Below are 121,896 nucleotides of genomic sequence, written 5' to 3'. Positions count from 1 at the left end.
ACTAAATTCAAATGCCATATATACCTCTGATAAGGGCTGTCAAGAAACTGAAACAACCCACTTTTTATATGCTGAGCATCACTCAATAGAATATACATAGCGTGCATTTTTTATCTGCCTTTTTTACCCTCAGTGGTACGACACATACTGCCCTAAAAAAAACCTTCAGGAGAACCATTTAAGATGAGTATCAGGTGCTACAAAAAAGAAAACAAAAGTGTCTCTGGAGCTGAAATGCCAGCACTGGCAGTTTAAAGTTGGGGGAATAGGTTATAGAGGCTGAGAATGTTGATAAATAAGTCATTAATAAATGTGCATTTCTGTGTTTTATTGTTTAGAGTACTCATCAATGTTTTGAAGCCCACATCCCTCATCTAAAGCGCTGCATTTTCCAAAGGTACAATAATTGCAGTGCATGAGGACGGTAACACTTTATTTGAAGGCTCTGACCTAAGAGCAATATGACACCTTCATAAGCACTACATAGGACATGCATAAGCACAACAGAAGCATTCATAAGTGCTTATGTCAAAAACCACAAATATGGTGTGTTATGTCAAGATTGATGCAGCAATCATAATAATCTTATGTTGGTTATTGACTTAAGTGCTTATGAATGCTTATGTAGTGCTTATGAATATGCTATGTTGTGCTTATGAATTATATAGGCCTTATGTCTGAGCCTTCAAATATAGCATTACAATGAATACTAAGAGCAGAGTACAGGTAGTTGTGCACGGAAAGGCACCCAGTGGTAATTCAACTATAGCAGAGTACATACCGCATGAGTCATTTTACTGAGTACATAGAGGAATGAGGGTACAGTACGTACCAGGAAGCATGAGGCTGGGGGAAAGAATTGTGAAACAGACGCAGCAGCAGATGGTAACCAATGAATGGAGTTGAATGGTGTGTGCACTGTGTGTGTGTGTGTGTGTGTGTGTGTGAGGCTAACCTGTAACAGTGAAAGCTAATTCATTTCAAGTCATTTGATGTAATCCATGTAGTTGATTATTGGTGCCAAACAGGGTGGTTAGAGTCAATCTCCTGGGATTTCCAGCACGTCTCTAGAGTTTCCAGAGGATGGTCCGAAAAACAAAAAAAGCATCCAGTGAGCAGCAGTTCTGCAGGAAAAATGCCTTGTTAGTGAGAGATGTCAGATGATAATGCCCAGACTGGTCAAAGCTGACAGGAAGATAACAGTAACACAAATACCCACACATTACAACAGTGGTATGCAGAAGAGCATCTCTGAACACACATGTGCCAAACCTCTCAGTGGATAGGCTACAGCATCAGAAGACCAATAAGTCTAAAAAAGAAGTCTAATAAATACCTAATAAAGCCCTCAGTGAGTGTATACCAACACTGCATACCACTGTTGCCCAGGTATCATACGTGCTAAAACTGCTGCCACTGATTTGTTCTCCACATGTGGTTTGGAATGTCTGATTAAGCTAAACAAAGGCTTAATTATACATCAGTAACTGTTTATTACTTTCTAAATGAGTGTTCATGCATTCATTAATAAGGCCTCGATTGCTGATTATTACTGTATCTGAACTCGATTGTGTAAGAAATATACCATCTGGGTCCAGTCTCTCTGGATTGTTCTGTAGTGATCAAATGCCTCACACATTCGTCATTATTATGATAGAATACTTTTTATTTTTCATGTTTAATTTGTGCTTTCAACATTACATATCTTTAATTTGAAATGATGCATTCTGGGTCACAACAAATATAATTCTAAATATGCAAATATGTTTGTCTGTACAACTATACACTCAAGCCTGTCACTACCCAGCAAGGCTGAGTATATTCTAGCCTCCTGAGACACTGTTCTTTAATATTAATAGAGCCATAAATATAGTGCCTTTGAACATAATATTCATTTTTAAAAAGCAGCACATATGTGTAGAAGTGTTGGAAATCATGTAAATATCACAATTTATGAAAGAATTGGGGGTTTGAAACTAGCCTTTGGGGAGCCAAAGTTTCATCACGCGTGGGTCCTGATCATTCGAGGTTTATTAATCTTGTATATCATATATTGGCATGAAACGCTTGATTTTTCTGCTTTATTCGTAATGAAACAGACTCCCATATCTGAGTCCAACTCTTCCTGGATCTGTCATTTTATGCTGATAATTGGCAATGGTAAGAAAAGTTTGCTTGAGCAATAATGAACCCAACTGAGCACAGAAGCACATTCCACACAATATACTGCACAATACACTGTACAAAAATATGGATAACCCTAAAAATTTTACTGCAATTTGCTACACCTATTGTTTTTTTCAAAGCCTTTTAAGGTTCATTTGAATCAAAAAGGCCTGGACGAAAGAGTCTACAATTTTAAGGAGACACATAGGGACTACATTTGCACAGGCCCCAGAGTTCTGTGCCACCCTGCTGCTGGTGGTTGCTGCAGTGATTGCTGATATGATTGCTGAAATGAAATTGGACATTCAAGCCAAGGGAGAATACAAGGGAAAAGGCTGTTATTGTCACATATTTGTATTGACATACACACCGTATGGTTAGTGATTTCATAAGATCACAATGTCGTATTGTTATGTTCCTGTGTTCTGTCCTGTGTTAGTTTATCATTGTTTAGTATCATTATTCTTGTTATTTATTATTTTTCATATTTCATGTCTGGTGTTCTGTTTATATTTGTTCGTCTTTGCACCTGTCTTCCCCTGTGATGTCTGAGTCTGAATGTTACTAGCCCAGTCACTCCCTTGTCTGCGTGCCCCACTATTCGGGTGTTTACGGTAGTTCCGGGGTTCAACCTTCCTTCCAATCTAGCACTTCCTGCTTTCTCTCCATTTCATGTTTGTACATAGGACTAATATACTAATCCCAAATAACATAGAAGTTGTACAGTACTAATTATACTAACACACTAATATGTTTGTCAAACTAACAAACTAACATTCCCTAGTTTCGGGTATTTGTAATTTAAATCACTTAACTAACTTACTAACGCATCTGCAGTTCAATTCTGTTCTGTAACTCCCTATTCTATCACTGATTACTTGCTTAGTTTCAGCGAAGTATTCGCACCTGTCTCTCCGTATCTCTGCATCTCCTGATTCTCTGCAAATTGTCTACTCCCTAGTCCAGAGCCGTTCGTATTACATGTGTGTCTTTGTGAATCCAGTCCGCGTTTTCGTTTCCCCCTCGTTATTGTCCTATTACCCTTTAATGTGTCTCACCTGATGTTTATTTGTTAGACCAGTATATGGTTTTCAGTACATTTGCTACTTGCCTGCCATGGGTACATGACGGTGGCCCAGAAGGTTGGTGGCCTTGAGCAAGGCCCTTAACCCCTCAATGCTCCAGGGGGATTGCCCCCCTCTTTCGTCAAATCAATGTCACTTTGGATAAAAGTGTCAGCTAACTAACAAATTATTTTTATGCCTCATAACTATTGGCAGAAGTATAGACAGATATTGAAGCAATCAATCGAATGGGTTTAGGATAGGTGACAAATGATGCAATGTTGCTTGCAGTACTTATTAGGACATTTCATAACCTTATTATTTTTTATAAATGTTGAAATCTTTTTTTATACAATCTGTATACATCTTGGACTTTGATCTACATCACTACAAATTATTGTTCTGAATCAATGGGGATCCAAATAACAAGCCACTCGACTTTAAATGATTCTTTAGTTTTTTTGAAAATGCATGTTGAACCTGAGAAATACAGTCTTTCTCAACAACAAAAAAATAATGACATTGCATTTTCCACAAGGCTTTAAGAGGGAAGTGCTTGTAAGATAAAGTCAAATGAAAAAAAGCAGGCACATTTCTCATTAGTCATTTCCCCCCAAACACAACATTGCATGAAATATTATTTCCAAGAAAAACAGCAAAATGTAAATGTGGGTAATTCCATCAGGCTGTAATAATGTTTCTGTACTTCCACAGTAAACTCGGACCTGATCCCCATAGTTGTGCCACAGTGCTGGGGGTGAATGAAAACTGCTGATGGCGGAATCTCGTCTGGGAGAATCCGTGCTGCTTTCTCTCACTCAAATGAACACAAATAGTGGCCGTGGTCCCTCTGCTGAACGGAATGAGTTCACAGTGCAGTCAGTGTAGTGGATCCCCTCTTCTCAATGTCCCTCTCCAGGCCTTCGGGGACGACAAAGCCACATTGTCCAGCAACACACAAGGGCTTACGACACTAGAACCAGTGGAGCCACCCGAAAGCCCAAACTCACTGAAGAACACATCACCGGCATTATCGTTTAGCCAGGAATAATTTAGTACTGGCTGTTATTCATTAAACAATACAGCAACAACATTGAGCAATGTGAAGCAATTTATGGGGTTTTGTTATGTGTGTTTTGGACAGCATAGGCTCATGCTATTTGACCAAGAAGAGCCTCTGGTTACTCAATTCAATTCAATTCAATTCAATTATATTTGTATAGTGCTTCTTACAATACAAGACTGTCACAAAGCAGCTTTACAAAGAGCCCAGGCCTGAGACCCCCTCTGAGCAAGTCAAGGAGAAACTCCCTGACTAACAGGAAGAAACCTTGAGCAGAACCAGGCTCAGGAGGTGCTTCTGGCAGGCAGACAGTGAATTCAACAGCAGTGTCATATGTAATATTAATGTAATTAAATTAATACATGAAATCAGTAATTATACAAATAATACACTTTGCAAATTATAATTATGCAGATGACAAATATAAATGATTATCCAGGTAGGTTCGGTTCTTTGCACACGCTGGGCTCAGGTTGTGGTGCTGCATATGAATACATATGTCTGATAACAACACACAAATATGAAGTATGTTGTGGAATATATTTGTTTTGATAAGTAATCAAAAAGAAAAATAGTATCATAAGGCCCATTGGAAAATGGTCTAAATGGACTACCATAAAAAGTAAAAAAAAGGCAGGGATTCATGATGAAGTCTAGCCGAGGGATTCCAATTTATAATACCAATGTCAGGAAGAACATGCTCTCAATATATGAGAAGGATACGCTTTGGAGAGCCATATATTGCATGGAATTATATCAGTAAATCAATAAATACTGCTATTAGTCCAGTCAGCCCCTCTGAACATTTATTAAATACACCACGGCACAGCAGGTATGCGTTACAAAACTTAATTTTCAATGTGGTGTCAGGTGCACAATGCAAAAATAAATTCAATATACCTCAATTATCTGTGAATTTACAGTAGAAGGGCATGGTATTTGATTCTGGGTGAAAGTTAAAACATATTGTATCTTTTTTTACTTGAGATTGCACTGGCTTTGCCCAACATTAATAAATGTAATTAAAAAGGCTAAACTCACCAGAAAGTAATTACATTTTAAAAGCTAATAATATCAGATTATTTTTCTCCAGTTTATTTTGCCTACAATAGCTCAATTCCAGGTTCATCCCAGGAGACTGGTTCAGGGTACTTTTTGACAGATGAGAATGGACTTTAGAAACTGAGAACAGACGGTCACAGGCCCCTCTGTTGAATGCCACTGAATGGTGTTCTCTGGCTGAAATGAACACAATCTGCTGCACACCATATGGACGGATGAACATACAGTACATTTCCACACATACATTTCAACTGCTGGTGCATGAGTTTATGGTCAGAAAGGGCCACCTTATGCTTATCTTCATGATAAAATAAAACTAAAAATAATTTTCATCAAAACTCATCAACTCATTAACAGTAAACAAGATATTAGTTTTTTGTTAGAATGGCAGTGCCAGCTGACATTGTTCGTGAGGATGGCTCAAGCATCTTGAATAACCATACTAGATATATGGGGCTTGTTCCACAAAGCAGGATTTCTGAGTTAGCTGGATAACTGCCTGAAGTAAAACCTGAAACAGCCCCTTTTGCGTTAGTCAAATTTGAGTAGGACTTGCGGGTGTGGTACAGGTTTTTCAAGGAAAATGAAATCGAACATCTCGTCAAAGTCGGAAAAAAGGTATATTTCCGAAAATCTTGCTCTATTTCTTTAACAAACATTCGTATTGACGGATGTTCCATTTTTACTGAGGGAATTTGATTCTCATCAAAGTCCCTCTGGGTATTGTTCACATTGTATTGCTCAAGTGTGTCAGAGTGTGACAGACAGATTTTTAGAAGACAATTCACTCTTCAACAAGGTATTGAATTTGTGCCTCTGCAATACAGTATTCCACACCAACATAGAATCACGGATGCAGATAAACGAATATTAAATAACCTACTGTTTATTCGGCGTATTTTTGCACATTCCAGACGACAAAACGGTAACGAGAAGTTCAGAGAAGTCAACTGAGACAATGAAATGCGACACATTTCCAGCACACACGGAGCGTGACACCTGCAGATTACACTCTCCTTTTCATAAGCATTTATTTCATTATTCTTCACATTTCACAGCTTGATAAACAAACCAATCCATTTTCATCCACATGTCAGATAGCATGATGTCATTTACATCTTCACGCTCTGCAACAGGGGGGCATTTAAATGACAATATCATTACAATTTTTCACAATCAATATGCATTTCATTCTATCAATAGCAGGCCCATGCACATTTATAAATGCATATGCTCCAGCATTTCAGAGATTAACATTTCACTCATTCCATAATAGAGTACCAGGACTTTTTTTATTTATAAAAAAGAAAAAAATCAATACTAAGGATAGCAACAGGCAACAAGCAAAGTAAACCAGAGGTAACAAACAAAGTATTTTCCGGGAATAATTAAAAATATAAAATAAGATCTGTTTCTGTTTTGTGATTTAAGGTAGGAGTGTGCCACTTCCTCCTTCATTTTAGGTGGAAAAACCTGACCTGAACTGACAATCAGTGTGTACATAAACAGTGCGTACAGTATGTTTTCATTTGCTTTAGATAAACATCTTGACACCATCGCTGTACTGTACACACTAAGAAAAATGGGTCCGTAACTGTAATGCACTTGAAATAAAATGAATTTGTAGTAAAGTACATCCACCCTGTAAGTTGTGTATTGGTATTCCCAGATGGTCCTGAAACTGGAAGCTGCTTAGCCGAGTATTTGGTATGTTGTTGTTGTTTTTTTCACAAAGTCCGCACTGCCCGTGTCTGTCCATTCACACAGAGTCAACTTTGACCTGGTTGTTATTTGTCATTAAAGGGGACGGTTTGCTCCTGATCCTTTCGGCCGCATCGTTGGAGCTGTCGGAGGAGAAAAGCCTCGCGGTACAAAGGGAGATGATTATTCTCTTGTATTCTCTCCTGAAGTTCTGGTTGAGAAGCCCATAGACGATGGCATTCAGGCAGCTGTTGAAATAGGCCATGAAGTAGCTGGACACAAAAAGCCACTCGGGTATGAGGGGCGCCACCATCGGCGGATTGATGGCCACGGCCAGGCCGATGAAATTGAGCGGCCCCCAGCACACGGCGAAGAGGACGAACACCACGAACATGGTGACAAAGTTCCTCACGTCGTGCGGGGTGAGCTTCGGCCGCAGGTCGGGCTTGACGCGCCTCCGCACCTGGATCACCAGGATCCAGATCCGCAGGTAGCAGTAGGTCACAATCATGATGGGCAGAATGAAGTGGAAGAAGACCACGGCGATGGTGTAGGCCGAGCTGGCGGACTGCACGAACGTGCAGGAGTACACCCGGGGGTCATACTGCAGCGACCCCACGAACAGGTTGGGCACGATGGCAACGACAGTCAGCAGCCAGATCAGGAGCACGTAGCAGACTGCGTTTTTGTCGCTGTACAGCTTGTCGTACTTCAGGCTGTGGCAGATGTAGCAGTATCTGTTGATGGCGATGCCGGTGATGTTGAATATGGACCCGATGACACTGAGGCCCATCAGAAAGCCGCTGACCTGGCAGTGTGCGTTCCCCAAGCTCCATCCGTTGTGAAAGATTGATGTAAGGACCAGGGGATATGGATATATAGCCACCACCAGGTCCGCCACAGCGAGACTCACGACAAACACGTTCCCTGCAAACGAAAAACAAAACAGCATCACGATGGAATCAGACAGCTGTGACCCTACAATTCACCTGAAGGGAAATGAAAACCACACAATGCATGCACACTGTACTTAACAGTGAACTACTATTATTCTCTGTTCAGCATCATATTATTATACTAATAGTATGATATTATACTAATATGAGACAATTAAACTCTAGTTTTACAAACATTACAAAGAAATGTTTATTTTCAGATATTTTAGGATATCTGACATGCAAATGCATGTCACATTTCACCGAAATGTATTCAATTGTTCCGTTTACTGGGTTTTGATTAAAAATAAAGACAGGCTCATTTGCAATTAGTTTGACACTTCGACTAATGTTTTGAAAGCAAAATCCATTTTAAAAACCTGCAACTCATGAGTCATCATTTAAAATTACACAGAAATAAATTGTACTTTGTTTTTAGAGAAACACGCATCATTTATATAACTCTAAGCAAACTCTACTTGCTTTTGGTATTCTCAGTCTCTTGGCAAACACCATTTTCCAAGCTGGTCCTTTAGGGCACCTGAATGAGAAATGACTCGAGTGGAAAAGCACAGTGCCAGGTCCATGATGGACTGGGGGTTGAAAAGGGTACAGTAGCTCCTTAAAATGAACGGGATATTCATGAATTTGGAGCAAGTAGATACTGTATGTATGTCAAATAAAACACACCAAACCACTTTACTCAATACATAATCATCATTTACTGCAGTGTCTACATATGACTTGACATTTCGTATGTTTTTTAGTCTCTGTATGAGGCTACGTTTATTGTTTTAAAAAAATCGAAAAGCTGAATATTACTTAAGGGTTACTTATTACTGAATATGGCTAGAGGGTGCTCTAGCACAGCAGTGGTAAACTGGATATAAATCAGTTCAAGTGCAAATGACACTGACCATGTTGTGTTTTCTCAGTTGTCTGAACAGCTACATTACATCATGTGGTAAACAGTTGAAACCAATTGCTTTGTGGTACTAAACCACAATAAAGTAGCTGCACTTTCCTTGTCTGTTCAAACGTGGGTAGATTGTGAAAACTACTGACACATTCTATACTAAAAATGACAGTTGCATGAAATGAATGTGATCAGCTTTGCTGCGAAGGCACTGAGTTGGTAATTGATATGCTGTACCTACAGTATCACTAGTGCCCTCTTTCAGAATTTTGTAGAAAGGTAGTGTGGGATTATCTTGTTAAATTAACCACAACCACACGCTGGCTGACCCCACGGGGAATGATGTACAGTAATGGCTGTAGGATCAGTTTAGCTGTGTATCTAATAATGGATAAAGTTATGTTCCTGACAATGGTGACCCTGGATCAACACCACTACTCTGAGACTCTTTATCACAAGGCTAGGCACAGGTTTATCCGTAGCACCTTATGTGAAGGTCGTATGCATAATGCTTAGATGACACTGACATAAACACAACATGACACTCGATATAAACATGCATAACCATTCATAAATGTCTGTTACACTTGGTGTCAACTGTCATAAAGCATCACTATGTCACAGTCAATGTCAATTTGTGTAGGTGTCATGAAAGCATCATGCATTACGCCTACAGTACATGAGGGTATACAGATGAAAATGAGCGCTTCAGCTAAATCTGGCACTCCGTGCATTGATCTAATTACTCATATGCGGATTGTTGCGCACAATAAATAAATAAATAATGAATAAATAAATAAATAATGCATACTCCCTTCAAATATAGTGTTACAGATTTAGTTTTGAGCTCCGAAGCACTGCTACTGTTTGCTCCCTTTATTTTATCAGTGAGGGGTGTCAAAGGGCACATGTGGAGAAACAAACAGAAAGTATGCGTCTGTTTAGAATCTACATACATTTAGTAAATGTCTCATAAGAGCTGACCAGGGCAGCCGCGGATAGCTATATTTACACACAGAAATGGAAATATAAAAACAGCTGACTTGATGACAGCGATGGATTATGTACTCAGTCATCACTCATGCATTACAGATCAGGAATGCCTGCGAAGGGAAGTTGATATTTATCCATTGAGAAACGGGATCTTTGCATTTCAAAGTGTGTGCCATTTTTGCTGGAAGGCATGGTGGAACAATTTATCCAGATTTAGACTGTCAGTAGTTAGCCTTCAGGGTCTTGGTTTTGAGTGAATATCCTGTCTGAAGGGGGGGGGGGCGTTCTCACCCCTGAACTCCCCCTCTCTCTCTGTACAGCTCTTTCTACTTCGGTTGCCAGATACTACCCACATCTCTGGTGTTGGAGTTACGGGCTGCTCATCCACTCACATCGACACAGTGCACTTTCCACATGCAGTATAGGACGAGGAAGGCAGACTGAACGCTGACTGAAGAAACACGCTTTATCGTCTGTCTATAACACCGGGCTGTGCAGAGACCTTTTCAGGGACAGGTGCTCAAAGTGAGAAAAAGGCACGCCAACCAGAAGAACCCATTTTACGACACTCCGTTATAGTATAATAGTATATAATACATTTTAATATAATAAATCAAATTTTTATTATTATTATGATCAAAGTAAAGGAGAACATTGGGCACTATGCCTGCTAAAACATGTGCTTCTCATCACATGAACAAATCCAGACGATTAAAGTTCTAAACAGAGCTACTACTCAAACCTAATACAGCTCTGGGGAAACCGCTGGGGAAAATAACACAATTTTGTTAGGACTTAATACAATTGTATTTCTTTCAAGAACAGCATGCATAAAAGAAAAAGCAATTTCTCTGGGTATTATTTGATTTTGGACAATTGGACAGTTGACCATGAGAAAATGTGGTCATTCTGTGGACTGGTAAGAATCAGGAGAACATACAGTACTACTCATCGCAGTGGGTTTCTGAAAAGTATTACTCTACATTCTGTAGAAGTGAATGCGATGGCGATCCTTGTACAAATTGTTCAGTGCAAGAAATCATTCGCACAGGCATTAACCATTCATATGCTGTGTGTTAGTGTTCATTAGTCAGGCCCCAAATTCACCTTAAGCAGCATACAGAATTCCAATCCTACTCTGTACAGAAAAGAACATGCTGTGCTCATCTAGCCACTGTCAGTTGGAAAGGTTACATCTGCTCGAGGTAAAAGCACATTCGGGAAAGAGGGAGAATAAGTAGAAATAAAACATGCAATCCATCAAACCAATTTTTTTTCAAGAAGGAGGCTGACTTTTTACATATGCTGGAGTCTCCTGTATTCAGTAAATTTACATTACTGCCATTTAGCAGATGCTCTTACCCAGAGTGACTTGCTAAAACATGAGTACAAAAATAAGGGACTGAGGTGCAGTAGGTCTATGGAGGGGAAAGTACAGTCTCAAAAGGCAAGTGCAGGCATGACTGTTTATTTCTTGTCATATTATCTTCATTGGTCTTATATCAATATGGCCCCTGCGGGAATATCAGGCCCTTGTGAGAAATGAAAAAACACATTCTTAACCCTTTTAGGTGTGAGATCACAAATATCCAATTAGACTGTTCTTAACTGAACATTCTAATGCTGATGTAACAATCACAGCTAGTAACTGAAAACAATGGAGTTCTAGAACACTGACTTGGAATGTTGAAAAATCAGGTTCTATATGTGATCTGTGTCATGCACCATGGATTCCCCACTGATGGAGGAAACTCAACTTACCTATTCAACATATCTACTCCAAACATCTATTGATGGAAAAACTCTTTCCACTAAGCAAAATTCATATTTAATGTGTATTTTCTGAAATGTTGTTTCACTAGCTGCCTGGTCTTGATTTGTTTAATTAACTATAAACAGCTCCTGTGTTTTAGCAGCTTTCCCTGTTTCTCTATAATACATCAGGGACGTGCTCATGGAGACATTCATTAGAGCTTAATTTGATTACTCTCGGCTAAGGTTTATCTGAATTAATTTCTCTCAGATTTAAATGATTAATCATAATTTAGGGTACCTTGAATTTATGTACTTTTGAGATTGTACTTCTTTGCTTTAAATAATAGCATCAGAGGCTTTTTTTTCTATCATTCAATTAATCTCATTCCGTTAAATTTGTTTGTAGTTTATCAGAGTCCTTTTCTTACATTAAAGATGATGTAACCTATGAAATGATTCACATTTCCATGCTCTCATAATCGGCGTAAGCGCAGCAATTTCCACGCCGGCCTTGAAGAATTACAGGAAATGGACAGATTTAAAGCATGTCTAGATGCTTCGGTAAATGTATGTGGAGCCAGGCTTGCTTACTTCTTATTACCCTGATGTTGCCCTTATTTCCAGCTGCATTGTTTCTCTTCCTGCACCTCTGATGGAGTAAAGTCAAGCAGAATGCATCACCATGCATTACCCACTAAGTGGACCAGGCGAGATTAGCCATTTAGACATAAAACTGACATTAACCATTAGCCTGTAATTTCAAATTAGTAGGCAGGTCAAAGTTAGCCAGGCCCTAAATTACACTGATCATATTACCTAAACACTTCAATTTAGGGCAGCAGTATTTTCTGAATGGAAAGGAAAAAAGATGAATTGAAGCACATATCCAGGCAGGCAGCTGGGTGTGATTGTGCATGATGGGAAAAACATGGATTTCCTACTCTAGGACTGCTAGTGTCGCCAAGTATCTGTCATCAAGCCTTGTGTTTTAATAAATCCAGAGAATTAACCATGCATTTATGCAAGATGAGCTATAAATATGCAATATATGCTATAGCAACACAAGAAAAACAACAACACCAATGTTAATGAATAGCGTACAATTAATAAAATTATCTGCATTTTGTCTCTTAGTGCTCTAGTAATTGTGAATGGCTTGTCTTGAAATGACCTCATGTGATTTTTACTGCACATTCTGTCGTTAAACTGTATGCACATTTACACTATGCAGAGTGATCAAGTTTTATGCTGAAATGCTGAACCGGGGCCAATAAACATTAGGTCACAGAAAAAGACATAGAGTACATGTCATTAGATAACATAGACTTTCAAAGGGTTTGTGGGATTTTGACTGCAGAATTGAATACACAGGGTGAAACCCAGGGAATTTGGCTCACCATAGATACGGTGGATGCAATAAACTCTGCCAGTGCATCACTCTACGAGATTCTGCAATTAATGTTCATCTGGGCTCGGCTGAAAATTCATTAACATATCAAATACCTTTTCTTCATGCTAGAACGAGTCGTCTTGAGTCTAATTCATTTCTCCATTTTCCCGTGGACAGGTTATGCTCCCACTTCAGGCTGGAATTAAATAAATCCTGACTTTAAGCAATACATGAGATAGAGTAATCACTGTATGATTCAGCTCCGTCGGCGAAGGTCAACACACTCCGAGCAGCTTGGTCAGGATATCTTATTATTTTTTACAGTTTTGCATGGGTGTGCAGATTTTATATAATGTCAGTGCATCTGAAATTGATGAATGCATAACATGGTAGATGATCATAATATCTTTGCACACATCCAAGGTTTCACATTTTTGTGAACTGAAATTTTATCAGTTTTCCCTTGACAGAAAGAGTTTTTTAGACATGCATCATGAAATGCCAGTTTTACACAACAACAGGCACACCGACAAACGTCACTCTCTAATTGCCCTTGAGGTGGAGTGAGTTATTTTCTTTGATGGGGCTATTAAAGATGATAAATTCCCCAGTAACTGATTCCAAAAAATATCCTTCATTACCTTCGATTTATTTCAGGTTGTAATACACCCAGAATGGAAACACGTATTGGGGAATTTCAACCCATTTGTAAGTTTATTGGTCTGTGCAGGAGCTACAAGGACAGCATTGGCGATATGAAACTCTGCGATACTCAAGTCCAGATGTCATTGGTTTAGTACATGTACATACTACAGGTGAACTAGAGTACTGTGGTAACCTCAGTCTGAAGTAAGCTATAGTACTATGGATCCATACCCCGGTGTAAAATCCAGCTATGACCCGCTTCAAATGACCAGCTACCAGCTGTTTCAAAGCATAGCTTGAGCTGGTCATACCAGTGTATGTTGAGTATGGAGCTGATCTGAGCTGGTCAACCAGTGACCAGCTGTTTCAAAACTGAGCTTGAGGTGTTTACATGTTGACAACAAATATTTTGGTTTGTTAAAATATGTTAGGTGCATGGAGGTAAGGCCTTACAGTGACACTGAATAATGTCTATTCAGTATCAGCACTTTTAAAATGACCAAATATTCACTATGAACAGAGGCACATAATTCAAGCAGATGCTTCCCTACATAATGAACACCAGCTCTAGTGGTGCCAAAAGGGGCCTCTCTCAGTCACAAATACTGTGCCTATAATGTGCTGAGCGCTCTTGCCCTTCAATGAGCATCCATTTTACTTTACATGAGAGCCTGAAGCCTTGCACTCCTGCCACTGCTGCTCACATCAAATATGAAGAGGATATATTCCACTGGATTTTAGATTAAACAAAGTCACCTCCAATGCAATAGCAAGATTTTGATAAATAAATTATTTTTTACAAAGGGTGCCTACTTCTTCTAAATTGGTCTTTGAGAAATGCACTACAGGGCTTTATTGCAGTGTGTTTCTCTCTTTTGTAACCATGGGCTGTATGCGTATATCCCAGCATGCTTTGATCATCTGAACTGAAAATAGTGTTATTGGCAGAATGTTCATGTAGATACACACACCGCGCAGAATTATTCTCTCCTCACGGCAGGACTGCCGCGCTTGAGCGATCTGAACTGACAGTGCTGTCACCGTGTATGAATCCTGAGATGCCGAATTTGTTTAATAAAACAGAAAGACGCAGGGATGGAAGAAAGCAACTGCGGCGTGCCACTGTGAAACAATGCGTCTTGCGTTATCTGCCAGGGCAAAGATGAACTTGGCCTTCTTATGTGTCTTACGATTATCTCCAATACTCATTAAATATTCCCTCTGGGTCAACGCTCTCTTCAGTGGGCCATCGAATGACGACGTACTGGAGGAGAACCTAATGAACCGTGCGTAGCAGGAGGCTAATGGAACAATCGCAGGGTGAATATGACCCACTAATCTGAGCACATGATGCACAGCTCACAGTTGGACGGCACACATTTCACCCCTTGAAGATCGCTAGGAGTTAGGGCATCATCTATGTCAAATGATGATTCCTACTGATTGCTCCCTGGTCTCATCAATATCATGTGAGCACTTTGATATAGCACAGAAAAAATGGAAATGTTTATGTCTGAAATGCTGAACAATCGCAGAAGACACTAAATCATATGGGCAATTCCACACTGGATATTTAGGTGGTAAAGCGGAATACAGCTACACAATAGAGACTGATAATATTTCCTCCTGAGTCTTATAAAACAATGTCAGTCTCTTACGTAGCCATATTGGACCACTCACATATTCTGCAGTTGTTGGTTGGTTGCCCATATTAATTGCAGATAAGTTATTCATATTTTCTATGTTCGTCCTCATTAAGCAATGCAACAGGATGTGTGGAAACATAAATGTATTCAAATTTATGCATATTGTCATCAAATGTGTTGCAACATTTACATGACGAGACGTAAGGCATCTCCTCATATTCATGTGCTTCACTGCCTATTTAAATATGTGAGCACCACTGACACCGCCACAGTGGTCAGCAACAAGGATTCTAACAATCCAAACGCATCAGTATCAGAACAACCATCAACAAGGAAGTAGCCATTCAAAATCCTCCACAGCCTGAACTCCGTAGTGGATGTGACCAGAATACAGACAAAATTGAAGCCAACACCTGTCTCCTGCAACCACACTACAGAGAAAAAGCATTGCATGTAAAAACCGGCTAATGTGCAAACTGTGCACTTGCCTGCTTGTCCCATTAAAACGCGTCCTCGTGACCTGGAGCTCGATGCCAAAGCCGCCGCTCATTATGCAATAGCCGGCATCCTCGTCGGCGTCACCCTTGGCATGAGCGCACACTCATTGTTCAGTTGTACTGACGTCACTGCCTCCACGTGTCCGGGAGGGAGAGAGCAGCCTGAGCCTGGAGCACTGCGTTTGGGCAGGCTTTTAACCGCAGACACAGTCATTAGAAAGCACCGCGGTTATTTGTGCTGCCCATTCGAGGCAGCTAGCACACCGGCTTTCATGTTGCCTAAATCTAGCAAAACAGCCATATGAAAACCTCGTACAGCACGATTTGCTTTGGGAAAGTCAACCCGGTACAGTAGATCATGTATTTACTCATTAATGTTTGTGCTACAAACATCTACTGTACATAGCTTTCACCCACTCCATATTTATACAGGAGACCTTTCTGAAGCTTCTAATTACTTTCTTTTTAGCACTCTTTTGGTCTGTACAGTATGCCGAAAATGTGGAGCTGCTCTTTAATGCATATCTAGTCAGCCAATCGTGACAGCAACTCAATGCACAAAAGCATTCAGACATGGTCAAGAGGTTCAGTTGTTGTTCAGACCAAACATCAGAATGGGGAATAAATATGATCTAAGTGATTTGACCGTGGAATGATTTTTGGTGCCAGATGGGGTGGGAGGAGTGTCTCAGAAACCGCTGATCCCCTGGGATTTTCAAACACAAAGGAGTTTATAAAGGATTATAAAGGAGTTGAATGTGTCATAAAAACACTGTGAAAGTCTCCAAATAAATCCACACAAAGTGTATGAAGAATGTATGCATTTAAATGTTGTTAGGACTGTTAGGACTTCCGTGAAGTTGTGACATCACAACAATACGCTTGTTTGCTTCAGCACGCCCACCTTGAAGCCAGGACCAATCCAAACGCTCAGTACACAAAGCATTCAGCTTGTTGGAGCTCTTAAGCCAATCAGAACAGAGGTTAATTGATGTGTGAATGCATACATTTTATTTAACTCTTCTTACTTTTCTTACAAAAAAGCAAAGCGTGAGGTTATAGAATTTGATTAATTAGTATGTTTTTCTTTAGTTTTTTTGTTTTTTTATTCGAAAAAATACACATTTTTAACCTCGACCTCTCAGATCTTTCTTATATTTGACACCTATACTGCAATCTTATACTTTCTTATACATTAAGAAAATCAGGGAGAAAAAGTGTCAACTTTCACTCAAATTTTGGCTTACCCACCTTTATTTTCGAGACCTACAGATTGATGACTGTAAAAGGTAAAGATAATATATTGACCTCATTGAAATATAAAGACTTTCTCTACAACGTGAGCAATTTTTTTAACTAATTAAATGTACACTTTTTTTTTTTAGGCTACATCTGCAGAGCAGAACCTGGTGTACTTTTTGTTTTACAGCACTGTTTATAAGGGGCGATTAACTGGTTAAAACAGGGGTACACTGCTCTGGTCTTGGTTTTTATTTCAACCAATTACCTTAGTTTTATTTTCTGACAGTCCTACACTGGTTCAGTTCCGTTGACTACTTGAGCACCGTGATATTTGGCTGTAGCTGGTGCTTATACAAATGTCATATCAGGATGTGATTGAGTTAATTAGATGATTAAGAGAAGAAGCTGGTACAAAATGCAGAAACGAATCGATCACCCGCTGTTCATTTTTGAGGATAATCTGCATGGCATGACAGGTTATTTGTTTTGTCATGTAATGCAGCTTATATAATGTCTAACGTGTGATGCAATTCAGAAAGAACTGAAGCACTGCAGCCAAGACAAAATTTGCATTCATGTGTGGAACATCCACTGACACATTCTGCACGCACCTTGTAGGCTAAGCATTCCTGACTTTAAACTCTTATAGCTATGTCAACTATCAATTCACATCACATTAGCAACAATAGCAATAATGATAGCAGTAATAATCATCATAAACATAATAATAATAATAATAATAATAATAATAATAATAATAACAATAATCGACATCATTGTCATCGTCATCATAATCATAATAATCATACTCAATCTGTATATGTCACTCATCCATTATTGTACATAGACTAGAAAACAATGCTTACGTTAAATTATCGCCGTCAGAAATGAACATACAAACATACATAAAACACAGCTTAGTTATATACTGCAGCTCGAGTAATCTAAAACGTGACGCGACTTTAGGCTGCTCAAGTGCCCTCGCTACTTCATACACGTTGGTCCTCGTAAACAAGTGCGTCCCGGTAAATGTTCATCGTACTAGGTCACTATTTAAAAGCTATTACATTAGCTATTAGATTATGGGTAGCCTACCGAACGAGTGCAACCAACAAGCATGTTATTCCTTCGTTGAGACACTGAACTGATTCGGACATCTTTGTCAAAGAAAGTATTTCTTACACATATTCATGGGCTACAATGTGTCAGAAGCCAGCAAAAGACACCTTGCCATAGCTAAGCTATATTATATTTAACAAGAAGGGTTACAACTGATCGACAAAGTGAACATTAATAGTCGATTGACATATATCAGATAAAAGAAAAATAACTAAGCCTATTAATTGTTGTTGCTTTGTAAGTATTCACATATTTGGAGTTCGACACGTTCATTTGTGGCTGGTATTGCTCTTTTGATGTAGTTTTCACAGACAACATTTATGTTGCATTTACTGATATCTGTAAACTATGCGTGTTATCATCTTTCATATTAAGCATAATAAATAGCTCAACTACAACTTTCTAACTTTATAAACATCCAATCAGTAATGCACGTCTAACCGTATAGGTTACTTGTAGCTTTCAGTGACACGCGCGCACCTATCCTGTCATTTCAGTAGAACGCTAACAGTGGGCTTCTTAACGTCATCGATTCGAATAGGCAACATTTAACAATGCAATTCAGTGAAAACACCGATGAAAACGTTGTGACTATGATGCCACCGGAGAGGATAGACAATATTGCTGCGATTTCACGTGTCTCTTACCTGCATTCCTCAGTTTCCTGTTTCTATAAACGGAAAAAATTACCAAAAGGTTTCCCAAAATGTCAACCACAATTGTAAATATCAGAAAGCTCCCCAAAGTTGTAGCAACCCACGGAGGACGACTCAGATTTAGCTCATTTGAGGCCAGCGAAGAACTGTTCAGATGACTTCCATTTATTCTCATTGTATCTTAGCCCTTACTTTCTCACCCAGCAATATAAATAACAGGTTCGGGTTCCATAAGTGTTGTAGATTCTGGTTAGAATTTAGCTGTCATGCTCCGTGCGTTTCTTCCTCGCCATTGTGTACTGAGCTGATAACTTTTTTGCCCCAAATGCACGTGTCTACACTTCTATTGCATTGTATCGACCCATCACATTGTTGGTATGTGACAACTTGAGCCCTTCCAACCATTTCATGCCTGGTCGTTGTTTGCAGAAACGCTGCCCCCACGTGGAACGTAGCTGCAAGAGACCTTCATCCAACTTCCAGTCTCGCGCGAAGTCTAGTTGCCCGTTCATTCATACCAACCTTGGAACGATTAGGCGTTATTTATGTGTTCATTCATTACTATTTTGTCAATCATTCATGCTTCATTCACTCTTCCATCAATTCATTCATACGCTTGTTTGACTGATACACGTGCAACAATGCAGCCTACTAAAAACTGAAATATCGTTCTACATTTTATAAATCAATGGAAATTATAGAATTTCAGAGATACCGAAAAGATGTGCATTGCTTAAATGTTAGAACGTATCTGATTATTCGTTACATATGACATTCTCACATAATAATAAATAAATAAAAAACACATCCGCAAAATGAACAAATTGCAAATAACTTTCCGGGAACATTAGTTTACCACCACTGAAAGAACGGAATTTCAAGATTCGATCTGACACAAACATTGAGAAAGTAACAAAATCAAACAATGTTCTTTAGTACGGACAAAATCATCTGAAACGTGATATCCTTCCCTCTTTTCCTATACTGTGAAAGTGCAAAATCATAAATCACTCAAATCAACACACCTTAAAAAACACCTTCAGAATACACACAAAAAGATCCATCACGCGACGGCCTTGTCCAGGGTGATGTCTTTGTACAATTGATGTCTTCAGAAAGGATAGAAAAGAGCCAAAATCAAACAGAATGTCCTTGAGTGATGTGCAGTCACATCACATGACGTGTGGAAAGGACAGAATATTGTACGTGTCCTCACACAAGGCTTGTATAAAAGATCACTGGTCAGCTCACATGCAATATCTGGATATTTAGTTGGTATTCTGGACAAAGGCTTTTATATTACATACATATGACACTCAGTGGGCACTTCATTAGCTATTTATTAGACTTATCTTTTCGACTGATTATGTCTTCTGCTGCTGTAACCTGGCCCTTCTCCTCTGACCTCTCTGCAGTCTAGAGACGGTTGTGCCCCCATTCTTCCCAATTCTGACATCTGCATCCACCTGCTTTTATGCATGTAGCTACTGCCACATGATTGGCTGATTAAATATTTGCATTACAAGCTGGTGTACAGCTCTACCTAATAAATTGCTGACCGACTGTATACACAACATACTGTAGCACCTGTTCTGTCACTACTAAACTGAAAGAATGGTCACTATGGACATTAAATATTACATCCACAAGGGCCAGGGAAGGGGGAGTAGAAGGGGTGGGGGGATGGGTGTGGGATTTATTTTGCCTCCTCTGTATACTGTAAACTGCTATTTTAATTTGGTATATTTGAACTTTGAAATGAGAAACAATAAAAAATTGATCACAAAGAAAAACAAACAAACAACAACAGGAACAAAAAGAATACACCTGTGCAGGGGAGAAAAACACATTTTCACAGTGGGTTATTTCACACGTGCATACATTTGTTAAAGCTATTTAGTGGAATGTCTATGGAGACCTGTCAACTATGGACATGTTTGAAAGGCTCACTTGAGGCATTCACTTGAAGCAGCACTCCCCAGATGAACAGCACAAAAGACTCACCTTGACTCTAGCCAGGAGGGTTCACAACTCATTGACATAGACGCACCAGTTTCTCATCTCTTTAGCTCTCGCTAGAAGTCACGTGTTCCTTAATTGTTATGAAATGTCACATGTAATGCGTGGATTGTGGATGGTTAGAAATGTCACAGTGACATGCTGAACAATAGTCGGTGGGAATATTTAGTGATTTTATTGTTTGTTTGTTTTTGTTGTGTATGTGTGTGTGTGTGTGAGTGTGTGTGTGTGTGTGTGTGTGTGTGTGTCTGCATGCACTGTGTGGGTGGGTATGAGGGGATAGGATTCATTTAAGGCTTATAGTTATTTTTTTCTTGTTTGTTGATGCTGATTTGACAGCTCTTAAACCCAGAGCTTTTAAATGTCAGTCTCTCTCATAACCCTCCATATCCAGTAGCATTGTGAAAACACTGTCTAGCGTTAGCACATTGGTAAATGGACTGCATTTACACTGCACTTTTATCCAAAGCGCTTCACAATCGATGCCTCCCACTGACCCATTCACACATCAACCTTCCGACTGCCAGACGACTACTCTTCCCTTCTGAGGTAACATCGCCCCAGGTCACTGCATTCATCTGAGGCAAAAGCCTTACTCCCTTCACACAGAAAGCGAGATGGGATCTGGGAACATGTAATTGATAAATGTTTTTAAACATGAGTAATTCCATCAATTAACTAATACATTTCATCGATTACACAAATGGCACAAAACTGTAAGCGGTGCAATTTGCTAAGTGACTGACATCAGGGAAAACAATGTGGAGTTCTCAAGCCCCTATTTCTCCAATTAGCGGTTTCCCAGGTAACAGGTAAGTCCACAGTAATTATTATTTTAAATTCCGATGATGCTCAATGTTGAATGAAAATATGTGCAGTCATAAATCTCGAAGTGTTCACCCAAAAATGTTCTCTGGTTCACTGACCCGAGGAAGAGCAGGTTCACCTGTCGTTCAAAGCTTCACCGAAGAACAAGTTATTTCAGTGTCAATAGACATCGAAGACATCACTTTGCAGTCCTGAAAAAAAAAAAACACCCGTCCATCTTATAACTCAGACTGACAATTTAAAGGTTACATAATGGAGTGGTTCATGGGAACCTGAACCTAATGCAATTTTAAATATGAAGTTAACATTTGACATATCTGACGGATTGCTCCTGTCACAACACTATGAGCGCACCTCGTCATTTCGAGAACGCCATGTTCCTACCTCTCACCCTGAGGGAGATCCCCTGATGAAGCTTCTCAGGCAGAATGTTAAACGCTGAGGTTAAAATTATGCACTCTGCGCCATGTAGGAAATAAATTGTCAGCCATACTCGTCACTCTGCAGGTGTCGGCCATTTTAAATAAGCGTTAGTAATGAATTCAGTTGGAAATGGGATTGAACTGCAGCCACGGTGCTCCGTGGGACTCGGTGACCTTCTCAGAAGAAGTCAAGAAAGACCGAAAATTACTTACAGTACTGCTGGGCTCGATGGAGTTTGTGGAAAAACAAAACAAAGAATGCAGTAATGAGACAGCTTAACACACACAGGGAGTCAAGTTATCCATAAGTCAAACTGGCAGGCTAGCAGCACCTGCAGGATTTTCTCCAGAGGTACATAGATGGATTAGACAACGTGAAATCATTTGTAAGAGAAGAAGTTGCAATTAAATTAAGATGCCTGGGTTGTTTTGTTTCACCTAAACACACTGTATCAGAAGTTACTTTTCTAAGCAGCCACGGCAATGCATGGTGTTTCTGTCTTCTGCAGTATAAAATGATAAAGATGTGAAGATCTGGATGAGTGGTATGAAACAAGCACAGATCCTGTGGCATGGTCCCCTAGAGGCCATCTGATGAAGTGCAGGCTCCATGCAAACTGTCCCTGTGAGTGAGTGAGCACTGAGTGAGTGAGCACTGAGTGAGTGAGTGAGTGAGTGTGTGAGTGAGTGAGTGAGTGTGTGAGTGAGTGAGTGAGTGAGTGAGTGTGAGTGAGTGTGTGAGTGAGTGAGTGAGTGTGAGTGAGTGTGTGAATGTGTGAGTGAGTGAGTGTGTGAGTGAGTGAGTGTGAGAGTGAGTGTGTGTGCGTGTGTGAGTGAGTGTGTGAGTGTGAGTGTATGTGAGTGAGTGGGTGAGTGTAAGTGCGAGTGTGTGAGTGAGTGTGTGTGAGTGAGTGAGTGAGTGAGTGAGTGAGTGAGTGTGTGAGTGAGTGAATGAGTGAGTGTGTGAGTGAGTGTGAGTGTGTGAGTGAGTGAGTGAGTGAGTGAGTGTGTGTGAGTGTGAGTGAGTGAGTGAATGAGTGAATGAGTGAGTGAGTGAGTGAGTGTGAGTGAGTGTGTGAGTGAGTGAGTTATTGACCTGAATTTGGCACTTTCTGCCCCCGGCTACATGGTGCATCATGGGAAAAACAAACAAACCTCGAAACCCTTCAGAAAGGAATGAAATGTATTTCAAGCAGACAAAACCTGCGGCCAATACCACACTGTGAACTGTGGAGACTTAAAACATTCCTCCGTCCACTAACAGTACCCTAAAGCTGTGTCTACTGCCAGTTATGTAGGAGTGAAATGCTGGCTCCTTATACTTTAATACTATCTAGATAACATAATTATAGCGTAATTACAGGAACAAAGGTTGCATATTAAAAAAGGTAACCCTTGATTATAATAAGCTGAGAATGACAACAAAAGTCAGGCTATAATAGAAGGTTTTCTGTTCTGTCAACAGTGTGCCAGTGGATAATTCAACCAACTGCCGTTAAAAATCCCTGTTCCAAACAATGTGATGACAGGGCAGAACTCATTGGGAGGGCATTGGCACCAGACGGTTAATGTCTACCCTTGAGGAATAGACATTTTCCCCGACTGGCATCATTGTACAGTTCATCACCAGTCTCATTATGCCCTTAAAAAGGCCCCTTTTTTGGCCAGAGCAGAAAAGGCCCCATGCCTGCCATGTCATCCATCAGGAAATCAATTACTGAAATGGATGTTTTATACCAAACACCCCTGCCGGACAGTACTCGTACATCATGTTATCCAGGGCTGTTACAAACACAAGCCAAAGTGGCACTGAAGTAGGGGCTGTGGTTACATTTCTCCAGTGAATCCGTTCCGCCTTCGACGCCGCGAGAATAGACGGATGACGGCTTTAGCCTCTCATCTGGGTTTAATTGGGGACGATGCCCTCTCTGATGTGTCCAGGTGTGAAGAGATGACGGTGGGTAATTAGCTGGGCTAACAACTGCTATCGCCACCTGAGCTCCTCCTGGTTATGTCGAATGATACTCCACCTGCATTGCCACAGTTCATCCAGGCTGTAACGCACGGCAGGAGAACACTCTCACAGCCTGTGTGGTGATTGACAAGCGCAAAAGCACACCATTTTACGTATCGGTAGCACATTTACATCTCTATCACTCAGAAGGGCTTGAATAAAGCTAAACATTTACTTTCTAAAAAAGTTCAACAACATGACTGAGAGGATATTTTCAATATCATCAAGGACCTTTTATTATGGTTATCCTAAATCATAATAAAATAATAATAACAATAAAAATACTAATACTAATAATAACACTAATCTATAAACATAATCCTTATTGAAAGCACTTTTCAAAACAGCTACAGAGTTTCAGATTTTAGTACTAGTATATATAATGTACTACTTGTATACATCATACTTAAGGTTTCTGATGTGATCATGTATGTAATCAGGTTTGTGTGACTGAGAGATCGGTCTGGGCGGCGGGGACGAGGCTCTGCGGAGATATCGGTCCGTTTCATTGAGGAAAGCGCCACAGCTCCCCCTGGCAGGACACATGCGGTACTGCGCCTTACAGAAGCGCATCTGCTCCCTGCCTCAGGCTACCGTCACGGCACGTCAAACTGTTTAAGCGCCGTCACCACATACCGGGGATATCTGTCAGGCCCCAGACAACTCAGACCCACTTTCATCCAAACCAGACGAATCTGCGTGCTTCCAAATGAAGGCTGTTGCCCGGAACACCTATTTCTACCTTAAAAATGATCACTGAACTCAAGATCTATTACAGTTTATCTCTACTCTTCAACTGGTTATGGTTATGTTATTTTTCCTATATTAATTGTATCAAAATAAATATTTTCACAAACGTATTGGAGCCCCTTTACAATAAGTTAATGAAAACGCAATGGTGTCATTTTCATATGATTATTTTACTGGCATATAAAGATCTTAATAAATTACACTGCAGCCAAATGTGACTTAATATAGTGTGAAACAGTCAGCAGTTAATTAGACAGCACATTAGCCATAATGATGCTCACCCTTCCCTAAATTCCCATTTCTACTCAAAAGACCTTATACAACAGGGAGATCGGCACATCAATTCATGTGGGGCTACAGCGCCATCTTGTGTTGACTGTAAGCATCATGCCATGAAAAGACACCTTAAGACAAGCACATTCTCACTGATGAATGTCGCCATCTCTGCTTCATGAAAACAAGCCTGGTGCCATTCCAAAAGTATGGAATCGTGAAGCATGAGATTAAAAATGCGAGACAGTTTGAAGCAACACCTTGCCTGCACTGTCATGCTATCATATCAACTTGTGTGACAAGCGTGAAAGACGGTTAATTCCTAGCCAGGGTTATTTCTGAAAACCCTGAAAACTCACTACAAATTATGCTTCTTTGTAAATTTAATTATCAACTAGTACACAGCATGCATACTCGCGAATTCCACATAACGCAGCATCTCGCGTCTTAATGGTTTGCATTTGGGTGTTTATATTTGCATGGTGCCAATCACAGGGTATTCATATTTACGAGTAATACACGTGAGCAGTTATCTGGGAAATAATGGAGATCCCTGATGAGCTCCTCAGGTGTGATATGCTGGTGCATCTGAACTGAGCCGGTGAAACGAGGAGTGTGTGAAGGTGTAACCTGCGTACAAAGCTACAAGAATACGCAACATGCTGTAACCACTATACCCTACGTCTCAGTGTAGCCTAAGCGTAACTACCGAGTGTCACCTGGCTTTTTCAAAATGATTGCTATTCTATTGTTTTGAGCCCAGATTAAAACCCTACTACATTTTCTCAACCAAAACCCCTTGGGATCTGGGTGGAGCCACTTCATATACTGAAAGGGTTAACCACCGTTTCCCCCAACACAGACAGGGCTTACCTGAGTTTCACTCCTCCTTCTATTTCGCTCCTCAACAGCTCCCATGTCCTCTCCTCTTACGCAGAGCTGTGGTTTCCCCCAGCGACTTGTCCATACTGAGATGGGGAATCACTAACAACTTAATGACTATACGATAGTGATACTCTGAAACACTGTGATGCGATACGACTTCTCTTAATTTAGAATGAGATGATAAATAACTATTAATCACAGTATGATACCATGCGATTAGCTGCGATATAAATGTGACAATTAGATTTGACAATTCCTCCACCGCACCCCTTCGACACTCAAGAGATCCTCGAACTTTCAATGAAGGACCGTGCCTCAGTCTGCCTAAATAAGTTTGCAATGTAAATCAACGATTCACCACAGTACGAATCGATTCATGTCACACTGATGCAGTTGTATCGTGGCATTTGCTAGCGCGATTCATTGATCGATCGACATATCATTACACCCCTATTCACTAAGAATGCTGAATAGACACGCTGTGTGGTACATCAAACCCCAAATGCACCTCCCGCAAATTAAAAATTGATTTGAAATAGTTGAAACATGCGGTGCCATTTCCTGCTACGGGAGAATTGGCACAGCAAACATTCTTGCCCCGCTGTTAAAATCTCAGGAGTGTGCCGACGGACTCACACCCACGGAAACAAATCCAATCCCTTTAAAGTGGTTGTACATCAGAGCGGCCGGCCTCCTCGTAATCAGTATTCACCCAACATCCATGTTCCTTTACCGTTAAAGTAAAGAGTAAGCGGCTTTCAAACAGCAGGGCTTACCGACCGCACAGCAGAGACTCCGAGCACAGGCACCTTCTTTGTGTTTCATGAAAGAGAATTAACCTTGAGAAATCAAAGCTTTTTCGGACACACTATTCCCTGTGAGTGACACTGCACTGAACCTATACTGTGGGATACCAGGGTGCCTCTCACCATCAGCAGTGACAGTAAACAGAACGAGTCTCTTTCAAGTGCAGCTCTCCACAACCTCAAAAAGGTGAAGTTCCACTAATGAAAATTCTTGACCAAATGCCAAAGTAAGCGGTACCCCCTTTCTCTTCTGTCTCTGACTGAAAGTCCAGTTCAGAAGGAAATGTAAAGTAAACAGTGTGACTAAGAGCTGCATTGAAAGTGAGAGAGATCAGGCCCAGGAGACCATCATGCTTAGACCATCTTCAAACGGCCTTTCCACTCCCTCACATCATTTTGAGAAGTATGCTAATTCCCCTCCTCTCTGGAGGCGATACGGGCCCTTCACTAAACCCAGTGGCCTCACCAAAACTACAGACTATGTTTGAAATGCATATCTCTATCCCCCTACACACACACACACACACGCACAGGTGCACACACACACACACACACACACACACAAACCAACCACATTTCTGAACCACACCAGACAACTGAAAAAATAAAAATAAATCATTCTGTTCAGCTTCATGCAAATCAGGTTCCTTGACCACCACAAATAGTGTTTTAAACATGATGCCTCTATGGAAATTAGAGCCAAATAAATCTGGCCTTAAACAGGTGAAAAGTTTTCAATAAAAGTTTACACATTTGCATAATTTATACTTCAGCTCTGCTTTTTCAGAAGACAGCTTATGGAGAGCATCCCACCCACAAAATCCGCATCTGCCTGATGGTTTGTAAAACATAAAATCAATGAGACACCTGTGACATCCTAAAACTTTCATGTATAAACAGTCTTGGCACTATAAAATATTCAAAAGCCTTTTATGAAGTCGCTGCATGATTTATGCAATTTTGTCACATTTCTTACACGTATAACATATAAACAAACCTACAAATTGTTAGCCAAAAAAGAGGACAACAGTGTTGTACAGAAAATACAAAGGGTGTAATGCTGGATAATGTGCTGATATGACATTTTTAAAACATTTTAGGAAATATATCACCTCAAAATGGCCGCCTTCAGTCAAGTAAGAACCAACAAACTGATGCTGAAATTCTGAACTAGACAAATCATTCAGTGAATCTACACAAATTTAAGCATGTGTCATATTTGATTTAACCATTGATTTGTCAATGGTATTATAGTATTCTGTAACCACTTCTTTCTTTATAGATAAATAGGAGCAAAGAATCAGCCATTTTATGAATAATTTATTGCCAGTAGGAAAGAGTGAGCTAGTGGCAGTATCCAGTAGAATCCACATCAAGACCATCTTGCACACAGACACTTGGAAAATCATGTGTCCATACATTATTTCATACTATAAATATAACGGTTATGTCCATGTTTGTGGCGAAAAAATAAAGTCAACAGTTACTATTTACATACAAATAAAATGTATGGATGTGCAGACCCCCGCAAAACAGCACAGTTTACTGGCACACAGAGACCTTACGTTTGACAAACACTTCTTATTTTCTGTAATAAATACAGTATGGCCAATGGCACACAAATTACTGCGATTCTTTTTGGAAATAAAAAAAAAATAACATATCTACAAACTCTAGTAAACATCTTTCAACTCAAAGCAGTACAGTACGATTCACGCGAAATGACAGCGGACTTTTAAAAAAGTGTCTTGCATCATTGGAACAATGCGTGTGAACAGTTAGGCAGGTTCTTTCTCTCTTAATTGTACATTTCTTTTTTAGTTCCTGCAGTGTTTATGCGTGACAGTTATCTCAAGCACAGCCATTAACACGGGCCTGTCTGCAGTGCAGTGGGAGATCAGGCTGCTGGATCCAGTGCATTCGTGTGGCAGAGCCAAAATGGAGTCGTCTCGCCGCTCAACATGGCTGACCGCACTCGCCTCTCGGTGGGGAAACAGTGCGTTTCGCCAGCTTGGCGCTGGTACAGTCGAGGCACTTGAACGTTGGAAATCAGTGTCAGACTTCGGTGTGCTGCGTGGAGTTTGGCGCGAGGCCAGGGTTGGGGGCTGGAACGTGACCCTCCTCCCCGCTTTCGCAGTCGCTCGTCGCGACCACCGACGCGTCCGACAGAGAGGCCTCAGAGGCGCGGACGTCCGCGCTGGCTGCCCCGAAACCTGGCCCCTGGCTCGGGGGGTAAGTGAGGAAGCTGACCCTGTGACCTTTGCCCCCTGCGGTGGGGTCACAGGTTAGGGGGATCTCCGCGGGGTACTGGTGGTGAGGCAGGTACCTGTGCAGGCTGTGCAGCTTCTGGCTGTGGGGGGAGGACGGTGGACTGGCTGGGGGGGGCACAGCCCTGGGGGGCGGCGGGGTCCCGTACTGGTCGCCCTGCTCCGGGGGCGGGGGCGACTCCCTGTGGTCGGGGAAGTCTTTCAGTGGGGGCAGGACGTCACACTCAATGTCACAGCCTCCAGGATAGTAATCTGTGTGCAGAATGGCGGGATTGCTGTACAAAGGGGCGGGGCTTCCCACAGAACCGTACTGTGGAAACTCCTGGATTCCAGGAAGATGAACATTAGGCATCCAATCAGACGTGTCCCAATGGTAACCTATCGAATGCAATGCACACTGTTAGATAAAGTTCTATTCATCAGTTGTGTTTCTCATTGTGCACACTAGCATTACAACAAGCACAGTGACAAAATAAATGGCTCAACGTATTAATGCAAACATGCAAAGCGATATCACAACAACACAAAGGGTTGCATTAATTCATGCTTATTAGCTCCACATCAGCACACACACACAAACACAAACACAAACTCATTAGAAGAGCCTGAAAAAAAAAGCAACAATCTAAAGCTGATTTTCGAAGTACTCCTTGGAGACTGCTTTCAGGGGAATGCTGGAAGTTAGGAGACTAGTTGTGAACACAGCTAATGAGCGAACTTTCAGCAACAGTTGCTAAAGACGTATTCAAATCTCCACATTAAATACCATTAATCACTCCTGTGCCACCGATAAATCCAATTATAAAAGGATGTGAGAATGTTATTGTGAGGTTTATATCGAGGAAAAAGGCAGAGCTTGTTAGGTATTTAGCTGTAAGTGAATAGTGAGAAATGTGCCAGATGCAGCAATGGCAAAAACTCATGTATGAGTCACCACGTGGATTCTTCAGTCCATGAACTATAAAATACTCTTCAGAGCAAAGAAAGGGGAGGAATAAAGATAGAAATGTCAAGTCTGAGAGTCTCAGAGAGAAGCATGGAATAGAACATTGGTCTGCAAGATGAACCTGGAGATCAAGTGATAGCTGGAGCCAGGGACTCTGACTGATTTTTGGTTGACCTTTCAGACTCAAAAAATATTCTGTCAGCTATATGAATACCTATAAAATACCTGAATGTGGATTCTGCAACTGACCTAACCAGGTGGCACGTCTTGTAAAACAGGGACAATTTCCGAAAGGAAACCAGAACAGCCGTTTTTGTGAATTGTATATTTTGAGATATATTCTAACCTAAATACCACACTGTACACAGAAGACCGCAGACACCTAAATATTAGGTCTAAAACCCAGAATGTTGACAGAATTTTATAGCTTTATGTAACCATTTCTATGGAGGATTGGGAATCTAGTGAACAGAGAATACTGCCATAAGTGCCAATGCTAACAGGAGAATAAGAACATGACACATCAAACCCACGTCATTTTCCTATGACTGGCTTTGCGTCACAAGAGATCTTTGTGAAAGAAGATGAGAGGAAATCTTTTTGGCTTTGACTAATTCGAAGCAACTGAAAGCCATCCTTAATACAATAAGTCAGGACACATACAGTGCACTACAGACTGGGCTATGAGGAGGTGGTTCGTTATCACTGTGTACAATGTGACAGGCACTGAGATGATCACAATGGCACTGACATCACTGCAGAAACCAAAAGAATCAGTCAATCTCAACATGGATTTTAGTCTTATATTCAGGCTTAAAATCGGATTTGCAAAAAAACTGCCAATGAGGTGAGATGCTTTGACTCATTTCAAGATTTGTCAATGGGGTGAGAAAATTTCACTTTACATTTTCAAGCAAACATCTTCTAACTGAGAGAAAAAACAAAACATTTTCAAGCCCTGTTACAAGACTAAAAAACTTGTTAAGACAGACTTTTTTGTAGCAGTTGTGGAAGGAAGGTGCAGTGACGTTCTTGGTGATAAAATGCCTTTCCAGCCCCAAAGAATGTTTAAGGTGAATGCACAGATCTCAGGATCACATTCTGCATTTCTCAGAGGAACCCCTTCTATGACCTGCACTTTAAGAAAACAACACAGCTTAAATATTGCACATTTAGCAAAAGGTTTCAGGGAAGAAAAGGTGAATCTCACAATGTGTTATTCTCTGAGGCCAAATTTCTTGCATTAATAGCATAGTTAATGCAAAGCAAGACAGTCCCATTGTGTGTAAATTGGACCCTTTAAAGTTCTATGAGCTTTTGTATCCATAGGTCTGTCTATAACTTCAATTTCTTACAAACTCAAAAAAATGTATGAAGTAAATAAAGCTAAGAGAACAGAGGATCATTTAATATAATATAATGCGCAGTAATCATGAAAACGGATCTTCAGAGAGGGAGCTGAGGTCATATTTTTTCTGTTGGGTTATATGAGGGGGGGTTGGGGAGGAGGAATTACATGGGCCGGAAAAGCCTATTTTATCACCCCAGAATCTCAAAGCCTCTTTAAACCACTTTCTTCTTTACTGATTTAGATCAGACTTACGAGCTGGCCCTAGTTAAACCCAGCTCTGCTTCTGTGGACGGATTTGATCCATATGGGAACTGCGGTCGCAGCAGAGGGAAAAAGAGAACAAATGACCCAAATCCACCTTTCACACAATTACACCATTTCACAGCTTAACAGAGGAGAACCGGAGAGAAAAAACGCTTAATGTTCACATACTGTAGTTCTCTGGCAAGCCGCATACTGATTTACTGAATTCCTATTAAAACTGACAACAATATACTTTCTTTTGGCAAATCCTTTTAATTTATTAAGCTGGCAAAACTGAATTAATACTGAATAATGTTCGTAATTTATTTTACAATTAATTTTTACCCTTCGAAGAGTAAGTGTTTCGGATCAAGTCAGTGTTCTAGAACTCGCTTTCCGTTGCCAGTGGTGATTGCTACATCAGCATTAGAATGTTCACGCAAGAACATTCTCACACCTTGAAGGGTTAAGTGCACACCTACCGCTATCATCGTAGGTCTCAGAGTGGAAGGAGCCAAGCGAGTGGACATCAGAGATTCTCTGACAGGAGTGGTTCTTGCTTGGCTTTTTCTTTAGGCAAGGATCCAATTCCACAACTTTAGCTGGAAAGAACACACAGCACGCATCCGGCATTTGAAATCGGCTTAAGTGGAATTCTTATGACTCACATCAGCAATTTGGCTAAATGAAAATACCGTGAATCTCAATACTTCCTGGACAAACCTGAAACCAGAAATTTAGACAGAACTCTACAGATCTAATGAATGTGTCACTTAGCCCATCGTAAGGCAGCGTCTAAGATGGATTTGACAACCGTGATGCGGTTCCGAGCCTCAGAGTGAGAAAAGCGGCAAGGGAATTCAGCCCAATTGCGCAGTAAACTGTGGGGAGATCAACGCCACAAATAATCTAATGAGAACAAACCAACATGCCCCAATTACAGAGCTGAACGCCATCATTCCTGAACCGTGACACACTGCAAAAAATGTCTTAACTACCATTTTAGTCTTGTAATAAGACTTCAGATCTTTTTTCCTCTCTCTCAAGTACATACTAGCTTGTTTGGTTGACAAGTGACATTTTTTTAATGAGTTTAACCTTCTCACCTCATTGACAGTTTTTTGTCTCATTCAGCAAAAAAGTTAAATAAATAAGATTATATATCTATTATATAAGACTAATGTACTTGTAGTGCAGTCCTTTTCTGCAGTGAAAGAAGACGGAGTAAGCACTCACCGTCGAACTCAAAGTCCCACGCAGGTTTCTGTATGGAGTCGCTGTCGGAGGCGGGGAGCGAGGGCGGGGGAGGGGGCAGATTCGGGGCGACGCTACACACCGCCACGGCCTTCCGGTGTCCGTGCGCGGGGTCTGGGTTGAAGGTGCTGAACTCTGGGTGTTCCGGGATGATGGAGCCCTCGAAGGAGTTCCGGTCCAGGTTGTTCCGGGAGTCGCTGGGAACGCTGGGCGTGTAGGAGATGGGGCGGACGGGCACCTGGGGCGGGACGTCCGAGTAGATGTTCCTGCTGAGTTTGGGGTCCAGGTAGGGCCCGTGGAGGAAGGAGTTCCCCAGCCGGTGCTTGTCTTCCTCCGGCTTGGGCTTCCTGCGCCGGGCGCAGCCCTTGCGGACCAGGACGAAGAGGAGGACCAGGATGAAGATGCTGACCACGAACACCACTATTCCGATCACCTCCTCCACGCCGATGTTCCAGGACGTGGAGATGAACTCGTTGCGGACGTCGGACTTGAGCTGGCACAGCCTCCCGCCGAACCCCAGCGTGCAGTTGCAGCTGTAGGAGCCGTAGCTGTTCTCACAACGCCCGCCGTTATCGCACGGGTTCCGCAGACATTCGTCAACGTCACCAAGGCACCTGACCAGAGACATCAACGCCCGTTCATTAACTCAACACGGCCACGGATGTGATTCTATCAAAGACAATCTCACATGTCAGAGAGATGTGTACCTGTCTCCTTGGTAACCGCCCTCACATTCACAGACTGGTCCATCCAGGCTTTCGATACACTTCCCATTGTTTTTGCAGGGCTGGTCTTTACAGTATGGCCCAAGCTGACACCTGGAGGTTAACACATACAGGCATATTTACATGCTCTCCTGTTCTGTTGCTGACTTTTTAAATTCCGTACAGTAGTTTTACTGTAACAAGCTCACCAGAAATGCACCACTACAGTACTGCTATTATTATCACTACCACTTCTAGCAGTATGTTAGAAACTGATGTTTCTGAATGCCAGTTTTACTAACTGCTTGTAGTGCATTCTCATAGGCAGGCATGGTGAAACATGAACACCATTTCCCAATGCAATGCAGGAGGTTGGAAGATACTTTTAACGCATATACTTCTGAGATGGTATGTGATCAAATCTAGTTAACACACAATTTGCGTGTATATTGTATAATGGTGAGGGCACAGAGGTTGTCAGTTTGATTCCCAGGTAAGGCATTAGAGTTCCTTAAAAAAGGAACATGATCTGAAATGCTACAGTAAATACCCATAGTTTGTTGTTTCTCTGAATTACACCATGTGCCATCTCCCCAAACCTAATGTAATGTCCGCATATCTTCCTCAAACTCAAAATGGCTGCAGTCAGGTCTTAAATCACACGCTGCGTGTTGTCAGTACGGTAAACACTTCTCTCAGTCCCTACAGCACGGCAGTGGCAGGGGTTGTGAAATCATCAGTAGAACCATTAGACATATACAACTGTCTGCAGCAGAGGCTCCACGTACCTCTGTCCAGAGTACTGCCCCCTACACTGGCAGTGAAAGCCTCCACCGCGTGGAGCACAGATTCCTCCGTACAGACAGGGGTTCGAAGCGCAGGGGCTTTTGGCAATTTCACAGCGAGTTCCCATGAATAAGGCACTGCAGGTACAGAAATATCCTGCAAAGAAAATCGATGTCATTGAAAAAAAGATAGGAAGTTTCACCAAACAGCAACAATGACTAAAGTGGTCAACCACAACTTTCTGGGCCCGGCATTGTATATACCTCCATTGGGCAGAGATGAGCAGGTCCCTCCATTGGTGCAGGGGTTGCCAGAGCAACCCTGGGGCGGGGCCATGGTGCAGCCGGGGGCGGCGCCCACCATGTCCTCCAGCACGGCACGGGTGTGGCCCTGGGTCCCGAGGGGGAGCTCCTGGCCGTTCAGGACCAGGGCCTGCATGCACCCCTGAAAGCTGGCCCCGACGGGGGGGCTGCGCCCGTGCCTGGCTCCGTGCCGGACGGCGTGCTGCCGGGCGTAGCCCCCGAAAAAGACCACGTCGTCCAGGTTCAGGGTGCGGAGGGAGCCTGGCGCGGTGCCCGAGGCGGTGTGGAGCTGGTCCAGGACCAGCTTGGCGTAGTTCCCGTTGACCTCCAGAGAGACCGTGTGCCACACGCCGTCGTTCAGCTGAACGCTGTGCACGGATACCAGGCCTGGCCCGCTGCCACAGTCAAACCTGTACTGGAGCCTACCATTCTGCACCTGCAGAGGGGGAACAGGACGCAGAGACACCACCCAGAAGTCATTACTTGGTATGTTTCTTTTTTTTTTCACAAGTACTGTATTTACAGGTAATGGGTCCCATGCTGTGGGTGAGATCAGGTGGGGATTGAATCGAGGGGGAAATTAGTTTCAGGCAAAACGCCTTGTTAATTAATAAGAGAGGTCAGAGGAGAATGGCCAGACTGGTAAAAGCTGACAGGAAGGTGACAGTAATGAAAATAAACAAACTACAGTCGTAGGCAGAAGAGCATCTCTGAACACACAATGTGTCAAACCTGTGTTATCAAAACCAAAATGTGTTATCCATGTCAGTTAAAGTGAAAAACCTCTAAACTAAGAGTACACCCCACTAGATTCCGGTCCAGCTTATGCTCACTGGGTTTTGTCAGTGAAAAGCAACACTTCTCTTTATCCTTTAAATAAATGGAGGTGTCTTTTGAGTCTGAAAACTGTTCAATGGCAAAAGAACAACCACAGTGTTTAAGATATTGCGGAAGAATTGAATTTGAACTGATTTGAACTGAAGCCTGCAATAGATTCTTTGAATCCTTTCTCTTTCTTTGTTTTGGGCTTAATTATTCTGCTGCACATTAGCAATGAGACAGATAAGATATTCTAAAGGCCAGAACCAACGCATTATATAATTTTCAGCTTGAGTTCCTCTTGAATGCATGCCAGCTTTGGGAACTTCTGAATGTGCACCTTTAGAGAAACTGCCTTGCTTGTACGGCTTGTTCAAATAACAGAAGGACTCTTGTGAGAGGGCAAAAGAATGCACTCCTGATTTATATCCAAAATGAACTCGGACTGTGCTTGTTCTGACAGGCTCCATGTGGACTTAATGGAACGGTGTAAGGCTAAACCATCCTGGGCTGCCTAACCCTTTTTTAAGAGTCGGTTATTTTAACATTTTCAGTGTTCTATAGCTCCACTGCGTCCAATTACCAACAGTGATTGTTACATCAGGATTCAAATGTTAAGTTAAGAAGTATTTTAGTCTTACATTTCGACCTAAAAAAGAATTTCTATACATTTTTTGATAAATAAGACAACCATATTACCAATGAGGTGAGACAGTTTGACTTATTTGCCAATGGGGTAATAATAGTCCAAACAGTAACATAAAATATTTTCTACTTTAGAAAACTAACTAAATGAACATTGAAGTCTCATTTCAAGATTAAAACACTTGCTCAGACAGACGCTGTGTGCAGTGTGGTAACCAGCGGCACAGACCTCGAGGATGCTGTAGTCTGTTCCCCGGGCGTACATCAGCGTGGCGTGGCTGGAGAAGGTCCTCAGCTGGAGCGAGAGCTGCAGCTCCTCTTTGTTGTCGTTCTCCGTCAGCCGGTACTTGACGTAGCCGTTCCCGCCGAACGTCAGGGCCGGCCCCGCTGAAGCGTAAACACGACAGGCCCGTCAGCGGCGGTAATCGGCGGGCGAGGAAGAGTGGGGGGGGGAGGGGGCTGTCTGCTACGGTGTGCGCACGTGAGTTTAACAACGAGCCAAAGTGAAGGGAAGTTTAAGAACTAAAAATAAAGAGTCTGTCCATTAACAGCTGAGGTAAGCTGCACGGAAGCAGGCAAGCACAACCGCCGCGGAAAACAGTGGACTACGTGAAAGGCGGGCGCGGGCGAAACAGCTTGACTGCCTGTCGTCTAACCCATAATGCATTGTGACATTTCTGACAAATTGGGGGGAGAGTAAAATTGTGCTTGGCGCAGCCTCTACCTGCCGGCTCGCAGCTGCAGTGTGTATCTGGGAATGACAGACCGGTGCAATTACCTGAGCACTTTCCAGCTTTACCATCTGGACAAGCACAGGTATACACGGCCTCCTTCTGATTGGCTACACACACACTTCCCTCAGGGCATGGGTGACCGTCGCATAGCGTGCTCAACACAGGACATTTACCACCTTAAACAGAGGGACATTTAAACAACAAACACAAAACAACAAGGTACCAAAACGCACGGTAACACATACACACAAGCACTGTATTTAAGTACATACTGTACGTACACATTCTGAGCTTAGAAATATAGGGTCCCTTCTGTCATTTTTGTCCAAAAAGTGACATTACCATGGGAATGCTCTTTGTTGCGTCTGCTGCACAACAGGTAAAAGTACACAGAGCCATAGGAACTAAAAAAACAATGATTTGAGACACTGCAGATTAAGATCTCATGACTGTATTCTCTGTAGACATAACCCCACATTTGTAAGCTCTCGCCATGCGAGTGCGGACATGTTGGCTCTGCCCTCCCTGGCCGTGGCATACCTTTGCACAGACACACAGCCGATCTGTGGTGCCGGGGCGTGACGAAGCTTAGCCTGGCCGTGCTGTGCGTCGCCATGGCGCCCTTCTCCAGGGCGATGACCTCCTGGCAGAACCTGTGGGGGCAGTAGTCCAGGCCGGCGCACAGCTTGTCGATGACCCTGACAATGTGCACACCGGTCATCTCCTCGATGGCTTCGGCCGAGGCGTTCAGCTTCTGGAAGACGGCCAGGCCCGAGAGAGAGGGGCCCCCGGAGAGGGCCAGGAGGACGTCCACGCCCTGGGGCTCCCCAGACGCCTGCAGGCTCACCACGTGGATGTCGGCCCTCCGGACCCCCGCCACGCTACGCAGCGCCCGCAGGAAGTTACGCCAGTAGTCCCCGATGAACTCCTCGGGCGCCACGCCGGCGAAACGCACACCCACGGAGGCGTTGAGCGCCCGCTGGGTGACCCGGCGCACGTGCACGCTGACGGGAGCCTCTGCCGTGAAGCGGCCGTCCGTCACCGTGACGTTGAGCGGGTAGAGGCCCTCGTCCAGCGCCGCCAGGGCCACCAGCTTGCCGTCGGTGGGCGAGACCGAGAAGGGGCCGCTGTATTCGGGAGCCAGGCTGTACGTTAGCGTGTCGTAGCTGTCCTGGTCCATGGCGTGGATCTTCCCCAGGACCCCGCCGGGGTAGCCCTCTCCCTGGGTCGTTACGAACACGTCCAGGGGGAGGACTGCGGGGGGATGCACGCTCTCTGCGATGACCCGGACGCTGACGAACGCTGACGATGCCAGCGGCGGTTTCCCACTATCGGACACCTGAGAAAACAGCAAGGACAGCAGGCTGAGCAGTGTGCAGTAACGATTTCCGCTAACCCGCTAACGGCGATGCTAATGCCCCCATCTCACCTCTGCCACCGCAGGCCAACAGAGAGCAAATAAACAAATGTGTCAAAGACTGCGAAATCTTTAGACTTTTAGATCAATATTTCATTTGGGTTCGCCAATCTGTGGCGTATGAAAAAGTGATGGGTTTCTATTGTTGGGGGGAAAAATCTCATTCTGTGAAACGCAGTGCGTGAAATCTACTCAAAATCAATGGATGCCGTGACTGCTCCAAAAAAAAGAAGGCGGGGGAGGGGGGGAGGGTACAGATGATGGTGTCACGCATCACACAGACTGCTTCTGAATCAAAACTCCAGTCCAGCAAACTTGCTGTTGAAAAGAGAAACATAGGCGAACCCAGAATCGGCCAACAATAATCACTATCTTGCATAGGGCTCCAATTTGGAGGTGGTGACACGTGCCAATTCCACTGATCTGTAATGTAATACCAGCCAAAATCTGCTGGAACCAGTCACATTGGGGGAACTAATCCCAAGACGATTGCTCCATTCTTATTCGAGAAGCATATTTTAACAAAACTGTTAGTAAGCTGGGAAAAAGAGTACTGTGAGTACTCTGACATTTTCTGACAGTTGTTGATTTAAAGACAAACTTTTGCCACTTTCTGCTTTCCCATTTTAAAATATAGACACATATATTCTGGACCAAATGAAAAGCCACAAATGTTTGGTTGACCATACACGCAGATCATGAATAATGTCAATAATGCGTTAAACTGGAAACAAAAAAGGCCCTTGATCCTGCATATAATAATAATTAATCCCGGCCACTATCTCTCAACTAGTAATCGTTTTACCTCCACGAGCACGTTGACTAAGTGCTTAACAGTCAGACAACCAAGCCTATGATTGTGTTACAGAGAGACAACCAAGCCTATGATTGTGTTACAGAGAGACAACCAAGCCTGTAATTGTGTTATAGAGAGACAACCAAGCCTGTAATTGTGTTACAGAGAGACAACCAAGCCTATAATTGTATGCACCAGAGGCATCCTTTAAACAGATGGAGCATAACCAAATAACTCCCCCTTCATCAGCCTCTTTTGTGGTATAAAATATGACCTAATGATTCCCCATCAGATCCCTGTCGTACCTCCACCTGCAGGGAGTAGTGCTCCGTTGTCTTCCGGTTCAGCCGTGCAGCGGTGAGTACCGCCCCCTCCTGGTTGATCTGGAAGGCGTTTCCCTCGTTGCCCCCGACGATGGTGAAGGAGAAAGGGGGCCCGTTGTGGGAGGCATCTCCGTCCGTCACGGTGAGCTGGAGAACGGCGGTTCCCTCTGGGCGGTTCTCCTGGGGGGGGGAGAGAGGAGGGTCACAGACCCCATCAGCAAAGCCCAGCGCATCCCACTTTAACATCCCGTAAGGGAGGAACTTCCATACGGAGCTCAGGAGGAGGCTCAGTGTGGAGGCGTAGGGGCCGGAGACGGTGGCCGGTCGCTCTGTTACCTGGATGACGAGGCTGTAGTTGGCCTGGGAGAAGACCGGGGGATTATCGTTCACGTCGGACACGTCGACGTCGATCGTGACGCTGCTGGATTTAGCGGGATTTCCGTTGTCGGAGGCGAGCACAGTCAGCGTGTACCCCGACACCTAATCCAAACGGCGGGAGGATCAAGAAAAGAGACTGCTGAACCTTTCTCAACCTTCCCTGAGCAATTAAACACAGATCTGTAGAAACGCAGCTTTCACGCTAGCCCGCTCACTCTTCTGACGATCGCCCAAGCTGCAATTAAACCTCTGTAGAAGAAGAAGAAGAAGAAGAAGAAGAAGAAGAAAGGGCTTTTGCGGTTTCGATTCACAGGAAAGAGAAAGTGTACCTTCTCTCTGTCTAATTGCCGAGCGACCTTGACCTCGCCTTTGACCGCGTCGATGACGAAGGGGCTGCCCGGGTTCCCGCTGACGATGGAGTACCGCACGCGGTTCCCGGACGGGCCGTCGCCGTCCTGAGCCACGACCTGCAGAGATGGAGGGGTGTTTTTCAGCACAGCGTACCACAAAACATCTGTACCAACCACGCACCTCGCAATAACCGCCCCAGATGTTCGCCGGCCAAGAAACACTTTCCCGGACCAACAGGGAAATTTGACAGATTGAGAACGGTTTGGGAGACAGTTATTAAAATGCAATCTTTATTACCATCATATGCCACCACTCCGTCAGGAATAGCTCGCTGTCATTCTGGTTTCGTGCGGGTGACAAATGTTCTTTAACAGGAGGCAATCAATTTACATCTTTTGCACCTACGTCTTATCATCATTAATTGCGAGGTTACACAGGCTCTAATTAGACCGTGATTGTCCTCACTGACATCATCAGCATCGGATAACACAACGGGGGAGGTTGCGGGAGCAAAGCTCTCACCGTGATGATGGTTTTCCCCAGATCGCTGTCTTCGGCGACCACCGCGGCGTACGCTGTCTGGCTGAACACGGGGCTGTTGTCGTTGACGTCGGTCACATTGACGTTGACGGTGGCCGTGTCGCTGAGGGACGGCGAGCGTCCGTCCGCGGCCTCCACTGTCAGACAGTACTCCTGCGCGGCTTCATAATCCAGGCGCTCAATCACAAAGATGTCACCTACAAAGGCACAGAAGGCCCCGGGAGACGGGCCGGAGCGAATTCAGCGTCGGCTCAGAACACGGCGGGGCGGCCCGCGTAGGAAGCGCTGTCCCTCGAGGCGAGACACGTGACGACCGCCGGCGTCAGACTCACCCGTGCGCGAGTCGATGCTGAACGCGCCACGCTCGTTGCCGCTGACGACGGAGTAGGAGACCTCGGCCTCGGAGTCGGCGTCCTTGCTGGCGGCGAAGACGCGCAGGACCTGGGTCCCCACTGGCACGTCCTCGGGGAGCGTGGCCACGTACTCCCTGCGCTCGAACGCCGGGGGGCTGTCGTTGATGTCCAGCACGGAGACCACCACCGAGCAGGTCGAGGACAGCCTGCGGGGGGCGCCCTGGTCCACAGCCTGGGCCCGGAGCGTGAACACCGCCTGGACCAGCCGGTCCAGAGGTTTCTCCAGGCTCATGATCCCCGACCGCTCGTCAACGGAGAACTGCCCATCCGCAGAGTCCACAAGCGAGTACAGAATATCACCGTTCAAACCTGGGGTGGGGGAAGACGAAGAGGGGCATCAAACAGCTGGAATTCATTTTCACCACTTCTGCACTGCGCCATATAAACACGACAAAGATAGATCATCGCAATCATTTTAATGTGTTTTTTCTGCAGACGTGTCATTTATAATTCGTCATTAAATTCATTCACATTCATAAGGTAACGGTTCTCCTCCAAACTCCTGTCATATCTCAGAAGCCAGAGAGAGGAATGCAGTTTTATTGCCATTCTGTTGTCTGGATCAATTATATCTGACCAAATTACTCTGTTGAAATTGCTTAATGACTACCAAGGGAAGTGAGCCAAATCATTTAGCAATCTTTATTGCCATCAGTAAACATTCATAAACAACCCCTGTTGACGTTAATTCACAGCAGTTCTGGTATTGGCATATACAGTACGTGTTCGGAGGGGAATGTGTTTGGCCGAGATTATCAAGATGTCTGCTCACACGCGATTAGGAGAGTGTCTGTTTATTTCTGTGATTAGCTCATACAATGGTGTTTGTGATCGGGCTGATATTCCCAATGACGGCAAACTCTGGAAAAGATAACAGTCAGAGAGGACGTGGAATGTTTGCATGCAGCTTCCGTCCTACATAGACAGCACGAGTTCTGCCCGTCTACAGATAAGCTCCAGGAATTCAGAAATAACTGGAAGAACGATATAAAATATGAAACAAAAATAAGGCAAAAGCTAGCACTCATCTGTTAGCATCTGACTTAATAGGCATATAAAACCACAAGATGGTGGGAGCGTATTTGAATGCATTTTACATGATTACACTTTGGAGAAAAGGCTTGACCTGAAACAAAGACCGAAAGGGTTCCCTTTGGGGCCAGCTCAGTGAAGCGCAGTCTACTGCAGTTGTTTTGGAATGAAGGAAAAACAGGCGCAGCATGCTGGAAGCTTAATTGAACAGACAGCAATAACTGCCAGCGGTGAAAATTCAATGAAGGTCCCAACTGCTTCTACAGGCATCGCACACTATGATTGCAGCTGCACTACTGTGTGCGCAAATCCAATCAATATCAAAAAAATCACTTGTCACAATCATCAGAACAACGTTAGTCCATATCTGCTGTCAATATGGTAACACACATGTTCAACAACATTCAGCCTTCTTGTTCACAGTCGATTGTAGCTGCTTTGCACGTTTTGGTGGAACATATTTTAACACGGTCCCAGAAGATCTGGGGTGGCCGGTAAGCTACAAACAGGATGGAGAGAACCTACGTTCCTTTGAAAACCTTCCTGAGCTTGATCATCATTGACTTTGTATGATTCATTTTAAGCTAATTAAAATTAAAGTAAGGATTAAAGTAAGGATTGCCCAATAGCAGCCAATTCCTTATTTACATGACTACATCTAATGTAGCAGTTCTGCCTTGGCACACACCAAATAATTTCAGTTACAAACAAACCAACAAAAATGAATAATGAATCAATAAACTTTCATTAAAACTGATGTCTTATCGATGACACTGTTCAATGAAATCCAATCTAATTGAGCCACACTAGACAGAACTAAGCAAACCATATTTAAATTGGAATCCTTGTTAAACACTAAAATTAGGCTATGGTCCTTTCTCAGATTAAATGTTAACTCTCTCTGTTCTCTCTCCCTCGGCACCACTGCATACAGATCCACTTTATCATCTAATATAAGATAATTAGGCTTCATACTCTTAACACAAAATGTAAGACACTGGCAATATACCAGTTCTTATATCCCCATAAAGTTAAATAGAAATGTTCGATAGTCTTGGATTTCGATGCATTAAATGTTTATATTCAATTTACCAGAAAATACAGACAACACAAACCGTTTAAAGAAGTGAAATGAGGAATAACAGCTACGTATATTACATACTAACCAGCCCTGTAGGAAGTATCCCCACAGTCATCTAAAAACCATAACATTGATGGAGAGGAACACAACAGAGAAGTTATTTTCTGGGTGTTTGGAGCTCTTTGAAATTCGTTCAATCTGCTGTGTGGGATCTTGGAGCGTGTAATGAATTGCAATGCTTTTGTCTTTCTGTTTTTAACAGACACTGTTATTTAATTGGATTTAGGTTTGGATGTTCACTGTTTCTCAATTAAAAAGAGATTACTATTTTACTATTTAAAAAAAAAAAGGTATTACTTTAAGGTGCTCTGTCATCAAAATGAAAGTGTGCGTTGTGTTTGCATTAGTGCAGTTGCAGATATTCTCTGATTATGTACTGGGAATTCATAAAAGAGGATTTGGGGGGAAGCGACTTTGAACACTGTGCTCCAGTTTGGGCTGTCTGGCTCACACAACGCCACATATCTGAGGATATTATAAATGGAATTACAATAACGCTGCATAATCTTTCAGAAACGCATTATGAGATGACATTATTAAGAATACACAAAAGGAAAAACCAGCACGTCGGGGACAGAAAGTTCCGAAGCTATTGTACGTGACTGGAAAATTAAATTATGGACAACAACTGTGTATGCAAAATGTGTTAGCTTCATGGTACGGTATCCTATAAGCAGGATGATTATTGTAGCACGTATAGACAGTCATGGTCTGGTCTTTTCTTATTCTCCTTACAGTATGTATACACATTTACATTTTTGTGTGAGTAATGACATCATTTGTCGTATTATTGATAAAAATAACTATTTTAAATGTATGACATTCATTCTTAGCGTTTCAAGATAATATCAAACACTAAATCAATACATGCATATCGAGTAAAAGGCGGCGGCAAAATGAGGTGATATAATCAACACAATAGGATTGATGAAGGTCAAAACTGTATTCTTAATCTATTGCACCTTAAACCAAAATAGTACTGCTTACTAGCGTTGTGAACCTCAAGCATCACCACGATAGGACAGCATTTTCATTCTTGAAGCAACGGTTTGATATATGACAATATCACATATTGTGCTACAATACAATGAAAAACAGATCTAATGATATAATAAGAAATGATGATCCAGCTTATACAACCTCCTGTTACAACCTAAAAATACAACCAAAGTTAGGTTGAAAAAACGTATTGACGTCATTTTCCACGGAAGGAAAAACAGCACAAGCACAACTGAAGATGAGTCAGAAATGTAAACAGTTGGCAGTGTTGCACGTGAGCAAACCCCATGACATTTAAATGTATATTTTGCTATGATTCATAAAGATACAGATAGATTTTTCTTTTGTTATCTTCACACCCCTACAGCTTACCAAAATCGGCGTCGCCAGCCAGCAGTCGAGCAACGTAGGTGTGAACCTCGGTGTTCTCGAAGACGGTGACGGGGACGGTTTCGGACGCAAACTGCGGCGCGTTGTCGTTGACGTCCTCCAGGGTGATCCTGACCCGCGTCTCACAGGAGCGCCCACCCCCGTCCAAGGCTCGAACCTGCAGGTCGTACACGGCCCTCTCCTCCCGGTCCAAGGGCAGGAGGGTCCTCAGCTCACCTTACGCACAGAAATAACAACACTGCAATCAATGTACACAATATAAAGAGTAGAATAAGAGTGAACTAAGCAGCCATCAGTACCTGTGATGCTTCCAGTTTCATTAACAGACTGTACTCATGACAATTATGCAATGAACACCAAGAGAGATACAGTATATAATCTGGGCCTTGTTTCACAAGGCAGGATTACTGAGTTAGCTGGCTAATCTGAGTAAAAGCTGGAACATCAAAGTAAAAAAAAGATAGGTTTTACTCAGCATAGTAATCCTGCTTTGTGAAATACCCTCCAGTTCCTTCACTGAAAACTATACTAATGTTTCCAGTCAAATAGTATACCCAGCATTGGTGTTATTATGTTCTAATATTATTTTTTCTGCAATATTTTATTCATTAATGGCTCCTCAGACAAGTTTATGTTTGTAAAAACACAGTACAGCGTTCCTAAATTAATTGAGTTTAAAATATTTAGGATAAACATGCCAGTAAAACAAGCCTTTTGATTTACTGTAGGGTTTTGACGGCATTTGCATTTTTTACATTCACATTAACAGTTGCCTTTAAATTTGTGAGCAGCCATACTGTATGCATAATATTAACCCTCTGGGGTCTGAGGGCAAACTGAGGAAAACTAGTGACTGAGCCATGCTCTGACATTTGTGTCATCTGATTCTGTCAATATTTTTGTTGCGTCTGAATGTTAAAATATCACAAAGTTAATCATCTAATTAGAAAGGAAAGTCAATCTGCATCGTTGATGAAGCTCCGACCCCAGAGGGTTAAGCCACTTACCTGTATGTGAGTCCATGTTGAACAGCTCCGATCCTGCACCGTACAGCACGTAAGAGACTTCTGCATTGGAGCGAATGTCTGCATCAGTGGCAGAGATTTCTAAGACCAGCCTTCCTGGGAGGGCATTCTCAGGTACGGTCTCAGCGTAGAGGGTCTGCAAAAAGGGCATCACATCACCATACAAAATTACACATAATCACCCAGCCTGACACGTGCAGAACAAATGCAGAGGACACAAAGGATTGTGGGAGGCATTATTGACTCGCTGGTGATAGGCTTTAATAATGCACCGCAGCATTTCATTGACCTTCCTGTCCACCTTTCCCCAATTGTTTTTTTTTTTACCCGGCGGAACTGAATATGCATGGGTGCGCCCTGATTGGCAGAACGCCGCAGGTAACGTGACATTTTGGGGGACGCACCTTCTCGCAAACGGGGCTGTTGTCGTTGGCGTCCAGGACCTTCACCTCCACGGCGGCCTTTGCTACAAAGGTTCCGTCAGTGGCCGTGATATTTAGGAGGTAATTGTCTCGTTCCTCCCGGTCGAGGGGCTTCCGGACGGAGACTTTCCAGTCCTTCTGAGTGTGCTCAATGCCGAACTGTCCCAGAGGGTCCCCGCCTGCAGAAACAGAGAGGGAGGATGACATTCAAGCTAATGAACAATACCAGAGTTTTTCACTGAAAAGCTTCAACAGCCGTGTCGGCGGGGGAGAGGAAAAACACCTCAGTGAACTGGAAGTCGGAAAGCTGTAGGAGTACACTCGGTAACGTGCGGTGGCTGAACAGCAAAGACACAGAAATGCCGCTGCCACGGCAACACAAAGGCCTGTAAGTCACTACGTTTCCTGCGCCCACCATACACAGCAGTTCTCTCAATTACGGGGCTAGACTACAGCTCAGAGAACATGCTCCGAGTTCCAAACAGCTACATTCATTCTTTATCCTAGAGGCAAGATTCAGCTGTTTTTGTGCTCTGCTTCACTATCGAACGATTGAGCGAGAGTGAAAATAATATATATAAAAAAATAATAATACAATCAGCTATGGGCATCAACCAAAGCAATTCCCTAATTCCCAGAACCTCATGATATTGTGTGTGGAATGTTTCACGCTGCCAACTGAAGGGTAATACAATTATAGGACTGAGCGGTTTTTCTCAATTCGATGCACCTGACAAGCTGGGTCTTATCGTGTTATAAGAGACATCTCAGCAGCAGGATAAATCTTTTTTCAAAAAATAAAAATAAAAATAAGGATGCTGTTTGTTCGATGTGCCATGTTCAAAAGCAGTCAGAATCACCACTTAAAATAAGCACACCAATTTAGCATATCTCCTGATAACAAATATGACATTGTTATTCACACACGTTAATTAGCCCAAGCAATTGAGTCTCCCTGGTCAATTTAACACAGGGATAATTATACATTTTCCTTTTTCCTCAGTCAGCCAAATACAAAATACACTCTCTCTGTTCAGCCATTTCAATGTCCAATGTTTATGGCTTAAAAAGTTTCATGACATTCCATAAAAGTGTGGTGCACTGAAACAAAAATCCTCGATATCAAGAAATTTGGTCGCATACTTAATATTACCACACTAAATGCTAAATAAGACTATATTATATAAATAATATATTGTAATATTGTAATATTGTGAGACAGTTTGACTCACTTCAGGATTTGCCAGTGGGGTAAGAAATGTTCACTTGTTAAGAAAAAATAAGCTAATTAAAATAAGCTATTTCCTACTCGAGAGAAAAATAATTAGAATGTCATTACAAGACTAAAATACATGTTAAGACCACTTTTTACAGTTTGAATACACTCCCTGATACACTTGCTGTGTTCAGCTGGGAACTCAGAGCAGAGGCTCACCTGTGATGAAGTAGCTGACTTGTGTGTTCATGTCTTCGGAGTCGGCGTCCGTGGTGCTCAGGATGGCGACCACCCCGCTGGGCAGGGGGTCGTCCTCGCTCACGGTGCCTTGGTAGAGTTCGGCCGTGAAGCGCGGGGGGCTGTCGTTCACGTCCGCCACGGCGACCCGCACCGTCGCAGAGGCCGCCAGCCGCTCCGTCTCTCCTCGGTCGGAGGCCACCACGGCCACAGCGTACGCGGCTCGCTTCTCGCGGTCCAGCTCCCTCAGTGTTGTAATCCAGCCCGTTTCGCCATCGATGGCGAAGAGCTCGCCGATATCCTCGCTCTCCTGCTTCTCATCCAGGCTGTACAGGATTTGGCCATTGTCGCCGGCGTCAAGGTCAACGGCTTTCACTGGGATCACCAAAGTTCCTTCCGGCAGGTTCTCCGCGACAAAGGCCTCGTAAGGGTCGGACTCAAACTGAGGTCTGTTGTCATTGACGTCCTTTATCTGGATGTATATGTCCACAGCGGTCATGATGTCATCTCCTTCAAAGGTTATTTGCGCTAGTAATGTTAACTGGTACCATTTTGTGGTCTCATAGTCAAGTTCTTTCTCCAGGTTTAGCCTCCCTGTGTCTCTCTCAACTACAAAGACCTCATCCTGGTTGCTCTCGGGTGTATTTCCTTTGACGAGACTGTAAACCACAAGATGTTCACTCTCAGTCTGGATAATACCAATCTCTGATCCAATGGGGAGATCTTCAGCAACTGCAAACCTGTAATGGGGCTCTAGAAACTTCAGCACAGGCACTTCAGTGGGCAGTACTTTAATATAAACAGGTACAACAGAGTGCCTAGTTGGATTCCCAGCATCTTTGGCTCTTACATAGAAAGCACACAGGTCGTTTTCCAGGCCAATTAGGCTTTCTTTAGTTACAACCACACCACTGAAGGGGTGTATTTCAAAGTTTTCATCAACATTCTCATCGTCCGCCTCGATGGAGTAGGTAATGTCTGCGTTTGTCCCTTCGTCCATGTCCGTGGCTGTAATTCTGACGACTGTGGTTCCCCTCGGGACGTCAGATGCCACGTTCGCCCTGTATTCAGCTGCCAAGAACTGTGGAGTATTGTCATTGACGTCAGTCAGGACCACACTGACAGTGCAAAAGGCAACCTTTCCACCACCGTCTTTGGCCATCAAGCTTATGGGAACAACTTTCTCAGAAGGCTTTTCGCGATCGACTTTCTCCACTGTGAAAATCTGCCCTTCTTCATTGACGGAAAACCTCTCCTTAGCGAAGCCATTCACTATATAGTACATCACTCGGCCGTAAGTTCCGGCATCTTCATCGGTGGCTTTGATTTCTGTAACCAGTGTGCCGATGGGTGAGCTCTCAGAAAGCTCAACCACATAGTCGATCTGAGGGAACGTGGGACTGTGGGAGTTTGCGCCTATAACCCGGAGTCTGACCGTGGCTGAGTTCCGGAAGACTCCGTCGGACACTGAAACGTTCAAGTTGTACAGTGGCTGCATTGGCGTTTTGCGGTGAGTTGAGACGGTAATCTGCCCACTCTTGCTATCGATGGCAAAGCTCTGGTCCTCATTTCCAGACAGCAGAGAGTACTCCAGGTTGCCGGAGTCTGTGCTGTCTGCGTCGGAGGCCTGCACGCACGTGACTAAGTGCCCCTGAGGGGCGAGCTCGCTGATGCTGGCCTCATACGCACGCTGGGTGAAGACCGGCGCGTTGTCGTTCAGATCCGTTACCTCGATTAGCACGGCGACATCACTGGACAGGGCGGGCACGCCCCCGTCAATGGCTCTAACCACCAGTTTATGCTGCTTCACTTCCTCACGGTCCAAAGCGCAGGCCGTGGAGAGTACCCCGCTGTCGCGGTCAACGCTGAAGCAGTCGAAACTCTCGCCCTTGTCTTCGACGAACTGATAAAAGAGCACTCTGTTGCTGCTGGAATCCGAGTCGGTGGCTGTCACCTGCAGCACCGATGTGCCAATTACTGAGGCTTCGGAAAGACTGACAGTATACGCCTCCACTTCAAACACAGGAGCGTTATCGTTGACATCCTCCAATATGATGTCAACAAAAACCTGGGTGTGGGCGCCTGTCAGCGAGTCTGTCGCTCTCACACTCAGCTTATAGGCAGGATGAGTTTCGTAATCCAAAGGCTGCACTGCATACAGGACCCCTGTGTTGAAATCAATGGAGAACTGACTGAACGGGTCCCCTTCAGTAATGCTGTACCCTACACCAGGACCCTCTGAGCCACTGGCTTGGACATGCACTACTGGAGTATGTAACTGCATATTCTCCAGAATCTCTATTTTATAAAACGTTTTTTCGAACACGGGCACGGCCTTGTCCACTACGCCGATCCTCACTTCCGCCGTAGACAAAAGTGGTGGTTCTCCACCGTCTTTGGCCAAAACGTTAATCACAAACTCAGAGCTCGGTGTTTCCAGCTCAAATGACCGTTTCAGAGAAATTTCACCCAAAGGGCTTATTTTAAAATGCTCGTGATGATTCCTCAGGCTGTAGTGTATCTCTGCATTTCTGCCAGTGTCTTCGTCCACTGCAGCGACCTGTCTAATGATATGACCCGCCATGGCATTCCTTTGCACCAGAGACACTTGATAGGGTAGGTTAAGAAATACTGGCTCGTTGTCATTCACATCATCAACAGTCACTTTTACTAAGACATGAGCGAAACCAGATGACCTTTCTGCCTTTGCCACTTCCACAACTACATCGAATCTGTCCTGCTCTTCACGGTCAAAGGGCACGCCTGTGGTGGATAGCACCCCTGAAGTACGTCCGATTGTAAACCTCCTGTCTGGGTTCAGAATGGTGTAAAACAGGGGCTCGTTGATGGGGCTGCCCCGAATGGCGACGATGGAAAGAGTTCTCTTTTCGGGAGAGTTTTCCGGAACGTGGGCAGTGTACGGGTCCCGGGTAAACTTCAGAGAGCTGTTCTTATTCTCCCTCACGTTGATGTGCACAGATGCAATGCTGACGAACCTCCCATCGGAGACCCTCACAGTCAGCTCGTACCTGCTCCGCAGCTGTGTGGCGTTCTCCACAAAGATGGCGCCAGAAATCGGGTCCATCTGAAACCGGCCGCCCGCGTTGCCGTTGGAAATGGAGAACAGTAGTTTAGAATGTCTGTCACCGTCTGCGTCCGTGGCATTCACTGTCATCACTTTGACCCCTTTGTAAGTTGGCACCAGGATAGACGCCTCGTACACATCCTGGCTGAACTGCGGGGGGCAGTCGTTGATATCCACAACTCGGACTGTGACATTGGCGGGCCTCTCGGCAAATAAGTGTGGTATTCCCAAATCGTGGACCTGCACAGTGAATCGGAAACTGCTCCTCTGTTCATAATCCAGGCTGCTGACAGTCCGAATGGCTCCCGTGCTTGAATCAATCGTAAAGTACTTGTGGGCGAACTGCTCGACGATCTCATAAACCAGCCTGCCGTTCAGATCACTGTCAGCGTCTGAAGCTCGTATCACTAGTGGGGATTGGTCCTGGGTTAAAATGATGCTGTTGAAAGGAGCCAATTCACTGACCGCGCCCGTGAAATCCGCCTGGGCGAAGACGGGGGCGTTGTCGTTCTCATCTATCAGGCGAACAATGAGTGTGGCGTTGCTCACCATGCCAGCCATGTTGGTGCCTTGCACGGTCAGTCTGTACAGACACAAAGTCTCATAGTCCAGGGTCCTTCGAATCACCACAACGCCAGAGCTGGGATTGATGTCGAACGCGCCGTTGACGTTTCCGTCTTTGATTTGGTAGAAGACGGAGGACTGACTGGAGGCAGTAACTGCGCTCACGAAACTCCCCACAGCTGCCATCTCGCTGATTTCTGTGGAGAACTCCCGCTCGGCGAACTTGGGCTTGGCGTTATCAGAGATGGTGACAGTGATGTGGATGGTTGTCAGGGCGCTGAGCGGAGGTAGGCCTTTATCAGACGCTTTCACCGCCAGCTCAAACGCGCTGCTGCCCTCCAGCTCCCTCTCCACAGTTATGGTGCCCAAAACAGGATCGATGGCAAAGGAATTCGCCAGATTTCCTGCACAAAATAAAAGACAGAGAAAATGATGCATCGCCACATTAGAGCAAACATGGATTTTTTATCCCCCAAGAAAACGAAACAACAAAAGGCCTAGCATTAGCAAAAGAGTGGATAATATACGCCTCATTATGCTTACCAATTAAACAAACATGAAGAGCAAAGTGAAAGCCAAGAGTAAAAAGTAGCAGACTTTTCAGAGGGGCATTATACATTACGGTTTTTGGTTTTGTCACATCTTTTTAACAAAAACAGCATAACAACATGGCTGTAACATTGGTGCATGTGAAATAGGAAAATGCCTATAACTGCTTTCTTCCAATCTCTTTTGTCCAAGCCTTAAAGACAAACCTTTTTAGAGCCACTGTTTCAATTAGTTGAGACCTTTCCAATAGCTCACAAATGCACATTCCAGGAAGACATCCTCCCACAAGTCTCTTGTTTACGAACCACAAAATGCCGGTGAAAAGACTAGCACATTTCCAATTAAATCTGACAGGCATCTAAGTGGGTGAAAGGCCCAGCCTCGCTGCCTGTTCTGACTCATGTCAGATCTTCAGAACCCCTGTCAAACATGCCATTTCCTAGCAACGGTGTTAAGTGGGCTGAAAGTTGTGGTGCCTGTGGAGAAAAAGTCCTTATAGCCCTGTTTTTGGTACTTACATTTTTTCAGTGACCTACCCCTCCTTACCCCACATGACATCATGATTACAAGTCGGGGTAGTCACTGCAAACATGTAAGTGAACAAAAAAGGGCTAACGTGAGGGGGGGGGGGGTGAGTTCACAGTGAGTGGGGTTTGTTATGCGTGTGGGCGAAAGGACCATACCGGACTCGATGCTGTAGAGGATCTCAGCGTTTTGGCCCTTGTCTTTGTCCAGAGCGGAGAGCTGAACCACGGCAGAGCCCGGTGCGGCCGACTCCGGCACGCGGGCTGCGTACGACGGGCTGATGAAGCGTGGCGCGTTGTCGTTAGCGTCCGCCACGTTAATGATCACCCTCGCCAGGTTACGCTTCACGGGAATGTCCTGATCGCGCACCTGACAAAAAGTTGTCCGTAAAAAAAAGACACATTATACACATTTCTCTGCATCTCAGCAAATATGACAACATCTTGAAAAGTAAAGAAGAAATAAATAAAGAAAACATATTTCCCTCCCCATCTGTCACCGTCACCCTTCAATGCCCAGGACAGATACAGTAAATCAGCAGAGAACGCGACGCAGGAGAAGCACAGTCAGATGTGAAGAGCACGCGGCCTGTGAATCTTAAACAGGAGGATCAGAAAGCTCACAGCGCTTCTCTGTTTCAAAGCCTGGTTAGCGCTCAGCCATGCTGAGGATGCAAAGCTTTCAGATTCATAAGAAAGGTGAGGGGTTAAAGTCAGGGCAGTCAAACCCTGTTCCAGGAGGGCTTCTTATTAAAAAAACGGGAGGGGTTACATCAGGGCTGCCCAACTTTGTTTCCGGAGATCTTTATCAATTGTCCTGAAGGTTTCTATTTCAACCCTTCAATTTCGGCACACCTGCTTCTACTAATTACTGTATCACCTCAATCTCAGATCTCTACGTGTTGAATGAGGTGTGCTTTGTTGGGATTGAAGTGAAAACCTACAGGACGATAAATCTCCAGGAACAGGGCTGGGCAGTCACTGTCTAGCTGTTGAAAGTGGTGTTCTTCGTTAGCATTGGAGCGATAGCCTACAGAACGGTAGACCTGCAGGAGCAGGGATGGGCAGCCCTGGGTTAAGCGGTGCGTTAGCGTACCATGACGGTGAGGGTGTGCCTGCGCATGGTCTCGTGGTCCAGACTCTCAGCCGTGTAGAGCAGGCCGGTCCCCGGGTCCAGCCGGAACTTCCTCAGGCTGAAGGGGTCGGTGCTGCTGAGGAGCGTGTAGGTCATCTTGTTCCTCTCGTCTTCGTCGCTGGCGCTGATCCGGAGGATCTCCGTCTCGGCAGGGGTGTCCTCCGGGATGCTGATCTCGTACTTGTGCTGGGAGAACCGCGGCCGGTGGTCGTTTGTATCAATTACTCGGATGGATACCTGAGCAGCAAAGACAGGGAAACGCAGACGTTTTGACTCCCTCGCGTCGTGTCTTTCACAAGATTCAGATGTCTATCAGGTACATTGGCAGTGAAAGCCCCGTAAGTGTGAAAGAGAGTGAGAGCGAAATAGAGGCTTGAATGGAACCCAGTCACTCCTAAATAAACCTGGCTGTCAAAGACTCCCACAACATGGGGCTGAGTTACTCGCACCCGAGGCAGGGCCAGGTCCGGTTCGGAGGTGCCCACAACACAGTGCTGCCCCCCGGAGGCCGATCCCGGGCTGGCGCCGTCCTGTCGTCAGGGACGATCTGCTCTTTGTGAATGCGCCGTCGCACGCCTCCTCAAAGGCACGTCAACCCCATTCACATCAGCCACAAGCCCTCAGGCGGGACGCCGCATACTGATACCGGAGTGGCTCACGGTGACCTGACGAGGACGTCCCCAGAGGAGTCTTAGCACGCGCCCGGATAGAGGAGTCGCCCGTCACCGCTGAGCCCAAAGTGAAGGGGGTGGAATTCACAGCAATGGAGGGGGCTCCACCCTGCCAGGTGGCAGACCTGACCAGCGAAGCTCCCACTGCTCTTTAACGATTTATGAGCCACCACAAGAAGAGCTTTCTGAAGATCTCCTCTCTTCTGCAATGCGGTATATTTATAGGCATTCCTACATTTCTGCCAATGTATCACGTATCTGTCAAAGCAAATCTGACAAGAGTAAACCTTCAGAGAGAGGGGGAAGCAAGATGCATTCAGACATCTGTAATGGAGGAAAAAAACATGTTTCACCTAGCAGCTTGAAGTCATTTAAGTCTAATCCAGAAATAGGTTTAAAAAAACTTTTTAGCAGTAACTAACAAATATTACATTTCAGTCTTTAAAACTTGATTAAGCATCTTGCTTTATTCATTTCATTGTCAGTCTGTTCTGGAATTTGTCTAAATTAAAAAAGGATTTTTCTGAGCCTACTTATTAAGCCTGAATGATCATCGGCCCAAAGTATTTGCCATGCATGTGGGCTATGTGGGTTACTTTTAACATTTTATGAAGCTTGCTCACGTGGATCATGCAAACACATTCTACCACACAGTCAGCCCAGTGAATGCTGGGAAAGTTCCTTCAGATCAGAGTATATTTTCTACACACAGGAATAAATAAAACATAAATCATTATGCAAATGCCTCGGCAACCAATGTTGAAATGCTATGACCTTTAAGTAATGCCTCTGTTCACAGAGCTGGTATGAGATATGCCCCACCATATGTGATACATGTGTCTGCATGCCATATGTTTATCTACTGGTTTATGCTACACACAATAGGTCAGTGTCAGTCACTAAAAAAATAAAAAAATAAAAAAAACATTTGTCATATAAATCCTCAAACCAGTATCTTTAGTAAAGGTCAGAGATTTACATGATTTGCTTGTTGATTTTGTGCCAACCACGAACAAAGGAAGCTTTTCATATAAATTGAAAATGGAGAAAATATGAAAATTATTTGCCACTGCATGCTAACGCACACTGAAAGCCGGGCCTGGTCACGGAGAATCCAGTACGCTAATGGTTCTGTTCTTCAGAAAAAGAAAAGAAAAAAGGTGCCCCTGACAGCTCAATTCGGCCGTCAATGTTTGGCATGGACGGGTGGCTTACACTACAGAGGGAGAGCTCATTCTTTCATCCCATCTGAAGTGGATTATCTGGTGAAACTGATGAGATACCTACTCCACACTGGCACTCACACGTTCTGTAAAGTTAATATTGCCGTGCTCCTCTTTCATCTGAAACCAATGGTCCAGAAATTGTGAAATTGAGGCTTTTCCCCCCCATTACTGGCCTCTCTCTGGCCTGTGCCACAGTCTGCAGTCCAAATATCGAGTGACGCAGCAACTCAATCAGACTAAGTCTCTAGAATCAGTCCCACCAGGGAAAGGGGAAAAACATGCTGTTTATATAGCAGCCCTGCTTCAACATGTGATCGACGGACTCTCCAACGGGGAGCAGAACGATTCACAAGTCCCAGTGCGTGGTCTGCCCCAATGACAGAGTTAATCTGATGGAAAACACAACCCACAGAAGCCATCAATTTAATTAGCGCTGACTTAAAAATACATGGCATTGTTGAACCGTGTGCACCCTGACTAATTGAATTAAAGCACTCTTTTGAATGCGGCTCTTTCGGAGGAAAAGAGAAAGAAACTGTCAGTTATTCCCAATTTGCGTTAAATCATTTCCATTTAGTGTGTGCATTCATCACCATTATCAGCGAGACTTAGTCACTTCTGACCAGCCGCATGAAAGCCAACGGCACTTAACCCTTTGAAGAGCAGGTTTTTTAGAACATTTTCATTAAAAAAATTCTAAGTCAGTCAGTCAGTGTTCTACTGACTCACTCCATTGCTTTCAATTGCCAGTAGTGATTGTAATACATCAGCATTAGAATGTTCAGGCAATGCATCTTCATTGTTGTCCCATGCGTTTTTTTTTTTGTATTGCTGCAAGATAAGGCTCCCTAGTAGGGGCAATAAAGTAATGAACTGAACGTATTGAACAGAACTAATCACATATCTGTGATCTCGCACATTAAAATGTTAATAAAAGCTACTATGTCAACACTGAAGAATAAAGTTTGATTCAGCAAATCATTGTCCATTCCACTGACGGGTGTACAAATGAAAAATAATTAAAAAAACAAATGGCAACAAAGTACAAAGGGATGTCCACAACTCAAATATGAGCCGTCTTTCAACGGGATTATTTTTGACTGTCACAATAGGACACACTCGCAAAGCCTTGTGATGCTCGTTAGATATCTTCTGTCGTCAGGTGTTTGTGCGGTGCTGCCAAACAGTGAACGTTTTACTTTATTTTTAACTTCTTAAACAACACTTCTGCAGTAAGTCTATCATAGATTGCCATAATGAGACTGTGCCCTGACAAGGCAAACGTGAAGGTTCCATGACAAATTCTACTTCATATAAATATTAATTAGCAATTAAATTACCTGGGTGCTGATAGTGCTTGTTCCATCTGTTGCCTCCACTGTCAGGTTGTAATGTGAATTCTGTCCTGCACGGAGAGGCCTGGCCAAAACAATGGTTCCACTGCCCTTGTTCACATCGAAGCGACTGTCAAAATTACCACCTGTTTTTAAACACAAGTTTATATTGACACGGTTGGGATAATTCATTATACATTAAAGATGCACACACACATGCACGTACACACACACACACACCTCTCTTTCTCTAAATAGCATTCACTGGCAAATATGCATCAAAATATCAAGCGCATACCAGATCAAATATCACTACTACGGCAAACAAAACACAGCGACACCCACATCACAGTACAGGTCTCTAAATATACCAGCAAATTATGAGATTTCAGCAGATACCTTCTGCTGTACAGTTCAGGTCACAAGCCATCTGAATGATGTGAAACATTTCTTTAGCCTGCGTGTCTCCTTGCGAAATAAAAAAGTCAAATAGAAAAGCAAAGCGGAAAAGCAGAGAAACAGAAAAGAGAGAAAGTTATTAGTCAGAGAGCGGGGAGGAAGAAAGCAGAGGGAACAGAGAAGGGAGAGGAAACCCCCATGGGGAGGAAACTTCAGCACTATGATGCAGTCCACACTATACAGATACACTCTTGGAAAAAAAGGAACGAACCCTTGTCACTGGGGTGGTACCCTATAGGAGGAGAAAACTGTGCCCTGAGCTAGCAATACATAATTCATTTATACCGTTCTTGCTTGTAAAAGTTACTAATTAGTACCCAAATAGAACATTATTGTACCTTCAGATATTTGTTCCCTAACAAAGAAAAATTTCCCTCTAGTATACAGTCACTACAGTCATATTTCATCTGGCTTTAAAAAAATACTGTTATTATATTAAAAGACGATATGTGTATATGGCAGAATACCCCAGAATACCCACCCAACCCCAGGGAACATTCTCGAAAAAGCAAAGGTGTTCTTGCACACCATCCACTGTAACTTTATTTCTGAGAGTGTACAGTCACTACGAATGGATTAATGGAAACGTATTGCCTCTGGCCTTAAACCCCACCCCGCAGAACATTCTGTAAAAAGCGAACGCGTTCTGCCACACCTGTGATGTCGAACCAGACGGGCGTGTCCGTGGTCTCCGTGGCGATGACCCCCACCATGTGCGAGACGGGGTCGCTCTCCATGACGGAGAAGCTGAAGGGAGACTCGTCGAAGCTCAGCGGCCGGGCGGATGGCGGCGGCTTCGGGATCCACTCGATGTGAAGCCGGCAGGAGGCGGACTTCTGAGGGCGGCCATTGTCCACGGCTTTAATCTGCAGCAGCGTGGCACGGTGACGAAACGCACAAACACGGTTCAAAGCCAGAGTACAGAACGTTTTGTACAGCAGGCTGTCACAATGATGCCTTTTGGAGTAACAGAAGGGGAAAGAAGGTGCAAACACCAGGCCCAATTCACGAGCACGTGAGGCAAGAAATACTCCCCGGTGGGGAGAAAAACCCACAAACAGTGGTGAGAAAAAACTTGATGGAAATAAATCTTGGGAGGAACCCGGCTATAGAGGGGGAGCCCACCCTCCGCTGGCCAAGTAATACCCTGTCTATATATGGGCTTTACAACCAGAAATGTATTGTCAATTCATTCCACTTACATAATTAATACATAAAAAAACAAAAAAATAAATAAGAGAAACGCACCGAGAGAATGTCATACTCTCCAGCGGACGAAGCCTTCTTGGTAGACACCAGCCCCGTTTTGGGTTCGATGAAGAACTTGCCGTGTTCGTCTCCCTCCTCCACGCTGTAGGATATTTCTGCGTTGGGGCCCTCGTCCCTGTCCGAGGCGATGACCCTGTACACGGGCTCCCTGCCCCCCGTCCTCTCCCGCTCGCCCTTCCCTCTCTCCGGGAGCTTGATTTTGTAGACCTTCTCCAGGAACTGGGGCCTGTTGTCGTTCTCGTCCTGCACCTGGACGATCACTCTCACCACGGTGGACTTGGGAGGCTGGCCGTGATCCGTCACCGTGACCTGCGCGAGGAACCGCAGAGGAGGAGGAGGAGAGCCTGGTGAGACGCTCAAACACGCTTTCACATCATGGCCGCCGCCCAGGCCCTAGACGGCACGGCTCACCGCGATGGTAAACAGCAGCGCTCTCAGTTTTAATGATGAGAACCCTCAGTGGGCCTGTAAATATGCCTACTCACTAAGAACCAAACAAACACCACAGTCTGCAGGAGGAACAACGCTGCTGAGCATTCCACAATATTTTGTCATCTGTAGAAGTATTCGTTACTGAACATTACACATAGCACATGGAACATGCATGCTAGTGACCAACACTATGCTGCATCCTGTCCTTAAGTTAGCTAGTTAGTTTGGTTTAATACAGAAATAAATGTTTGGTACAAGCTATGATCGAATTTATGCAATTCTGTTGTGCAACTGTGCAAGGTTGATCCAGAATTTGAGTACATTTTAAAAAATAGCAAAGGACTCAATGGTGTGACTTTCTTTGGTGCAGCTCATAGGTGCATGTCATATGCTCTATACAAGACGCATGCATTATGAGCAGATTAAAGGTTCCGGGAGATTTTCAAAATCCTGGACTTATTTCCCGCACAATTCATTCCAGTGTCACAAGTTCAGTGATGATGAAAACGCTGCCTTGGACTTGCAACTAAACACAGCCACAAAGGTGAAAATAAAGGAAGTACAGAGCAGTGATTATGTAAACCACTTTTATAAATGCATGAATGTAGAATGCAGCAATTAAATACAAAGGGCCAAATATCATTTTAAAAAACCCCAATTCTAATAGTTTACCTAAATGTGAAACTTGAGAAGATTCCTAAGACAACATATGAGCCTTTAAAATCTTGAACATATTTATATGTTAAGGGCATTTGTAATGTACTTTGACCACAAAGAAAGCCTTATGACGTCATTGTGTCATGTGCAAGGACTAACTATTTAATAATCTGAGTGAACAACGTCATATTTTTAAAAGTGGATGCTTGACAAAAAAGGTGACAGACACCCCAATCACCTAAGCCTACTCCTACTACTAATTTTAGCTCCAGTTTTAAGAGCTGTTATGCATCTGCCTCAACCTCAGGAAATGTGGCACTTGCCTGTCGGAGCTGCGATTCAGATCAACGCCTGTGATCATGAGGAATATCGGGTGGCTAAGTGATGACAAGTGCGAGTGCCTTTCCTGAAATGTCGACATTTTTGTTGATTCTCGCTTAGTTTGCGTTTCCGGAGTCTTCCAATCAGCAATGGAAAATGACTGCGCAGCAACAAGACTACACTCTCAGTCGACAAGCAATGACACCAAACAAGCAAACAAATTAAAATAACTACACCAGATGGTAGAGGAATACTTTAAATGTGAGAAGACGGGTAGACCATGTGTCTCTGTCTGCAGGTTGCAGACTCTCGACCCATACACAAACCCCCATGCGCTGAAGAGTTCAATTCTGCAGCCTGGCACTTTAGCCACTGCGTTCCCATCTCTATCTGCAACCATCTGCGCACCCTTCCCCCCGTCCGAATGCAGTGGGGGAGCAGAAAAAACAGAAACAGTGGGAAGTGGATGAGCGTTTATTTGATCGGCCAACAGACACCTACAGCACTGTGAACAACAGGCAGAGGAGTGGAGAGAAATAACCAGGCAGCTTCTGATGAGAAAAGCCCCTGATACTGCCAGCCCTGGAGTTACATTTGCTGCTTTTATAACCTTATTATCGGGTAGAACCACTGACCACTGGGCGCTACCCTATGGCTCAAACATTTCTGCTGAGCCCAGAGCTGCTGACATGGTATAACTTCCTGCTTGAGAAGAAAAGAAAGAAAGAAAAAAAAGAGAGATAAAGCTAAAAAAGAATGTGTTTAGACTCCACCGAACCTGCATGTCTATTATCAGTGTTTAAAGTCTGATAAAGAACTGAAGCAGTAAAGCGTGAAATTACCTGTGGCTGCAGCACATGCAAGCCCCGTCTGCTCTGTTATATAGTACTAGGCGCGGTCAGATCGAGAGACATTCTCAGGCTGAATCCCACAGTGGAAGCAGACTCACGGCGAAGTCGAGTCAGTCACTACTGAGCGCTAGTCACAACGTTCCCTACATGACACCCGCACGCCAACCCTCTCAGAGTCTGGGCTTGGGGCAAACAAGGTCCTCATAAGGTCTAGTGTGGGAGCAAGCTGATCGAGAGGAGGTTTCGCTGTTCCTTTCCCTGCTGTAAGACTCCTGGGTCAGCAAAGAGCCTTTTGCTGGACCCCTGCTCATAATAACCAATCCCGGAGAGTTCTACAGTACAGTCTCCACGGCTACCATTCACCAATCAGAACAATAGGAGCAAATATGCAGTGACTTTTTTTCTTTCCCGTGACAGGGACTGAACTAGGCATGTAAGGGACAGGGTGTCCTTATGCATGATTCCAACCTGATGGTGGAAGCACCGACTTCTAATTACAGTCCAGTAACCAACCGTACGCTATCCATGTTCAATACATATAGCAGATACAGCAGTCACAAACTGAAGTACATTAGTCATACACCAGGCTGCACAATATTCAGTCTGTACATCATTTAAAAATGTTTTTCCATAAAGAAAAACTGGTCTTTAGCAGAGTTGTCATTGCACATAAAATCATAATTCACCTTGGAATCTCAGTCTTTCAATAATTATCGCCAAAAAAGTATCTCCAAATGCAGTGGTCTCATTGCATATACTGTAATAGAGTTTGTGGCCTAACTCAGCCTTGCCCAAGAAAACAGCTCATTGTAGAAAACAATATTAACATTTATGCATATTAAAAGAGTGTGCTTACCTCAAGAATATGCTCCCCCTGCTGTTCTCTGTCCAGTCGTCTTGAAGTAGTCATGACCAGACCTGATGATAAACACAGACAAAGAAAAAAATCAGAAACTTAAATTTATGTGGTAGCTTTATGTGAACTAGCTACTCCATTTTTCCAGCAGTACAGTTGCATCAACCCAAAGAGAGAGTGTACTATATAGAGAAAGCTTATCTTCTCTCACAGTATTAATTATTTTCTGTAATAAATACAATTCACTAATATTAATGTCTTTTATATGATTTCCGAAGCTAGCATTTACCTTTGGTCATAATTTCCTTTGATCAAAAAATGTCATCAAAGTGCATCTACAAGATGTGAGAGGGGGAAAAAATCCTCCAAAATCCTCACTTCCAAGGAACTGGTACTATGTATACACGCCACTCAACTGTCCAACACCCTGGCTAAATGCAGAGCGAGTCAGCCATTTTGACTTCATGAAAGAAGCTTCACCGCAATCCGTCTGACTGGCATGAAAGGGATCTCCAGAACCTCAGCCTGCTGAGGGCACACACAGCATCTGCCAGCGCAGAAGAATCAAGCCTCGACTTCTTAAAAACACACCACTGCCAGTGGAGGCCTTCACCGTACGAAGCCTCATGCATCCTTTATAATGGAGGCCTGAGCACAAGTCTCGAACCTGGAACTTCAAAATAACCAGTGGACAGTATTACTTTGAAAATAATACAATGCAAAATAATACAGACATGACCGACTGTTCACTATCAAAACAAATTAAAAACAACTTTTAAATGATCCATTGCAAGTAGCTGTTTTGAAGAAGAGACCATACGGATGTGTACCATCTGAATGGTACAGTATGTTCAAAGCCTTAGCATCTCTTGTAGAAGTTTTAAGTTCAAGAAAAGAGAAAGAGAGATATTGAGATAACACCTCATTCCGTGACATACAACTCTTGGGGCCTCCAAAAAAATTTTTTTTTTAATGCAACACATATCTGCTGAACTTACAATTCAATCAGTTTCCTGCTAGACTATTCTAAATGTATTCTTGAGGTGCCAGACTAGTATAGTGTGTCATCTGAATAAAATAAATTCTGATAGGAAAATGTGTTTCTTGGCATAGTTGGTCATCAGCAAAAATAAAAACAAAAACAACAACAACCACAAAAACAGCAATAAATGGTTAAAGGTGTTCAATTCACCCCATTCTTTCACCCCATACAAGGAAAACACATTTTTATCAGTATCTCTTCTCAAAAAGAAGCCAACAGGTCAATACAGAATGTGGTTTATGCAGGACCGCTTCTTAGCCTTAAAATGTGTCTTCAGAGCCAGTTCTCTCACACATGCTGTGGGGAGGACTGGCACTAGTGTGGGTTTTTTAAAGGCAGCTTTACCATATTTAAACAGAGTAACAGTTCGTTATCACTGAAGATCCCAGGAATGCGTTTTGCTCATTTTCCTCATGCACCCATCACCCAAAAAATTATGTCTTATTTAAACTACTAATTATGCATAATAAATAAAACAGATGCAGACAAGCAAAATAGCTGCATATTAATTTGCATTCCTGTGTGTATAATATCCGGAAATGGTGTGAAAGTTCTCAGACTAATAAGAAGACAGTATGTTCAATATCACACTGAGTGTTGAAAACTGCAATCAAAAATGCATTTATCTTACAGACACACACACACACACACACGCACACACGCACACACACAAACCCATATCCGCAGACACAGGAAGGCACACCGACACACATCCATGAATGTGTGTTTGTGTGTTATGGGCATGCACATGCACAAACAATAACGCACACCCGCACAAACACACACCCGCACACTAACCCACACATCCACAAGCACATGTGCATGGATGCACGCACACACGCCCACACATAAACCGTTTCTAATCATCTTTTTCATTTGCTAGATGATTTAAGGCAAGCAGGGCACAATCACATGACAGTGGAGATAGCGGATTCCCCAACTGTAGTGCATAGCCTGACTTCCAAGAGAAGCAGAATGGGGAGAGGAGCGTGTCTATCGAAAGCCTGTTAACCCCCCGCCGTCTGCTTAACTGAGCAAAATAAATGGATATTCAGAAGGAAAATAAACAAATGAATAATAACAAGTAAAACACAAATCTCTCCTTTCAAGAGAAAATTGTTCTTTATATGCTTGTCACACATAACGAGAGGGAAAAAAACCCTGACCGAAATATTACAATACCGTCTGCTGCGAAGGCCTTCTGAAATGTTGAATGTCAAAGTTGTCAGTTGGCCAGTCATTCATAGTAATAGAGCTTTTAAAAAAAGCTGAAAGCTGAGTTTTGTGTTCATATCTCAAAAGCCTGTTAAAAATCATATTTCTTAACCTTGGGGTTTATGATTAAATTTGCTTAAATGAATGAGATTGAGGGAGTTTCACAGGATAAATACTGGCATGAGGAAGGGTTGTGGGTTCATTCACTGAATTCAGAGCACCGCCTTGAGGTTATCTTTCAGAAACAATGACCTCTCTCATTCTGTCCATTAAAAGTTCATGGTCGTTGATTCAAAGCAATGCTTTATATAAGGAGCTTTCAACCTTCTCTGATCAAAAAGGTGTTCGGCATCCAGGGGAGCTCCATCCTCAAATTCTTTTTGGAAAACAAAAACTAACATTTTTTTAAATTTAGAAATATCTTGCCAAATCTCCATATAGTCATTGCACATCAAGTCTGGCCAGAAACCTCCTACAGTACCTCCAAGGAATGCCTCACACACACACCATTGGTGAAAGACTGTCATACAAGACACCAACTATTTGGGAGCAATAGGGGGTTAGGTGTCTTACTCGCAAACACTTCAACCCAGATCAAACTGGCAACCTTCTGACAGCCAGACAACCACTCGTACCACCTGAGTTAATGTCGCACCCATGGGCCCCCCGGTTGAAGACACAAACTTTAGATATTGCAAAAAAAATGTCTCTAACATAAAACTGTGAGGGTAACGGTGACATCCAGGCAAGTCAACAGTCAGCAGTGCCCTGACCCATACTTCTCACTGCTGGCCTGCCCTCTACAGGGAGCAAAAACATCCCTAACCTCTGCCAATTGCCACACTCCTTCAGTTGAGCCAAATGGAAGAGCACCGCTGTAAATCCATTAGCAAAACACTGTGCTTAACATAAGAGGCGCAGGTAGCCATTTGTCTGTAAGTAGGGCCATGACAGGTCAGTGCCAAATAAAATATAAAAGGCTGAGCAATCAAATGCACTTAGTCAGTATGTGAACCAGCATGTACTGTATCAGGCTTAACACCTCCTCTAGTGTTGTGTGACTGCGTCTGCACGCATCAGAAGTAGAGGTGTACCGAAACTTTGACGAATTGCGATACAGCTGCGTCGATATCACATGTATGGATCAGTTTGCATCGCGATGAATCGTTCATTTAGATGACTTGGTCTTCTTTAGGAAGACTGAGGCACTGAAGTTAATAAACAGACTTGTTAACTTTGAGAGTTTCCTTCCTTATGACGATAATCTCGATGTCGGTGGGATGGGGGAGAATCAGGGTATCACATTTGTATCCTCTCATATCACAGTGAAGTTCTATCACCCCTGAATGAGAACCAACAACCTTGCTAAAACCGGGTGGCTCTCCTAAGTACTGATGGCCATCAGGTCAGTTTACCAAACACAGATGAAAGCAGAGAAGTAGTATTCTTCTGAATAAACACAACCCAAAGCCTCCTCTACTACTCGTGCAAACCTTGTCTCGAATATCCTGAACGCTTCCATTCACACACGCATATGAATCTTAAAAAAAAAAGATCTTTTGTGCGGCGCTGCTGAGGTGATGGAGCCGCGAAACAGCAGGACGTGTCAGGAAGCTGTTTGAAGCGGTATCCATTTCCGATTTGGCATTGCCCTGCTCCCCACGGAGTCTTTCAAAAAGAGAGAGATGGAGAAAAAAAGAGAAAGTGACACGGTTACGAGCGGAGGTGATATTGCTGAAAGCTGATAGGAGAATGTGGAGAAGATGATTTGCTGCGAAGCCCACCGGCTACGCACGCTACGCGGTTCTCCGTGTAACTCTGGGGATTAGCAACGCGTATAAACCTGACAGAAGTAACCCAACTGTAAAGAATTACACAGACAGCCCCTTCAAAACTCCAACAAGGACTACTTCTCTGCTTTCAGCATAATGGCAGGTCCGACTTCATTTCAGCTACCACTAAATCATCTGGATACAGCCACTGGCCTTCAGGAAAATTGTCACCGGTGGTATTACATACAGCCTGCCATAGAGCAGTGTGGCACTTCAGGCAGTTACAGAGATGGGTGTGCATAGATCTCTTCGGATAAAAACAGAATGGACAGCACAAAGAACAGCTCGAATAACAGAGACCATACGTTTTCACAACCCTACTTATCAAAATGTCCTCGAACTGCAAACTTCAAAATAAGTCAAGACACATCGAAAGTGCCAATAAATATGCAAAAGAACCACTAAACTGACAATAAACCGCAGTATGCTGCTTGGAAATTAGAAAGCGCAGCACGTAAGTGTTGCAAATGACTCAGTAATTTGTTCTGTGTAAATTGATGTGACTTTTATATCTCACTGAATCCCTGCTCCCTGCTACTCCTGATAACATTTCAGATCACCTGCGTGTCTGCCATGGCAAAAAAAAAAACACATTCGTATGAATGGCTGAATGTTTACCTCTACAATTCTGCCCATAGGCTCATATGCACATCTCTGGAGCCAGGAGTCTTCCTGAATTACTCAGAAAAAGGCTTCACACAAAAATTATGTGGGTCAAAGCAGTAAATTGGCTTTGCTGTAAAGGCAGTCGATTAATGTATGCCGTGTAATTTATTGCCTTACAGCATATATTTCATATGTGACACCATTCTTGTGTTATTCTTGCTTGACTGTAGATGCCCTTGGATTATATCCGAGCCTGAAAAAAGAGGTGGAAAGCTTGGCACCTTCAAGCTGAGCAAAGGAAAAAGATTTATGACGCATAATGGGTGCGAAGGGGTCGGACTGAACATAGTAAGTATACGTCAAATCAATTCCGGCATTCTGACGGACCCATTATCTGTCATACGTCTTGCCTCTGTTGCTGTCTCTTCAGACGTGAGCAGAATCGCAATGAGGAATCAGGTCATGTTGAGTAAATATTCAGAAGCAGAGTATGCTCCTATCTTTCCACATGTGAAACAGAGTCATTCCAATTTCAAACATTTCAAAGAGCACAGCTCAATTCTCCCAGCAGGAGAAACTTTTAGCTTTTTACTTTTTACAGCTTAATTGGGAACATCATATTTGCAATCTTTAGAAAGTCACAATTAGCTTAAAGTGCTCAATTAAGGCAAGGCTTTGTTGTTGTTACTGCTGGGTTTATGAATGCTACTGTGACTATTTCTATGATTGTCACTGTGACTATCGCGATTGTTGTTACTGTTGCTATTGTTGCCGCTGTTATGATACAAAGTGCTTCACCTTTAATGTAGAACCATTGTCACAGCTAAATTATAATGAAATATGAAATTATTATGAAGTGTTCTGGTGGAGGTCCTCATCTTTCTTTCTCCCTGTCATTACCAGCCCTCCAGTACAGTCTTCCTGACCTAATCAACGATCTCTCTGGACCGCTTTCTGACTATCCTGAAAACTACAGAATTTTAATTTTCCTGTTCAGCTTTCTACTTCCCCCTGAAAGCAGCACAACGAGGACCTCCTTATGAGGCTCAAGTTAGAGAACTTTTTAGCACAGACTTGTAAACGTCATGACTGCAAAGAAACTGCAGACCGATCGACTGATTTGGCCATTATTATGCGCTAGTTGTAGCCCTTCATCCAACCTGACAGGGGTTAGTGGTTTTTTCTTTCTCTTTGCCGTGCCGCTGTTTGATGGTCAGGACTGCCCACATACAGTGGTGTTGTTAGCTCACAGCTTTCTCAGAAAAGGAGCCGCTCGGATTTTTCTTTTTTCGTTTTTTTGGCCCGCTACTCTGAAGAGATGTTTTCTTACCAAGCTGTGATGCATGCATTTCTATTGTATGTCGGGAAAGAAAAATACTTAAAAAAATAGAACTACTCAATGTACAGTGGGGTCCAAAAGTCCACTAGTGAAAATACTTCTATTTTGCATTATTTTCTAATACAAACCTTTTCATTACTAATTATATTATCAGCATAACAATTTGAGTGAAAAGTTGAATTCCATTCATTTCAGAATTTCTTGGTCTCAGACTTTTGGACCCCATTGTACATTTAAACGCCTTGTTTCCCTGTTCAACCTGAACTGGAGAGCACCATATTTATTCAGCCAGGTTCCAGCTCATTCTGAACTCCGGACTCTCAATTCTATCATACTACTGTATTTATGAATGTGAAGCACTCTCTCATGGAAGCATATTTCCCTACAGCCGTGTGATCAACAGGGCTAGAGTAAATACTATTTAAAGGACTGGCCTGGGGTGACCAATTTACACCCAGGCAAAAGTTTATTGATCTGCAGAAATTGCTTCTCAGTCCTGCATGTCCAAATAACATTTGAAGAATCGAGTTTGGGTCATTTAATTCAGATGACTCAAAGGTGGACATTGTAAATGCCTTCAACCCTGATAAGACTCCATATGACATTTCAAATCAGTAACACATCACTGGGGATTCACAATTAGATGATTTCGTTCTAGCTCCATACATGCGGCATACAGCCAGCATGAGTCACTTACAAATTGGTTTCCATCAAAGAAATGAATTCAGTCCTGAATTAATGGTTACAAATGTACCTGCCAACTACGAGACAGTTCAAAAATGATAAGTCATTAAGTATATTTCCAACATTATATACCTGATAAACAGTACTTAAGGTGTACAGAAAACACATCGTAAAATGCATATGCCCTTTAAGAAAGCTGTAAAAAAAACAGTCAATACATCAGCTATAATTGCGCCAACTCGGTACAATCAGTCCAGGATATCGATAACCGCGTTTAGGGCTAAACCAATTTAACTCACAAATGAACACGGCGTGCTGACTGGAACCGCAGAGCAATTACCGCCAGCCTATCTCCGAGTCCACCATCTGCCTTATCGGAGCGCTCGGCCTCGCAGACCTGGCAACCGTGAACACGCGGGACTCAGTGTGGCGGCGATGTCGTCGCAGACCTGCCGAACAAGAACCACCTTCGGAGAACGGCGCTGTGGCAACCGCAGAACAACACTCTGCTGTGTACGTGCCATCCCACCATGACCGTCGAGCGGAACCGCAAACACTGCAGACATTCCAGGGTGAGCTCGAACGTACTCCCAGACCGAGACGCACCGTATGGAACTGACGCCCGTTTCAGCGTAGTGGGGAAAAAAAACATAACACCCTCAAATTGAGTGTGGAAGTACAGCCATTACCACTAAGACCTGGTTTAGGATTACACGCGGTGGCTTCCCAGCTCGTTCCACTGACACGAGGCACTCGCACCACGGCACAGCATAAGTACAGTCTGAGTCAAGAAAACGTATACTCTACATTCCCAAGCACAGAATGAAGTGGACACTGGACAAATACTGGATAGGTGTTAAGAGAGGCTCGCATTGAGATGAGAATTAACTGAATCCCACCACAGCAAACAGGGTAGCCAATATGACAGACAGACAGGGAGCAGAAACAGGCTTTGCATATTCAAATGCCCTTTTTTTTTTTTTGCAGTATGCACTGAAGTCGTATAGCACCCCTGATCTTGCAAGAGGGGGTGACATTTCTTCCGCACAGCTAAATATAAATAGATGTAACGGCACATTATAATGCTGTTAAAATAATTAGGTCCACACCTTGTAGATACCATTAATTATGGTAATCTTCAGAAGAAAATGGCAACTGGTATTTGTGAAAAGTTATGTGACAAGCAAGGAATTGTCAGTTATTATGTGTTTTTAATATGTCTTAAAACGTATGGCATGCATTGCAATCATGTAGAAACTTAATAATATCCTATGTTGATATTTAGGTAGTCTCCAGTGAATCAATCAGATGCTAATGTACCAATATATGACACCATCTTACCACACTATTGAACATGAGTTACTGGTGTACACCTGGACTCTTTACAAAAACGGTTTTGTAGAAAGCCAGTGGTCTACTTTATAGTGTTTACAATATGTTAGGCTTTGGCCTGAATCTGTCACACAGAGCATAAATATATGTTACTGTAGGCGATCCAGTACTTAAAGTGATCGGAAGAAGGAAGCACAATGAAAACTGATGCAATAGTGTGATTCAAAGCAAGAATATATGTTAGGTGATACATGCTGAATTGCCCTGCCTCCACATTGAGACTTGAAAAAAAATATGGAAACCATCCTTCCATCACCACTTCAATCCGCAACAGAAACCCACACAGCTTCTATTGATTCACAACCAGACTACACAAATCCACGGCATCAACTAAAAAACATATTGTTCCGCTGTAGTTCAGCCTCAACATTGTGATTCCCTACACAAACGCAAAGAGGCACAGGCACAGATCAAAGCACAGTTTCAGCTCTGTTCATCAATAGGCTGGCATTGTCAGTACTAGCATTTTAAGCTTCAGGTAAAACAGCATTGTGGAGGATATGTTGTCAATATCTCTGAGAAAAACTGCACAGATCCACAAAATATTTTGGGTACATTTCTAGACGTAGAGGCTGGCCAAAGGGAAACATTCTTTTTAGGTTTTAAGTTTTCAGCTGCGGGCAACTACATTAGTTAAACCAATACATCACTTTAACCAATTTTCTGTCAGCCCAATAGAAAACAGTTTTATACATTTTATATTTATTACACAGTTTCCGGGCATCATTAGCTCATTTGGAGAAACATTTATCGTTTAGACACATCATCCTGATAAAATGATTAAACCCCTCAGCTCCTTACTATTTCCTCATTTTCTCAGAGTTTAAGCATTGTGCCATGAATACCAGACACACAAGCTCATAATCCATATGCATTTCAGTAGACATCAAAACAGAATCTGCATTCTGTCCATTTGCACATTAATGTTTCAATAATGTTTCATTTGTCATAATTTATCTTCTGAGAAACCTCAACATCACTTTGACAAATGGTGCATCTCATCAGCTCAAACAAGCATGAATCAGCATTAATTCATCATACCCATACGGTCCACTATAAAACATGTGCTTGCTATTATTCAAAGAATACTGGATGCTGCCCCACGCCAGTTGAACATCCCTTTGAAAAGTAATTACGGCAAAACAGATTAAGAAGGTTTGAGAGAGCTATTTATTTTCCAATCAGCCCTTCAGCTGCACATGCCGTCTCTCTCCATGCTATGCTAAACTTTGCTGCCATAATATAATCAGATTTGTCAAAATACAGGTGTCTCATTCGAGCCCTGCAGCAGAGATACCAATCTCATTCACATTAGCCGACGCGCTGCTAACTTAATTTACTTGGCTGCAAGTTAAGAGTCAGTCAATTTATGCTGGATATCAGCCACCACTCTGGAGTAACTTGATCAAGCCTTATCTCCTAAGCTAACTCAGAACTTTACTTGAAAATACATATGCCGACATATTCAATTACTGCACATATTTCCACAAAGCTGAAGGTTAGCAAGTGAAGAAGAAATAGAAATGGACACTTTCTACCCCACTTCAGTTACAAATCCAGCTCAGCTGCAGTACAAATGTTTTCCCTTGAAAAATGAATGACCATCTTTCACTGTTTTAAAAGTGTCTTTTTACTTTGTACATCCTCAGAATATTATTTATGAAAAGTGAACCAATTCTCTCATGCTGTTTTCAGAGAATAAGAGCAGTTCCAAATATGTAGTTCATGGCTAAATGCAACATTTTGGAAATGGACTTCTTGAATTTATGTTTTCATTGGAATTAAACATTAATCATTCTACAATTACAAACACCTGTTCTATCAACTATAACTAGCCACTGAGCTATACTTAAGAGCTAGTGGATGTGTTTGACCTGTATAAAACTCAAATGCTCATGTTTTTCACTTACCAAGACAATGAATCATTTTTATGCCAGGCTTTTGGATACAGATTTTCTGTAAGTAGGCCATGGCAGAAAAAAACAGTTAACAAACCTATAGCAATACAATGTTTGGAATCACTTAAATGCAAGTGAAAACAGGCTTTTACACTGCATATATTATTGCATACATTATATATTTCTAATTCCCAATGCAGGACATGTCCCAGTCTTTGGAACGACCCCACAAAGACAGTTAATGACACTCACTGATTGCAAAGCTGAGGATCGATCTGATGACTTGGCATAAACGCGTCAGAGACACAACATGTTTGATGAGCCCCTCATGCAGTATAATGCCATGCTCAAAAACTAGCCTAGTCATAGCCTAAAACATCTTAATACTCATTTCACTTCATACTCACCATCCATACTCACAAGCAAAGCAATAGAGACTCAGTACCATATACATGGCCTCAGCTTAATAATGAATTAAGCAGCTATGTAACAGAAATGTTACACTTTGCACTGATACACAGACATCTGTGCTCATCTACTTCTTCCATTAACCAGGAATCTTGATTATAGTTTGTTTTTGTACTAGTGTTATTGTCACAAACCAATATGGCCAGTCAAATATTGGTTACTGATAGCAACGTCTATATTGTGCTCCCCTAGTATTGGGATTACCACGGTTTTTCCATGCTTTCTATGCTTTTTTTGTTGCAATCAGATTTTATTTGGCAGATAGTGGTGTTCAAGTTTACCATTTTTGTACAATCAATTTCAGCTTGATAGATGACAATCTATAAAAAAGGCAGCATACACAACAACATGATGTTCTTAGTGATTTCCCAATTTGCCAGTCTGAGCAAAAATCCCCAGCGGTATCTCAAAAGATCAATCACAAACTGTGTACAGGATGACTGAGTCCCAAAAGCCGGGGGAATGGAGAACCCATTTCATGTCAATTAATTGCTACAGCTATTACTACTGCGGCAACAGCGTATACACGCTAAATGACAAAAAATGTCAGCTTATTTTATCTGAAAAAAAAACCAAAACAGACTGTGTAAATATAAAAACCACAGCTATCATCAAAAGAAAACAAGGATAAACAATTAAAGGGGTTTTCTAGGGAAAGCCCACAGTGTAGTCGTACAGGTTGCAGCAGCAGTGTAAAAAAAGCGCTGGAACAGAGCAGCGCACTCTTACCAGTCTTGGGATTGATGGCGAAGAACCCCTGGGGATTCCCGCTGGTTATCTTGTAGGATAGCTTGTCACTGGACCTGGTGTCCGGATCAAAGGCCTGGATGTGAATGACAGAGACGTCCTTCGGGGAGTTCTCCAGCACTGAAGGGTAATAGACCGGCTCTGACGTCTGGGGGGCATTGTCGTTGACGTCCTCCACCTCGACGAAGACTTGGATGAAGGACGAGAGGGGCACCACACCTTGGTCGATGGCGTAAACGGTCAGCCAGTAATGTGGGGTGGTCTCGTGGTCCAGCAGTTCTTCCGTTCTTATGACACCTATGGCAAAAAATAACAGGAACATTGCCTTTTTATAATATTATTAAATGTCACTCACTGCCACAGTATAAGCAAATGAACTTTGAACAGAGAATGAACGTGACAGCATTATCTGCCTGTCAGTTGAGCAATATCAGGTCCAGGCATGAAATTGCCTGATAGGAAGAAATATTCAAATGACATTAAAATTGAGCACAGTAACTTTTTATGGGCCATATTTCTGCCACGCGAATGTGTTGTGGCGCCAAGTAAAAGCTGATGACTATGAAAGTGTGTAACTAAAGGGAAGAATAAGTGAATTTAATAGCCTGCACACCAACTGCCTGTCAGTATAAAGCACATATACATTTGCATCCTGAGAGGCAGACAAAAGATAAGGACGCACCACTTGCTCCTGTACAATACCTCCACGCCTTTTTTACACTACACCTTTGTTTCTTTGTGCCACCTCATTACTCACAGTGCGGGTCTTTGTGTAAAACAAAGGGCTGCACTTCACCTACTGGGAGTAAAACATCAGCCATTTCTTATTTTCCTTTTCTGGGGACTGGCCTGTTTCTTGCCATTACTTGTCAGTGTCACTACAGGTACTGTAGATATGGAGAATGCAGCAGCAGGCCAGGTAGTAAACTGGAGATGAAGTAGTTCAACCCCATTTCCTGTTGGTACAGATAAGGACATATCTGTGTTCCCTTTTACCAAAAAAGCAGACACATTATTGAGCGATACATGAGAGTTGAACTGCTATTATGAGTCTGCACACTGCTACTGTAGTGCGTGTAGAGACAGCTCATGGTATGTGTGTTATCGCTTTCAAATGAAGATCCATGTAGCATTCACAGCTGAACTGGGACCTGTGAACGCACTGTAGAGTGTAAATAAAACATGCGAGCGCAAATCTGGAAAAAAAAGAGAAACAAAAAGAAAAGAAGATCCAACGGAAACAGAAAATATGGGGGCGGGTTAAGGGCCATTCCTCTTGAGTGGTGCTCCACATCACAGGGAGGGGAGTGTCACGCTGAATCACACCGCCCCGCTCCCTTCCCCCGTGTCCGACCCTGCGGGTTGTTATGCTGCCTGGAAGAGCGCGGTGAGATGGGCCACACTCCTCGCGGCCGTGTCCACGCAATGCTGGCGCCCCCTCAGGGCTCGTGTAAATTATGCAAATTGCCATTTTCCGGTCCTGTTTGTGCATGACTGTGCTTTCAGCAAATGGGTATTACAGGACAAAGCGAAAGTTCTAAACGCTTTCAAAAATGCCTACGTCAATCAGCTTGGAGTTTGGAAACTATGCTTCAGCACACAAGGACACTTATAATTTAACTGTAATAATTGCTGTGAATTCATTTTCAGCATGAATCTTATATGGCCAAGTAAGGTTTTTTTGTTTCCTGCAGGAAATAAATAAAATATGACAGTAAGTAGGGAGAAAACTAACTATTTTAAATCGAAGGACGGAGAACTAGGAGCTTGGATAAACCACATTTCCCAACACTACAGAAGGATGGCACAGTCACCTTTCAAGAAATTTCAACAAAAATGTGTTAGTAATTTCCAGTCAAAAACAAACAAAAGTCTAAAGATGCATGTCAAAACATCTCTCAAACTAGATTTCCACCCCTCTAGGTTTCCAGATTCCGGCTTCTGCTCATCGGGATGCTGCACATCGCGCAGAACTGTGGTCAAATGGGCACCTGGAGTTAAGCCTGCCACACAGGTCAAATGGGCACCTGGGGTTAAGCCTGCCACACAGGTCAAATGGGCACCTGGAGTTAAGCCTGCCACACAGGTCAAATGGGCACCTGGAGTTAAGCCTGCCACACAGTTCAAATGGGCACCTGGAGTTAAGCCTGCCACACAGTTCAAATGGGCACCTGGAGTTAAGCCTGCCACAAGAGCATTCAGTGACTGTGCAGCTCAGCCGGAGGAAAAAATAATAATAACTCTGCAGTTGGCTTGAAAGATTTTTCAGGCAGTGTGCAGGTAGCCCAATCTGACTATGGAAGACTGCATTGCGGTTGTGAAACCAAGAGAAACAGGTATTAAAAAGTGGCTGCTCTACCTCCATATGAAATATCCATCCATCCATTCATTATAGTAACCCGCTTATCCTGAGGGTCAGGGTCGCAGGGGGTCTGGAGCCTATCCCAGCATACACTGGGCGAAAAGCAGGAATACAACCTGGACAAGTCGCCAGTCCATCGCAGGGCACACACACACCATTCACTCACACACTCATACCTACGGGCAATTTAGCCCCTCCAATCAGCCATGTCTTTGGACTGTGGGAGGAAACCGGAGTACCTGTGAGGTGGCAGTGCTACCCACTGCACCATCTGTGCCACCCCATATGAAATATTATTTGTTCATATTTAAAATTAATGTAGACTCCATTGAGCTCGAGAGAGTGCAGATGCAAAAATGATATGGACACTCTGAGTCACTAAGGAGCCATTGCTTGAACTTGTTTGAACAACCCAGTCAAATTCAAGCCTGTGAATACCTCAGTCTCCTGGGGTTTCCCGTTTCATGATCACAAAGCTTCATAATGAACTTTTCTAGTCTTGACAAAATATTTCAAAATCCACCAAACAGGAAGCCCATTGAAGTATAAGTGGTCCGACTAATCTCCCCAGCCCAGTACTAAAACCATACTTCTTCCCTGAGTATCTGAAGCGAAGAACTCAAAGGAATTCAAAGTATGAAACACAGGACTATGGCTAAATCACATTCATGCACGCAAGATGCCAACATAAATCCATCATTAAGCCGTTTAGCATGATTAGCGCGGTTCAGTTCCTAATGCCGGAAGTACACCAGAAGTAAAGGAGCGATGATGTTTTGACACTCGTCTTACATCCAAATACAAAGGCCAGTCCATTCCAGGTGTATAATAAGCACGTGTGGGCATTCACATCATCATCCAAACTCGTCTTAGTCTACTTCTTGCACAATCTCAAACAGCAATAGCAGGCATTTATTTGTCAACAAGCACTCTAAATATTACCTAAAAATGATGAAGGAAAGAATGAGAATGATGAAGGGAGGAGGAGAAGGAGAAGAACTACATTTTAAGATGTTTTAATAAACTTGGCGGTGTGGACAATAAGACTCACTGCACTATACGAGATGAATGGCTCTTATCCTTGCTCAGGTGTGGCGCACTGTCACGTCATACATTAAAATAAAGCTTTAAGTAATAAATCGCCGCCTTCTGTGATGCTTGTCGGTAGCAGAGCTTCAAAGAACCCAGTCAAAAGTACAAAATTCATACTTAAAAAGTGCAGTCTTCAAAGGTTCTCTTATGTATGCTTTGAAAAACTCTCATTTATTCGGATCCTTAGTTAATGGTGACAACTTAGAAAGGCTCTGAATCCTATTGCACAATCATAATTGAGGCAACTGCTTTGTTGTATATAGTTTCCATCAATAGTACAATAACAGGTGGTAATAACCAGCATCATTCTATCTTTTTCCCCCCAACATACCCATGTTTTCTTTCAAAATTATTTCAAAAACTATCCATATTTTTTCATCAGATGTTCAAGACTGATGTAGCACTAAACAAAGTCTGAATTAGATAAATGGACAATTTGTGGGAGGACAAAAGCCATCAAAGCATGCCTATAATTAGTATATGGCTGACAGAACTTTTGCTGAATGCAGCCCATTGATTCGAGCTTCGGAAGCCCTTTGAGACAAGTCCATACAGCTTCCATTGTTATCTCACTGGATGCCATCGCAGAAGCTCCAGCCTGCTGTCTCTCAGCCAGACCACGGTACATGTCCCTGCCTCGGTTTTAATTACATTTTATTATTCAGGACTACTCACCTCTGGCCCCAGGGGCTCTTTCTGGCTGATAATAAAAAGCGCTTGTTTTCTTCAAATAGTTGAGCTGCACAGTCCTAAATACTCTGGCCCAATTACATTGCATTCCTTCAAGGAATTTTAGAAACATGTTTTGGAGAGTGAACGATGAAATGCATTATGACAGCAAAGGCTTTGAAACAACGCTCAGACAATATTATTATATAGCAAACACACATTATATACATCTGCAGTTTTTTCCCAATTTCATTCCTTTACTAACTTTTCCTGAGTCCGTGTGTGTATGGGAGGCTGCTGATCAGGCTTGTACAATAAATGCGTGGCACTCAAATTACTGTGTGAAATATGTACAGTACACTGAGCAAGCCAGTTTTCTACAAGTCAACAATGTTTTGAAAGAAACTAATAATATCAATAATTCTTTCAGAAAAGGTTGACCATCATCATGGCTACAGAAGCTAAGGAACAGTTCTACATAGGTCAGTCTTGTGCTCCATTCCACTCCCAACAGCCAACTTTGCAATTCAACCGGGAATAGTTTGCAGAGTAGCATATTGGCACCCGCATTGAAATCTGTGGGCAAGTTATCCAATAGTTCCACCACAGAATCTTCAGTGCCATTGAGTATCATATTGTAGCTCAAATGGACAAAAGGATTGGCACCATTACCATTCTGAATTGCACACATCAAAATATGTGTTAGGCTAGACCGTTGGGGGCAATTATTGAACAGTATTTCATTAAATAACAATAAAGTGTTGTATCAAAAAATGACAGGACTTGACAGACTCAGTCATACACACTTTAGGCAAAATGATAAAAACGGAATCCAAACCAAGACATTATGCACATGGTACAAGGCTTCTCCATGGTGATGCTGGAATTTTGTGGGTTCATTTTTCTAGTTAAATTGTGAAAGTTTCAAAAGCGATTTAATGGTTTAAGAAAGCATCTTATTAAAATAAAGGAAAGTGTGCTTTTAATTTTCTGCCCTGCAATCAACCTCGACTCAAAGCACATTATCGAAATGGTTGCCCGGGCAACGTTTCTCAAGCACAGACCAGGAGTTGTGTTGTTCTTCAAAGACTTTGGGCTTGAGAGCTGCACAGGGCACTAAGAGGCAGATAGCTTAATACCATCAATCTCGCTTAAATCCATCCAGATCTTTCTACATCTGGATTCTGAAGCTAAGCACGAGAAGAGAAGCTCATTATTGCCGTTATCTGGCAGCACGACTGGAGTATTAAAATGTACATTTTATGGCTGACTTAAGATCATAGATGCCCCACTGATGCGCAAATGTTTGTGTTCTGTTGGACAGGACTACAAATTTGATCACTCAATCTAAATTCAGACATGAGCAGGTATAGTTGATGGGGATTGTTTCCTTATTTTATCAAATAATTACATTTCCCGCTAAAATGTAAAGGGCATATTTTGTATGAATACAGCAGCCTAGCTCAGCCCTATTCCTCCAGGTTGTGAAACGGCTTGATATTCACGTATACCAGAGAATCAAAGCATAATCCCCGCTCCCTTCAAATTCGAGAAGCGTAAAAGCACAAACTCCAAGAAAAAAGCTTTGCTCTGACTTAAAACTAGAAGGGTATTCTGAGGGCACAGGTATAAAGAGGAGAGAATACTGATGCAACCATATTGCTTGTCAAACTTGGGGGCTTTTGCACAAACCTCTTTCAATGAAACTCGTAGGACGACACTGCGTGGGACCGCTCGTAGGATGGCTGACTCACATACACTTTGTCTGTGTGTGTGTATGTGTGTGCGTCTGTGTGTATATGTGCATTAATCATTTCAGCATATGGATATCCAATAATAGAGACAGGTAGAGGTAGAGGCTTTCACTTGCAATCCTGTATTTTCAACACTGATGCTTTTTCTTAGACTTTAATAACCCCATTTAGTCTACTCAACATAAGCGCATATTTTCTAAACATCAACATTTAAAAACAAATAAAGCACAGACAGGGACAAAATACAGTTTCTGAGATACTCAAACCGCCCAACCAACAATCATTCCATGGTCAAAGTCACTTAGATCATATTTCTTCCGCATTCTGACAAACAGCTGAACCTCTTGACCATGTCTGAATGCTTCTATGTATTTAGTTGCTGCCACATGATTAGCTGATTAAATATTTGCATTAACAAGCTGGTGTACAGGTCTACCTGATAAGATGGTCACTGAGTGTAGACCTAGCTGCATATTTACCAATGACCATGCAAGAAAATATGTTGCAAATTGAACTAAAATGTTTAGGTCCCAAATGTTCTCTCAGATGAGAGTATTAGTTTCCCACCCTGGATAATCAAACAGGCAGTGCGATACCAAATGTGTCTCCAAGTGCATCAGTCAACTTGCTATCATACATTGAACAGTGTCAGGACTTCACTGTGTCCATTTCTCCATGGAATCCACAGACACTATTGCGTGCCTTGAACTGCATCAAGCACAGACTCCACCCTACAGAAATCTGAGCACCTTGTGAGGGGTGTAAAATTAAACACACTTGATTAAACTCTTTGATTAAAATATTTTTTGTATAGCAAGTTGACCACAGAAAGTGTAAACAACAGTATGTTGATAAGTGCAGCTGAAAAAATTTTTTATGTATTGAGTGCAAGTTATGCCAAACAGAATTTGCAGGCACGTACACATGCACGCATACACACAAGCCCCTGCCTTCGTGTGCACTCACACACACACACGCTTGCACACACACACGCAATTAACTATTAAAAATGCTTGCGATGGCTTTTTTTACATACTTATGCTAGAACATTTTTAAAAGGCACTTTCAGGAAAAAGGATTGCCGTAACGGTGTTAAATTAATAAAGTGTCTCTTACCACTCTCTTCATCAATAGTGAATATTCCAAGGCCTGACCCATCCCGTAAGGAGTACCTGACTTCTCCATCTCTGCCTTTGTCTTCATCCTTTGCAGTAACTTTCAGAACTGACGTACCAACAATGGCATCCTCTTTAACTGAGCCCGTAACAGCAAAGGAAGGGAACCAAGGGCGATACAGATTCTCATTCACATCCACAACCTCCAGCTCAATGTAACAGGTCGAAGACAAAGAGACCGGCCTTCCTTTGTCCTTAGCCTTCGCCGTCAAGTTGTACACCTGCTTCTTCTCGTAATCCAGACTCTGAGCAATCCTCACAGCTCCGCTCAGCTTGTCCGCCACAAAGTCTCCGTCTCCGCTGTCCGGCAGGCTGTAGCGAACCTGACCGGAGTTTCCGGCATCAGGATCGTGGGCGTCCAGCCAGGTGACCACAGTCCCAACGGGGAGATCTTCCCGCACTCTCACGCGGTGGCTAGGCGGAAAAAACCGAGGAGGGTTGTCGTTGACGTCCTCCAACGTCACTTTCAACGACACCATTGACACAAGCTGAGGCTCGTCAGTGGCCTGATCACGTGCCGCAACCTTCAGGATGAGCACGGGATGCACCTCACGGTCCAGTGGACTTTTCACCTTCACCACACCAGTCTCCGTATCGATGGAAAACATGTTTGTGTTAGCCACAAATGAGTACCGGACCTTCCCATTGACACCCAAGTCTTTATCCCTGGCTTCAACCTGAATTACATCAGTGCCCACAGCTGTGTCTTCACTAATTACCACAGAGTAACTGTCCTGCAGGAACTCTGGGCTGTTATCGTTCGAGTCAATTATATTAACATCCAGGAGGCGCGATATTGACTTCTGGGGCACTCCCAGATCGTACACAGTGATGTTCAAAGTATAATGACCGGTTGTTTCTCTGTCAAGCGGGGCGTAGACCTTGAGCCAACCAGTGTCCATTTCAATGACAAATCGGCTCTCTGTATCTCCTCCAGAAATCACAAAAACCAATTTTCCATTAAAGCCGCTATCGGGATCTGTGGCATCTATGAGCGCGACCCGGGCACCGACCGGAAGGTCTTCTTTAACATCAATTACGCCGGGAAAAGTGTCCTTTAACTGTGGTGTGTGGCGGTTAACTGAATGGATGTCTACAAAGTTATTTTCAGGTTCCATGTGACTGTGGATGTTAGAGCCCTGAAGCAACCTTTTGGCTAGCATTTTAGCTACCCCTGTGTCAACGCATTTCACATGAACAGGTGCACCAGGAGCACTGACCGTGATGTTCACAGTCATCGGGGGAGTCGTGTATTCTCCATCACTGGCAGTGATTAGTAAGGAATGGAAATGAAGTTGTGCCCCCTCACCATCGCCTAATGGCCGCTGCAGTGACAGCACGCCAGAATTAGGGTTCAAATCAAAGAGCTTGTGATCGTTACCAGACTCGATTTCGTACTGCACCAGCTGCAACTCATCCGCGTCAATCGCGGACACTGTCGCGATATGTTTGCGGACCCCAAAGTCTCTCGGCAGGCTCACTTTACAGTCCACATTCTCAAACAACGGCTTGTTGTCGTTCAGGTTGTTCAGCGTGACCGTGACGGAGGCCTCCGTTTCCCGCCGGAAAGGGGAGCCCCAGTCCGAGGCTCGCACTCTCAGATTGTAAATCCTCGGCATGAGCTCGTAATCCAAATCTCCCGCGGTGCTGACGACGCCGGTGAAAGAGTCGATGTTGAACGGCTGCGGACTGGCGTTGGCGATGCTGTAGGTGATGAAACCGTTCTCGCCCGCGTCCGCATCGCTGGCGCTGACCGTCAGCACTTCCGTCCCTATTGGCACGTGCTCGTCGATACCGGCTTTGTAGGAGGTCTGGAGAAACTCGGGAGCATTGTTATTCACATCAATCACGTCAATGACCACTTTGGTTGCGGCACTTCTGTCACTAGTTGTAACGTCCAACTCAAACTTGGCAGCGTCCTCCACTCGGAGACGTCCAGCCGTTGTAATTAACCCCGTTTCTGGATTCAGAGTGAACATGTTATGTTTTAGAATGTACTTTAACTGGGGATGTGTTGGCAAAGCTCTGACCGTTACAACAGGTGTATGAAGTGGAGAGAATTCACTCAGTTTTACATAATAAATGCTCTTTTCAAATTTAGGAGGCACCACTTTTAACTGAGGGGACATCACATGAACTACTTTCACAGCTGAAAACTGGGGGGGACTCCCTTTATCCTTGGCTTGCAAAGTGAGATTGTACCCATAAGGCTGACCGTCCCAGTCTACACCATGAACAGCTTTAATCTTATATTCCTTGCTTCCAGGGCTAGTTCGTAAGGTCTTAAACTGTTGCAGAGGATCTCCTGCCACAATACTCAACGATGCTATTTCACCATTTGCCCCTTGGTCAGCATCATCGACCGTAACAATGGCGTAAGTAGGATCTCGGTCACTCTGTGTAGGAGCTAACGTGACAGCGGTGATAACAGGGGCATGTTCGTTAGCCTGCTCCACCCTCACCGTCAGCTTAGCCATGCTGCTGAAGCCACTGCTTCCATACAGCTTCATGCCGCGGTCTTCCGCCAAGACGTCCATCTCGTACAACCTCGTGTCTGAATAATCCAGCTTACTCGTGAGAGTTACAATGCCGCTGGTGGGATGAATGGCGAACATGTCAGTCCAATCCCGAAAACTGTAGTAATACTCTCCGTTTGTGCCAATGTCAGCATCCGTGGCAGTAACCCTGGCAACACTGCTTCTCACTGGCGTATTTTCAGGAAGATAGACGCTGTAGGAGGTTGGTGAGAACAGAGGCCTCAGATCGTTTGTGTCGAGAACTCGCACCTTAACTCTTGCCCGGGTTTCGGCACTGGTCCCTCTTTCAAGTGCTTTCACCGTAAGTAAATAGTGGTCTTGTACTTCCCTGTTGAGAACAGCAGAATTGCCTCCTTTGGTCCTTATACGCAAGAAGCAGAAATCTCCCACAACGTGCTCTTCAGCTTTGAATAAGTTCTCGGTATCTCCAGAAATTATTTTGTACCGTATTTCCAAGGCCGGCTCTGTGATATAAATGCCCATTTTAACTCGGCTTTCTAAATAGGTCTTTGCTGCAGAGTTTTCATATATAGTGGTGTTATAAATGACGTGCGTGAACCGTAATGACTGCTCCTTCCTTTGGTTTCCTTTGCAACTGCATAAGAACTGCAGTAGTACCAAAAGCACTAATGTCAAGCGTTTCCCCATGACGGCACTATATACTCATCACCAAACCTAGGGAAAAAAAGGAGAAAAAAAACAGTTATTCCTCTTATTTTGAAATAATTTAATAATTTGCAAGTAATTTACAATGCAGCATTCGCTTTGGATCACCAATCTTCAAACATCCAGCTTCTTATTTAAACTGAGATTATGCACACAGCTCTCCAAACAAGACTGGGAAACTCTGAAATGTCAAGGGGAGTTACAGATATAATCTTGGAATGAGATGTTAATTGTTTAGAATTATTATTCCTATGTTCTATTCTGTGTTTCCAGTGCAAATGATATTGAAAATATGTACATTTTGAAAATTTTATCCAACTCTTGGTGGTTTCATTGACATTAAGTGCATATGAAATTATCTATTTCCAACAATGTTTGAAATACAACTTCACTTTATGTGATTATTAATACTGCAGTAAATATTAATTCTATAGGATAGTACAGACACTGATAATAAAACATGAAATTCTATAACCACAGCCATACAGTGTTTTCAGAGGGAAATATCACACACACAGAAGAGTAGACGAGTAAAGTATGAGAACTACAAGTTATTGGATGTGCAAAGTACTGCATGTATAACCTTATGAGTAGCTATGCATGAACTATAGTGCTTTACCGCAGTGAAAGTGAACAGAAAAATGATGCTCAGAGAAAATATACTCAAAGAGAATATGCTGCAGATGGACCGGCATTTCCAAATAAATAAATAAATAAATAAATAAACACGTATGAATGCAATGCAATCTCTGCATCTCTGCGAGCCAGACATGAAACGCCTTGGCTTGCGATACCTACGCGGAAACTGTACCGCTTCGGTGTGTGCTCAAGTAAGTCGAACACAATTCGTTCAAAAGCTCAGTTGCACATCATTGTTGCTGTATCCATGTATTTAGGGAACACAATACCACTTTTTGATGGGCTACATACTGCGAAATAATCTAGAACTCTTTAAATCCACATTCAGCTCAGAATTTCAGAATTTGACACATCTGCAAAGTTCCAACAAATCGGGCAGCAAAAATAATTCCCTCTGCAATAAGAACACTGAAAACGCAAAAATAAGACCCTGGAGTAGCCCACGTAGCCGAAAATAAACATCCAACAATACGTTACAAACAATAAAGTGTAGGCTATTCCACTGGCTACACTGGTTTATTGTTTTTCAAACACACCTTAAAGGAACAAAACACTAATTTGATGCAATCTGATGTTATTGTTTAATTTTAACACCCCTCCCCCCGTTAGTCTAAGTTACAATACTGTTCAGTTAAACAATACTGCCATACGTAAGGCAGATGCGAATCAAAATATGAACAGTCCCCTCGGCAGCGGAATAATATACATAGAGCAAAATGTTGTTGATGAAAATACGTTTGTCAGCATCATATGTGTCAGGTCCCCCTAAACTTTGGGGGTCTGCCCTACTACAGAGGTCATAAAAGCTAGCGAACTAATTCAATAGTGCGGTGAAGTGAACACAACTTTTTTCATGGACTCGCACGTAAGAATAGCAGAGTGAAATTAATAGATACAATTATCTACAGACCTTAAACATCAACGCTTTTTCTCAGAAGTCTTTTGGTGCAGTTTACAGGACTCCAAATCTAGCATGGTCACCATCTTCATGGTCCCCTCTTGTATCTTACCCTTTCTTCTACAGTGTGCGCTCTTTTAATTTACCGCGTATCTTTCCGCGTCCTGATCGCCGGATCTACTTACAGTTCCTCCTCATTTCTCTCTCTCTCTCTCTCTCTCTCTCTCTCTCTCTCTCTCTCTCTCTCTCTCTCTCTCTCTCTCTCTCTCTCTCTCTCTCTCTCTCTCTCTCTCTCACACACACACACACTCATGTGTAAGCGTAGGTATTACTAGTCATTGCTTCTATTACTCCTACTTCTAATAGGCTACTACTAAGAATAAGGAGCCTGGTAGCAATAGTACTGGTAATAGCGATGTTAATACTACTGCTGCTACAACTACTAACTGGCATTATTATTATTATTTATTATTATTATTATTATTATTGTTATTATTATTATTATTATTAGTAGTAGTAGTAGTAGTAGTAGTAGTAGTAGTAGTATAGATATTATACGTGCACATCAGTTCTTTGCCATGAAAGTCCTTTTTTTCAGTTAGTCTAATTTGTTTTAAATTTACTATTGGACATTCTCTTGCTGAAGAAAATGAACAGTAAATCTGACTGAGTCTTCACTCTTTTAAACCGTCGGTGTTCATATCGATAAAGAGTACTATATATATATATATATATATATATATAAATATATATATATATATATTATTATTATTATTATTATTATTATTATTATTCACAAAGACAATTCAAAGTAATGGAATACCTACATCCTGTTTCCATTAAGGTGTGTTATCTTAAAAGTAATTTTATCATATTTGGTGTTCGAAAATATAATTTATATCTCGTTCAATGATTTGAACCTTGTATTCAGACGTTAGAAGATTGCTTAGGGATATCAGTGGATTATGAAAGTTTATTGCTGAATCGCATTCTTTAACATAAAACGATTAAAATTTAAAGAGCCAATTAAATCACAAGGAAAAAACGTTGTTCATCGCAGTTTATGTGAGCACAGGTGGCGCTCTCTCACTAGAATTTCAATGTGAGCGTCCACAAAACTGCTGTTCATTTAAACTACCTCTGTTATAGGAGAGATTAGTTCAAAACATACATACATACATAAATACATCCATACATAGTCTACTATATACACTAATCTACTATTAATATTATGATAGGCTACCAGTCAATCGCCATATCAAACATTATTTGACGCAATGCAATTTTACCTCTTGCCATATCTGCCGGATGAACGTCGCTGTTCAGAAGTTACAACAGTTTAGACGTAGGCTATCCCATTGAATAATGCTGCAATCAGACATCCCGTTAAAATGTTCAAAACTACAGAGATCCGACGACGGGACTTCCACGTTTGTCACGATATTCTGTGTCTCCAAAATCCCAAAACAACTCATTTTACTCGAGCCCACTTGGACACATCTGAAAGGGTTCGCGCTACGGTGTGTCTCGCCAACTCTGGAGTACAACAGCAACACTGTTTCTCCCCGGGATGTCGGAGCCTCGGAAACCGTGATGTCATCAATCTCTATTTCGAGTTTGTCAGATCAGAGTTCCTTACCCTCGTATAGCTACACCTTGAAGTCCGCTGCCCTGTGCTGTTCGATCACGTCATTTAAAATCATCAACAAAAACAACTGAATTAAACAAAATTCTGCGGTATCACATATCTTAGCCAAGTGCAGGATAGATGATATACAAATGTATGTGACACTTATTCAGCAAAATTAATTGAATGTCGAAGCAATATCGGTTGCTATATGATACACGTTTTATCAAGTACTAAATATGAGAGCATGTAGGTAGTTTCCAAGGTACAGACAATAAGGACAGTTTGCCTGCCTCGCATTAGCCTAATATGTATCGTTATATAAGACGGAAAGCGCACACCAGCCTCTTCTGTGCCCGAATTTTGCTACCTTGCCAAGTGCACAAACTCTACGCTTTTATCAAAGGCTACGGTTCCCCTCTGATCCACCCATAAACGTTTAATTGTATTCCGGTCAGGTGATCCCCTAGGCTGGTCCGGCACTTTGATCCCTGCAGTGTTAGACATTCCATTCTGGGGCTTGCAGCAAGCTCCAGTTCACTCTGCCGCTAAATGAGGAAGCAACGTCTGATTGAATCTCTGACAGTTGATTCAGTCATACGGGAAGGACGCTCTGACAACCTCCGCGACGAAAGAAGTTTGTTTCACTCCCTTGTAGATGATCAAAGTAGCCAATTTAATATCCGTATATGGATTGTCTATAGCCTATTTTTATTATTTTTGTAAAATAATCAAACATCTTTCTCCAATAAATATACGTAAGCTAATGCAGTTCCGTTTTATTTTGTTATTACTTAAGTAATGCACAAAATAGGCTACACGCATTCGCCACTACCTGGGTAATTTCATATTACTGTACATTTCCGCTTTTCCTTTTGCATCGCTCTACTATATGCTATGTCCTAGCTGAGATTGAAGCGAATTAATTATTTACAGATACACCTTTCACAAATATGCCACAGCTTAATGAGTACACGAAAGAACATATACGTAGATACCAGTATTGGTTATCACCATAAAAACGCTTCCGTGCTATGCTGACTAATCTGAAAGTACACACACTTTGGTGAAGCCCACAACTTGAAAGTACAGCATACATAGTACGTTTTTGTGAACAACTTCAGAATACAGCATTCATACTAAGTTTTTTTAAAGGTTCAACTGGATGGTTCTGCATATCAGCACTGGCTTACGTTCAAGTTTCTATGGATTGGATTTCATACAGTGCACTTTTCTGCATGGGTTATACGGGAGCTATATCTGACATTTACAAGTTTTGTGTTCTCCAGTGTGCCAGCTGAAAATGTTGGGTGACAAGGGAATCACACAGTGACTGCAGGATCAGAGTTATGGTGATTCCCCAAGGACACACTGAAGATGTTTTGGTGTTTTGAATATACCGTGTATCTAGAGAAGAAAGTGACAGTATTCAGACGTACAAAAATAGGCTGAGCTCTTCCATATCCTGGGTAACACCATCACCAATAACGTGCTGTCCTACACTCTCAGAAATAAACATTTTTCTTCCTCAAGGATCAAATTTCCCAAATGTACCAAAATGTGAAAGTACAGTATGTACTCTCTTTTGGTACAAATGACGACCTGTCCAAAGCAAAAAAAGGTGCAAATGATATATTTTTGGCTAGGGGTACAATTATATGTACCTGTAGGGTACCACCCCAGCAACAAGCATTTGTACTTTCTTTTGGCATCTTTCATGGCTTTATGTGTGAGAGTGAATGGGGCTAAAGGCCACTGTTGGCACTGGCATGGCCCAGCTTTGATCCACGACCATGGAGCTCACCCATGCATCACAGCCTGGTGCTGTAACCGATGGAGACACACAGCTCTACAAGTCCTGCTTTTCATGCAGGAGGAAAAAAACAAACACACAAATAAATAAATACATGAATAAATAAAAAATATCCTACTGGGTGAAAATGCCCCTTAACAAAGATGTAGCCCCTTAAGGTTTTTAGCCATGGAAATGTTTTGATCAACAATCTAATTCTAACAATGCTATGTTAATCTTGGCCAAAAGATGTTGCTACGGAATCCAAACCATATCTATGATATAATTGTATGTCACACTGTTGTTTTTAATGAGGAGTCTTTCTGTAAACATGTATTACATTCATCTGAGCAAAAGGCAATACGATTATGGCACTTTCACTGAAGTGCAGTTTTATAGCATTTCACCGATTAAAGGATGAAATTGATATGCCCCTGACACATTTTTTAAACAGGCTGTGTACTAACAGTCTTCTTTTTGTTGATCCGAAAACACTATCAATTGTTTTGGGATTATGCACTAAAGAAAACAGGATTAACTATTTTTGACATGGATTTGCATGTTTGGATTTGCAAAACCATGTACCGTAATAGTTTGCTCAAAGCCACTGTGTTGCTTGGATACACATAGGTATACACATAGAAGATCCTGTTTTTAGATGCATGCTAATCTATCGGTCTCTATGTTCCGGATCATTCTGCTGGTCTCATTGGTTTCCAAATCAGGAAAAAAGGCAGAGAAGCGGGCGTGGGCATCATCCTCATTGGCACATGGTGAGTTTTGCTTGAAGAGTCCGTTCAAAAACAACAACAGTTTAATCCAGGTTTGCAAGTGCTGTTAAAAAGGATGCAAGAGGCGAGAGAAGTGTCAAATTGCACACTCTTTGTGCTCCTCTGCCGCTTTCGCCTCACACAGATTTCTGGCACACGTGCAGCTGATAAGAAATGATTCTCCAGCTGGCATGTGTATTATAATATCCATCTGCAGAACTGTATGCAAGCAACCAAAATATATAGTTTCTGAGATTTACAGAGTTTAGTCTACAGCACATTAAGGCCATACTTAATTCAAATCCACTTCTTAGGAGGACTCATTTTGCTTCACGATTTTGAGTCCATGATTTTATACAAAGTTCCCAACCAATTAAAGTTGTATTTTAAAGACAAGCAGAAATCGAAATGCACTTTTCTCTGAATTTAGCCAATTTTTTATAACCATGCAAACACATTTAAAGTATACAGTATATTCCAATTTTCTTTTTAAATGGCAGTACTTTTGCATTTCCTCACTAAAGTTTTTTATCATCTACTTCCTGGAAAACAAAAAACAACACGGTCTTTAAGGCTAATGAAGAGCTTTAAATTTCCTTACCAATGCCTCTCAAGATTGACCCATTCTACAGACACAAAGTATGAGAGTATGGAGAATCTAGTGAATGGTGAATAGTGAATGCATGGTGATTGCCAGACAGAACAACATAACCTGTACAGCACACAGTTGCAACTGAACCTCCAGGCTGAATTTGTGTGTCCTTCAGGAGATGATGACACTTCAGATACATAGGACTATCAAAGCACGAGGAGATGCATCAGGTTTGAAAAAGTTCTGGAACAATAAAAATAAAAAAAACATTCCATAATACCAACTCTTCAAAGGGTTAAATTCAATTGGTAGGCAGTGGAGAGAAGGGGATGGAGAGAAGCCAGTTGAGCTAATCTGGCAGAGCCAGAAACGAGAAGCAAAAGTTCAGATGTGATAAGGCCGAGACCAGGCTCAGAGACAGACAGAGAGACTCGTAAAACAGCATACAGTGATGGATGACATCATGAACAGGATACATTTAGCTAAATCACTGAAAAAGTGTTTTCCGAAGGTCCTAACTTACATTTTAAAAACATAACATGCAGAGTCTATAATGTTTAAAGCAGCAACAAACAGATATTGAGTAAACCATTATTTAATGTCAATTACTAAACTAAACATATTCAGCAATTAATGTATTGCAGCTGTGACTGCATTTTTCCGCTCACTAATTAATGCTTGGGTTGAACCATATTAATGTCCTTAATTAAAGGGTATTGATTACATAGTATGCACAACTCATGCAACAAATAGGAATTACTTTTTCAATTGATTTTTGGATGCTCCCAACAAAAGCCTAATGTTTCTGTGATTTACAAAAGTGAAATCAATCCTCAGGAATTTGCCTATAATAAGAGAAGAGGACACATGCATATTCTGAACAAACTCTGCATAAAGGTTAGAGACATATTGGTTAAAACCACAGTTCACTTGCTCTAATTGACTCCGGTGATGAATGCAACCCCAGCAATTGTTTAGGATTCGATTATTCCACAACAGCACACATTTCTTGAATTCCAGGTTTAAGTAAAAACGAATAAAATACATCGCAAGTGGTCGGTCATACTTTAAAACTATTGTTTTGCTAGAAGAACACTATCCCTTGAGCTCTGTATGTGATCGAGTGAAACTAAACACTGTTTTAATCATGTTCTTTGCCAGTTTCCTATAAACGTCCGTTTGAATCTATTTCTCTGGGTTCAACAGTCTGCTTTTTGCCATCTGATATGTGCTCACTCCTACACATAATTATAACAATAACAGAACCAATATTTCTGCTATGACCTCTTGCCCCAATGTATTGAATTACAAGCTCTTGTTGAACAAAGAGGTAATGTACAATGAGACGCAACACAACAACACAAGTATCTGACATATCATATTATCTGTTGTCCCTTGGCCTCTGGAATGATGTCAATTATATTAAGAATAGGCCTGTCTGTTTATTCACTGTTTATGAAGGACAACTCATTTAACACTCTTCATAGCCCAATGGCAATTTTTTTGAGAAAAAATATATATACTCTTGTATCCCCTCAACTGGAGCAGAACAACTGCAGTGGGGAGCCTGCTTATGAGATCAGATGTGTGTCGCTGCGCATTCCCGCAGTGTCAAGCGCCTGTCTAAGGAATATCTGCCCCTTCACTGCCACTTGAATCTTCCCTGAAATACCTGTGCTCTCCGCAAACTCCAAATGGGTAAAGACCAAATCGGCTGGTAAGGAATTTGAGCAACTGGCAGCAAAATAAGTGAGTAGTAAAAAAATAAGAAAGTCTCTTCATTTGCATTAGCTTTTAAGCATTTAGCAGACAGTCTTTTACCCAGAGTGAGTTACAGGGTTTACACTCAATCCATGCACACAGCTGGGTATTTTACTGCAATTCAGTGTAAGTACCTTTCTCAAGGGTACAGCGGGACCTGGAAATCAGACTTACAAAAAGCCCATTTTCCTAACCGTCATGCTACTCTCTCGCTCTCTCTCTCTCTCTCTCTCTCTCTCTCTCTCTCTCTCTGTCTCTCTCTCTCTCTTTCTCTCTCTCTCTCTCTCAAATTCAAATTCAGAATGCTTTATTGGCATGAAATGCATCTGTAAATATTGACCAAGCAAGAAAAGTAAATCAATTAAAACTAGACAGAGTACAGTAAATAGTAACAAGAGTGAACAACACAATAAACAATATCAATGTTAATATTGAATGAACAGGGGGGAAAAATAATCTCTTGGACGTTCACTCAGTGTCCCTCAGGTTACGGCAAGCAGCGTTAAACTGTTACGCAACTGGGGCTGCTTGTCTGACTTTGTCGGAAGTTCTAATATAATTAAGAACTTAATTATAGTTGAAAAATGTTTTTGCATTGCTCCCCCCCCCCCTCTCTCTCACTCTCTCTCTCTCTCCCGTAACATCTGAGCTTGACCTTTTGCGATGCAAATGGATGGCTAATTGACAGCGAGACGTGGCAGTGGAGGATCTGTAGGGAAGCCCATGGGAATGCGATGAAGACCCCGCAGTCAGTTCTTCCCCGGAGGAAATGCACGACTCGGGTAAATAACATATCTGGCAAAAGAGCAATTCAGCATGGATAACAATGATTATGCCAGCACTCTAATCCTGTAGCCACTTAATTCTGGTTACAGGATGACACTTATTCCGTCAGATTGATTAGAAAGTATAATTAAGCAATATGTGTTAAGAATCTTGGAAAATACAAACAGGAATAAATACAGATATAAAGCACATCATTCCAGCAACACTGCCCTTTTTTCCAGTTCAGTTCTCTCTACTGAGAAATGGCGTGACAATCCCAGAGAACAAACACTTCTTTTAACTACAAGACAGTAGTGGGTACTGTTGTTTATTGAGTAAGTACACTTTCATTTGTGAAGTGATGGTTACAGTACTCTTAAGCCTTTCCTGCTGTTGCTCATGAAATAATTTGCAAGCGTTATATAACACCATATTCTTTTCTGGTTTCAAGACATGGAAGTTGTGAAAGGGCAAAGTAAAGCCTTCACGCTCTCGTTGTTTAAGCCGCTTGATGTGCTGTGGCTTAAACGCGTTCTGTACCTTCGCCCATATTTCCCATCCCACGTTTAAGTAAGCGGTAAGAGTCGTACATGACCTGTATTAACTCTGGAACATTGTTAGCGCCTTCGCTGAAGGGTTCATACGACTCACCGCAGAGCGGAATGATCACAGGTTTATCGATGGCCATGCACTCTCATAATCCTAATGGCTCTGCTTATGCAAGGACAATTCTCTCCAGCATCGCCATGCAGTGGTTTATACTCAGTGTAGAAATAAAGTACATAAGCTGATGGAATGTACACGGAAACCGCTAATTAAACTTTCAGGGAAGCTGATGGAGTAATCAACCATGTCGGCCAGTTTCGCACCAGGAAAGAGCCTTGTGTTTTTGCGAAATTATTTGTTTACTTTAAAAAACCGTTATATTACCTCTTTGATTGCGTACTGGTGCGAAATGTACAGCACCATGCTAAATGTGTCTTTACACCATAAATCCATTCACCCATCCAATAGGAGTTCAAATTTTAATGCACTACTCCAATGTTGTTGGAAATGAAGGCAGTGACGTTTTACAGACATTATTAACATACACTAGCATGTCTTTTAAAAAGAGCAAACCAGCTTGACACCACTGGAACTGCTGTTCTTTTTCTGACAGCACGCCTTGCTCATTATGGTTTTTACTTGCATGTTCTTATGTAAACTATCATCGCTGATGTCAGTCTGATTATTCTGTCCTTCACTGAACCTCGCCCACTCATGGCTGTAAGATATTTACAGAGTGTCGTGTACGTATATTTGTTCTGAATTTAAACGTAATGTGACTTTGTGGTTCCTCCCAATCCAATAAATCTATTTTTTCTGTAAGCTTTAAATTGTTATTTTCCTCTCATCACCTCCATCTTTTTATGGATTAGGTTCGACACAAAATTTCTACACAGATTTCTCCTGCAGAGGTCAAGTTTGCTTAACACTATGACCCTATTATTTCTTTACTTGACCCAGTCAAACAGTGAGTCCTCATTTTTGTCTTCAAATACTAACATCATGTTGATTGAAAGAAGATACATTGTTATCAGTCTTTTTCAAGAAAATGGTGTAGAACTTGTTATGCTACCTGCATTTAAGAAACATTTTGCATTGTCTCTGTATTTAAGGAAGATACACCCAGAAAATCCCAACAACTACAAAATCTGGCACAAATTGTAATCCTGTGGGAGAACTGGATACATTTTTTAACTGTGAATTTTGTCTGTTTTAGCCAGATGTTAGACTAGCCTTGTAGGCAAAAATAGAGCCAGATGTTAGACTAGCCTTATAGGCAAAAACATAACACTGTCCAGGTTTAAATAGTTTTATAGAGCTGCTCTTCCCTATATGTGGTTCCCTGTAAGGGTATAGCATGAAACCCACAGTAATTATTCATTCCCTGCTCACTTTTTCAGCACCAACAGAAAACAATGACAGAGCAATCAGTTATCATGCGAATCCCCACATAGCAGCACCAGGCCTGTGGGGTGCTTCAGTTTGAGCATTCTGCTATTTCACTGCATGTGTGGGTGGCCACTGCATCAAGTGCAACATCTCCAGATGCTGACTCTCTCTCTCTCTCTCTCTCTCTCTCACACACACACACACACACAAAACAAAGCGAATTCAGCCCAGCACACGCTGCATATTTTCGACAGTTACGAGCATTTATTTTCTTTACAAAGTTTACTCTGAGTGAAAATGTGATTTAGCACAGTAGTGGGTACAAAAAAAAAAGTATTTCCTTATAATCTTGGTCTCCAGCTGCAGCATAGACAGGCATGTGATTAAAACTATACATCATACAGAAGCAGTGGATACTTCTCAAAAAAGGGCACAACGGGACGCAGAGAAGGAGCATTCTGCATGAGGAAAATTCACTAATGATCATTAACATTTCAAAATTGTAACAACCTCTTCCACAATTACAAATACAGCACCCATGCAATAAAATTAGCTTTTATGTGTTTGTTTGAAATGGGATATTTCCTATGTGATGAATGCTAGCTGGAGATAAAGTCACTAACCCATCGGGTTCCTGCAGAATATTTCTAATTTAGGAAGGATGAATCCTATAAGGAGGCCGTCTGACAGAAACTCGTGCAGTGGTCACACATGGGTGAGCACTGGCAGATGATGTCAAACCGAAAGTGTGAGAAATCTGGATAGATATGCCACACCAGGGGCCACCCTCTCAGCTGGAACCTGGCTAAGTTCATAACAAGACCCTACGATCTCTGCACAGTCATCTCCCGTTCAGGTCAAAGACAGGTCAAAGTTATTTACCCAATGCTATTACTCCATGTGACGGAGATTGACTGGCAACAGAAGATTAGCTTGTGGCCGTGACCTAAGTCTCCATTCACCTCCCAGCACTTTTTCAAGCTCTATGTTATCACCATCAAAAGTCTCCTTTGCTGTCTTTTGATGCTATGAATGCCATTGCAAAAGGATATCATACAGGACATGAAGAGTTTGGTTCCATAACGAGAGATCCACCATCTAAAAAAGCGACACCTATTTCTCAAAGCTGCTCACATGAAACTAAAACAATTTTCAGTACGTTTGAGACTATATTAGCTGACCTAATCTCATTTTGTTATTGACGAGTGAACCCTGTTTAGATATAGAGTATTGCACTTTAGAGTAGATATTTGTTTCTCCAAAATGGATATACCTATCTAAATTTGGCACCAAATTTTTCATATATAATATAAATAAAATATAAGTCATATAATGCATATATACAATGTATATAAAAGTATGTGTCACTTTATCTCGTTTTATTTCTGATAACCTCTAATGGTATCTCAGCATTCTTCCAGCTGCCATTCTGTCAGACAGTCACTGCTTCTGTGAGTTTACTTTTCCATTAACCTAAAAAAATAAAAAAGAAGAGGTAGAGGCCTCAAAGGTGATCTTAAGAGCAGACAGCTGTGAAGTGGATGAACTGACTCAAGCACAGAGCAAGAGCGGAGTATGGATATGAACTATCACAAATGGTATTATGAATAAGTTGCACAGAAAAGGTTCCAAGTCTGCCTTTCAGAGGCATTGTGTCACGTTAAATTACAGAAGATGAACCGATGCAGTGAAAGCAGTGTTACAACACATAGGGCCTATACGCATGCAAAAACCCCTTTGGTGATGCTTGTGCCAGCACAGCACAGCACTGCCACAAACTCTGATTGATATTTTGGGGCTCTGCAGTCTGGCAAAAGTGCAATTTCCATATTGAAATGGAGCTGGTTCAGTACTTTAGCGCAGGGTGTGACCCCCTAACTCAGGCTCTGAACCTCCTGAAGGAAGTAAAAACAAACATTTCTAAGATCGTGACAGAAACTCAGTAATTCTGAGAGTAAATATTCAATTTCCCCGGCCCTGTCTGCAGTAAAATTGTCTTCAATTGTGATTGGCTGAGCTAGCGTGACACAGTCAGACATTCGCACGTTAACTGCTCAGAAAGGATGCACTGCATGGTTTGAATTGTGGGGGAGTCGGGGGAAGCTGCAGAAGAGCCCTCAAAAGAGACCTGAACTCCCCCAAAAAACACATGAGCCCTGTCGGCCAATGCTCACAATCCCCCAACCAGGATGACCGTTGAGCAGAAAGGTGGGGCATTGACGCACTACAGAAAGCTGTCCTCCCTTAAAAGCAAAACAGTGTCATGGCTCACTTCACAAGTATGTTTGTTTACTTCAAAAGTATTTCACTCATAAAGCCAATTTAAGCAAGACGATAGATCTCATAATCAAGTCTCTCATGGTTCCTGAACAAACCAGCAATTCAAGTGACTTCATTCAAAATATATTCGACAAGAATAATTCAATAGTAACCCTTACACTGTTTAATTCCTAGCTCTAGTTTGTGCAATGGTTTGATAATTATCCAAAAATACTCACAGCTGCTATGAATAAGCCCACTGTATCATTGCCCAGTTGTGAGAGCTTGCAACAAAATATGTGCTTTTGATTAAATTAAAAATATAAAAAAATCACAAAATAAGACAACAGCTTCGCCGATCCTTAAAATAGATGCAGCTAAAAAGCATGGCCAGATGGAATAAGATTTTTTTTTTTTGTCATGCTCACAGACGCAGAAGTAAAATTTGGCACCATTGTTAACAACACGAGTGACTGACGCACCATATTCCCCGTTCTTTTTACTTTTTACACTGTCAGAATTTTTTTTTTTCAAAAAGAACCCTGTGATTCCATTGAAGAACTGTGGTAAAAAAGTTATTTGCTGAGCAAAATGGTTCTTTGTCTGGGAGCTTAAACATGTCACACCTATGATAGAAGGTTCCATAAAGAACTGAAAAGGGTTCCTCTATGGAGTCGAAGAACCCCTTTTTTCAGAGAATGCATGTTATAAGACACCTTTAAGATTATTCCACACTATCATACTTATATAATAAACTGAACTGACTGTGACCTATCACAGTGTTAAAATAATTACAGTTAAATGAATACAGCTAAATAAGTGCTGTTATACTTTTGCATTGAACATTTACATATTGTTCACCGAGGTTATGGTTCTATAACCTATAATCAACTTAATGAAATACATTTTAGCTGTAGTTAATGATAAGATTATCATTGCCCTCCTCATCAGCCTAATTCATGTGGGACACCCATGAAGGTTCTGAGGTTTATCTTTTTAAGCACTGTGAAAAAAACCATGGTAATGAACAAATTCTAGATAAGCATATTTGAGTAATTAACCCCCATTTCATATTCATTATTAAATTGTATTACAGAAAGTGCATGTCGCCAATTAGCACAGATAAACACAAAAAACTTGTGGTTAGGACACTCAGCGGTATTTTCTCTTTCCTTTCACAGTTTAATCCTATCTTTCCGTGATACTGAAGGTTCCACTTCCCTGTATAACGTTCACAAGGTAAACAACATCACCAGCAATACAAAGATTCAGGTGGCAGCCTGTAGCCTAGTGGCTAAGGTACATGACTGGGAGCCTGAAGGCTGGTGATTCAAGCCCTGGTGTAGCCATGATAAGATCCGCACAGCTGTTGGCCCTTAGCCCCATTAACCTTGCATTTCTCCAAGCAGGATTGTCCCCTGCTTAGTCTAGCTAGCCACTTTCGATAAAAGCATCAGCTAAATAACAAATTATTACTATGCATACTCTTACATACAATACACACAGCAATTTATTGCTTTTTTTCTCATGGATTCTGTCCACTGGTGCGTTTGTTCAGTGATCACTTATGCAAGTGACGCATTACGTGCTGCTTTTCCTGCTTGTTGAGGCAAGGGCTATACATTCATACTGCACAACACAAAGACAATGAGGAGGGCAAACTGATTATATGACTTCAGTTCAGTTTTAGAGAGCCTTGTACCTCTGTCGTATTGCCTTATTGACAGTGGCAGACATTATTTGCATTAATGAACCAACACAGGGAAGTACAGTATACACTGCACATTTGATATTTTACTGCTAAATACTGTGTGAAGGGTTGAGGGACATCCAAGAATTGTCAATAATGAGACTGGTATAATACGTTTTATATTCACTGCTGCCAATTATAGATAAGGGTCGTAAAAAAACAAGAAAGAAAATATGTGTAGCTGTATGAATTCACTTCACAAAGTCCTCAAAGACTTGCATCACCTGGGAAAGAGTGCATATGTGTTTCCTCTAGCACCATATAATCTGCAAACCCCTACTCGAGTCAGCAGGACCTGTGGGAATTGGGACATGACACTTAATATCTTCCTGTGATAAATGGGTGGCACAAATACACACTTTTATCTGTCAGGAAAGGTGCAGTAATAGGGTAAATTATGAAACAAGTGCTTATGGGGATTAAGAGGAAAGGGTGCCAGGTGGGTGACCTTAAAACATATAAACATCCCTTTTCTGCTATGTATTTACACAGAAGTATATACCCACGGACGTATATCAATATAACACATCTCTCCTCATGTGCTACGAATACGCAACCTCTGCACTTTAACTGACATTGCCTTAAATCGACGTTTGAAGGAGCAAGGATATTCCATTTGCCTAATTCATGTTTTCTCGATTCCCCCCTGTCTTCACCTCCAGTTCTTGCTTCCTTTTTTCACCTTCCCTGATGGGTGGAGCTAGGAGCAAAAAAAAAGAAAGAAATAGGTGAAGAATAAACGATTGGAAAGAGCCCACAGTCTACCTGGCTGGGTCCCTCCCTCTCTGGGTTTGTCTTGAACCAATTCAATTCCACCTTGTGCGGTTGCTAGGGAGTTTTCACTGGCGCAATCCAGATTTCATACTAGACCACAGGCCACACACTCGAGTAGTGCCCTAGCATGACGAGCCACCCAGCAACCCTGTAGACACTATTTGAACACTAGCATTGTTTACTCAGAAAAAGTGGAACGTGTGTATTGTTATTCAAGTAATAGCAATAAACGGATACTGTTCATGAATACCTGATTGTTGCCGTGATTATAAGAAAGATATGAATGTGGCAATGGATATGTGACTATGTGAATGAAATATACGAACATTCTCTTTCGATCATGGTCATAAGCATACAGAGCAATCGTAGTCAGTGGTATCCACATGAATGGTATGAGCACAGATTCTCTCTGTGCCGAGGAGAATGCGATAAAAAGATATCTATAGTCTGGTGAGACGCGGAGCAATGAATAATTTTCGCAGTTTACACAAAACATCATGTACCAGCTGAATACACAGGGAGCTGTGATGTATGATTATTCTCACAGCCAGACTTCCATACTCACTTTTGCCTGCGAGGTAGGCAGATTCGCGCTGCTGATACAATGAGCCGCATCCTTCATTCGACGCTTCGCGGCTGCTCAAACCCACTGCTCATTTACACTCGGCAGTTTTTGCCTTCGCTCTAATAGGGCTCCAGGGACACTGGAAATGTCAGGGTTCTTTTCTGTACGGATTCCCTTTGAGGTCACGCAAGAAAGTGACTTTTTTTTACCATCCAGAGAAAGTTTGTCGCTTTGAAATGAACAAACTTCAGACTTCCTGTGAAGTAAAAAATTACGCGCATTCCTACAGAGTGGGACTGCCAGTTAGTGATAGGACCCATTATGCCTGAAAATCAAAGGGCTACTCTGCCTTGTAATTTAGATATTGTTTAAAGGGATAATGCACGTGAACACAGGTGCAAGGCTTGGCAGCGAGTGTCTTTGAAGACATTCCCCTTTGTGCCATCGTTCATCACACCCGGTGAAAAATGTGTAGGCACCAGTGGGGTTGCTGGTGTGTAAATATTGCTGTTCACTCGCATGACACGCAATTTATTATGTGGCTCGGATCTGTATATACTGTATGCGCACACAGTTAACACTCCTTTAGTGTGGAACACAGTGGAGGATGCATCTGGAAAGTATCATATTAAAAAATATGCTTTTCGCTAATGGGTATTTGGGTAATGTGAGCAAAGCATCAGAAGTGAACACAGCATTCAAAAACAATTTATATGCAAATACGCGTAAATGCAGCTCGAGAGATCAGCTCGCAAGATCCGGCTTCTTTATTTTTCAGTCAGCGTCTGACATTAGCCGGGCATTTTCGCTTACCAATATGTTGAGGGAAAACAACAGATTGCATTAAGATATATATTTCAGTCCATAAATGTGATGCCAGAACAACAGAAACCATCGCCACTTTGTCTGAGTAGTTACGTTTGAATGTCATTAAGGGTATCAGTTTACGGTGTGGTGTGTATTTTTTGTGACAAACATCTCTGGCTGAAACATGGGTACCCCTGCCTAACCCATTTATACAATGAGTAGGTCGTGAAAAGTACACCGCGCGGCTATTTGACTATTCAGACTATTCAGACTAGTCAATGACGTAATTGTTGTGGATTAAAACTTTTCTGTGTTCGATTGATCTTGCTTGGTGCAATTCAGCCAACCAAGAAGACCAAAAGGTTTGGGATTTCACTTTTTGTAAGTAGGTTCCAATACACAAGACAAACTCAGTAAAGCGTCGTAAAATACTTTAATCCAAAACAATAATGGCGTTGACTGAGGTCTGTGAGTATCCGAGTCCTTCATTTGGCTGTTGATTCACTGCCTGTGTCTCAGCTCTCGTGTATCTTAAATAAATATGTGCACACCCTGCTTCAGTGATGGTCTGAGTTGGCCGATCACAGTTAATTGCAGCTGACGTTCTGGATGGTTGCTAGATTTTCTTTCCATCAGTGTGCAAGTTTACCCTGTTCCCCCAGGTATTCAGATGAGCAGATCAGTATGTGCTCCAGCAATTATAGAGGCAAACTTTTCAGTTGAAATGTTACCAGTGCCAATTACGATAATAAACCGAGAGAAGCTACTTACAGGTATTACAAGAAAGTATTCGTATATTAATTGAAGCCAATAAAAATCCATCAGTTTCACCGTCCAAAAGTTCAAGGCTTTCATTTGCTAACAGGACCTGAACGTAACCACTTTCAACAAATTCCTAATTATGTGAAGTGTTTGATGTTTTTTCCATAATTATTTAAAAAATATATATATATGTTTGACACAATATCCATTCCTTTACAGAGAGAACACTTTTTCATGACTGTTGTGTAAAAGTCTGTATTAAAATAAAATTCCACTCAACTGTATAAAATGCCTTTGAGTGGAAATGACTGCACAAAGAGATATGTTTCCCATGGGAACAATAAGCGATATGTAAATTTGAGGATGTTTGGCAGAAGCAGTATGAGAAAAATATATCTGGCTTGGCACATCTGGATTGTTCTGTGCGCGACACACTGAACTCCTCCACGGTGTGACTGAGTGCTTATCACGGCTTGGAAGGCTTCCAGCAGATGACCTTCAGACACTATCTCCTACCCTCTCTCATCAAACCAAAGGGCCAGATAAGAGCCAGGACCCAGATATAACTTATGTGCACAGAGCATGGCTGTTGATTGCCTCCCAAGTGTTTCCAGTTTTTTTTAAATTCAATTTTATTTCATTATTTCTCTTTTTATTATTATTCCAATTTTACCGGCATAAGGATAAAGGTGTTTCTCGCTGTCATGGGAGTCATTTCGTGGGTCATTAGAAATAAGAAATTGCTGCACTTGTACAGGAATAAATGTGACCTTGGTTCTCTGCAAAGGAAATTATGGTATAGGCAATGTTATATATTGTGATTGCAAAACTTTTTTCTTGATTTTATCTGTTATAGCTTTTTAACCATGGTTTATGGCAGAGGAAGACCTGGGCAATTTGATGGGTTATGTTATCTTCACAGAACACCTTGTACACCAGAATATAATTAATTACATTTTGCTCCATTTTGTTCCGACCTCAAAATAAATTTAACACAAAATAATTGACAACAGCCAGTATAGCATTTTAATGAACCTGGCACTGCCGTGGATACTAGCCAGAAGTGTAGTGAGAATTTCTATAGTTGAAGCTTTAGCAGCCGTGCAATTCATTAATTTAATCTGTGTCCCTAAGGAAATTATTGCATTATATTTCATAAATATTAGTACGTAACTTTTCATTTACCCTGTTCACACAGACTAGCAGTCAGACTGACAGGGAGATGAAGGCAAGCGTACAGCCTCTATTCCAGCCCCCTATACACTCTCAGAAAAGATGGTTCCAATAGGAACCCTGTGATTCCATAGAAGATGCCTTCAAGGGTTCATTGTCCGGCAAAATGGTTCTTGTCTGAGAGCTTTCACACTTCACACTTTTGATATATGGCTCCATGAAGAATCAGAAGGGTTCCTCGATGTAATGAAGCCAAATAAGGGGGCGGCATGGTTCAGGCAGTAAGAGCAGTCGTCTGGCATTCGGAGGGTTGCCGGTTCGATCCCCCGCCCGGGCTGTGTCGAAGCGTCCCTGAGCAAGACGCCTAACCCCCAAATGCTCCTGACGAGCGGGTCTTGCACGGTAGCCAATCGCCTTTGGTGTGTGTGTGAGTGTGTGTATGAATGGGTGAATGAGAAGCATCAATTGTACAGTGCTTTGGATAAGGTGCTATATAAATGCCAACCAAATAACCTTTTCAGAACCATTTTTTCCTCAGAATGCATAATATAGATAGAAAATTAGTTTTTTCCATATAATGATGTACAGTTGAATGCACAGACATACAGTAGTTCTGCGTTTTTTGCATGTAGCCAACAGTGTGAAAAAGCGACACATTCAAAATTGTAAATCAACATATACTTGGGGGTTATACTGTAGCTTATATCGGAAGACACTGGAATGTGACCTCATTTCTAAATAGCCCAATTCTGTTTATTCAGATTAGTGTCGAGTTTGCAGAATGTGATGCTTTTTCTGTCACTGTTTCTATGAACACAGTTATTTTAATTGAACAAATTAATTAATGAATTCATGTAATGCAGGGATCATCAAATCATGGTCCTTGAGGTCCAAGAATGGTTGGTTTTCCACCCTCCCTTTGCGTGGGAGTCAGTCTGGCCAATCAGTAGCATTCATTGTTCAGTTAAAGAAAGGAAAGGAGAGAAGAAAACCAGGACCGGATTTGGATTTGAGGGCCATATTTGATGATCTTAGATGTAATGCAAGGATATAATAAACAACTTTCTTTTTTGTTTCCAAATTAATTTGAACATTTTATTGAATGTTGAACCTTTATTTTGAAGAAATATGTTTATATTGCAATTTCCCTTCTTTCACTTTTTAAAATTTTATGCACACTATATATGCACACAATGTATTTGTGTAGAATACACAGCTGTAATAAGTTCTCACACAAATGTGTTGGGGAAAAATATACGAATACTAAAACCATTGCACAGTGTATGCAAATTATGGACAATAACAAATCCTTTTCAAGAACTCTTCATTGCATACACAAGTTTAAATATATATGCCATGACAGATGTCTGGCCTTGAGGCCTCAAAAATATTTCAAATAGTCTTTGATAAGGGCATTTGTGAAACACCTATCGCACTAATAGCAATGACACAGTAAATTAAGCCAGCATTGTTCGTATGACATGGTAACATTTTAAAAGTAAATTTGTAAAATAATCATTATAGTCCTTAGTGAAATAGACACTTCACAGGCAGCCCTGTAATTAAAAATGGGATCCATTAAAGGGCAACTTAATTTGCTTCATATTAAAAGGACAAGATTTAATTAATGACAGAAAAAGGGAAGAGCAGGGCGTTAGGTGCTGGGATGTGATTGGGCCGCGATTTATGTGTGAATTCTGTCTTGCCATTAGCGTGTACCTATGTAAGGTGTCAACGCTTACATACACATCTCCAGAGAAAGGCCTAATTAAGTTCCTCAGTGTTTAGATGGACAATAAAGGTTCAGGCTCATGCAGACCTGTTACTCCAAATTAGGTTGCTAAGTTCTCTGTCTCTTTCGTCCCATAAAAGATCACAGATGATTTTATCTTGTATTAATGCACACGGAAGATTTTATACAGCAAAATTTCCACCTCTCCAGTGCTACCGTGGAAACACGTTTCCCCTTCTAAGAGGAACTGCGGGCATGGTCTCAGCTTAGCTGAACTAATTTCCTCTCTCGCTGTGCTTCTAACGTCTCGCCTCACTCTATTATCCAGCCCCGCTCCAGAGGTGCTGGAGGTTTTTCAGAAGTTGTTTTTGAGGGAGATGCTGGTGTGTGTGTGTGTGTGTGAGTGTGTGTGTTGGTTGAATTTTCTCACTGCCTGTTTAGCTGTTTTTAGCTGAGGATTCCAGGAAGCAGCTTCAATTCTTGAAATGTAGCAGGTGTATTGTCCTCCTGCACCACCTTGGTAGTTGCAGCTGTGTGAGAAGACAATTGTAAAATAATTTGTCATAATGAATACTTTCTTAATATACACTTGTTTTCAATGTTTGGGAGGGGGAGGGGGAGTATTTGATTAGAATACCATTTTAATACCTAAATATTAAAAAATGGAATGCATGGTAATATTCCGTATTTAATAAACAGAATGAATGGGTCATTGTTGGTGTACCGTGTATGTTGGGAAACTACAGTATGGCAATCTATTACACACCACTGCAAAGCAGCAGAACTGGACATTGAAGCAAAATAGAGAATGGCAGTTTTGAATGAATAACAAGAGTGAGAGAACAGCAATCTCTCAGTCTCAGAAAAAAAGTATGAAAAGTGTCTAAAAAAAGGTACTTGTCGCTGGGGCAGTACCCTATAGGTACATACAATTGTATGCCTAGCCAGCAATATATAATTAATTTATACATTTTTTGTTTGGAAAACATACTCATTTGTACCCAAAGAGAACATTACTGTACTTTCAGGGTACATTTGGGAAATTTGTCACTTCATTTCTGAGAGTGCTGATACAAGTAAAATAAGTCTGTTCCCTGGATTAGACTGAGGAACCAGGCTTCCTCCATCAGCCTTCTGGCTGGAATCATTCACAACGCAGCGGCAATGAACAGCCGTCCAGCAAAGGTTGTTATTAGAGATATCTTCGCCCCTCGTCCTATTTACCACCCCCGCAGCCTCATTTGCATTGAATTATTGCATGCGAGGCAGCGCATATAAAATGCCCAATAGCCTCACATATATTCATGAGCTTCTCGGTATCGCCTCCCGTGAACCGTCTGTGCGAGAACAAACACAGCTGGCTGAGGGACACAGCTCTGGTAAACACGCAGCTCAGAGGTACAGACACCTGACTCATGCACACCCATGCACAGGGACACCCAGGCCTGGGGCCCTGACGGTGACCCCACACATCTTCACGCACGCTCCCTGAACATCCTTCTGATTGTGGTATCGACGGCCTAATGGACAGCAAGGCTTTTTCAAGCATGAGTGTAAACTGCAATGCGTGTGTATAAAAAACAACATTTTATATAGTATTTTCATTTAACCTGTTTTTTTTATTTTACCATGCAGGCCAATTAGGATCAGAATCTAAGTAGCAATCAAAAGAGTCAAAAAAGCTCATAAAGAGTCATGAGGAGGGGGTGGGGTTAAAAAAGTAGTAACTAACTGTCACGCCCCCCTCTTCCACTTTAACATTTTTCCCTTTTGCCTTCCAACAGGTTGATTGGTGGGCGTGGTCCCTCCACATGGCACCTGGAGCCACATGTAGTTTAATTCCGGGTTAAAGGAGCTCCAGAGTTGCTGCTTGGGGGGCACTAAGTATCACATCTGTCGTAGGACAGGCGTTTGAAGGACAGTGGAATCGATGGAATACTCCACAGTAAGACTCTCCATTTCCCGGGAATGTGCACACACATACAAAGAGACTCTATACTATACTATACCCAGATTGACTGCTGAGTACCCATTGTACTGGCTGAGATGGCGAATTACTTGACACAGCTTGTAGACGGCTGCAATACATTGATTTTTGTAAACTCATAGTCCAGGACTTGTTCCTTATCAATGATTCCACTGGGCAGATTGCTGGTCATGGACTGGACGTATCAGTGAGACTTTACAACCCTGGGCATTTGTCTGTGTCAGATATGGTCCAGACTTCTTAAGAATATATTTTTTCATGGAATGCAGTGAAATCTGACTCCCTAAATCAGTCACATCCTTTTAAAATTACATCGACCCAAGGTGTTCAAATATGTCTAAAAACGTTTTAGGACAGGATTTATTTTTCCACCTATTGAATACCACCGGTACAGTAAAATACTAAGGATGTAATTATGATTATATGCTACTTACCTGCAATGAAAGTGAAGTGCTGTTATTGTCATATACTGCATTCTCATTTTCATTGTCAGTATTGTCAAGAGGATATCCGAAAATGTTTTTTTTTTTTTTTTGTTGCCAGCTTTGCTCCAATAACATTCTCATATCTTTCAGCATCTTACAGTTATTTCTGTTTTGCACGAGGGGGTGTCTTTTGTGTTTGTACAAATACACTCAAAAATGACACCAAACGCCTATGTACAAATCCAGATCGCGATACTGAGACGAATAGGACCTGGAACACGAGAAAAGCCCCGTGTGTGAATAGCTTGTGTGTAATTCTGATCTGTTTGCCATGGCGCCCAGTGCCAAGCACCTGAATAGTGGCGAGATTTCATTATTTTTCTCCCCTTTCAGCACCGTGCCGCAAATTGAACCTTGTCAAATCCTCCTCCGCAGGAGTCTCTAATCTATAACAATGATTCCTTTTTTCCTCAGACTGTCAACATTTTGGCGGCGTCTCCACTTGGCCCCGCTCTCCGGCCCTCCCTGGGTAAGCTCATTTCAAATCTGTAGCGGGGCCGCTACATTAATTCTGACAGACCCCCGGCCCAGCGGATATCCGCGCCCGCGCATAAGAACCCTCCCAAGAATACCAGATGTGGCTTGGCTGGAGGTGAGGTTGAGATGTATCACCTATTATTGCAGACGGTGGGTGCCCAGAGAGTGATAAGCAGATGTTATTACGGGCCACTGGGCACTAGGCCATTCCCCTTCATGGAGGATTCAGGGTCTCGTGGTGGTATGTGTATTGCTGATGAAGTCCCCAGAAGGGTTGTTCAGTTAATTTGCAGGCCGGCTCGATGGTATACAACAAATTAGAGCTACATCCCATTCAGCTCAACTGTCTATCACTCATTATAGGCTGTAGCTGTTTGTTATGTTTTCCCTGCATGTCACACTCTGTGCTCCCCAGTCTCTGTGCCTGTTTTCCTGCCTCGCTGTCGTGTCTCTTGTCCCAGCTCTCCTTCCGTAGTCTTGTCATTCATTCGTTCCTTTCACCTGTTTCTCGTTACCTGTTCTCTGCACTTGCACCTGTCTGCCGTTTCAGTTCATTTGTCTGTGTATTTATACCCTTCCGTATCCCTTGTTTCTTTGCCAGATTGTATTGTGTTTGTTCCATTCTTTACACCGTTTTTTCTGCCCGCCTGACCTGTGTATCAACCTTTATTGGATTATTCTTCTGTTCTGTATTTGATAACTTGTTACTGGACTTTGCTTGGATTTCGTTTCTTGGATCATGGTCTGTACCTTTGTCTGCTCTGCCTGCCTTACTGTGTTTGGACTTCCGCTTGTGACCTTGACCAAGATTCGGATGTTATACCTTTTTGCCCCATGACTTTTGCTTGTGACTCCGACTACAAACTTGTTTACTTCTGCCATACCGGTCTGCCTGTTTTTAACCATTGCCTGCCTGACCTGCCCCTCCTTGAATAAAGACACTTATTTAGCTTATTTCTGGGTTGCATCAGTGCTGTGGAGATGATGTGGGTAGACTAGGGGAGGCATGCTGAGCTCACCTCAGGCCACATACAGTAAACTGAAGGCGAGCGGTCTCGATGTGCACCTGAAATCTCTGTCATAGGACACGTGTCTGGAGCAATACTACACTACCATTCAGATCTGTGGAAGCCATTGCTCTTTTGCGGTCCGGTTATGCGGCCCACAGCACTTCAGACTGTGAATGAAGAGGTTGAGTGTGTAGGTGACTTTGAGTGCGGTTTTCATATTGTACAGCAAACATTCTCATGACAATTCAAATCTATGGCCTTCAAATATTTTTGTTCTGAAAATGTACATGTTTTCTTCACTAGAACAGCTGAGCAAATTATTTTGAGTGGTCACAGATTGCTATTTGCAGGAAAAATCTAAAACCAAAAACTGCCTTTATTCGTGCGGAGAGTGAAATTTTGCATTCCTTGGGCACTCCTTTGTTGACCCCTGTCACTGTACAGTTCTGCTCGAGGATTGTACTAAGAGGAGAAGCAGTGGGATTTCTCATCCTGCTTTCACGGAGGACATTTTGAGGTGACATTCCTCCTTTATCTCAGTGAGCAACTGCCTGAAATCTAGGTTGAGAGACGTTTGACATAAAAGGACAATGGTTAACCCCAATATAGGTCAGATGTTTTCTACCTGAACGCCGAGATGGCTTTTCACCAACCTTTCTCCACACAAATGTTCACTGGGATGGCTCTATTGTTTGATAGTGGTGTTTTGAATCCATTTAAACAAATGTTTGGTGAATTGAAAGAAAGAAAATACCTTGTGAGTTATCATTCAAGGCAGGTTTCCTTCAGAAACAAGCTAGCTCATATGAACTCTGTAAAATGATGTGTGTTTAGAGAAAAACAGAACTCCACATTGACTTTGGACACTGCAGTAGAGTGCTGGTCGAACTAGCCATGATGTTAGTAAACCATCGTCGACATGGTCTGCAGTTGGTCTAAAATATCATATGGTTGGCTGCCATTTTTCCATCCTGTCCCCATGTTAGATTGAGCAGACCATCTTCTCATTTTTCTTGTTTTCTACTAAAAGACTAAAGCCGTTTTGAAATTATCGTTTTCCATCACGGCCAAGTTTCTGCTCCTTCCCTGCAAACATTGTTGTTTTTCAGTTTTTCATAGTTGTTTTCACTGTCACTTCTTAATGTTACCACAAACACAGAATCTGCATCTGTGGCACCCACTGGGGTGGGCTGTCTCAATGGGAACAGTTTGAAGTCGCAATGAGTATACGCACATTTGTATGCAGCTCCCGGTTCAGCTGTGGCTCGAATTCGGCCGGGTTTGCCATCTTATCAAGTATACTGCCGCTTTAAGTACCCTCAGTGCCAATAAACATTAACACACTTTCCATTCCTCTGTATTACAGTAGATTAATATTTTACCAGCATATTTCTGAGTGCTCATTTATATACCAAAAGCCTGCATAATGTTTAATATTACAGCCTGGCTGCCCATTGTGCTTCGCATCGAAACTAAAATGAGAGCCAAAGCAAGAAAGGATTAAGCTTTGATAATTTTTAACTGTCTCCCCCCACACTCAAGCAAAATCCCTCCTCTTACAAGATGATGCATTTTCTTTGCAAAGAGCCTAAGGGCCAGCTTTATTAAACATTTTTCCCTAACCGCCAACTTGCACAGTAAAGAACATAATCCCATTTGCTACACAAGCACACTGATACTACCATGTATTAAGTATTATACAAGTGAAACAGTTTGAAATCTCAAAGGCCATACTGCACTGTATGTGTCGGCTTGTACTGTATATGTGTTATGGAAAAACATTTTTGCAAACTTTGCAAACTTTGTACAGGTTCTGTGGAAAGAAGCTGTCTGTTTCAGCAAAGTATCTGGAATGCTCAATTCTACACGTTTGACATTTTAAAGTGCTTAAGACTGTGCCTGCGAACCTCTAACTTGTACTCAGACACAGACTTAACATCAGAGAAGTGTGGATTTATCCTACCACCATGCTCATGCAGCTGAATGAGAACTGCGCCGTAAAGGAACAAATACAAATCATAACTATACAAGAGCTAATCTGATTAATTGAAATTTATTGAATCCATGCCAGAATATGTGTCTGGTTTTAAGCCTTTTGAAAAGCAGATCAACCACAAACTTCTGGTCAGCTAGGAGAAAAAGACATGAGAGAGAGGGTGAAAATAACTCACTTTTTCCCCAGATGGAATAAAATCACGAATGTGAAAGCGATTTGAGTTTTGTAACTTAAAAGTAATTTTAAGAGTTAAGATTAGCTGCTTCTGATGCTTCATTCCCAGCTTCACAAGTTTCACCCTCCTATTATGGAAAGATTTTATGACTGCTAACAGTTTAAATCAACACATAATTATTGTAATTAAAATACTTTGGTTGTCGCCTTCTTATTTTTTCCAAAATGCTTCTATCCATAAATATGAAAAATCCGCAAAGAAATTTGTTATTAAAATAAAAAAATTTCTTGCATTTTATACAGTTACAGAGGGTCAAAATAACAATGCACAACACATTTGTATGCAAAGCTGCTACAGGACAGTATGTTTATTACAATATGTTTGCCATTGAATCCCACCAAAATCGAAAATGAGAAAGAAATCATACATTATCAATATGAAACAAGGTTAACTGATTTTTAAGAGATGCCAAACACCAAATGGGGTCAAATTGACAGATTGCACTGGATGTCAGACAAATGGCATGCTTTGATCTTAAGTCTTTTGAGGCTGGTGGCTCACTTTGTCTTCATTTCCTGTGTATGTCCTGAACCCAGTTAGTTGAAGGCACATGGCATGCATCAATTAAATGTGGCGGACATGTTTTAATGTCACATCAGAGCAGGCGTGTGTGCTCATGGCCTACATGCTCATGGACCCCCCACACAAAGAAAACAGTATCTGCTTCTCTGATACAGGGCCGTAGCTTAGATTTCGGGGCCCCCTGACAGAATATTGCTCTGGGGCCCCATCCTACAGGGTTTTCTGTAGGCCCTCCCCAGCTGTGGCCTCCCCAAGTTCTGAGCCCCAAAACCATTGCCACCTTTCACCCCACTAGCGACGGCTCTGATCTGATACATCCAGTGTCAGCCAGGGTCTGGACACATTATCATATATCACAACATTATCATATATCACAATATCACTTTCCCCCTGGAATCATTTTCAATGTTTATGGCACGGGCAGATCAGAGAGACCTCCATGTTAGTTAACTTCCATGTTATTTATCATGAGAGACTTACATCACTGCTTCTCACCTCTTCAAATGCAGACATGGTTCAGAACTACAGTCATTTAAACCAAAACAGCATTTAACAGGATTTCAACAGCAAATTTCTTTTTTTAGGTTATCTACTATTTTAATTGTTTTTTAAAAGTTTTTAATTTCGAAAGCTTTCTGAGTAGAGTATCTATTTCAAGCTGTTGAAACATGATTTATGATTTCTTCTTCAAGTGATCCTCAGTTGCTTTTGGATCACATACATATCTCTGAGCATTGGGGGTCAGATACACGAATGGCTCTGCAGTGTCCTAGACTGTACTGTATGTTTTGTGACTTGCTGACTCCCAATCACAAAGTGTGAGCCTGCAGGATGTACTGTATGTAAATGCATAGAAGGCATGCACTGTACAGACCTATCCTAACCTATCCAAAACGCAAATGATGATTGCATTGCTGCTTTTTATTAATTTACAAAAGTAATTCACAACAGAATTGTAAGACTGTTTCAGAAATGGAGTCTACTTTGTAGCTGACTGGCGTGTGCTCTGGGTGTTCAGCTTTGCAGTAAAACAGAGCTGTTTGACACAGTAAATGTTTTTACATATGTGTGTTTAGCTGATGCTGCGGCATGGTCATAACAGGTGAGGGTTGCTAAGTAGCAGTAATGGCGATGTCATGTAAGAAGCAGTAAAATGTATTGGGCAAATGAATTATCCATTAATTCAACATGTCAGTTTACTCCTCAAACCGCATAAACTAGAACCTCTGTGATTTAAAGAGAGAGAGACATTATTTTCTCTTTGTATTAAAATATTTAAAAAATATATTTTTCCATCCATTCCTTTGTCTGTTTATTTGCCTGTGTGTCTGTGTCTGCTGTCTGCGTGTAGGGCTGGTATATTGAATCTTTATCTGAGCACAGGGTGGGCGGGAATCAATCCTGAGGCAATCAAAAGGTAGGGAGATGTAAACGGAGGGTTGGTTCAGTGGGGTGGGAGGGGGATGGCAGAAGCAAGATGGACACCCAAGGAGGCATATCAAAGCCCCATCATATCTGTAATGATTAAACAATTGATTTGTCACCACCCTGGAATAAGCTCGCCACTCCTGAGCAGGGGCTGGTGGTAAACCAACTGTAGAAAAATAACATTGTGTGTGTGTGTGCGTGTGTGTGTGTGTGAGAGAGAGAGAGAGAGAGAGAGAGAGAGAGAGAGTACGTGTATGCATGTGTGTGTACCTATCTGCCTGTGTTTGTGCATGTGTTTGCGCATGTGAGTGTGTGTGTGTGTGTGTGTGTTTTTTCACGCCTATACTCTTACAGTGGCTGAATAGGACCATAGGCTGAAATATGTGGCAAGCCCTACCCTAGACCACAGGGGTGCATGATACCCTTTTCAATGTGTGTGCTCTGTGCCTTGGCACCAGTCAAAAACATGCATTACATGCTTGAGAACTTTTGTTCAAACCTCTCTACTTGGCAAAAAAACATGTATTTTGTTGTTTTGCCATTGCCACATTTAGATTTTTTTTTTCATGGAAAATGACTGTAATTATGTATTATTCACATAATGAAACTGAGTTCACAGCATTTGATTTGTCTTTGAATTTCAAATGAGTCAAATTTCAGCATGTGATACAGAAATGGAAATGAAAACAACAGCTTTTCACAGCCAGCATACTTTATTCAAACATAGTATAATCAATCTAAGTCTTTTTTTAAAGTTTTATTGCATGTGTTTGTGTTGGCACAGGGCACTGTTTTTGTCTATGACTGAGGCGTTTGTTTCAACAAAGTCGGATTACAGTTATGCACCTGACCACCTTTTGAAGTGTATAATAACACTGTGACTTTATCCAAGTTTATTTCTTAGTCCATATTATAAGGAGCAAACGGTACTCATGGCTAAAACATATAAAAGATGAAATTATACCTTCAATAGCCTAATTCTGCCCAAATTGGATAACTAGGGGTACTCATTTGTTTTATTTCATGGGAGGAAAATACATGGGAGGAATCACATCAACAAACACTTTAGAGCACTCACTAGAGCCAGATACAAACATGTTTAACGAATTAGTCTAGTTTGAAAGCAATGAAAGTATTGTTTTTAACTAATGATCATAGCTAGCCACTGACTCTAAATCTTTAGCTACCTGTGGCCTAGCTAGACCTATAGCTAGCTTCTAGCAGTTATCAATTTAAGTGTCATCTTACAAAATAAATAAAAAGTATTTAAAAAATGGAAAGCTGTCATACACTGCAGTGTTGAACAATCTGTTCTTTTTACAGGAATCGGCCTTCTTCAGGCATGTGCAGCTACTAATTTTATTAGCAAATTACATTAAATATTATTTTATGTTTTAAAATAACAAATGAAAGCAATACTTTGGGATGTCCCCTGGTCCCTGATGGCAAAAATACTGTTGTATGTTTTTTGCTTTATTCTGTTATTCTCACTTTAATAAAAGTTAAGACTACAGCATCTGAAATGTATTAAGTCCAAACATAGAACGTGGTCCTTTGGGACTTTGTTCAGTTCACAGTGCTGAAGTGAAGGATATTATTAATGACTCTCATTGCACAGAAGCAGCACAATCAAGTCAGTCAATTACAACTTGTGAATAATGAAAGCATTTACAGTGCATTTACATTTACATTTTTCTCATTTGGCAGACGATTTTAATCCAAAGTGCATAGGTTCTTCCACAGGTTAAAAGCATCAAATCCTAGTCAAACATGCATGAAGAGTTGTACATTTTGCCTGTTTTTCTGTGAAATAATCAAGTCACATGCTGTGTCTCAACATATATTGTTCACTTATTGCTTTTTGATACTATATGATCCCTTGTACACACATTGTTTTTGATAAGCATTTGTATGATAATTCAAGTAAAGATTGGGGTGAAAACTCTTTAGAGCTTTAGAGACAATATGATGGATCCTTATTAAGACACCAGCATGAAAACCTGCTGTGGTAAAAAGAAGTAGCAGCCAATGAGTGCTCTAATGAATGATTGTTATTTACACTAGTGCTGCCAGCACTGTAGCAGTGTAACACGTAAGTCTATGCATCTCCTGTTCTTTTTCCTCAATGTATTTGTCAGCAAGGAGAAATCTGGGCACTGAGCTAAGGGTGAATTGTGAAGTTGCAATGCATCCCATGCTGGGTCTAGCACTATATCACTTACCTCGGAAGAGTAAACCTTCTCTCCCAGAGTTTTTTTATATTATATTTAGTGTTTAATAGTACAGATTACAACTGTCTAGAGAATAAGCATACTATTTTTTGCCTCTGTTCTTATTGATTCTACCATTGAGACATTAAAGAAAAGAACAGTATATTGGTTGCATTGGCACATAGCAATATTTGTGAAATTCACCAGCAACATTCACATGATACTTCTTCTGATGCTTCTCATTTACACATTACGATTGCACGTTCCTGAAATGAACAGAGAGGAGCAACAGTACGGGGGAAAGGGGAGATGAGCAGTCAACAATAATGAATCAGTTTTCCAGCTACAAATCCAAACATTTTCATTTAAAATAACCTCCAGGCATTTTGCCGGACACATGTATGCCGAGCTCCTCAAATGAAAATATTGTTCATCCAAAATATATCTTTCCTGACCTTTATTATTGATGCACTGTTTGGCAGCAGAGGGGATGTGCCACAGACAGACAAATTGATGTCAATGTAATTTCACTACTGGTTGACTACTTTTACAATATAGTGTACAGATGGCAGTGCATTACTGCCACAGTGAAAAAGTATTCTTCACTCAGGATAACAATAGCATTCAACCAGACTGCTGGTATTGCAGTTCACTTTCATATGTGGTTAATTGTTATGTCTGAGTATACGCACAACATTATTTAATTGTTGTTGTAGTTGCTGTAGTAGTAGTTGTTGTTGTTGTTGTTCAATTTATATTCCTGGGGGCTTTTCCATAAATCAGGATGACTGATTTAGCCAGATAACAGCACTGAATAAAACCCGGAATGGCTCTTTTTACTTCAGTCCTTGTTCCAGATTTACGAAGATCCCGATTTTACTCATGTGCAATTATCCAGCCAACTCAGTATTCTTGTTTTGTGGAACAGGCCCCTGGTAAAACATTAAGCAATAATAGCTGGAAATTGGTAAATTGGAAAAGAGAAATGGATAAATAGAAAAAGAGAAATGGGTAAATAGAAAATTGCCACTGGGACTGTGAGGGCAGTGCTCCAAATGTACAGTTTAATGCCAACAGACTCAGTAAAACCCAACATGATTAAATATTTGTAACATCACAAATACATGTATGTGATTGGGATGTTCTTAACTGAACATTCTAATGCCGAGGTAACAAACACAACTGGTAATTGAAAGAAATGGAGATCGAGAACACTCAGATTTTTTCCAAAAAACCTGGTCTTCAAAGGGTTAAACCTTTTACAGGTCTGTGTTAGCACAACTGTACTGCAGCACTCCCATATGCAACTATAAAAGCAAAAGAGTCTCATCAGTAGCAGAGGTCTGCGTGAGGAATGATCGATTTATGTTCGTTGAGATTTATGTCTATAGTTAAATGCGACATTACTTATGACAGCTTTATTTGGAGAAGTTTGTGCACTTTCTGGTAAAGTTGTACGCTTTTACAGAAAGTGATTGAATGCCCTATGGAAACAGATGACACAGCAAGCTAGAGGCAATAGAATTTAAACTGAGCTGCTTGTTATTAGCAATGACAGCTCTCAGGAACAAGTGTGACTTGTGTCTTTTGTATGTGCTATGAGGAAGTTATTTTTCAAAGCTATCGAGCACCAAACCCCCGTGCTGTAAATATTATGACCATACCATAAAATGCTATTTGACTGATCTTTGGACCAACCAGCTAGCTGATTTAGTGGTAATGTCCAGGGCCATGTTCAGCCCTGAAAGAGCATAGCCAAACGTTTATAAAACAGAAACGGTGGTGTGCTGAACGTCGTGCAAACCGTGGGCGGACTGACTGACGTAGTACGGTCTGCTCCTATGGTTTCTGAGAAGTTGTTCTCCGGGCTTTAAAGCAAAGGCCAACATCATTATTGATTCGGGCTACACCCTCATCACACCCACCAAACGGGAGCAAACACGCCTCAAAGCCTGATGCAAAACATTGCACACATTTGGAGGAAACAGAAATCTTAGCAAAACGTTTCCAATTTAACGTGCCCCTGGTCTCTGCAAAATCACTTCCTGTCTTCTCTCAGATGTCATGAGTTGACTTTTTATTGGTCAACTTTATTTTTTAAATTCTGTATGTAAAAGTGTGCAGTGTGCACTTTGGGGTGACACTTTAAGCCTTCTGTTTTTTCCTTCTTTTTCATTGTGTGTTGCCTTGGAGGATGTTTTCTACTGCATACAATTGTGTTGTAAGGCCATGTTATTCAGCTTGCCTCCTTACTGCTTTCCAGAGGTCTATAAATAAAGAGATGTACTTTAATTAGAGGTTGATGATCATTGTGTGAGCGTGTTGGCAGAACTTGAGTTAAAGTTAGGTGAAAGGATTTGTCATTACAACATAAATTACTCATCTCAGGTTGAGTCCAGTATTCCCTGAGAATCAGAAGCTGTCATTCGAAGTTCACGACAGACTGGGTTTAAATGAACAATGAAGTAAATATTGCACCTTCAGTTCTCCTTCCTCTGAGAGCCATTAGTTGAAAAGCATAGGCAGAAAGGGAAGGCTTTTCACGTCAAGATGTTCCTTGTCATTGGTATGCATTAACTGATTGTGAACCAGAAGACTAGATTAAGTCCAGCTGGTACCTTCAACCCATCCGCATGGAAAAGAAAATGTAATCATTTAAGATGCTACATTCTGAGAGATGCAGCACATATATTTATGAAAAACATCTTGTTTTGTTATTGGCAATTTTATATTTCCCAGGTTTTTCCACTTCTTTTATAAGGTTTTTGTTTGAAGCTAGGGGAATATCCAATTCAGTAATTTTACTTTTTCTGCAATGTTAGCCCCAGGCAAGCTTTAACAATATACAGTATAAATGTCAAATTATTAGTTTTAAATTATTTTTATTCCTCTTACTTCTTTGCTACTTTATAAATGATATATCGATTGAAGTCCTTGGTTTGTGTGAACTTTTAAAGCAGTGTGGGGGGAGCATTGAGCATGATTAACTTTAACACCTGCTGTTGCTGGCTTAGTGAGAAATACTACAATAAACCAGTGGTTTTAGGGCTTTAATTACATACATTTACCAGCCTATAAACTGTATTAACCTTGCAGTGATATAAAAGTCTTATCTCACCGGCTCAGAAGCTGTGGAGCACCTGCGCGCCAGAGATTAAAGCGGAATTTTCCAGGATGCAACAGCGTGCCATTGATTTGCGCTCAATCTATGCCTTAATCTTACAAACTGCAGTTGTTACTGTCATTTCCCCAAAGGTAGAGGTACCTCTTCAGCAGGCTGCCAAAACGCTGGTCCTGGATGACTGAGCTAGCTTCTCAAAATACATCAGATGTAAACAACATGCCAGTCACTTACACAAGCCTTAGGGAAGACTGGTGAGATTTTATTTTTTCGGAATCAGACAAGATAATAGCCTTTTAAATCATTGTTAGAAGGCATTGCTGTGAACTGTTGGCTGTAGGTGTATCAACATCATGACCACTGTCTCTATCCACCTAAGCAAGCTGAAATGTTTCTATGTTTCTTAACACAGCCAGGATCTTGCATGTGCTGTTTTAAGAAAAGACAGTTGTGTGGCAGTGTTTGTGCGCTTGTGAAATTGCATGAGTGAGAAGCAGAGCTTGATTTACAGTACAGTACTAAGGGTTTGTTGTCTCATCAAAGCCTATTTGCAATCTTCAGCAAAACAGTAGCATTAGCACTGAAATTATTCTCAGGCAGAATTAGTGGGAAACTGCATCTGTGAGCCGTTTTTCTCTTAGTTCTTGCTCCCAATATCTTATTTCCCCGAAGCCTTTGAAAATCTGCCTTCAATATGGTAATGTTTGTGTCAAGTGCTAAAAAAATGCACATTTCAAATAGAAAATAAAAATACATTTAACAGGGAAATTGAATTTAACAGAAAGATGTTAAGCCGCGTTTGCATCACTTAAAAGATTAAACGCATTCTTTTGATGTAATTTATGAATCAGAGAACGTAGGGACGGCCTGGGCGAACCCGGCGAAGGTTATTATTATTCTTTACACAGGCATTTCATTCTGCGGGCTGTGTGCTGCAGATCTCCTTTATCAACAAAAGATCTAAAACATCCCATTGTGTGACCGTGAATGTAAATTCAGCATTCAAAACATTCAGTCGTGGCTTGCATACATACAATATAAAACTGTATGCAAGGCAACATATATGAATGCAGTGCAGAAGGATTTACATATAATTCACAGGACAGTAAAAAGCCCCTCAAGAGTCCTTCAGATTGAATTATGTCAAATGTAATAACAAAGGAGCTATTTTATATATTCAGTGCTTGAAAATAATCAGTATTTATTGTTTGTGTGTTGATGGTATGGTCCATTGTATGGATTCTAATGGTTTGCCTCGTGAGTCATTATGCTCACTTGAATTTCCATGTGTGCATTTGAGATTTACATTACAATGCGTTTAGTAAAATGCCATTGCAAAGAACTGGTCCCAGTCGATAACAGCTGCAACTGGCAATTTGGGCAACCCAGTGAATGTACAGAAGGGCAGCAACATGGAGTTTCATGGCTTTGAAATAGCCCTTTTTAATGATTGGTGTGAAAGGTCAGGTCCTGTGAGTGGCAGTGTTGTTTGACGGTTTAGGAACTGAGCATTCACATCCACCCTTGAACAACCTGAATTGCATTAGTTAATGTCTGGTTATATACATGGATTGTACATACGTAAAAAAAAAGAAAAAAAAAAGAAGTAAGCTTTGTAAATTGTTACAAAGCCTAAATACTCATGTTCTAATGTGATGTTCTTGTTTTAATTTGCTTCCCTTTGATGTGCTGAGAATGTGGTTTATATATGCGAGTAGCTCTGAATAAATTTTGTGGACAGGTTGGTTGTATTGTACTGTGTCCACTCCATGCTGCTTTGAGAGCTGAAACAATATCACACATTTAAATGAGGTGCGCTGGCACAAAAATACACTTCCTAAAAACGAGCGGCTGAAGGTCACCTCTCTCCTTCCACACCCGGGCGAAGAAACGCTGTGGCAGTCGGAGAATCACAGCGGTTGCTTTAAATAGCCCGCACTTCAAAACTGATCACCTGCGCAATAACACAGCTGTCATTGAGATGAACTCCAGGGGTCGCGCAAGGTCAATGCGCTTGCGCCGACAGGAAGTGACACGTCTCTAATCTCTTGAGTGCAGTGAGTGCAGAGACTGAACCTGGAGTCACAGTCCTCATCCCCAAAAACAAGATGAGAGGAACATCCAACACGGAAAGAGTAAGAGCTTACTTATTTACTGCAGACTATACATATGTTCTAGCCTGTATTTGAAATGGCAATTTTATTTAAATCGATCAAGAAACCTGCCTAAATACAAACAGTTAAAAAGCAGGCAGTATATGCAAATATATAGTGGTAGTGGGTTCAAAGGAATGAGCCTAAAATAAACCATAACTGCGCATAAAGGGATAGGCAATCTCGTGGAGTATTTGTTGAAAAGATGTTCTCTGTAATCTTGAGAATGATCTTCAACCCTCATCCGAGTGATTTCCAACCAGCGTCATTCTAAATGACGAAACATCTCGGCAATCACTTGGCAATCTTGTCATATCATGAGCACCCGCAAGTAATCATTAGATACACTTAGATAATCAAGTGGTTTCGCGTGGCGCGTTTCACCTCCGAATGTGTCCAGGTGTTAGATTGCAGGGATAACAGTTTCGTGATGTCCTTATATGCCTCGCGTAATGACATGCAAATCAGGGACATGGGTGTATTCATCTGTGTTAATGGAAAACGCCAACACAGCCAGGAACATTCCTGCTCTACCCGATTATGTATTAGAGGCATCAACCTTTTCATTAGGGGAAGCGTAATAATCATAAACCGCTGTGCTTACATGTGAATGCTTTCACAGGAATAAACAATATTCAGCATCAGCATCTGGCCCTTCCTGTCTTCACATTAATGGTGACAGCACACACTGCAACCAGACCTCACATGTTCGGTTACGCTTTGTTTGAATGCTCCTACATAAGAGCTACACAGCTCCTTAATAAGCACTACACAGCACATTCATATGCACTACTTCAGCATTCATAAGTGCTTATGTCAATAACAACAAATAGGCATACGGTGTGTCAATATTGATTCAGTAAGTGACATAGCAAGTGAACTGAAACAAGATCCTTATGTTGGTTATTGACATAAGTGCTTATGAATGCTGATATCGTACTTCAATGTGCTATGTAGTGCTTATGAAGGACCTGCTTCAGGAGTTGTCCCAACAACAAAAGTTAGGAAAGGAAATTTCCATTTGTGGTGCATAATTTAGCCTGGTTAACCACTACTAAGCTGGGGACAGATGGGCATTGTGGGTGAGGGATTAGGGATGTTGAGGATGGCAGTGGTGACAGGGGGTGTTTAAGGACTGGGCGCACGGGAGAACAGTGTATACAGGAACAGGAAACCAGGCGAGGCATGCAGTATGTCCTTAGGGAGTTACTCCCACTGGGCTCAGTGGGGAGGGGGTTGAACTCCAATTTTCAGTGTTGAGCGAATAGTTTATTTCCTGGTTTCTATCTTAGCTGGTTGCCTGGGAAAACCCTGGGATGTTGTTTCTCTGGGGTTTCTCCAGTGCCTGCTGGAATAAAGGAGACAGAAAGGTCCTTTCATTCCTTCTGAAAAAAAATTGAGTTTCAATAAAAACAATTCTGCTCTAAAAAAATAAAAATAATGAGTGCTACCTTCACGATGAGTTACATAAGGTACAGAAGGTATACAGTTCAGTCGTGCACTGTATATTCACATGTAAATCTGTATGCTTGTATTACACACATGCATTGATACATTGTACTGGCACATTGCAACCAAACTGGCCCCTTTCCATTCATTCCATGCAAACCAGGAAATGCAGTTTATGTCACTGACGCTTGTTACAGAAAACTACACAAAGCAAACTTTTAAAGGGTTAAGGACGTAATATTCTGGCTCATGCACAAAAAAATCTTATTGAAATGGCATAATTGTAAAAAATAGAATTGAAAACACACGTCCATTTCTTTCCTTCACTTGATTGAAAACTATTATTTTGCCAGTCCATAATGGGTAGATTGTCGAACGATATCATAGCATTTTGAATGGGGATATTTTTGCCCTTTCTTCTACCGAGAACAGAGTACTTGGTGCATAGAACAGAGAAAGGGGATATGTCAGAGTGGCGTTTGATGGACCATTGGCGGGAGCTTCAGCCCCAGCATGCTAAATAGGATCATTTTCATCATTGTTAACAGTAAAGTGGGTCACACCATTATAGCTGTCAGTGCATATGGATCCAGCTGTTGCATTTCAGTATGAGTATTATTGCCTGGGGGTTTATGACAAATGGAATTCAATTTCAGATTTGGTGCGCCAGCCAATCAAAATGTGCCCCTTATTCTGAATACAGGTGCTTATGTTTCTATGGGATGAATTTTGATAGAAAAAAACTGCAATACAGTTTGCATGACTTTAGGAATAGGAAATGAGTGAGTAATATAGGCAGGGAAAATAAGTATCAGAAATGTGTGTTGTGTCATATATTCATTTCCTGTTATGAATGAGAAATTAAATGTGTTTTTCTGCAATACAATTTCTCTTTGAAATGCACACAGCATCTTTATTAGTCTGGTTATCAAATTTAATCTATGGTCCTTCAGACCAATAATATGCAAAGTGAGACATCAAAGTTGATTCTGCCTTTTCAGAGATATATTCATATATTCACATATTGTTATACAGTGATTCAGAGTTAGATTCAATGTCCACACATTTTTTTCTTTAAATAATATTATTTTAATTGTGCAACTTGGAGCTGCAATTATAATTTTCATTGAGTCCTGACCACTGAAACATACTTTTTCATAATTTTAATAAAATGTGGAATATTCAGCAAGGAAGCTCATTGAGTACTTCCATAGTGTTGCAGAAATAATGGCC

The 121,896-nt window shown here is 42.1% G+C and overlaps 2 protein-coding genes across 3 annotated transcripts; both read right to left on the bottom strand.

The window, feature by feature from the left end:
- Positions 1-6,360: 6,360 nt before the first annotated feature.
- Positions 6,361-19,206, bottom strand: mtnr1ab (melatonin receptor 1A b). The gene is made up of 2 exons (XM_061251889.1): positions 18,842-19,206; positions 6,361-7,983 (listed from the first exon to the last, which is right to left on the bottom strand). Exons 1-2 carry the CDS (start codon positions 19,023-19,025, stop codon positions 7,115-7,117), a joined length of 1,053 nt encoding a protein of 350 aa, XP_061107873.1. The 5' UTR covers positions 19,026-19,206; the 3' UTR covers positions 6,361-7,114.
- Positions 19,207-27,763: 8,557 nt separating this feature from the next.
- Positions 27,764-82,971, bottom strand: fat1b (FAT atypical cadherin 1b). Of its 2 annotated transcripts, XM_061252864.1 has the most exons (28): positions 79,728-82,971; positions 72,717-73,031; positions 61,512-61,573; positions 58,374-58,703; positions 57,781-57,991; positions 57,066-57,134; positions 56,673-56,812; positions 53,397-53,672; positions 52,460-52,670; positions 47,561-51,631; positions 46,108-46,304; positions 45,686-45,839; positions 44,661-44,894; positions 41,036-41,425; positions 40,686-40,900; positions 40,142-40,279; positions 39,771-39,914; positions 39,417-39,614; positions 37,439-38,237; positions 36,943-37,074; positions 36,394-36,551; positions 34,662-35,136; positions 34,401-34,554; positions 33,616-33,726; positions 32,891-33,522; positions 32,137-32,256; positions 30,049-30,084; positions 27,764-29,492 (listed from the first exon to the last, which is right to left on the bottom strand). In XM_061252864.1, the coding sequence occupies exons 1-28, from the start codon at positions 82,969-82,971 to the stop codon at positions 28,903-28,905; spliced, it is 13,806 nt and encodes a 4,601-aa protein (XP_061108848.1). In that variant the 3' UTR covers positions 27,764-28,902. The 2 variants fall into 2 exon arrangements, with proteins under 2 accessions (XP_061108848.1, XP_061108849.1); XM_061252865.1 differs by lacking the exons at positions 30,049-30,084; positions 57,066-57,134.
- Positions 82,972-121,896: the final 38,925 nt, after the last annotated feature.

The sequence above is a fragment of the Conger conger genome, chromosome 8 (assembly GCF_963514075.1).
Source record: "Conger conger chromosome 8, fConCon1.1, whole genome shotgun sequence".
In the NCBI taxonomy this organism is placed as follows: domain Eukaryota; kingdom Metazoa; phylum Chordata; class Actinopteri; order Anguilliformes; family Congridae; genus Conger; species Conger conger.
Note: the sequence above shows the minus strand (reverse complement) of the source record. Positions and strands in the feature narration are given on the sequence as shown.

Bases quoted from the DNA above. Each gene is read 5' to 3' on its own strand.
- mtnr1ab (XM_061251889.1), bottom strand. From the start codon at position 19,025: ATGAGAATAAATGGAAGTCATCTGAACAGTTCTTCGCTGGCCTCAAAT. The intron at 7,984-18,841 runs GTAAGAGACACG...TTTCGTTTGCAG, and splicing joins CAGGAAACTGAGGAATGCAG to GGAACGTGTTTGTCGTGAGT.
- fat1b (XM_061252864.1), bottom strand. From the start codon at position 82,971: ATGGGGAAACGCTTGACATTAGTGCTTTTGGTACTACTGCAGTTCTTA. The intron at 57,135-57,780 runs GTGTGGCAGAAC...TTATTTCGCAAG, and splicing joins CGTCTGGTTCGACATCACAG to GAGACACGCAGGCTAAAGAA. The intron at 51,632-52,459 runs GTATGGTCCTTT...TATTTTGTGCAG, and splicing joins CCTCTACAGCATCGAGTCCG to GAAATCTGGCGAATTCCTTT.